At 39.9% G+C, this 144179-nt stretch overlaps 7 protein-coding genes and 1 pseudogene across 8 annotated transcripts in view; 7 read left to right on the plus strand and 1 right to left on the minus strand.

The window, feature by feature from the left end:
* Positions 1 to 27766: 27766 nt before the first annotated feature.
* On the plus strand, positions 27767 to 36829 carry LOC131256011 (probable galactinol--sucrose galactosyltransferase 1). Its single transcript, XM_058257006.1, has 13 exons — positions 27767 to 28283; positions 29358 to 29617; positions 30062 to 30152; positions 32219 to 32267; positions 32664 to 32755; positions 32842 to 32949; positions 33045 to 33179; positions 33645 to 34055; positions 34525 to 34666; positions 34770 to 34837; positions 35356 to 35490; positions 35594 to 35811; positions 36147 to 36829. The coding sequence occupies exons 1-13, from the start codon at positions 28093 to 28095 to the stop codon at positions 36521 to 36523; spliced, it is 2277 nt and encodes a 758-aa protein (XP_058112989.1). The 5' UTR covers positions 27767 to 28092; the 3' UTR covers positions 36524 to 36829.
* Positions 36830 to 51477: 14648 nt separating this feature from the next.
* On the plus strand, positions 51478 to 54645 carry LOC131256015 (pentatricopeptide repeat-containing protein At3g24000, mitochondrial-like; annotated as a pseudogene).
* A 3212-nt stretch (positions 54646 to 57857) lies between these two features.
* LOC131256013 (probable galactinol--sucrose galactosyltransferase 1) lies at positions 57858 to 66999 on the plus strand. Its single transcript, XM_058257007.1, has 14 exons — positions 57858 to 58156; positions 58195 to 58464; positions 59539 to 59798; positions 60228 to 60318; positions 62379 to 62427; positions 62828 to 62919; positions 63006 to 63113; positions 63209 to 63343; positions 63796 to 64206; positions 64663 to 64804; positions 64908 to 64975; positions 65521 to 65655; positions 65767 to 65984; positions 66317 to 66999. Exons 2-14 carry the CDS (start codon positions 58274 to 58276, stop codon positions 66691 to 66693), a joined length of 2277 nt encoding a protein of 758 aa, XP_058112990.1. The 5' UTR covers positions 57858 to 58156; positions 58195 to 58273; the 3' UTR covers positions 66694 to 66999.
* A 5347-nt stretch (positions 67000 to 72346) lies between these two features.
* Positions 72347 to 75625, plus strand: LOC131256014 (pentatricopeptide repeat-containing protein At3g24000, mitochondrial-like). The gene has a single exon (XM_058257008.1). It carries the CDS (start codon positions 72562 to 72564, stop codon positions 74557 to 74559), a length of 1998 nt encoding a protein of 665 aa, XP_058112991.1. The 5' UTR covers positions 72347 to 72561; the 3' UTR covers positions 74560 to 75625.
* Positions 75626 to 79674: 4049 nt separating this feature from the next.
* Positions 79675 to 95468, plus strand: LOC131256016 (cytochrome c oxidase assembly protein COX15). The gene is made up of 7 exons (XM_058257010.1): positions 79675 to 79927; positions 91884 to 92200; positions 92343 to 92568; positions 92665 to 92910; positions 93038 to 93148; positions 94059 to 94190; positions 95194 to 95468. Exons 1-7 carry the CDS (start codon positions 79709 to 79711, stop codon positions 95365 to 95367), a joined length of 1425 nt encoding a protein of 474 aa, XP_058112993.1. The 5' UTR covers positions 79675 to 79708; the 3' UTR covers positions 95368 to 95468.
* Positions 95469 to 97718: 2250 nt separating this feature from the next.
* Positions 97719 to 114035, minus strand: LOC131256017 (small nuclear ribonucleoprotein SmD1a). 2 transcript variants are annotated; one of them, XM_058257012.1, is made up of 4 exons: positions 113907 to 114035; positions 113679 to 113755; positions 98117 to 98308; positions 97719 to 97996 (listed from the first exon to the last, which is right to left on the minus strand). In XM_058257012.1, exons 1-4 carry the CDS (start codon positions 113918 to 113920, stop codon positions 97935 to 97937), a joined length of 345 nt encoding a protein of 114 aa, XP_058112995.1. In that variant the 5' UTR covers positions 113921 to 114035; the 3' UTR covers positions 97719 to 97934. The 2 variants fall into 2 exon arrangements, with proteins under 2 accessions (XP_058112995.1, XP_058112994.1); XM_058257011.1 differs by lacking the exon at positions 113907 to 114035 and adding an exon at positions 101221 to 101290 and having other exon boundaries at positions 113679 to 113708.
* Positions 114036 to 126240: 12205 nt separating this feature from the next.
* Positions 126241 to 126898, plus strand: LOC131256538 (oleosin S1-2). Its single transcript, XM_058257392.1, has one exon. It carries the CDS (start codon positions 126305 to 126307, stop codon positions 126734 to 126736), a length of 432 nt encoding a protein of 143 aa, XP_058113375.1. The 5' UTR covers positions 126241 to 126304; the 3' UTR covers positions 126737 to 126898.
* Positions 126899 to 136926: 10028 nt separating this feature from the next.
* The window catches only part of LOC131256018 (probable galacturonosyltransferase 4), a 10192-nt gene continuing 2939 nt past the window's right edge, over positions 136927 to 144179 (plus strand). The window contains exons 1-8 of the mRNA XM_058257013.1: positions 136927 to 137267; positions 137364 to 137398; positions 137531 to 137572; positions 137654 to 137762; positions 137865 to 138034; positions 141328 to 141599; positions 142604 to 142961; positions 143675 to 144179. The exon at positions 143675 to 144179 is cut by the window's right edge and continues 71 nt beyond it. Coding sequence (XP_058112996.1) covers positions 137165 to 137267; positions 137364 to 137398; positions 137531 to 137572; positions 137654 to 137762; positions 137865 to 138034; positions 141328 to 141599; positions 142604 to 142961; positions 143675 to 144179 — 1594 coding nt within the window. The 5' untranslated portion in view covers positions 136927 to 137164. The remainder of the gene's footprint in view (positions 137268 to 137363; positions 137399 to 137530; positions 137573 to 137653; positions 137763 to 137864; positions 138035 to 141327; positions 141600 to 142603; positions 142962 to 143674) is intronic.

A 144179-nucleotide genomic window follows, 5' to 3' on the forward strand; every position in this document is an offset into this window, starting at 1 on the left:
GGTGTGGTCCACCTGATATTTGGATTTGCTTTATTTTTGGATGCATGCCTTTAAATTATCCAGCAAAACGGGTGGACGGCATGGATATACAATACATCAAGGTGGGTTCCTCGGTCACGGACTCACCAAGGTCACTGTTTGGCCGGCCTCACGGAATTCACGTTCCTTTTTGCAGATGCCAGTCAGCAATCAAACTCAACAACTATATACACGTGTATGCACGAGGTCGGTTCCTCTATCCTCGTCCAACGACCTTATTCCACGACTCATTCACTCGGGCACTATTCACATGCTTCGGTAAAACAACAGTCAAGACCAAGGTATCCCATATCGGTATTGGTTGGTGTAACGGTGCCCTCCGAAATCGATATGGATACGAGGGTGTAACAGTCTGCAATGGCGCAATTTTTTTTTTTGTAAAAAAAATATGGATTAAATCCGGAATATTCTAAGCATTCCAAATATGTATTCATTTATAAATTGGAACATGTTTATAGTGGTGTAACGGTCCACTCTTTGGTGAGAAGTTGTATCGGACTATCTGATTAATTTTTTAACCAGGTAACTTGAATTTGACTACAAAATTTATATATTTAATTTTTTTAATATGTAATTTATATACTTAACAACTTGATATCATTTCTCCCAATAGTTATTTAAAAAAATGAAATTAAATTCAGGTAGATGGCGTTGCCAATTTGGAGCTGACTTAGAGGACCAATCTATTCTCCAAATCAGCCTCAAATTCATGTCATTTATTGTCATTATCCCACTTATAAATTGGTGGACATTTATTGGATAGTAAATCATTAAAAAATAATAATAATAAATCAAAAGGTCCTATTTTAAAAAATAAAAGTTCACAAATTAACTATTAAAACTATTCAAATAATTTAATTTTGGCATTGTGAGTTAGCAATTGCAGTCCATAATTTAATTGTCAAATTTTAAGTTAATATATGTCTCATGTACAATTTTTTAAGGCTTGAATTAGAAGGGACTCGGATGTAAAGTGCAACACACGTGTTAAAGTTTTTTGGGCCCCATTCGTGATGAATGTGTTATATCCACACCGTCCATCCATTTTGCCAAATAATTTTAGGGCATGAGCCCAAAAACAAGGCACATCCAAAGCTCAGGTGGATTGCACCATAAGAAACAACAATAATTAAACGTTCATTGTTAAAAGTTTATTGGGGGCTAGAAAAGTTTTAGATCAAGCTGACATGTGTGTTTTCCCTTCATCCACGACAATGTGACCCAATTAACAGGTTAGACTGAAAATAAACATTACAGTGGACTTTAAGAAATTTTTAATGGTGAGCATTCTATAACCACTATTTCCTATGGTGTGGTCCACCTGAGATTTGAATATTACTAATTTTTTGAATCTTGACCTAAAATGACGTGGCAAAATGGATGGACGATATAGATAAAATATATACATCATGGTGGGGCCCACTCGGATCTGATCAGATTGGATGGAAAATAAACGTTACCGTACGTGCGCCCTACGAATTATTTAACCGTGAAAATCATTATCTCTGCTGCTATTTTTGGTGTGGTCCAGATGATCTCTAGATATAATTCATTTTTTAGGTGGTGCTCTAAAATGATCTCTGAAAATAGATGAACGGTGTAGATGTAATAAATACATCACTGTGGAGCCCATATAACTTTGATCTCCTTTGAACCGTTCGTACAACTCGGAGCTCGAGGAGTGTCAGTGTTCGTCTTTGTGTGACGCGTACCTACAGCAGTCAGCAGCTAGCTGCTGCAAAATTTTTAAAAAAAAAATGGAGAGAGAGGGAAACGAAAAGAAAAAAGAGGGAAAGAAGAGAGAAAAGGAAAAAAAGAGGGAAAGGAGGAAAGAAGAGATTGAGAGAGAGTGAGAGAGATAGAGAGGAAGAAGAAGAAGAAGAACTGGAAGAAGCCGCAGCAGGGCGCAACCGCAGCTGCTCGAGAAGAAGAAGAAGAAGAAGAAGAAGAAAAGAAAGGAAAAAATTATAAGGTTTTTTTTTTTTTCCAAGGCCCGTAACAGCCGTTACGGGTCCGTAACGGCCGTTATGGCTCGTAACGACCCCGTAACAACTGTTACGGTCACAGAATTCTGTAACGGTCGTTTCGACCCCGTATCACGTAACGGGTCCCACTGTTACCGTTACGGCCGATACGTAACCGATTTGGGATACCATGGCCAAGACTCACCAAGGTCACTGTTTGGCCGGCCTCACGGAATCCACGTTCCTCTTTGCAGATGCCAGTTAGCAATCAAACTCAACAACTGTATACACGTGTATGTATGAGGTTGGTTCCTCTATCCTCGTCCAAAAACCTTATTCTACGACTTGTTCATGTGGGCTCTATTCACATGCTTGGGTAAAAGGTAGGGGAGTACATGAGTCGATCCGCGTCAATCTGGGCTCAACTCGGCCTGGCCCGTTCACAACCAAACCTAGCCTGAACCCAGGCCCAGCCCGGTCACCAGGCCAACATGTCCAGCCCGAACTCAGCCTGGTCAGCAATCGGGTGAGTTCGGGCTGAGTTTGGGCTAATTTCGGACCTTACAACAAGTTCATAGGAATTCCTGATTAATTAGTTCAATCTTTCTAAGGACAACTTTAATGGCAGTGGTTTTATACATGTAAGTGATTTTATTAATGTCATTTGGAAGAAGTGGCATGGTCATGAAGCTTCACATTTTGGGAAGATGATTTGGACACATCTAGGCTCCTTTACGTAGAGCTGTCTGTAGTTACAAATATATTCTAGCAGGTTCTGTAACTAAACCAATGCCTATCAGGCAAGCAAATGAGCGTAGTCTGTTTTCATCATAATCATGAAAATACGATGATACAAAACTATAGCCTTAAAGCCTATCAAGCACTCCAAGGTGCAGATTGTTGTTGGCCCACTTGAGTAGTGCATTTGCACCATAATCATGAAAATCTGGTAATACCCAACAATAGCCTTAGAGAATGAGAGAGTCGACATTGGAAAGGGAACGGACTAACTTGAAATTTGATCAAGAAGGATCAAAATCAATTAAGCTAAAAAATCTAAAAATAAATTCATGTTTATGAGATCCCTACCATCCAAAAAGAAAAATGAAACAGTAAATCCACATTCCACATTCCACAAATCAATACACTGAAAGAGAGAGAGAGAGAGAGAGAGAGAGAGAGAGAGAGAGAGAGATCATACTGATTGGACAGACGGACGAGCGAGTCTCTATTGGTCGAGCGGCGAGACGAGCAGAGAGGCGAAAGTCCTCTAGTGGTTGGACGGACGGACGAGCAGAGACGAGCAGAGAGGGACGAGAGAGAGAGAGAGAGAGGTTTGCTGGGTTAAGCAGGGAGAGAGGGTTTAGTGGGGTCGGGTACTGGGGTCGAGCAACTTCTGAAAAGGGGAAAGGGATTGAGGATTTAGGGTGTGTGTGTATATATATATATATATATATGGCGAAGGTCCTCTGGTGGTTGGACGGACGGACGAGCAGAGAGGGACGAGAGAGAGAGAGAGGTTTGCTGGGTTAAGCAGGGAGAGAGGGTTTAGTGGGGTCGGGTGCTGGGGTTGAGCAACTTCTGAAAAGGGGAAAGGGATTGAGGATTAAGGGTATATATATATATATATATCATAAAGGCTGAGTCGGGCCAGGTCGAGTCAGATTTCGAACCAAGTCGGGCCGAATTGGGACCTGTTTGAACTCGGCCCGAACTCAGTTTTGAGCTGAAGAAAATGGTCCGTCCCAGACCAAACTCAGTTCCGGGTCGGGCCGAGTTGAACTTTTTCGGGCCGAGTCGAGCGAGTTAACCGGGCTAGCCCGGTTCGTGTACACCCCTAGTAAAAGGACAACCAACGGCTCATATTCTCACGCGTCAAGTGAGAATCTTTAGGATGAAAAAATATCCCTAAAATCAAGGTTATCCATTCATTAGTGGCCACACCAAAGAAAACAATGGACCACAGTCCGAAAACCTCCAAACTCATACGGCAGTCCATGTGATGGTTCAATCAACCTGATTTTTAATATGTCTAATTTTTATAGTGGGATTATTGACTGCAGTGAGCCCCACCCATAACTTTTGTAGATTATGTTTGCACAATTCAATCAAATATAAGGCCACATGTGTGAGCGAGAGTCCGTATTCAATTCATGTGCATAATTAGGAAATACAGGCATGCTAGAGTCGTAATCAAGTCAATGTTTGATTGAACCAGTGCTGAGATGGACCGAATTAGGAAATCCAACCGCCCTCTCAACGATCAGTTATAACAGCAATAGGTAATTTACATAAGAGTAGGGCCAGTCCTTATGAATTCTTTTTTCTTTATGTTAGGGACTTTTTTTCACAAATAATTGTAGCCAATGTATTTCTAAATAGAATAAAGATGAACAAATAAATGAAGAATACTAAAACAATGTCATCATTACAATCAACAAAGTAAAATAAAAACAACTAAAAAGAATAAAAATAATAAAAATTACTTGATCCATCCGTATGAACAGATTATGTTTAGGGTGAGCCTCGAGCTCTTTACCACGTTTTCCTTTTATAGGCTTATGGGAGGAAGTAAAGCCCCTGCTGAGTTTCTTTAATGGTCCATGATCCTTTGCAGCTGCATCTTGCAGTCTTCCCAATAGGGTTCTTCATAAATCTAGAACTGTTGGTCAGTATCCACTTTTACGTAGATGCTCCCTGTAAATTGGATATTTTAAGACACCGTTAATCGGATCCCGATGGTTGCAATCCACTCAGATATTAATTCGTTCTTCAAATATCCATAATCGTTGCGAAAAACTCCGAAAGACTCTAAGAAGATCTTTATTTTAAAAGGATTGTGTGAGACAATCTTTTCAAGCGTATACGAATTTGTGATAAGCTCATTGGCTCCATATATCTTTTATTGATGTGTTGCGTATCTTGTCTGGGACACATGCCACGTTATTAAGACTACTTGTCAGTCCATGTTTTGTACCTCTAAAGGTGTACCTATAATACTGTGGTACTGCACTAATAATGGAAGGCATCTAGCCAAAAAAAAAAATGGTATAAGATATTTCCAGCATTGAACTCGTAGTGCTGATATATAGCAATTTCTTATTAATCTATGTCCATGCGTCAAACAGGATAAGCTTATTATGCAAGAACTTCCAGAGAAACCTGCTTCATGATCTGATCTCATGAAACATCCTGGCCCTTTGCGTGATTAGAATGCTACTTAAAAATAAAGGTCCCAAACCTAATACAAACGCCTCATGTTTGAGATCCGGCCGTTCATCAAGCGGATCCGATGGTGAATGTGCCCTTGTCCAAAAATCAGACGGGCCCCATCTCATCAGGTGTGACTCGATCATACACGAAAATAAGCACAACTAAAAGGGACAACCAACGGCTCATATTCAATGCACCCTCCTAACCCACCTGATCATAACTAGATAAGCCTCTTTTGTTTTTGGCTAGGGTACAATGACCATATGACCCATCGTTATAAACATCCAAGATCAGCACACGTGTGCCTATCCTGATATGCGTGTGTATCTGAAAGCTGCATCCGCCCTATGATAGAAGGCCCATTTGAAAATGTATGACGGACGTTGTTTTCCTGTGTGATGAAACTAGCAGCCCACACCCAGCTACTCCTTACCTTAAAAAATACAATGATTTAAGGGCAAGGAACTTTCTAGCCATACAAAACATGACACGTGGAAATCGTACTCAGCTATGATGTGGAAATCCCATCCATAAAAGGAAGGACAGCTAATTACCAAAATAATGGAGGGTGGAAATTGCGACCCGCAAATGATAGAACGTGTGCTGATGACATTACCTCATTCAATGCATTGCTTAAAAGATAAAAAATGCATTAGGCATGCCTCTTTCAGTTGACGAACATACCCTTGAATTTTCTAAAAAGACTAAATTAACCTTATCAAAAATTACCGAGTCAAAAAATAACAAAACAAAAAACAAAATGACTATAGTTTGTTAGCCATATGGGTCTTATTTTATATGGTTTTCCAGCTCATTTTGGATTATAAGCGCAAAATTGAAGCATATCAAAAGCTCAAGTAGACCACACTACAAGAAATAAGGGAATTAAGTGCCTAACTTTTGTTTATGTATGTGTGACCTTATAAACAAGTTAGATGACACTTTATTTTAGAGCTGAATGTGTACCGACTAAATTTTGTTAGCCTTATGGGTCTTATCTTACGTGGTTTTCCAGCATATTTTGGATTATAAGCCCAAAATTGAAGCATATCAAAAGCTTAAGTAGACCACACCACAAGAAATAAGGGAATTAAATGCCTACCCTTTATTCATGTATGTGTGACCTTATAAACAAGTTAGATGACCTTATGGTTTGTTACAAACGGTTCAATCAAACTAGACCACTCGTGTGCTCGAGGGTTTAGATTTTGCACACATATGGGTGAGTAGGATGTGCGGGTGTATCGGAGTCTATCTGAGTCAAGGGTTGATTGGATTGTTGATGTCCCCTTCATTGAGATGGACATATTAGAGATTGCGTTTGAAGATCCATAGTCCTCTTAACCACCAATAGTGTGCTCTGTTCAGGTGATTAATTAAAGGAAATGATGTTAATTCTTCTGACTGAGTTCTTTTTGCCTTATGACAATAGACGTGAGTCTACAGACCTAATGACCTTTTTCTTTCAACGTGATTTGCTACTATAGTTCAAAGTAAAAATAACGGAAGAAGATATAAACCAAAAGTGTTCTTCTACTAATGATGTTTATAATAATGGCAATCATGATTCGTTCATTGCCCAATCGAGACTAAGCTTAATAATAGGACTGTCATGATGTACCGGATTGATGTTTGTTCATCGCATGATTGGAACAGATGTCGTGGTGAGGCGGCTGATGGAAAGTGGATCTTTAACAATTTATCATTGCTCGATCGAGATCGAGCTTCATGGAAAGATATCCGATGAGGAGACAGCATGTTCGTGGTCTTGGTCAAAACTAAGCACGTTGTGAGATAGTTGGCAAAATCAACTAACACGTAGTAAGAAAGCTCCGCAACCTTCCATTCAAAACTAAGAAATCTTCCTTGCGATCCACCAAGATGTTGTGGATGAAGGGTGGAGAAATATTGAGAACTAGAAACTAATGGCCCCATGCTATGAGCAGCGATGGGGCCGAAACTAAACTTAAATAAAATAAAAAGATAAATATTCATGGTGAACGAGTAAAATAAGAGTTATTTTATTGTATTAGTCGAGGCTTGGAGCTCTTTGTGGATTGTTGTTTATATAGGCTTCTTGATGCGGTCTTCCTCCTCAGTTCAGAGGAGATATGGTGCAGCAGGTGTAAAATCGGAGTAATTCACCGCGCTGCATGACCAGTCATGGATGGTGCTCGACCGGTCGTGGGATCGAGCCCTGACACGACTCAAAGTCCAGCGACTTTGGGTTATTTTTCTCCGGGGTGCTCGACCAATCGTGGGTGGTGCTCGACAAGTCGTAGAGGGCGCTCGACCGGTCGTGGACTCGGCATGACCAGTCATGGTTACGCAGATTCATTCCGCGATTTTGCAGATTGCGGAAATCCGAGTCCTTTCACAACAGGGATGCGGAAAGGAGTTTCCTAAAACTATAAATAGGGGTCCCTAGAGTTTTTCTGATATATAGAAAAAATCACAAGAGGGTTTCCTAAAGGGTTTAGGGCTATCAAAGGTGTGAGAGAAAGAGAAGAAGCTTGTGAAAGGGAGGTTCTACTCGTAGAGGTGATCTACTGTGCACTTGATATCTCAGCTCTTCTACGTCCTCATAATCGGTTAGATCTCTCCATTTTTCTTTTATTCTCTTACTATTTATCCACTCCTGCATGAGTGAAGAAGGTCGTAACGTTCTACTTTATAGTGGATTGTTGATCTGGATGAGGTCTTGTGGTTTTTACATCTTTGAGGGTTTTCTATGTAAAAATCTCTTGTGTGGTATGTGGTTTATGCTTTGATTGTTTTTCATTGTCTTATTATTTCATAATTCTGGTTTGTTTCGGGAGGCTAGATCCTAAGGTTTTGTGTAAGGCCCCCAACAAAGTGGTATCAGAGTGCTAAGTTCATTAAACGGGTAGAATCGGTTTGGAATTATGAAAGGTGGCTCATCAAGAATGATCAACCTCAATGGTTCTAACTAGACCATATAGAAGGCTAAGATGGAGGACTTGTTTTATTGCAAGGACCTATATTCTCCAATTTTAGGCATATCAGCAAAATCCAAGGATATGTTTGATGATGATTGGAAGAAGTTGGACCGAAAAGCGGTGGAGTTTATTAGACAATGGTTGGATGATTATATGTTCCACCATGTGTCTACGGAAACCTCAGCTGCTAGCCTATGGCTAAAATTGGAAGGGCTGTATGAGAGGAAGATAGCCAGTAATAAGATTTTTCTGATAAGGCGACTTTTGAATCTCAAGTTCAGGGATGGTGGTTTTGTGGTCGAGCACATAAATAAGGTCAGGAATATAGTGAACCAGCTCTCCGCTATAAAGATGGTCATGGATGATAAATTGCAGGCTTTGCTATTACTTAGTTAATTGCCTAACAGTTGGGAGACATTTGTGATGTCTCTAAGAAACTCCACGCTAGATGGAAAGATATCTATGGAACAGGTAACCAGTTGTCTCTTTAATGAGGAGACAAGGAGGAAATCTCAGGGGTTTACTCAGCAAGAGGCCCTTGTGACATAGGAACAGGGGAGAGGAAAGAACAGAAAGGGTGGAAGGCCCGAGATAAATCAAGAGGCAAGTCGAGTAACAGAAAAGATGTTGAATGCTGGAATTGTAGCAAGAAGGGTCACTACAAGCATGAATGCCGTAAGAATAAGAACGACAAGAAAGGAAAAGGAAAGGAGAAGGAAGATGAATCAGATTCCACTGCGGTCGCTTCAGATGGCGACGTTGTAGTTATTCTTTCTGCAGATCACAATGTATGTCTCACGGCTACGAGTCAGGACACCAACTAAGTGATAGACTCGAGAACCTCGTTTCATACGACTCCACGCAGGGACGTTTTCACAAGCTACAAGTCAGGTGACTATACGACAGTGAGATGGGAAATTCTGGCGTATCGAAGATCGTAGGGGTCGGTGATATATGTGTGAAGACCGATGTGGGCTGCACATTGGTTCTCAGGGATGTGAGACATATCCCAGACCTTCGCCTCAACTTGATGTCGACGAGAAGGCTGGATGATGATGGTTATGAAAGTTGGTTTGCTGGTGAGCGCTGGAAGCTCATCAGGGGTTCGTTGATCGCAGCCAGAGAAAAGAAGTGTTGCACCCTTTACAAGGCAAGTGTCAGTGTATGCAAGGGTGGGTTGAACGCAGTGGAAGATTCAGCTATTAACATGTGGCACAGGCGTCTAGGCCACATGAGTGAAAAAGGGCTTCAGCTACTAGCGAGGAAGCGGCTCCTTCCAAACGTGACAAGTTCGCCTCTCAAAACCTGTCTTGATTGTTTATCAGGGAAACAACATAGAGTTTCATTTGTTAAAACTGTTTCTCATGTTAATAAAGTGCATGCATTAGATTTGGTTTATTCTGATATTTGTGATCATATAAGGACAAAAACCTTGAGTGGGGCGTTGTATTTTGTTACTTTTATAGATGATGCATCTATGAGGGTTTGGGTTTATGCCTTGAAATCCAAGGACGAGGTCTTTAGTGTGTTTAAATTGTTTCATGCTATGGTCGAGAGAGAGACAAGTAGATCATTGAAGTGCATCCGCACTGACAATGGTGGTGAATACATTAACGACTTTCATGAGTATTATAAGTCCCTGAGTATACGGCATGAATAGACGGTTCCCAAGACCCCCCAGCATAGTGGTGTAGCTGAGCGAATGAATCGCACCATTGTTGAGAGAATCAGATGTATATTATCCCATGCGAAGTTGTCCAAGATGTTATGAGAAGAAGCAATGCACACAGCAGTGTATCTGATAAATAGGTCTCCATTAGCCTCGTTAAATGGAGAAGTACCCGAGAAGGTGTGGACTGGACTGGATCCATCGTACAGTCATCTCAGGGTGTTTGGATGCAGGGCATCCGTTCACGTACTAAAGGACGAAAGGTCCAAGCTCGATATGAAGATCAGGCAGTGTGTGTTCTTGGGGTACGGTGATGAAAAGTTCGGTTACAAGTTATGGGATCCGACCGAGAAGAAACTTGTCAAGAGTAGAGATGTGGTATTCTTTGAAGATCAGTGTATAGAAGACATTGGTAAGCCAGAGAAGAACCAGCCTAGTTCAGGTGAGCTAGAGGACATGGATCCGGTTATTCCTCCCGTGATGCCTAATATTGGAGGAGTACAGCAAGGTGCAGAGGACGAGGGAGTTCCTTCAGAGGATGGACCAGGGGAGCAGCCCCCACTTGATCCACCTATTGAGCCACAGGTGAGAAGGTCATCTAAGGACAGACAGCCATCTAAGAGGTACTCACCGCATAAGTACATTATGTTGACTGATGGGGGAGAGCCAGAAGATTATTCTGAGGCCCTAACCGACAAGCATAAGGGGGAGTGATTGAAAGCTAAGCAAGAGGAGATGGAATCCTTCCATAAGAACCACACCTATAACATGGTGAAACTGCCTAAGGGCAAGAAAGCTTTGAGCAACAAGTGGATATTCAGAAAGAAGGTTGAGCAAAAGAATTAACAAACAAGGTTCAAGGCCAGACTTGTGGTGAAAGGGTTTGGTCAGAGGAAATGAATAGACTTCGAAGAGATATTCTCACTAGTGGTGAAGATGACATCCATACGGGTGTTACTTAGGTTGGCGGCTAGCATGGATCTGGAGATAGAGCAGTTAGATGTGAAAATTGTCTTCCTCTATGGTGACCTGGAAGAAGAAATATACATGCACCAACCAGAGGGTTTTGAAGTCAAGAGTAAAGAGCATATGGTGTGTAAACTGAGGAAGAGCTTGTATGGGCTGAAACAAGCTCCACAGCAATGGTATGAGAAGTTCAACTCATTCATGTTATAGCATGGGTATGACACAACGGAATCGGACCACTGTGTATTCATGCGCAAGTTCTCATATGGTGATTTCTTAGTTCTGTTGTTATATGTTGATGACATGCTCATCATGGGAAAAGACATTAAGAAGATCGACAGGCTACAACAGGAGTTGGACAAGTCGTTTGCGATGAAAAACTTGAGCCCGGCTAAACAAATCCTAGGAATGGAGATAACTCGTGACAGAAGCAGCAGAAAGCTTTGGCTGTCACAAAAGCGGTATATTAAGAAAGTCCTAAAGCGGTTCAATATGAATGCAGCGAAGCCGGTCAGTACTCCACTGGATGGTTACTTCAGATTGAGCGACGGGCAGTGTCCCAAGGCGAAGGCAGTAGCGGAAGAGATGCAGAAGATACCCTACGCGTTAGTTGTAGGAAGTTTGAAGTATGTTATGGTGTGTACACGTCCAGACATAACATATGCGATTGGTATTGTCAGCCGGTATCTTGCCAATCCTAGTAAAGAGCATTAGGCAGTGGCAAAGTGGATACTGCGGTATCTAAGAGGCTCATCCAGGTTGAGCCTATGCTATGGTGATGGTAAACCTGTGTTAGAGGGTTACACAGATGCAGATATAGCAGGAGACATAGACTCTAGGAAGTTTACATTGGGGTTCATGTTTACGTTTGCAGGGGGAGCGGTTTCTTGACAGAGTAAGCTACACAAGGTCGTAGCATTGTCAACGACAGAGGCCGAGTACATTGCAGTCACCGAAGCATGTAAAGAGATGCTTTTGATGAAGAGGTTCCTATAGGAACTTAGTCTGAAGCAAGAGCAGCACGTGGTCTATTACGATAGTCAGAGTACTATACACTTGAGCAAGAATTCAAGTCAGCATTCCAAGTCGAAGCACATATAGATTCGGTATCATTGGATCAGGGATACTTTAGAACAGAAGGTGTTACAACTTAAGAAGGTCCACACGAATGACAATGGGTCAGATATGATGACCAAGGCTTTGCTCAAGTTTAAGGTTTGTAGAAACTAAGTTAGCTTGAAGAAGGTGAATCCCTCCTGAGTCGGAAAGGGGGAGATTTGATGGGGTCTTCCTCCTCAGTTCAGAGGAGAGATGGTGCAGCAGGTGCAAAATCGGAGTAATTCACCGCGCTGCACGACTGGTCGTGGATGGTGCTCGAACGGTCGTGGGAGGCACTCGACCAGTCATAGGTTCGAGCCCTAACATGACTTAAAGTCTAGCGACTTTGGGTTATTTTTCTCCGGGGTGCTCGACCGGTCGTGGGTGATGCTCGACAGGTCGTAGGGGGCGCTCGACCGGTCGTGGACTCGGCACGACCAGTCGTGGTTACGCAGATTCGTTCCATGATTTTGCAAATTGTAGAAATTTGAGTCCTTTCGCAATAGGGATGCGGAAAGGAGTTTCTTAAAACTATAAATAGGGGTCCCTAGGGTTTTTCTAATATATAGAATAAATCACAAGAGGGTTTCCTAAAGGGTTTAAGGCTATCAAAGGTCTGAGAGAAAGAGAGAAAGAGAGAGATGAAGCTTGTGGAAGGGAGGTTCTGCTCGTAGAGGTGATCTACTGTGTACTTGATATCTCAACGCTTCTACGTCCTCATAATCGGTTAGATCTCTCCGTTTTTCTTTTATTCTCTTACTGTTTATCCACTCCTGCGTGAGTGAAGAAGGTTGTAACATTCTACTTTATAGTGGATTGTTGATCTGGACGAAGTCCCATAGTTTTTACCTCTTTGAGGATTTTCCATGTAAAAATCTCTTGTGTGGTGTGTGGTTTATGCTTTGATTGTTTTTCATTGCTTTATTATTCCATAATTTTGGTTTATTTCGGGAGGTTAGATCCTAAGGTTTTGTGCAAGGCGCCCAACACTTCTGAGAGGCGGTGGCCTGCATAGTTTTCAACATCGTGAAAGATCTGAATGTTCAACTATGCAAATCTCATTGAATCTCCTATATATGAATAGCCCATCATGTGCGGTCACATGTATAAGAGAGAGACTCTCACGTGCATCAGCTAAAATTCTTGCATTTATTTACTCTCACACTAGAAAGTTAAGTCCTTACATCACTTCGCTTTGACATCTAGAGAGTTGTTTTTGACAAGGCTCTAGCATATAATGCTAAATAGAAATCTCATTTGATGGGATTCTAGCATTTAATGTTGAGAGAGAAAAACTCACTTTAATGAGACTCTTGCTCTTGCAATAGTACTTTTTATATAATTCTGACATTTAATGTTCTCTCTCATGTACACATCTCTAACTCTTCCTCTCGAAGTTGATCTACACCATACATAGCACGGCTGCCACATGGCATCTTCTGCCCTGTTTGATTTAACTACACCAAATCACATATAAGCAATAATGGAGGGCGCGAGTAGGATTTCACTCATCATTTAGTGCATGATGCCAACACGTGGCAATATCTCATTGTCCATGTAAGTGTGCCAAAAACGAGTATAAACATTATACACTTAAGATGTTGGTATGCTTCAATTTTGGGCTCATGCCCATGGGTGAGGCACATACATCAAGGCATGTACCTTTGTTCATACACAGTATGCAATCCTCTCTCTCTCTCTCTCTCTCTCTCTCTCTCTCTCTACAAAAATGAGATGGGATTGTCCCTTCATGGAAATTCCTTCAGTGTATTCTTTCATAAGAAAATTTATTAAAACGCTCTTAGAGCATGCAAGAATAGTCACATTTGACTCCATTTTAAGTAAATGTGTCATCATTGTGATTATATAGTGATTGTTTAAACATGTAATTCAGTGTTCAAGAGTAAATGTAATAAGAGTAAAGAAACTTGTAATTACCAACTTACACTACATTGTAATAAAAATCTCATATTCAAACATAAGATTTAAGTATAGTTTTTTTGTTGATTTGATATCTTAATAATATAAAAATATTATTAATACTCTATGTTTACCATACTTATCCAAACACATAAATTTTCTATCAATTTACCTATTAACGAGGAAATGTAATTCATTACATTTAATTACAACTATCCAAATATCCAAATAGGCATTCAATTATTTTTTATTTAAAAATTGGTGAAGTCAAGAATTATGGGGCCCACGTGATCTATGGCATCCACTCTATCAACATATGAATTCCACCATGATAATTAAATGAACCAAAAAACCTAACCCATCAAATCATCAAATGGATTGCACATGAATTTGGATGTTTTTTATTAGTGTGCATTGTCTTTTATGATGCCACCCTCCCGTCGACTAGATTGCCTAGATTGCCTAGATTTTCTATTCGTCTAATCAATTTGGTAGGTCACGTTATTACTGTACTTTTACCATATTTATCCAAACACATAAATTTTACGTCAATGTACCTATTGATGAAGAAATATAATTCATTACATTTAATTACAACTATCCAAATATCCAAATAGGCATTCACTTATTTTTTATTTAAAAATTGGAGAAGTCAAGAATTATGGGGCCCACATGATCTATGGCATCCAATCTATCAACATATGAATTCCACCATGATAATTAAATGAACCAAAAAACCTAACCCATCAAATCATCAAATGGATTGCACATGAATTTGGATGTTTTTTAGCATTGCGCTTTGTCTTTTATGATGCCACCAACCTAAAGACTAGTTTGCCTAGATTTTCCATTCGTCTAATCAACATGGTAGGTCGCATTATTGAGCAGCTAGATGTCATACACATACCTATGACCAAATAATTCTCAATTTCATCACATTTCAAAGAAAAGAAAATACAGAGAGCATTTTAGTCATTTCATCCCTCAAAAACACCTCCCCAAGATAACAACTAGTCCAAGTCCAAACATTGTTTGATAATTAAAATAATTAAGAAATGTTTCTGTAAAAATTCTAGAAAGAGTGTGTTAAACAGCCAAGTCATAAAAAAATATATATATTTCCATGTGTGAGGCCCACTATCATATATACATAACATTTAATCCATCCATCAGGTGTGCCTCCTCATATTTTCCTAAATATCTAGAAATGATGGCATGTGTGCAACTCGTACGAAACTGTCAGAATAGTGGACCCCAATCTAGGTTTACAAAACAACAATTATATAGAAATGATGCACTATTCCGGTTGATATATACAAAGTTTCATAAATTAGAGATTAAAATCCTTAGGCCCGTTTAGATACTACCAAATTAGTAAATTAGTAACTTTTTTAACTTATATAAGTCAATAAATTACTTTTCTTAATTTAGTTTAGTTATTAAACTTAAATAAATAGGTTTTAATTAGAAAATTAACTTATTAATTTCAGTCTCTTTTTTTTCTTTTTTTCTTTCACTTTTCAACTTCCTAAAGTAACTTATTTCTTATATTTTTGTTAGTGATACAGCAGGTTAACCGTAACTAACAACAGCTTAATATATCACTAGTGGACCACCAATTTATGGACCCCACTGACATATGTGATGCCCACACCATCCATCCATTTTCAGGTCTAAACCGTGACAATTTTAAATCACAGATGTGGGCCTTACAATCTACAAATGGTGGTGACCAAGCACCTACCGCAGAGACCTCTCTCCCCGCCATGTGTTAGATCATCACTGTCCATCCCTTTCATCAGATCATTTTAAGTGTGGGTCCCACCATAATTTTGAAGAATCCACACCGTTCATCAAATTAACCCCACGACCAGCAGCAGGGAAGCAATGACTCTCACCGTTGCACTTGCCCCGATGGCCCACCTCTCTGTATGTGTTGTATATCCATGCCATCTATTCATTTTCCTATTTATGTGATGCCCACCACCGTAGCCTCCTTAGGTCTACTGAAATGGTGCCCACAGCTGGGACCCATCATAATGTATTTGCCATCCGAGCTAATTAAGTGGGTCCCACCAGCAGAAAATAATGAGGCCGGATAGAATCTCTACCGTTGAAATACTCCCGAGGTCCAATGAGTGGACCCCACAACAGAAAAACAGTGGGGATGTAAACCCACACTATTGAAAGCCCCCTAGGCACATGGTGTTGTATGTGTTGTGCGACCAAGCTGGCCATTCAATTTTCTTTCCAGCTCATTTTATGATACGACCCAAAATTGTAAGGACTCACTTCTCAGGTGGACCTAAACAATGAATGTTCTACATTAAAGGTTGGCCCAACATGATAGACAGTATATGTAAGGAAACCAAGCATGCTTGAGAGATAAATATTTATGATTTTGGAAACCAAACATGCATTTTTTTTCTTTTTTTGTTGATAAATACATTGTTTACCAAAAATATTTGATCTCCTTACCAAGGAGAAACCAAGATAAGCTACTTGTGGCATAAGTAGCTTATCTTAAGAGGTTGTTTGACACAGTGGATTGGGCCCCTAGTTGTTTGGCAACATAAAGTAACCGGGGGTTTCAAATCTTCTCAACTAGGGGGTTAGAAATCGACGGTGAGAGTTTGGATTACACCTAAAATCGGATTACACCTAAAATCCATTCAATAGTTGCACGTGTAATATATGTGTCACCATACTATTGTTCTACTTGGTACATGGCCCACTAATGATATCCAAAAATAATTAGATTATCAATTGCATCACTATAACTACTTTAATATGATGATCAACACCGTCTGAACATCGTCCATGTAAATCAACAGCTAAAATTTGTTGGTTAGTCACTTGGACATGATCTTGTGCTTGTGGCCCATCTGAGACTTGGAATTTCATCATTTTCAAGTAAAGCATATATTTCAGTGGCCTTATTACAACCATTGTGTTAAACATCACATGTGTCACTAATTATAGATGTTAAAGTTTATTATGGAAATAATCACTGCAAGATCACGGAAAATCAAGTGTAAATGCACCTTGATTCATGGCCACAAAATTATTTACTTTCCATGTATATCTCATTAATACATTTCCTCGTTTATAGTTTTCTGTAAATCCGATTCTATAGACATTAGACAGTTGTAAACAGATCCTCAATAATTGTACAGTTACTGATATAAATATACATCATCTCTCGTTGCATTCGACATGAGAGTTTCTAGCATTCTTGTTTATTTTTTATGGTATCAGAGCCTAACATAACCTCCGTTTCTTTCCCGCTCCACCAATATGGCCTCATCTCCTTCAAACTCGGTTACTCCCATAAACATCCATAGTCTTGTCACAGTTAAGCTCACCAAGGACAATTACCTTCTCTGGAAAACTCAGATCGTCCCCTACCTACGTGGTCAACGCCTGTTTGGATTCGTTGATGGAACCATCTCTAGTCCTAGCCCCACCATTCTCAATCCTGAAGCAACAACCTCCCAAACCGCTCCCACTGAAATACCAAATCCCAAATACAGTACCTGGTATGATCAAGATCAGGTTGTTCTAAGTGCCCTGGTTTCCTCCTTATCCGAGAATATCCTAGCACAAATGGTCGGCTTCACAACTTCAAGAGAAGTCTGGGTCGCCCTTGAGAGAATGTTCACCTCTCACTCTTCCGCTCACGCCATGCAGACTCGACAATTTTTAGCCTCCACCAAGAAAGGTAACTTGTCAATTTCCGATTACTTTCAAAAAATGAAATCATTCTCGAACAACTTGGCTGCCATCGGACAGCCCCTTCAATACCATGAATTTACAGCTTACCTTCTTGGTGGTCTCGATACTTCTTATGATGCTATTGTCACGACCATTTCTATTCAAATTGACAAAATGACTTCGGAAGATATGTTTAACCATCTTCTTGCGTTTGAGTTATGCCTCGAGCAGCAACAAACTGCCGTTGACACCTTTGTTGGCTCGGTGAACATGACCACACAGAATGACTCCAGGTCGCGCGGTGGAAAACATCCACAACATCAACGCTCTTCTCTGAACCAGTCCTACGGTTCCAACTCCATCAACAGAGGAAGGGGATGTGGAAATAGAGGAAGAGGTGGTTTACCTCAAAACTACTCCTCCAACCCGAGACCACAATGCCAAGTCTATGGAAGAAATGGCCACACAGTCATCCAATGTTATTACAGGTTCGATCATTCCTACCGAGGCACTCCTCCTAATATGGCGGCTTATGTGGCATCTTCCTCACTACAACATGCTACCAACTAGTATCTGGATACTAGCTCAACAAACCATCTCACCAACAACTTTCGCAACTTGACTATGCAATTAGAACCTTATCTTGGCAATGACCAGATTTATGTCGATGATGCGGCAGGTTTACCTATAAAAAATATTAGTTCCACTACCCTTTCAACCCCAACAAATTCCTTTATTTTAAATAAGTTGCTGCATGTACCTCAGATTAAGAAGAATTTGATTTTTGTGAGCCAGTTTATGAGTGATAATAATGTTTATCTTGAATTTCACTCTTCTTCCTTTTTGGTGAATGACAAGGCAACGGGGAGAGTTCTTCTGCGCGGCAAACCTAAAGACGGCCTCTACCTTTTTCCGACCTCCATGTCACCAACAAACCATCCTCAAACATACCTATCTCAACAAGCGCCTCTTGATGTTTGGCACTGTCGGATGGGACATCCTTCCTATTAAACTGTCCGCGATCTTGTTTCCAAGTTCTCTTTACCTACTTCATCTAATAAAATTTTGGGTGTATGTACAGCTTGTCAACAAGGAAAGAGCCATCGCTTTCCTTTTTTCTAGTTCTCAATCAATTTCTAATCATCCTCTTGAATTAATTTTCTCAGATGTTTGGGGTCCTTCTCCTATTATGTCAACCAACGGAAATAAATACTATGTTTCATTTGTTGATCATTTTAGCAAATTTACATGGTTATTTCCAATCCCAAGCAAAACTAATGTCATGTAAATTTTTTGCTCATTTCAAAAACTTGTTGAACACTAATTTAATTGTAAGATTAAATCTGTGCAAACTGATTGGGGTGAAGAGTATTGCTCTCTTCACACCTATTTTGCAAATATTGGCATTCTAAACCAAATCACATGCCCCCATACGTCCCAACAAAATGGGTTCGTTGAACGGAAACACTGTCACATCGTTGAAACGGGCCTCTCACTCTTAACCCATGGTCGTGTTCCTCACACCTATTGGGATGATGCTTTTCTCATGGCCACATATTTCATTAATCGACTTCCCTCCACCCCTCTTGGCATTTCTCCTTTTGAAAAACTTTACAAACATGCTCCAAATTTTTCATCACTAAAAATATTTGGGTGTGCTTGTTTTCCTTTTCTTCGCCCGTTCAATCACCACAAACTTGACTTTAGATCTAAACGTTGCATCTTCATTGGCTATAGAAACTGACACCGTGGGTTCAAGTGCCTTAATACTTCCACTGGCAAGGTATTTGTTTCTTAGCATGTGATCTTTGATGAAGGGTCATTCCCTTTTACAAGCCCAGACGCAAACCCAACTCGGCCTCAATCTAGCCCACATACAACTCTCCTGTTTTCTCTCTTAAGAAACGACATAACTCAAAGTCCACCACTACCGCTATCACCACAAAACGAACTGTCCCATGCCACAAACTCAATTACCCCAACGATACCGTTTCCTAATACTCACCCAGTATCTTCATCTTCCTCGTTACCTCCTTCTCCTTCTTCAAACATTTCACCACCCGAAATAAATTCATCTACTCCACCCAACACCTCTGCTCTCACCACACAACCAATCCAACCACCAACTGCCGAAGAACTCCCTGAGCACCGTCCTCATTGAATGGTAACACGCTCTTAGAACAATATCGTGAAACCAAAGAAGATCACGGATGGAACCGTTCGGTATCCACTACCACAAACATTTCCTGTTTCAGGTAAAGTTCAAGAATCGTCGACCTGTTATATAGAAGCTTCCAAGCACAGTGAATGGCATGCAACCATGGATGAAGAATTCGCTGCGCTAATGAGGAATGGAATGTGGTCCTTAGTTCCTGCCAAACCTGGTCTCAATGTCGTCGGGTTCATGTGGATTTTCAAATCCAAGCGCAAGTCCGATGGTTCTCTTGAATGGAGAAAGGCGAGATTGGTTGCCAAAGGCTATCACAACAACAAAGAATTAACTTCGATGACACGTTCAGCCCCATTGTAAAGTCCACCACCATTCGGATCATGCTAAGCTATGCTGTCTCAAACTAGTGGCCGATCCATCAAATTGATATCCAAAACCGATTCCTTCACGGCAACTTGACTGCAGAGGTTTACATGCAACAACCTCTTGGCTATGTGCATCCCAGCTTCCCAAATCATATTTGTCGTCTACACAAGGCCTTATACGGACTGAAACAGGCTCCACGAGCCTAGTACCATCGACTACAAGAGCATCAACTCTCTCTCGGCTTTATGAACTCATGCTCCGATACATCTCTTTTCATTTGTAGACAGGGGTCAACTTCATTATTTGTCCTTGTATATGTCGATGATATACTGATCACTAGGTCGAGTCCACTGGCCATCTCACAACTGATCACAAACCTAAGTAAAAAATTTGTCGTAAAAGACCTCGGGCACCTAAAATATTTTCTGGGTGTTGAAGCACATCAAATAGCCGAAGGTCTTCTCCTTTCGCAAAGCCAGTACATCTACAATCTTCTTCAACGGACAAAAATGCTGGATGCCAAACCCGTTTCTTCTCTAATGTCCTCTTCTCAGAAATTATCATTATTCTCGGGTGCCACTTATTCAGATCCTTCAAATTACCACAGTGTAGTGGGGGCGTTACAACATCTGTCACTGACTCGACCGGTTATCTCTTTTGCAGTCAATAAGGTCTGCAAATTCATGCACAAACCCACTGAAAAACACTGGACAACAGTTAAAAGGATCCTTCATTATTTAAAGTCTTCAATCAATTTTGGACTTCTTATTCGGCCAAGCACGTCCACCCAACTATCTATCTACTCCGATGCCGACGGGGCGGGTTGCCCGGATGATCGAAAGTCTACCTTGGGTTTCTGGATTTATTTTGGTGCCAACTTAGTCTCATGGAGCTCTAAGAAACAACCGTGGCACATTCAAGCACTGAAGCCGAGTACCGTGCGGTTGCTCATGCACAACCGAGTTACTTTGGATACAATCCTTGATGCGTGAAATTGGTATTGTTTTAGCCCAACGTCCAATCCTATGGTGTGCCAACATCGGCGCTACATATCTCACGGCAAATCCGGTGTTCCATGTGCGAACTAAACATGTGGAGATTGACTACCATTTTGTCCAGGAAAAAGTTCAACAAAAAACTCTGGATGTTCGCTTCATCTCCAGTAAAGACCAGCTTGCTAATGGTTTCACTAAACCAATCATGTCAGCAAGATTTGTCTTCCTACGAGACAAGCTCAATGTGAATTCATCCCCGCTGAACTTTACGAGGCATATTACGGAAATAATCACTGCAGAAGATCACGGCAAATCAAGTGTAACTGCACCTTGATTCACGGCCACAAAATTATTTACTTTTCATGTATATCTCATTAATACAATTCTTTGTTTATAGTTTCCTGTAAATCCGATTCTATAGACATTAGACTGTTGTAAATAGATTCTCAACAATTGTACAATTACTGATATAAATATACATCATCTCCCGTTGCATTCGACACGAGAGTTTCCAGCATTCTTGTTTATCTTTTAAAGTTGACTTAATAATTAAATTCAAAACCCCATAAATATATCATGCATATCTACTTTTGGATTAAAGTTGATTCCCAATACATGGTGCCAAACACAACATGAGGATTTCAAATACAAGGGTTCCAAATCCTAGTTAAACAGGCCTAAGTAACTTAAGATCCAAATGTCCCCTTAATATCATTTTTTGCTCCTAACATGTACAACGAGTTGTACCAATTGGACAATTTAATTTGAATTACGTAGTACAAGGGACATATACAATACAAATGGAATCGTTTATGGTGCAATCCCAAATTATTAAATGTCTCCTCATTTTGATGGGTTTTTGCCTGAAAATTCCTTTTTTATTCCTCAAAGCACTTGGTAAATTTAAAGGCCTAAAAGGGGTAGATAGTAAAAGAAATTGTTTTCCAAATTTCTCTTCTTTGATTTTTGGGATTTAAACTACAAAATCCCTTCATAATTCTAATTTCATAAAAATATAGTGCCTTTTGAGGGTGAAATTACAAAATTGTCATTATTTTTATTTTATTTTTTTTAAGTAATAAAGTCAAGAATTGTAGGCCCACGTACATGTATGATATCCAACCCGTCCGGTGGATGAATTCTATCACGAAGATCAAATGAATGAAATTACAACATATCCAATTAGAAGGTAAGCCACACCATATGAAATGAAGTACCTTCTCATAAAAATCCAAATTCATGTACAACTCATCGAATGATTCAACCAACCAAATTTTTATTCAAGTGATCATCATGGTGGGAAAGCATTTGTTAGATGGGTGACTGCAAGAAGACGATCCAACAATTGTGTCGTTGACGGATTCCGTGGCTAACAAACGTTGTTGCGGGTGAGAATGGTCGACCGTGGATTAGATGTTTCACAGCACAAGAAATGGAGGGATTTGGATCTAAATCTTCATATCAGAATGGTTGGAAAAAAATTAAATTAAATTAAATCAAGGACTTGGATCAGCTGGCTTTGATACCATAACAAAAACTAGAAGAAGATGAAATTTCTTGTTTTTCTTATGTATTTATAAATAGTAATACAATGAATTTACAAAGAATTAGATATAATCAAATCTCCCAATTACATCTTTGATTAGGAGTGGAAAGTCAATAATATATATATATATATATATATATATATATATATATATATATATATATATATGGGAAAAGGTACTATGCGCTCGACCTCACTATAAGCTCCCATGAGGTCAAGCTGTGTAGGCCCCACCGTGATGCGTGTCGACCATCAACACCGTGCATTTGATGGGTCCCCTTTAAATTATGGGATATCCCAAAAATCAGCTGTATACGGAACTCAGGTGGGCCATAACATCTAAAATCATGTGAAGACACCGTTAAAACATATAAAAGCACTTGGTGGGACCCACCTGAGTTTTGAATGCTGCTGAAACTTGGTCTGAACCCTCATCCAAGTGGGACACACATAATGGATGGGCTGGATTTGCAAACCACATCTCGGTGGGGCCAAAAAATGATTATGAATGTTTTAATGGTGCACGGCCCTCCCCACTTCTGTATGTGGTGTGGCCCACACAAGTCATGGATTGAGTTGATTTTTGAGACCTAGGCCCACGATGGAATGGTGCATCTGACTGATGGGGTAGATGTTCGAAACGCATCACGGTGGGGCCCACACAGCTCGACCTCATGGGACGGACTCGCGAGGTCGAGTGCATAGTACCATTTCCCTATATATATATATATATATATATATATATATATATATATATATATAGACACACACACCACATGGCCCCTACATTCTCAACTTTTCACTTTTTAACGTGAGAAAATGAGATAAATTAGTAATTTTCAGAATCATTACTTGGTAAGTTCTATTCTTGGAAGAATTATTTAGTAATTTGGAAATTTAGAGAACTTTACAATAAAATAAAAATTAAAAACCTTGACTTGTAAGAAAGTATGTGGACTTCACAAAGTCATTGTTAACCTTATTGTCATTTGTTTTTCTCTAGCTTAAGATATGGAGAATTATTGTCTCATAGATATGAGATTTCATATAATTTTTTCATGTAAATCAAACACAATTTAATTTATGAGAGCCCACTTTTTTACCATTGTGGTAGAAATTATTATTATACTTTTGTTTTCTTTCCCTCCTCACCAAGCAGGCCTTATATAGGTTTTTTCTTAAAAAAAAATAAAAATAAAAATAAAAAATAAAATAAAATAAATAAATAAATAACACTTAAATCTTATAATAGTCTAGATGCATTTTGTGGGCATTTTAGTTATTTTGTTCATCATCCTACTATTTTGGAATTTACATTTTGTCATATGCTCTTCTAGAAAAATTAGAAATTCAAAAGATTCCTTTGTCCTCTGCAATTAGCATGAGTAATGGAGAGGCCATTCGCTGTTACAATGACATGTGTCCCCTCTTACAAACAGACAACCCACCATGATGTCTACGTGATGTCTGATTCATCCATCAACTGAGCTAGACCATTTCAAACGGAAGCGGGCTACACCATAAGCAGATGTGGGATTAGAAACATCAATGGTTGAAATCTTTATGAGTACCCACCCACTTGATGTTATATGACATTCAACCCATTCATAAAGGTAGGTGGGTACAAAAAAAAAAAAGAAGAAGAAGAAGAAGAAGAAGCCAAATCTAGTTTATTTAAAACTTTAGGGACCAATAAAATTTTAATGATGTGTGTATACTATCCTACTGTCTCCTCCTATCGCGTGGCCCACTTAATTTTCATATATGGGTCTGATTTCTCGATACAAAGTCTTACAAAGAAGGTTGTAAATAGTGAACAAGTGGATTTCATAAAAATATCACAATGGGCCACAATGGTATTTATGTCACATTTATTAACTCCATGCAATTAAATGCTTGACGCGACGATTTTTTATACTAGCATTGCTCATTTACCATATTAGCATGGAAAAATATTAATTATGTAATGTTTAGTTGCACCAAACTTCATGAATTAGATTAGACTAGTTAATTATGAAATTTCATAATATTTGATACAACGATGCTATTTCCCGATAATGAAGGATTACTACAATTTCATATATGCCCAAGCTTTGTGTAGGCCTATTGTGATGATTGTGTTATAGCTAATCCCTACCCTGTCTATCATTTTTGCGGGCTTGTTTTTGAACAGGAGCCCAGACAAAAAAGAGATCCAAAACTCAAGTGGGTTACACCACAAGCACATTTTGAAAATGGAAATATTCATCATTGGAACGTTCCTAATCATAATGACCATGTGCAATCCAATGCATTCATAATTTCCACCTAGATAAAAGGAAAACACAATATCATTCTAATAAAATATTTTCAATATTTTCATGATTTAAAATGGAGAATAGCGAAAAATAATAATGAAAAAGATCACCACATTTCTCATGTAGTAAAAACCTTGAATATGCAAGTTATTTTTTCGTATGCACAATAAAAAAAATTAATATTTTATTGAATATGCCTATCTATATAATTTTTCAATTACACTATTGCTAGAGAAAAAAATAAACTCTAATTCGTAATTATCAAAATTAGCAAAAATTTAACTTAATCGAAAGCTACCTAAAATAGTAAAACTTATCCAAAGCCTAATTTTGGAAAAAAAAAAAAAAGAAGGTTTGGTTAAATCTTGTTGGAGGAGTTTTAGCATGACTACAAATAACCTTTTAAAAAGATGAATATCTAAAATTCTAAAAAATAAAAATAAAAAATTTTGTAAAAATTAAAATTACTAAAAATAATAATTTTTAAAATATATATATTTTTTAAAATTGACAGCATACATTTTTTTCACTAAACTGGTGGATGTGACTCAGTATATGTGTCAGTTGACCCCAAATGACCCACTATGTAAAGATCGATTGGTGGTGCATCCCGTCACCATACTTAGATTAAAAGTTATGATTGACTTATATTCACGCTTCAAATATCAATTTCTGCTAATCGAATTGAATTTTAAGGAACTAAATATAGGCTTGGGTCTAAGTGTGAAAAACTACTTCCAATTCCCTCTGGGCTTCTTTCATACAGCCTGCTAGTTATACATGTCATGTCATACATCAATGGCCTTTAGAAAATTTTCTTTACTAGATATTTAGTGGCGTTATTTTCATTGTGTGGTCCATTGAATTATTGATTCTCCTTGAATTTTAATCTCTCGTTCTAAAATAGGGTGATGAAATAGATAAATGGTCCTAAAATAAGCTGATGAAATGGATTAGTAAATTGGATACGACAAGAACATGGTGGGCCCCACTGAGCTTGGGTTTTACTAGGAAATATAGGCGAGTCGTGCTCGAGCAGCTGTACACATTCTTTAATGAGAACATGAAAGGGTATTAGCCATCATCAAATGTACAACCGATCAAAGTCGGTGCATTTAATATCCAACGTGGCAATCATTTTCTACACGTCATCGCGTTCCAACCTGACGACCAAGCGCGCGTGCCCCCGCCCACAAGACCGTCGTAAGCTACGTGGGGCCCACAGACATGACCATGAGAAACATTTATAACGCCGGCTATGTTGTGTATATGCCATCCAAGCCGTTCACGAGGTTACTAACGGTGGGATATATTTCAGGCACAAATATCATGCTGATCCAAAACTTCTGTAGCCCACACAAAGTTTCCAACGGTAGGTATCCAATCTCCATTGTTTCTTATATAATGGTCCGCCTGAGATTCGAATCTGGCTGATTTTTAAATTACTGTTCTATGGTGAGCTTCAGAAAATGATGAACGGACCGGATTTCTCACAGGCATCTTTGGCGGCCCCACATCACTTCCGACGGTAGGAATTTTAAGTTGGTGAGGGCGCTGGCAATCAGCGTCAGTCTCAACAGTTGTATAGCGGCAGCTCCAAATGCCACGTAGATTCCGAGTTGTATTTTGTCTCGACGTCAACCTCATCCGACGTGTACCAGTATTTTCAAATTCGGTTGCTGTTTCACACTAACCACCCGGTCCACGTCATTCCAACGTGCCGTGTCAGAATTCCACGTCAGCGTTTCGTAACGCCCGATACGCTCCCGTAAAACCTATCCGTTTTATCGGGCTCGAGTCACGAGGCGGAGATATTTTCCTGAGCAGTTTACCGCGTGCAGAGTGACCGCGTCAGCACATGTTATTTTATTGTCTTTTGGAAAAGACAAGTGACTCGCGAGAGCACCCGAAATTGTGACCTTCGCACGATTCGAGGTCAGGGGTGGCCGACCACCACAGATCCGAGCGCTAGGATTGTTTGTCCAACTGTAGGTGGGAAATGGTGAGAACATTGTACCCTTCCAGAAGATCCTGACCATCGAATCCACCGCCTAGAGCTTTGGATCAAACAGGTGGGGCCCACCTTTCACCCATCCAGATTTTTTATCTGTTTGGCCTTGCATTTTATTTCTGATGGACAAAATATCCGGCCGTCCATCACATGTATAAGCTTCTTCCTATTGTTATTGGACAAAGGGTTGTACTTTATTTACAAGATATGTTCAAGTGCAATCTGTTGGACCGTTAATTTTCATCCTAGCAGGTGTGTTCTACATCTAATCCGTCCAAAGGTTTGGCCTCGTTGAGAAGATCACCTAATTCAAATATTTTATTCTAGTTTTCTCATTAGGTGGGCCGTACTTATAGTGACTAGATCAATCAGATTTCTATACCAGGTAGTCTTCATGATGAGGCCCACCTATTGGACGGGTTGGATCTTGCATGAATTCAACAAATTAGAAGTTTCTCACTGGTTGGATATGAGCACAACTCTTTATTTGTAACCGTCTGTTTGCAGGATGCTAATTGGATGGCCTGGATTGCACAATAGTAGTGTGTTTTTCATCATCGCTTATCCACAGAAAGAAGCAACAGATGACCAGTCTGTATTCTTAAAGGCAGGTCCATCGATCAGATAGTGGAGATTTCTGAAGTGGGGCCCACATGAGAAAAGGGAAGTATCACAATTTTAGATGTACCTGCGGAACACAGAGAAAGAAAGTCGATTTTCATTGCCTGTTTTTGACACGGTCCGGTACACGGAACCGTTGGCTTCCCGCCAGATTTTCTTCATAGCGTGAGTACTCGGATTCCCCGGATCTAAGGATTCCCGAGGCTAAAAGCTCCGACCCCCCATCTATAAATACCCGCATTTTTCTCTGCTGCATGCATCGGGCTTGTTGAGTTGTGTCATTTGTACCCTTCTCTTTGCAAATTGCTGGTTTTTTTGGTCTTTTATTTGAATTTTTTGGGTTTTTTTTTTTTTTTGAAGAATTTGGGTTCCTTGAGCTGATTTTTCTGGGTTTTGGGGGTATTTTCTCTTTGAGTTTGGGAGGAGTTTTTGAGGCATTTGGGTCTGTGTTATTGGGTTTTTGAGGTTGCATTCTGTGATTTCTGAGGCTGTTTTCCGTTTTAGATTTTTTCTATCTTTGGGTCTTTAAGATCTCCTTTCAAGATGACAGTTGGAGCTGGAATTTCCATTGCTGATGGGAATTTGGTGGTTTTGGGGACTCCAATCTTGTCTGATGTCCACGACAACATTGTTTTGACCTCCGCCGGCGGGGACAGCTTGATCAACGGCGCCTTTATTGGCGTGAGATCAGACCATGGCGGAAGTCGGCGTGTCTTCCCTGTTGGGAAGCTTGAGTAAGTTCTGAATCTTTCGGTTATGAGAATGTTCTCTTCTTTTCTTGTTAATTAAACTTTCAAGTTGTGAAAATGTTTGATTTTTCGGAAGCTGATTTTTGTTATCTTGATGCTGATGGTTTGAGTATTGTGGTTGGTTTGGAGTGTGTGAGTTAAAGATTGCACTTTCTAGCATGGACGGGTGAATTTAGGCTCCTGTTTATGCGGTTTTCTTTATTTATATCATTTTTAATTGGGTTTTCAAGGTATGGAAAAATAAATATTGTGTTTTTAGCATTGAGGGGCATTTTAGGCTCCTGTTTTTGCAGTTTTCTGTTTTTTTTTTTTTTTCAAAATTTTATTTGGGTTTTCAAGATATGGAAGAAAAATATAGATTTTGATTTATTTTTTTTTTAATTTCAAGAAAATCTATCTTCTTTCACAATGCAGTTTTCCTTTTTTTTTTTTTAATCCAAAATTTTATTTGGGTTTTCAAAATATGGAAGAATAACATAGATTTTGATGTGTGTGTGTGTGTGTGTGTGTGTGTGTGTGTGTGTGTGTATAAATTTTCAAGAACATGTTTCAGTTGATAGATATATGATTTTATTTCACAATGCATTTTGAAATTTGCATCTATATTGTTTTTTGCTGCATTTGGGTTTCTTCAATAGCAGGTCAGCGGATTGATTCCTGCAAAAAAGAAAAAAGAAAACACACACACACACACAAAAAAATAGTCTGATTGTTTCAGATCCTAGGTGAAATTCGCAGAATGGCAATTTTGGGCTGGTTTGATGGGAAAGTGCGCAGTAAAGAATGCACTTTCTATATCTTTCCAAACATGGCGTCTTTCAAAACGGATTCTCCTCAAAAATGTTTCCAGTGGGAAATAAGGTTTTCATTAGCTATACTCATTTTGGAAAAGATCTTTGCAATGAAATACGTCTTGAGTGTTTGATATTCGGAATTCTACATGCATTGATTTCATTACTGATGGTGGGAAGAAAACTCTAGCTGGTCGCTTGTCTGGTTGGTTTTTCTTGCAGGTTGTGAGCAGCGCTTCTCTGTTTTGATCATGTTGTTGTATTTCAGGGGCTTGCGGTTTATGTGCTCTTTCCGCTTCAAGCTGTGGTGGATGACACAGAGGATGGGTTCTTCGGGGAAAGACATCCCCTTTGAGACTCAGTTTCTGATTGTTGAAGGGAATGACGGGTCCCAATTTGCCGAGGGAAGTGAAGATGGTGTGGGCCCATCTGCAGTTTATACTGTATTCCTGCCTATTCTCGAGGGAGCCTTCAGAGCTGTTCTCCAGGGGAATGCTGATAGTGAAATAGAGATCTGTTTGGAAAGCGGTAATGGATGAATATCCATGATCATTTGGCTATTTTCTCTTCAACATGCTATATGATGCTCAATTGTGGAAAGAACACTTGCTTCTTTGTTCGGCTTAAGCCTTTATTTTTGGACCATATATCATACGGACCATTGTTAATTATCCTACCCATCCAATGAAAATGGGCAAATGCAACTAAAGGTCGACATATAACACATGCCAAAACTGAATGTTGAGCATCATCTAATGATGGATGTCTAGCTTCTGTCATGGGACCCATCATACCAACGATTTGGATCACTGGAAGGTGGACCCAAAATGTATGGTTTGCTGGGCCGAACAAATGCTCGATTGAGCATGGTATATTTCCTTATCCTCTTTTTTTTTTTTTTTTTTTTTTTTTTAGGATTGAAAGATGATTATGGCATAGGCATTGATGATAGAGGTTTTCTCTGTGTTTCAGGAGATCCTGCCGTTGATAGATTTGAAGGGACCCATTTGGTTTTTGTTGCTGCTGGATCAGACCCATTTGATGTCATGACAAATGCAGTGAAGTAAGAAGCCTACTCTAATTATACTGACCTTTGATTTGATAGTATAGTATGTAAGGGAATTTGAGCTGCAACACTTGACTCTCATGTTGCAATGTGGTACATGTGTGCAAGATCTGAGCCACTCATCAGATAGAGCCCCTTGCTTAGATGCCTTGTCTAAAATGCTCAGCTTGTTTTGAGCACCAGATGTGCCACATGCTTTACAGTGGTAAAGAGAAATGACTGGTGGTTTGAATCTAATGTACAATTGTGATCCATCTGATGTTTTGATACAAGGCATCTATCAACTTGGACCTCTAAGATTGAGAGAGAGAGAGAGAGATATCTTCCCTATCTCTGTATCCTCACTATGCAGGACTACACAAATTGCTAGAATTCCATACACAGGAGTAACACGGTAGCTTGCCTCCCAATGGTCATTCTATGCAATCACAACTTGTGGACCCATCAGCGCATGCCCATACACCACCTATCTGACAGCCATTTGATCAAAACTATCGATCATTGATGGCCCACTTTTTGAATAACTATAACATTCTCTCACTTGGGCCACATGGATCAACATTTAGTTTCAAAAGTTGTGTTTAAAAAAAAGTTTTGAGGAAACGAGTTCTTGGATAAGAATGCATTTGAATCACCTAAGAAGGCCCATGGGATAACGTTTAGTTTCAGAAGTTCTATTTAAAATTTCAGTTTTGGGGAAACGATTTCATGGATCAGATTGCATTCAAATCCCCTAAGAGCATGTTTGGATAGAGGATAATGAAAGCACTTTTCTCATTGAGTGTTTTACTATGTTTGGATATAAAAAATAGTATGAATTCCATGTAACAATCATTCTACTCGTCCAAAGTCAAAGTTTCCTAGCATGGTATACAAGGTGCTCATTGTCTCACAAAAATGAGATTTCCACTTGATATCCGAACAAGAACCCTAAAAAATGGAATCCATGTTTGAATAGTGATCATGAAAACCATATTTGGGTAATTAATATATTTTCTTTTCTGCTCTTTTGTCTTCCTACTATCCAAATGGGTCCTAATTGTGGAAATCTCTTGAAACTTGTAGGAAACCATCCTAAGATTGTCACGTACAACCTAGTCCTAAATGTGGTTTCAATTCTCTCTTTCTACAATGTCAATTTTGATATTGGAATAAGTTTGATATCCTGGGAATCTTCTGTTTCTGCATCAATAACTGTCGATCAATTGTTTTAGTGGATTGGTTATCCTTACACCATGCTTTCTGATACCAAGTAAGATTTAGCTGGAGAAAGAGAGATTTAGTACAACATACGCTTTGATACCGAGTAAGATTTGCAGTCGAGAGATTTAGTACAGCATATGCTTTGATACCAAGTAAGATTTAGAGTATAGAGTACAACATACTCCGTGATACCAAGGTTTAGAGTGTAGAGAGATTTAGTATGCAACGTACACTCTGATACCAAGTAAGATTTGCAGTTGAGAGATTTAGTACAGCATATGCTTTGATACCAAGTAAGATATAAGAGTAAAGAGTACAACATACTCCATGATACCAAGTAAGATTTAGAGTAGAGAGAGAGAGAGAGAGAGAGAGAGAGAGAGAGAGAGAAAGAGAGAGAGAGTAACGAGTGACTAGACTAATTTGGTTAGCTAAATAGCCATGCAATAAAGGACCAAGGGATGTAGCACAATGACCAAAATTCCTTACAAGAAAAGAAGAGAAATATCCATTCCCCATGTGTAATACATCAAACACCATTGGATAAGTGGTTATAGGTCTTGGATGTGCGTGCCATGTGTAAGAGGAGAATGCCAAAAGTTGGTACCTGCTATAGTTCTCGTCTCATTCATTCTGCTTTATATTAAGTTTGATCATTGTCATTAAATAATCAACTAGGAAAAGTCCAATACAACTCATCCGAGTCGACTCAAACAACTCAAGAGCAAACGAGTCAATCCAAGTCACCAAGTCTCAAACCATGATATGATCTGCTGTTGCTCATTTGATCAGAATTTACACTTATTTTGAGTTGTGTTGACTGTAGACCTTTAACTCATACACACTTCGAATTTTTTTAGGACTGTTGAAAAGCACATGCAGACATTTTCTCATCGTGAAAAGAAGAAGGTACTTTCTTTCAACTTGCAGATCATGCAATTTCCATTTATTTAAGAGCACAACTCATGAGATCATGTACCAAATATCTCTTTCTCCCACCACCCACTGCTAACGTAGATGAGAACCTATGCACATTCAAATTTGGATTTGGCCTAACTTCTCAAAATGTAGTCAGGAAATGTACATTTGAATTTCCGTCCAAAATCAATTTACAGATGGAGATGTTTGCTACATTTTCTAGGCACAATTGGTACTTACCCTTATTCTTTTGAATTTCCGTCCAAAATCTATTTACAGATGGAGATGTTTGCTACATTTTGTAGGCTAGGCACACTTGATACTTTCCCTTATTTTAATTTAACAATCTCCTTAATGATATGGGTTTCTTCCATGCTCTCGTGACAGATGCCTGACATGCTGAACTGGTTTGGCTGGTGCACGTGGGATGCGTTTTATACGGATGTAACAGCTGATGGAGTAAGACAAGGGCTTGAAAGGTACTTTTTTCATCTTTGTATAACTAACATTTTACATGGTTTCTTCAGCATCAGAGACTTTTAGTAACACGTATTTGTTCATGCAGTCTAGAGAAAGGTGGAATTCCCCCAAAATTCGTTATAATCGATGATGGATGGCAATCTGTTGGCATGGACTCCACTGGCATTGCATCAAAACTTCAAGACGCAGCAAAGTGAGAACTTGATTAGGCTTCTTCATTTGATTTCATCTGTGCCGTTATTTTCTTCTATTCCAACTTATCAAAAGAAATATGTTCTTCTCTTTCAGCTTTGCAAACAGGCTAACCAATATTAAGGAAAACCACAAGTTTCAGAAGAATGGGAAAGAGGGTCACAGAGAAGAGGACCCGGCAATGGGACTGGCACACGTTGTTTCTGAAATCAAAGAAAAGCATGATCTGAAGTAAGATGCCATTTCCATGTTTATGTTTTCATGATTTTTTTACTAATTATAGCATTTGAAGGGAACATACAATGTTCCAGTCTTTTGTGAGCCCAATAAACGTACATGTGCCACATGTTAGGGTCTCAGCTAAACCTGGACCATCGGTTGCAATTTTCAAATTTTAATTGGGTGGTTAAGATCCTCACTGTCCGATTAGGCTTTGGTTAAACCAGCAACATTGGTTGCAATTGACCATTTTTTGTAAGATGGTTAAGGTCATCTCATTGGGTTAAATTAAGGCATGTTTCATATATGATGCGCCCACCAATCATCACTTGGGTTGCCGAAAAAACAATCAAAACAAAGTGTCTTTAGATCATGTATTCATCGTGCATTCATCCGACCTCAATTTTTTTAATGTCATACTGTCGATCATTATTTTGCTAACATTTTCTTTTTTTCTGTTGCTCATCTTAATACCAGATATGTTTATGTTTGGCATGCAATAACTGGTTACTGGGGTGGAGTTAGGCCTGGTGTTACTGGAATGGAACATTATGAATCTAAGATGGCATATCCCATTTCTTCTCCGGGAGTTCAGTCCAACGAATCCTGTGGAGCTCTGAACAGCATCGCTTCCAATGGCCTCGGCCTCGTGAACCCCGAGAAAGTCTTCAATTTCTATGATGAGCTTCACTCATATCTCTCATCTGCTGGTATTGATGGTGTCAAAGTAGATGTCCAAAACATTCTTGAGACACTAGGAGCGGGCCACGGTGGGAGAGTGAAACTTACTAGAAAGTACCATCAGGCTTTAGAGGCTTCGATCGCTAGAAACTTTCCCGACAATGGAATAATATCATGCATGAGTCACAACACAGATGGTTTATACAGGTACTGATTCATTTGATTATTTACATTTTCTTTTTAGATTTGTTTAGCATCCACCATTTATATGTAATTTCAAGATGAGAAATCATCTCCTAGGAACTGGTTCTCAAATATCTTCCATGAGAACTCATCCCATGTGATGTGTGCACAACCTCCAACCTGTGCATCATATACATCACCTCATGAAACCCTTGTGGCCCAAAAATAAACCTAATTCAAAATTCAGGTGGGCCACAACAAAGGGAACAAAGTGCAGAGGGAAACCTGCCTTTGTTTATCACCAGGGCCCACCTAAGTTGCAAAACAGCCTGATTTTTGCCTGACCCTAAATCCAAGTGAGGTGATGGATATGTATGGCCTGGATTGCATATATACAACACGGTGGAATGGTTCTTGAAAGGTTCTTATGGGATCCCATATGTTGACTTTCTTTCATGATTCTTAATTTGATGTTTCATCTCTTGGTATATAGCTCAAAGAGGACTGCTGTGATCAGAGCATCTGATGATTTTTGGCCGAGAGTCCCAGCGTCACATACAATCCATATTGCATCTGTTGCCTACAACACCTTCTTCCTTGGAGAATTCATGCAGCCCGATTGGGATATGTTTCATGTAAGCTACCAGAATCTTGTTTCCTGATAGCTTTATCTTTCAACATTTGCTGAGTTTTTGGAAAATCATGATTGGTTATTTGGTGATTGATGTCATTCCTCAGAGTGTTCACCCGATGGCTGAATACCATGGAGCAGCTCGTGCAGTCGGAGGATGTGCCATTTATGTTAGGTATTAATTTCACTGCAGTAAACAGTATAGCTTAGCTACCTCATGGCACTCGATTGAATCTAATTGCAAATTTCTACAATAATTCAATTCAATGAAGTGGAAATGTCCCAAGTGCAGCGAGCCCTGCTCTGTTAACAATATGGGTGAATGAAACCCAATCTTGGTCTCAAGACTTAGATGAGTCCTGTGTGACTCGTCTGAGTCAACTCAGACCCCATCTTAGGCGAGTCACTACTCAAACTCAAGACCAAACAAGTCGGTCTAAGTCACTGAGTCCTTTAACCATGCCCCAAAACTGAAATCATGATTGTTTAAGGTTCCACATGAAGAAACGCCTGAAATTGCATTTGTGGATTGGTCATCATCATGATTGATGGTGATCCCACATTTTTATTGGGTAACATCTGTCATATGTAATGATCAATTCAAATTTGATTGAGAATCCAAATATGCCCTTCTTGCATATGCTTTTCCAGCCACTGAAACATCCGCTCATGTTAGAAAGCCATTCCATGCAGTGACAAACCCGGAGACCATGACTTTGATTTGTTGAAGAAGCTCGTACTTCCCGATGGATCCATATTGAGAGCCAAGCTTCCAGGAAAACCCACCAAGGATTGCCTGTTTACAGATCCTGCTAGAGATGGAAAAAGGTAAAAAATAAATAAATAAATAGAGAAAGGGAGGTTTACCTAAACTGCTATGCTGTCTGTCGAGTTTCTAAATTGACTAACAAGGCTATTGTCGTTATTGCAGTCTTCTGAAGATATGGAATTTGAATGACTTCTCTGGAGTTGTTGGGGTCTTCAACTGCCAAGGAGCTGGATGGTGTAAGGTCGGAAAGGTGAATCTTATCCATGACGAACACCCTGGCACAATCACTGGAATCATCCGATCAAGGGACGTTTCTTACTTGCCCAAGATTGCTGGAGATGGCTGGAATGGAAATGCTATAGTATATTCACATTTGAGCGGTAAGACTTGATGGATTGGGTCTATGAATTTGACTTCTATCATCCTCAATTTTTCAGTTTGTATAGATGTGGGCCCCGCTGTCGGCCTGCCAATAGACTGTTAGAAAGAAATGCAGCAATGGCCCACATTTAATTGAGGAAAGAAGGTGAAGGATTATCATATATTCAACTCATATTGGGGCCCATCACATCAACTATCTGGATCACCAGTCATGGGCCCCACTTTTGCTGATTGACAACTTGGGGATCATGATATGGTTCCTTACAGAACTTTTCTATAGATCTTTGAGTTCTTGAAATGGTAAATTAAAATATTCCAATTTGTTCCATTGCAGGAGAGGTAGTTTTTCTTCCGAAGAATGCATCTTTGCCCATTACACTGAAGTCCCGCGAATACGAAGTTTTTACAGTTGTTCCAGTTAAGGAATTATTGAGCGGTGCTTCATTCGCTCCCATCGGACTTATCAAGATGTTCAACTCTGGAGGAGCCATCAAAGAGTTGAGATACGAAGCTGAGAGAAGTTCAACCGTCAACATGAAAGTGAGAGGGTGTGGTATTTTTGGGGCTTATTCATCAATTAAGCCCAAGAGAATAACCGTCGATGAAGAGGAAGTCAAGTTCACATATAATGAAGGATCCGGTTTGGTAAGCCTTGTTTTGAGAGTTCCAAAAGAGGAATTGTACTTGTGGAACATAACCGTCGAGTACTGAATGGTTGCAATTCAAGTTGGATGAAGTTAGGAGATTTGGGTTTCTTTCATTTCAGCGCAATTCTCTATGGGAAGATTCCAAAGCACTTCATGTTGGATTTCATTGGATGGAAGTAAAATACAAGCTGAAATTACTACATATTTCAGCAAAAGCTTGTGGGAGGGTGTTCTTTGCTGATATGTTGGCTTTTCTTCTACTGCTTATTGTACGCAATACGGTGATGTAGGGAACTTTTCTAGCCATTACTGCTAGAGATGGAATTGGATCTGTAATGGTTGTTATGGAATGGAAGAGGCAGTTTCACCACTGTTTGTAGTGAATTTTAATATTTTCTTCCACATCAAAAATGACCAAATTGCGATTGCCTTAGCATCGATAACGAGGGACTTGGCTCTGGAGAAAAGGAAATCAATTTTCTCAGATATGAGCAAATAAACTTCCCTTTCCTCAAATTTTCTCACTAAATGCTCATTTCCTTTCAACACAGCTAAAGAAAATGAAACATTTCTCTCTTCCACAGTTTTCTTTATTGAATCAAATATCTTCAATTTGATTTAGTTGAGCGTCCAAACACAAATGTTATAAATTAAAGACAGCCATGGTTGAATGATGATTCAAGTGTTTGCATTGCATTGGAGAATGCTTATTGCAAAACAGACAATAATTTTGGACGCGCTGCTTGCATTTCTTCCTCTCCTGTTGTTGCTAGCCCCATGTTGATGTAGAGCGGGTCGCGGACAGTTTCATGGCCAGATGGATCAGAAAAGGCCCGGTCGACGACAGAAGTGATCCGGACCGTCGGACCTTAGATCGGGCGTATCTCGTAATCCGGAATGAGTTACCTGAAATAAAATATATGATTTTAGGGTAGAACGAGCTACTTTAGCCAACCAACCCGGCTATGCCGGGTTGCACAGCCCGGGATTGCCAAAAACCCCTGGATCGACGGTCGTTTCCCTGTTTTAATTTCATTTTTACTATAAATAGTAAGTTTTAGTTTGATTACAACTCTTCATCCGTCAGGCTTTAGGAGTTGCGCCCAACGTGAAAAGAGCTTAGAATAATTAGGAGAACGGTTTGGTGAAGCCAAATAGGACACTATTTTTGGCCGAAAACCTTGCGCACTAGTAGACATCACGACCGTCTATAAATAGTAAGTTTACTATTTATAGTAAGTCGCGGATTCTAGGAGTTTGAGTTGTAGTTTGATTCTGATTTCTTTCCCATTGCTTGGTACCCCTATTTAAAGGTTTGTGAACTTGTTTTTATTCATCAATTAATCAATTTCGATTTTATTAGAATTTATTTCTATTTTCTGCTTTCTTTCCTCGTGGATTCAAGAAGTCTCTGTGAGGAGTCCAGAGAAGCTCCGTGGATTCGGAGTAGTTATCCTCATCACATTCATCCCTGCGTCACATGTGTCACCCCGCGCTGTGGTGTAGGTGTGTTTAGCAGGCAGGCAGGCATGGATAATGAAGGGTGATGAAATGCGGACCATTGTTTCTACCCATCATCTTTATGGACAATGAAGGCCTCTAATCAATGGATTGTTTGGGTGGGGTGATTTTTTTAAGTTTCTTGGATACTGTAAATCTGAATGTTTTTTAATTAAAAATCATGGTAAGGACGAGAAATGCTACATGGCCCACCCTGGTGGGACTAGATAAACAATCTAGATCACCACGAGGTGGACCACATGGAATGATAAACACTGGGAGAAACGAGGGTGATCAATGTGCTAGGAAACGTCATTAGAGAGAACAGGTAGTTTGTGATGTAGAACGGGTCGTAGACACTTTCATGGCAAAAATGGACCAGAGAAGGCCCGATCGAAGGCGGAAGTGATCAAGGCCGTCAAAACCCTAAAATAGGCATATCTTGCAAACCAGAATGAGTTATTCAACGTATAATATATGATTTTGGGGTAGGAGAAGCTTGCGATATTCCATTAGATCAAGTCCATTTTAATTTCATTTTTACTATTTATAGTAAGTTTTAGTTTGGTCATAACTTTTAATCCTTTGAGTTTTAGGAGTCGTACCCAACATGAAAAGGGATGAGAAAAATTAGGAGAATAATGTGGTTAGGCCAAATTGGACACTTATTATTTTTTGCTGAAAACTATGAAGTCTGGTGGAAAGTTTAATATTTATAGTAAGTCATGTTTTTAGGGAGTTTGAGTTGGAGTTTGATTCTGAAACTTCGTCCTATGTTTGATATCACTATTTAGAGGATTGTAAATTTGTTTTATCATCAATTAATTTATTTTCAATTTTATTAGAATTTATTTCTATTTTCTTCATGGATTTGAGGAATCTCTGTGAGTCTAGAGAAACTCTGCAATTATCCCCCAAGGAAGACGGTGATCAACCTCATCACGTCCATCCCTTATTCAATTTGGCTCCCTGGAATCTTAGAAGGCCGAAAGGAAGTGTTTCTAGGAAACAAATTCTCTGAGACAAGGATTGTGACTATTGTGTCTGGGAGAGGGAGAGAGATTCAAAATTTTGATCGTCGGTAGAGAATCTATTTTCCCGACTTTTGCGAGCAAGCCTTCATAAAGGAAACAGACAGCCTCCGTTGCTTGAAACTGTTTCCAACAGAAAACTAGTTCTTTATTTACAAAGACCCAAATGCCAAAAACACAAACTTATGGATTCCATTTCACAAGGGACTACTTTCCAGTTAGCCAAACGGCTCTTTGACTTCATCTAAGAAGCTGAGCAGAAAAGAGAGGGCATCCATGTAAGACCCAGAAGGTGAATCTCTCAATGCGGTGCATAAAAAGGCCTGTGATGATGCACCAAGATGAACCAACGTTCCGTGACCTGAAATTTTGATTAGACATGGCCCGCAATGGATGGTGGATGCCCCAAGGACCTCTTACTTAGTAAGATCATAACCATTAACTAGTGACCTCCAAATGAAGGTTAAGAAAAATAACTAAACAGTGCCTATCCAACCAAAAATAGATTTGAGTGACTTTTGGAGCATTTCTCATCCATGGTGGGGCCCGTTGATTAATGTCTTAAATCAATAAATCAATAGGTTTGTCGATGACAGGTTCGATGCCATCGAGCAAATTTTGATGCCATCGAAGTCGATTCGATGTCATCGGTAAAATCTGGAATTTATCCAATTGGTTGTTGGATACTTTAGGTGTCCTGTTCGATGTCATCGAAGGGTACTCGATGCAATCAAAGGTTGTTCGATGACATCGAAGGCCTGGTCAATGCCATCATTAAAATTTGAAAAAATCATGTTTAGTTGCTGGAACATTTTGGTCATTAGTTTGATGTCATCGAAGTGGGTTCGACGTCAATGACGGTCTGTTGATGCCATCGAAGGCGCCACTGAACGATTGCATAGAGTTACGCAGAGTTATGCAAAGTTGTGATCTACGGGATTTGTTTTCGATTTTGATTGTGATTCTCCTAGAGGCTATAAATAGGGGTGTAATTGGGATTATGGTGTATCTCAAAGCTTTCTAATTCGTTCCTAGGGTTTCAAAGGGCTTGTAAGGGGAGATTCGAGGCTTGTTCGAATCGGGTATTCTCTCTCTCTTATAACTTTCTGCTTTCGTAGTGATTATTGTCGCTTTGTGTCATGGTTTTCTCCCATAAGAGTATTTTCACGTTAAATTCGAAGTCTTTGTGATCAAACTTGATTGTTGTGATTGAAGTATTTTGCTTTATTCATCTTTGTGTGCCTCCGCAAGTCCCCAACAGGGCCCATTAGATCAACGGTATCCTAAAGCTCTAACATCTATTTGTTGATGGTATTAGCGAACTGGAGTGGAGCAACATTGACATAGCTTTGTTCTTCACTGCACCAAGCTACAATCTTAAACCACTAGGGATTTTAGCAAGCTTGTTTTGAGTCCTGACTCATGACAATCTATCATCCATAATCGACAGGGCCCCTTTTGCATGCTTTGTTTGAGTGGTCTGAATAGTCAAGATAGTGGGGAGCTAGTTCAGATGGGATATGAACCAACAGTTAGGCTGACTGATTATCCTGACCATCAGTTTAGTGGCATTTGATCGAATGGTTAAAAACAGAACCAGTCGATAATCTACATTCAATTAGAAGTTTTGTGGACTCAGGTTTCCAATCGTTGTGAGTTAAAAGAACATTCAATTCATATGAAAAATGCTGGTATGGGGGTCTAGTCTAGCAACACCATCTTCCCTTCATTGAACACTTCTGCTATTACTGATATTATCGCCAATGCAATCTTTTCTGCATGGGTATGTGGATTTGACGGTTTTCAAGATTGAAATACTTGGAAAGTGTTTCTTTGGTTTGTAATTGGATTATAACGCGGCATTTGGATGTACAAGCAAATTGAATTGTGAATTTTTGGTTTAAGAGAGGGATGATGACAAAAGCTAACTGTGCTTTGTTGATAGCGTAGTCCTCTTTTAGAGGGCATGCCAGAACCGACTTTGCGGCTCGCTTTCAACTGAACAACTTTTGACCCCGAGCACCAAGATAGGTAGATATGTGAGAGTTTCACGTATATGACCAAGATTTGAGAAGATTGATTGCCTATTCAACCACTAGTAAGATGTTGTTTAAGTTGATCAGGTGATTATTGGAGGGTAGGGTTCATCCTCTCAGAATGGGTCACACATTGCCTTCCGTACGAAAGGACTTTCAAATATTAAAGCAAACAAAAATGAAACACTTACAGTTGACAGCAGGGAGTAGCTGCAAAAGAACCTTTCCGAAATAAGAACTACTTGTATTGCTATGAGAATCATCCAGCGTATGAGCGTAGACTTGGATTACAGCTACTAAATTACTACTGCTACTAATGTAAGATTCGTCCACTGGTTACGTTAACGATTGTAAAGGACTGGTTATGCTGAGGAACATAAAGGATTGATTGAAAAATAGATATAATTTGTTTGTTTGATTTGGTTGGTATGAGACACTTTGCTCCATTGCATTCCTTTGCTATTTATTGATCTCCTTGCAATAGTCATATAGATGCTTCCTCCCCACGTTCAGTCGATAGTAATGGCTTTGGCACCACTCTGGCCTTCCAAACTTATCTTGGATACTTGTTCCGATAATCGTCTCAGCATCGCTTTTCTCTTAACCACATCCTGCATTCAAGCTTTTCGGTCACTCTCCGTCTATTGATGACGTGTAACACTCTATTCGACATCAGCTATAATTTTGTAACACATGCTCAAAATATCTTTAAAGATCTTAGACGTGCTTTATACTTCTCGTGCAATGACACGTGTCATTCCCTAATTGGTTCTTCCAGGAACGATAAAAAGTATAGTACAACAAATAAATTGTCTTTAATCTGGTGCGGTGTTATTCGGTCAACCAAGGAATTCTTGGGTCGAACGAAGTACATTGTGATGTTTTTGATCGATTGAGATCTGTTTCAGTTGACTGAGAGACTTTATTGATGTCTCGGTCAACCGAAGGTACAACCAAGCGGAATGCGTAAGTGCGCGATTTTGTTTCTAATTCTGTATGAGAGTTATATAAACCAGGTTAATATGAATTAGGGTTAATCTCTGAGAGAGAACGAGAAGAATCTTATGTTGGAAATTATACATATTTATATTATTTCTATATAATGTGGAAACCGAAAATAAAATTAGGTTGAATAAGGACAGGCTGAAGCACGTCTGGGACGCTGTCCTTAAAGCGTTATTTGCCCCTACTCAAGTGAATTGAGTATGCTGATAGGTTATAGGCAAACCACTTCTAGGATACAACAAGCCCGGTGTGGGTCTACATTCAGCAAACACGAAGGCCCACCAAATGGAACTCTATTACACTCAGTCTGGCAGAAATACAATAAAGAAAAATCCCAAAAAAAAAAGAAAAAGAGAAGAGAAGTAGTGATTTAGACCACTGCACCGGTCAGTTCTTCAGTCACTGGTTCAGTTGAACCGTTCTAAACCACACCGTTGGTCTGTTCTTCTAGCAATGGATCTAATTAACCTTGCTATACTGCTGATAATTTGGTCTGTAGGAGAGGAGATGTTTTGGTTCATATAAGACTGCTGGAGTGGGTTGAGATGGTTTGGAAACCTATCCAGGCCTTGTTTATATAGGCTGTGGTGGTTGGGGGTTATGGTCCAGGGAAATAAATTCCATGACCGTTTTATGGCTGTTAGAGAAAACTAGTCGTTTTATGGCCGTTTTCTGACTATTGTGCATGAGTCATTAAGCTCCTGCATGTTAACTGTTATGAGACAGCAGCTAGCTGTTTTCTAGCTGTTGGGCTAGTCATACAGCAGTTACTGCTAGACCCAGCACTAATGGCACAGCTGTTATAGTTTTTCCTGCAACAGCTCTTTTCAGCCTCTTTATATATACTAGAGGACCTCTCTCTCAGTCATCTAGTCTTCATTCCAACTAGCCACTCACCTTAGCCACCTAGTCGCACTGCGACTCGCACACGTTTCGCTCCAGTTCGCGAAGGGAGCAACCCTCTGCGACACGATACGCACGTGCAAAATGCGCCACTAGCGCCTCTACAGCCTCGCATGCCCACGCTCTCATACCGAGCCCATGACCGTGACCGAGCCTGAGCGCGCGCGCGGGTGTTCCAGCGCTACGCACTGGAACATGCGAGTCCCATGGTCAACGGACTAGGTAAGCAAATATTATAGTACTCCAACACTTTCATTTAAACCACTTTTTCTTCTCTTCTTTTTCCAATGTGGGACTATTCCCAAAAACCCACAAAAAGTTATTTTTCAAACACTTTTATATATTATATTATATTATATTAAAATATATTTATATAAATCAATATTTTTGCAACAATCCCCCACTTGATTTTAATAAAAATATATTTTCTCGGTAAAACATTTCTGCCAGAATAATCATCTTATATGCATAAAGAAAGATATCTTTCGATTATCATCTTCCCTTAATATAAATATCCCAAAACTCTATCGAAATAACTAGTAGCCGTAGTGTTGAACCAATTATTCCTATATAATAGAGCCAGAGAAACCACACACATATTCGCTATGTGTTTGTTAGAGTTCCCACAATTTTGCTCAGCACAATTAATGGTCATGTGCTTATCCTATTTCGTGAACGATTCCGAGAGAAACTCCTAACTCTCATGAGAGACGGCACCATCTCTACGTTCATATAAGTGAAATCCTTCTAGTGTCTCCATTACTATAAGACACTTGTCCTATAAACTGAATTTCATTAAGAGTTCTAAGACTCAACCCTCTTTTGTAACGCTCAACACTTATTTATTATGGATGAGGTTTTATAATTTAGTGCTGAAAAATTTTTCACATATTAATAACTTGTTCTTACCCATTAAACCCAAAATTAGAGATTTTCTAACTTTAGGTTGGGTTACCATCACTAGTGAAACTTTGGTTGAAGAATTTTAACCCCATCCCTCTAGATGTAACATTTACTACCTCTCTCGGTAGAGATTTAATGAATGGGTCTGCCAGGTTATTACTTCATTTCACATAGAAAATAATAATAATTCCATCTCGAATCAATTGTCTGACATAATCATGTCGAAGACTGATATGTCTAGACTTATCATTATATGTGCCGCTATAGGCTCTAGCTAATGTGACTTCACTATCACAATGTAGTAACATAATCGATATAGGCTTTACATAGAAATGAATTTCTAATAGAAGATTCCTTAGCTACTCAGCCTCTTTCCATGTTGCAATCAGGGTTATAAATTCAAACTCTATAGTCGAATGCGTTATGTAAGTCTGTTTCTTGGATCCCTAAGATACAGTTGCACCTCCTAGGGTGAATACCCATCCTGTAGTAGACTTGTTGTCCCCTACACTCGATATCCAGCTCGCATCGATATATCCTTCCAATACGGCAGAAAATTCTGAACAAAATAGTCATAAGTCTTTGGTTGCTTTTAAGTAACCAATGACTCTACTGATTGCATTCCAATGTTCAGTACTGGGATTACTAGTAAACCTACTAAGTTTACTTATAGCATATACGATATCAGGTCTAGTGCATTGCATAGCATACATAGGACTCCCCATAGCACTCGTATATTATAATTGTGCAATTGTTCTTCCAGTATTTTCTTTTGGCTTGATAATTGGATCAAATGGGGTTTTTGCTTCCTTTATATTTAGATAATTAAACTTGTTTAGTATCTTCTCAATATAATGAGATTGACACAAAGCATAACCCCCACAATATTTTTTAACTTTGATACCTAGGATGGTATCAACTTGTCTAAGATCCTTCATTTTAAATACGGAAGATAGAAACCTCTTTATTTCAGTCATACCTTCCATTTTATTACTTATTATTAACATGTCATCAACATATAGATAAATGATAACGATATAACTACAATCTACTTTAGAATATATGTATTTGTCAGCTATATTATGCATGAAACCATGAGATAGTATTTTGAAATCAAACTTTTCATGTCATTATTTTAGTGCTTGTTTTAATCCATATAAAGATTTGACTAATCTACATACTTTGTTTTCATTTTCTGGTAGAACGAAACCTTCAGGTTGTTCCATGTATACCTCCTCATAGAGGTCACCATTCAAGAATGCAGTCTTTACATCCATTTGGTGGATGTGAAGATGATATATGGAAGCTAGCACAAATAATATCCTAATGGATGTTATCCTAGCTACAGGAGAGTATGTGTCAAAGTAATCTATCCTTTCTTTTTGTCTAAAACCCTTAGCTACTAGTCGAGCTTTAAATGTTTGGATAGTCTCATCAGTGTGATATTTCTTTCTAAATACCCACTTGCAACCTATGGGTCTAGAACCTGGAGGTAAGTTAAATAGTTCTCATGTTTAATTTGACATTATGGATTCCATTTCATCGTTTATAACTTCTTTCCAGAAAGCTGAGTCTCTAGAGTATATAGCCTCTTTATATGTTTTAGGATCATCTTCTATAGTCATTACTATAGGTATTTGTCTTATAACATTTTCTCTATCTAGTTCCTTCTATAAGATTGAAAATGATGCATTATGAGTCTATGTAGTCATCTCCTAGACTCTTTTCTATTCTTGTCCTTTGACTCCTACGAGGTTCAACAGGAGCTTCCACTGTTTATGGAGCTGTGTTATCCGGTTCTCTATTAGGAGTTTGGATTTCACTATCCTTTGACTCCGGGGATAGTGAGTTCTCAAAGAATTTAACGTCTCTTAATTCTTTTATTGTATTAGACTCTATATCTAGAAGTCTATACGCATTACTATTTTGTGCATACCCTAAAAAGGCGCACTTAATAGCTCTTGGTCCTAACTTAGTTCTTTTTGGATTAGGGGTTTTACAATATGCAAGACACCCCCACACTTTTAGATATCCTAGGTTAGGTTTTCTACCTCTTCATGTTTCATATGGAGATATTTTATATTTTTTTGAAGGGGGACTTTTAGCTGGTGATTTTTATTTACATTGAATTGAATTTGATAATAGTTTGATTTCATGGAATGCTTTCAGTTTTTAATAGTTTGTTGTGACTGAAATTACAATAGATCTGTGATGGCTTTGAGTATTTCTTTCTCCTTTTTATATTTATGACGTCAGGAAGCCCTGTTGTTCGCCATCGTCTCATAGACATGGTCGGATGACGATACCCTTCCTAACCTTCATGTATTGTTGATTGGTTGGTAATTAGTTTAATTTTGTTGTTTGCTTTGTCTCCTGGGCATGGTTTGGTGATGGAATCCATTCTAATTCTTATACCTTTCATCTCGTGAAAACTAGATCAAGTAAGTTCAGCTTAATTTTCATAATGTTTGATGCAGCCATAAGATCTCCCTGATCTCTACAAGTGGATCCTCTGAATCCCTAGTTTTCCTTCCCTGATTTGTTTAAGTTTTAAATAATTATTCCATAATTATTCCTTAAATTCTATTTGATTTAGATTACATCTTAATCTAGTTCTAGTTCTACTTAGTTTCAGATAACGTACAGGTATCAGTCCCTTGGGATTCGACCTCGGTCTTACCGAGTTTATTACTACATCACAACCCTATACTTGGGGAGTGAACTGATCTGAGCGTTGGGCCACTTCTAGAGGGATCCAATGGCTGAAATTTTATTTGTACGATTAATTTGTGGGCCCTTGGCTATGTATGAAGTTTTGAGCTGAACGGATGGTGGGAACCCCGTGATCTTGCATTCTAGCTGACTTTCAGGCCGCTTGAGTTTCAGTTTCTCGATTTTCGCGGATCCCTGACGTGTAATTCCGTCGATCTTGGTCCCCTGGAGTCCATCCCTTGCCTTGGTGCATTTTGAACATTAAATCCGTGCTTTTAGCATCCCGATCCAGTCCAAGCTCGCAATTACACCTTGCAACACAAACATGATTAAAATGGGCTATTAAACGGTACCATGTTCATAAATTCAAGCAATAACTGGGTCTGATATGCAATATTTGACCCTCAACATTTGACGAAATTCTATTTACTATATGGCACGCTGCAAACAGTGCCTCACCCCATAGATTTAGTGGCAACTTTGCTCTTATCAGCATTGAGTTGACCATTTCTACTAATGTTCTATTCTTCCTTTCAGCTATTTCATTTTGTTGAGGTGTGTATGGCGTTGTATATTGATGTATCAGTCCATGTTCTTCACAGAAGTTATCGAATTCATTGAAGAAGTATTCTTCTCCTCTATCGCTACAGAGAATTTTTATCTTCTTATTTAGTTGATTACTACTTCTGCTTTATATATTTTAAACATGTTCAATGCTTTATCTTTGCTCTTTAATAAATAAGCATACTATATCTATAGTAATCATCTATAAAGGTTATGAAGTACCGTTTACCTCCACGAATAAGAATGTCGTTTAATTCACAGATATCACTGTGCACAAGATCCAATACTTAAGACGATCTTTCAACACTTGGAAAAGGTTTCTTCATCATTTTGGATCGTATGCACACTTCACATTTATTGGTTTCATTATCTATATATAAAATTAAACCATTCTTAGCCATGAACTTCAAGGTACTATACCCTATATGGGCTAGTCTATCATACCACAGTCCAACAGATTCAACCATATACGCAGAAGTGCTACTTTTATTTAGAGAAAACTTAATCATCACATTACAAGCATATCTTTTTCTAACAAAATTTTCATTTTTGGACAGAATCAGTTTTCCTGACTCATACACCACCCTTATGCCTGGTTTACCCAAAAGATCCCCAGAAACTAAGTTTCGTCTCATATTTGGGACGTGCAGTACATTAGTCAGAATCACTGTCTTCCCAGAGGTGAATATCAGTTCGACAGTTCCTTTGCCAACGACCTTTGATTAGACTTCATTACCCATTTGGACTTCTTGACCATCGGTCAATTCCTCATAGGTTTTGAAGGCTGATTTGTCATAGCACACATGTACTGTAGCGGCAATATCATACCACTAACCTGGAACTTTGCCTTGGATGGTATTCACCTCAGTAATCATGGCCACAATATCGCATTCTTCTATTACACTTGCCTCTTTTTTAGATTTGTGATATCGATATACTCGAGCATAGTACCCGGTTTTCCCACAGACATGGCATGAGCCTTTGAACTTTTCATTCTTCTTTTGGGCATTTTTCTTGAATTTTCCTTTAATGGATTTTAGGGAATCGTCCTTATCGGGATTCTTGTTACTAGTATTCTGTACTACATGTACCTTGGACGAGACATTCCCGTTGTCATTCTTTCTGTCGCAGTTACTGGATTCTTCCTTAATTCTGAGGTATTTTGGGATTTGTTCCAGTGTGTAGTCCTCAGTTTTATGCAGCAACTTCTTTCGATAGTCTTTCCACATCAGTGGCAATTTGGCGATTATAGTCCTGACTTGGAATTATTCAGGAAGATCAATTTTGATTGCTTTGATTTTGTTTACTATTAGCTGCAGTTCTTGGATTTGGGGCAGCAACTATTTGTTATCTACCATGTTGAAGTCCAAATACCTAGCGATGAGAAACTTGTTGGTGCCTTCTTCTTCAGCCTTGTATTTGAACTTCAAAGCGGCTCAGATCTCCTTTGTTGATGACGTCTGTTGGTACAGATCGTATAGGCGGTCGGAGAGCGTGTTCAGAATATGTCCTCGACACAAGAGTTCGTCTTCAGCTCGTTTGGTGCAGGCAGCTACCTGTTAAGGTGTGTCTGTGTCGGATGTTTTAGGTAGTGCTTGCAGATTTGGATCTATTATGTAGTAAATCTTCAGTGCCATCAGAAGAAATTTCAGCTTATCTTGTCATCTCGTAAAATTGGTTCCATCGAACCGATCAAGACGTATCAAGTCCTGATTCATTAACTTGATGGATGAAACACTGTCGGCTTCCATCAAAATAACGTTTTAAGATTGTTGGAAATTATACAGATTTATATTATTTCTGTATAATGTGGAAACTGAAAATAAAATTAGCTTGAATAAGGACAGGCTGAAGCACGCCTGGGACACTGTCCTTAAAGCGTTATTTGCCCCTACTCAAGTGAATTAAGTATGCTAATAGGTTACAGGCAAACCACTTCTAGGATACGACAAGCCTGGTGTGGGTCTGCGTTTAGCAAATATGAAGGCCCACCAAATGGAACTCTATTACACTCAGTCTGGCAGAAATACAATAAAGAAAATTTCCAAAAAATAAAAAGAGAAGAGAAGTAGTGATTTAGACCACCGCACCGGTCAGTTCTTCAGCTACTGGTTCAGTTGAACCGTTCTAGACCACACCATTGGTCTGTTCTTCTAGCAATGGATCTGATTAACCTTACTATACTGCTGATAATTTGGTCTGTAGGAGAGGAGATGTTTTGGTTCGTATGGGACTACTGGAGTGGGTTGAGATGGTTTGGAAACCCATCCAGGCCTTGTTTATATAGGCTGTGGTGGCTGGAAGTTATGGTCCAGGGAAATAAATTCTGTGACCGTTTTCTAGCTGTTGGAGAAAACTAGCCATTTTATGGCCGTTTTACTGACTGTTATGCATGAGCCATTAAGTTCCTGCATGCTGACTGTTGTGAGACAGCAGCTAGCCATTTTCTAGCTGTTGGGCTAGCCATGCAGCAGTTACTGCTAAACCCTGCACTAATGGCACAGCTGTTACAGTTTTTCCTGCAACAGCTCTTTTCAGCCTCTCTATATATAATGGAGGACCTCTCTCTCAGTCCTCTAGTCTCCATTCCAACCAGCCACTCACCTTAGCCACCTAGTCGCACTACGACTCACACACATCTCGCTCCGAGTCGCTCGCACGTGCGAAGTGCAAAGTGCGCCACTAGCGCCTCTACAGCCACACTGCCTCACATGCCCACGCCCTCGCACCGAGCCCGTGACCGTGCCCATGCCCGAGCGCGCGCGCATGGTCCAGTGCGTACACGCAAATCCCATGGTCAACGGACTAGGTAAGCAAATATTATAATAGTCCAACACTTTCATTTAAACCACTTTTTCTTCTCTTCTTTTTCCAATGTAGGACTACTCTCAAAAACCTACAAAAAGGTGTTTTTTAAATACTTTTATATATTATATTGTATTAAAATATATTTATATAAATCAATATTTTTGCAACATCTTAGCACGTTTTCAAGGGTTTTGAGGGAGAAGAAAGGGTTTTTCATCTGTAAGTTATTCCATCTCTTGTAACTTTCTGTTCATAGTAGATTATTTGTTGCTTGGTGTCGTAATTTCCCCCCGCAAGAGTTTTTTCATGTAAAATTCATATGTTATCTCTGGTTACTTGAATTTTTCTTTCCCTATTGCTTTGTATGATTCCGTCTGAGGTTGCTTCATTGTTGGACAAGTCGTGTTAGGGCTTGTCGCGTCCCCAACATGCTTATCCACAAGAGTTTCAACACTAGGTCATGGATTCAAGTACCCATTTGTGGTGTGTGTAGGTGTGAGGGTGTGTTAAAAAAAAAAATATATGCTTCTCCACTTCATAACATGGTTAAAAGACTAGGTTTGGTCATTAGTCGAGTCTTCTTGTTACACTTGGAATGCAATACAAGCCGAGTGATTCACTCACCCCTCTAACTTAAACAAATAAATTATTGTTTCTTACTTAATTTTATTTTCTAAATATTATCTATTGTTTTCAACGCATTGTATCCAACGATGTAATCGTACCATACTTTTCAAATGAATGGCTACAAGTAAAGAACTAAAAAGAAAAAAACAACCATACATAAGCAATGAAAAGGAAGCTTCATAGCTATTATAGTTGGGATGGGTTGATGAATGAAATTTCTGGTCCACCTCCCATCCATCATGGGGCCAACCAGATGCACGAGAGGGATTAATGAGAGATGGGTAATAAATACCTCAATAACAAGAGAAATGTTCACATGCATTTGAAAGGAAACTTTAACATACAATGCTTTCTTCATACCGACGCGCATTGTTCATAACATCTGAACCGTCCAGATGGTGGGGCACATAATAAAGATCTTGCTTGGTGGAAACCAAGATAGTCCATTGATAATGGACGCTACACGGTCAAAATCATTGCGGAGCCGACGGTTAGACTCAATGTCCACGTGTGGCTTTCTAATGAGCGGATTGCTCTAACTTCCACTCCAACTGATCTTCATGGTATGGCCTACCAATTTCACGGGTTAGATTTTCACATGATTAACACATGAGCAGAAAATAGAAATGCTGTATATTAATGTTCCCGTACAACGCGACTCAGAAGCAAGCCTCTATCACCGTCCACTTGGGCGTACTACTAAGTATTCCAACCATCTGAACCGTCCATGATTCGTAATGTCTTCCATACAGATCATCATAAGAAAATTGAGCTGAATGGATAATAATTACCATCACTATCTTTAGATGAATTTGGAACAATAGAAAGAAATTTTCAAATGCTTGATTTCAACTATAAAAATCAAAGGTTTAGATCATTCTTATAGCGTGAATATTGGGGAAAAAAAAAACTGTTCATCTATGAAAGTATTGAGAATATGGACGGTTCAAACCATCAGACCTTCTCACCATGTGGGCCCCAGAGGGTGGCGACACACCGTGAGCATCAGTTGCACGGAGGCAAACCGAACGGAAGTAAACTGAACAGCTTTAAAAAAAAAAAAAACAAAAAACGCCAACGGCTTCCCTTTCTCTCTCTCTCTCTCTCTCTCTCTCTCAAGTGAAGAAGCTTCTCTTCTCCAATCGTTTCTCCTCCATCAGACTCACCCACACTCCAAAACCCACTACTCTGTCCCTGATTCCTGTCCAATTTACCACCTCTGCCACTGAGCCGACCTTCACAGACTCGGACGTATCTGAAGAGGGCGACGATGGCGGAAACCCATGTCCGATCATCCAAGAGGACTTCTTGCGCAAAAGCAAGAGCAAAAGCTCAGAAACAGGCCTTTACATTCTCGACCTCATCGACCGTCATTCAATCGAACCGGACCAAGAAATCTACAACCGATTGCTGAAGAAGTGCACGCAGATGGGGAAATTGAAAGAGGGAAGAATCATCCACACCCACTTCCAAAAATCCAAATTCAAATATGATCTTTTCATACAGAACACCATTACCAATATGTATATGAAATGTGGCAGTTTGGCCGAAGCCCAGAAGGCGTTTGACAAAATGCCCCTGAGGGACAGGGTTACATGGACTGCCTTGATTACTGGATATGCTCAGAACGATCGAGCAGAGGAAGCGCTCGGATTGTTCCCTTGGATGCTTGAACATGGATTGAAACCTAACCAATTCACATTTGCCAGCCTTCTGAAGGCTTCTGGTGCTGCCCCAGGCGATGAGCATGGCAGACAAGTCCATGCGTTTTGCATTAAGTATGGTTGTGACTTGAATGTTTATGTGGGGAGTGCTCTTTTGGATATGTATGCTCGGTGTGGGGACATGAAGGAAGCTCATTCGGTGTTTGGCAGATTGGTATCTAAGAACGAAGTTTCTTGGAATGCTTTGATTGCGGGGTTTGCTCGGAAGGGTGAAGGAGAGAATGCGCTTAGGCAATTTTGGAAGATGCATAGGGCTGATTTCGAAGCAACCCATTTCACATATTCTAGTGTTTTCAGTGCTTGTGCGAGCATTGGAGCTTTAGAGCAAGGGAAATGAGTGCATGCCCATATGATAAAAGCAGGCAGTGAGCTTGTTGCTTTTGTTGGTATTACACTCCTTGACATGTATGCGAAATCTGGTAGTACTGATGCAAGGAAAGTCTTTGATCGGTTGGATAAAAGGGACGTCGTTTCTTGGAATTCAATGCTTACTGGTGCCCAACATGGGCTTGGGAGAGAAGCTGTCCATCAGTTCGAAGAAATGCTGAGAATTGGGATCCAACCGAATGAGATAACTTTTCTTTGTGTTCTCAATGCTTGTAGTCATGGTGGGCTACTGAATGAAGGACAGTATTATTTTGATTTAATGAAGAAGTATAAGGTGGAGCCAAAGGTCGAGCATTACGTTACAATCGTTGATCTTCTTGGTCGAGCAGGTCTCCTTGATTGAGCAGAAAGCTTCATAAAAGAAATGCCGATCGTGCCCACAGCCTCTTTTTGGGGAGCTCTTCTTGGCACTTGTAGAATGCATGGGAATATGGAGTTGGGGGTATTTGCAGCGGAACGTGTTTTCGAGCTTGATCCTTGCGCTTCCGGCCCACACGTGATACTTTCTAACATCTATGCATCAGCGGGAAGATGGGGCGATGCAGCAAGAGTGAGGAAGATGATGAAAGAAGGTGGGGTGAAGAAAGAGCCTGCTTGTAGTTGGGTGGAGATTGAGAATTCAGTACACATATTCGTTGCAAATGATGATACGCACCCACAAATCAAAGAGATACAGAGGATGTGGGAGATGATAAGTGGGAAAATCAAGGAAGTTGGGTACATCCCAGATACAAATTATGTGCTTTTGTTCGTGGATCAACAGGAGAGGGAAGCGAAGTTGGAGTACCACAGCGAGAAGCTTGCTCTTGCGTTTGCGCTTCTCAATACCCCCCCTGGAGCGACTATTCGAATCAAGAAGAATATTAGGATGTGTGGCGATTGCCATTCGGCCATCAAGCTTGTCTCAAAGGTGATGGAGAGGGAGATCGTCATGAGGGACACCAACCGGTTCCATCATTTCAGCAACGGCTCTTGTTCATGTGGGGATTATTGGTAATGCTTACGAGTGGTATCGATCAAGTGTTGTCGAGACTATCCATTTGCTGCCATTTTTTTAAATGGTGATGGTTCATCAACTGTACACATGGTATAAACAGATGTCAACCTAGAACATCCAAGTTGAGGGCCGCCCACTCTGGATAGAGCAGAGCCCAAAAATCAAACTGATCAAATGGTCAGCACAAACAAAATGATCAGCAGTCCAAAGTCATCGGGCGAAATCGGATGGTTAGCATCATCTGATCAGTGTAATTTTCAAGCGATGTTCCTTCATCCATGATGGGCCCATGATTTGTCTGGCCATATATTTATGTCACATGTACAGCATATCAATGAATCACTACCATTTAAGAAATGTAGCATGTGGACACCTTATCCAGTCAAAGATTGGATATGCATGATTCCAGAGGAGAATGAATATTCAAGAGAGGACCATCCCTGAATCAGTTGATTGCAGGCCAGGCAGCTAAATCATGTTAGATCAAAAGGAGTTTGGAGGATCATTCAAGATGCAGCCATTAGCCTGTAATATGTCAAATTCAGTTTTGAATTGCTGTTGGGGCATTCAAAATGCTATCACAGAGTCCGTCTGATGGGTAGAATCCTCTTCTTCAGACTGATAAAAGAGAAATGAGATGGATTAGAGAATTCTATGACCGTCAGATGAAACAGTCCACTCCTTTCGACTAAAATATGTACATGAGATGGCAGTGGCAGATCAGATGATTCTACAATAGTCGGGTAAAACAAATGAAAACCCTATTTAATTATAAAGAGTCCCCCTCTCTGAAGTAATGTTACGGGGAATCTCTGCTTCCCCGCTATAGTTCTGAGCGGCGAATTCTTTCATCATCATCATCATCTAAGCCTTATTTGCATTCGGATTATTTCTCTCTAAATGCCATATCGTGGAAGAACAAACTTGTAACATGTCACCTGCTTCTTGTAATCGCCTGTGGGGATTATTGGTAATGCTTACAAGTGGTATCGCTCAAGTGTTGTCCAGACTATCCATTTGCTGCCATTTTTCAAATGGTGATGGTTCATCAACTGTACACATGCTATAAACGGATGTCAACCTAGAACATCCAAGTTGAGGGCCCACTCTGGATAGAGCAGAGGCCAAAAATCAAACTGATCAAATGGTCATAACCATTCAATTAGTGGCTGTCAAATGGTCAGCAGTCCAAATTCATCGGCGAAATCGGATGGTTAGCATCATCTGATCAGTGTAATTTTCAAGCGATGTTCCTCCATCCATGATGGGCCCATGATTTGTCTGGCCATATGTTTATGTCACATGTACAGCGTATCAATGGATCATTACCATTTAAGAAATGTGGCATGTGGACACCTTATCCAGTCAAAGATTGGATGTATATACATGATTTCAGAGGAGCATGAATATTCAAGAGATAGCCATCACTGGATCAGTTGATTGCAGGCCAGGCAGCTAAATCATGTTATCAAAATTAGCAAAAATTACACTACTGCTAAAGAAAAAAAAAAAAAAAAAAACTCTAATTCAGAATTATCAAAATTAGCAAAAATTTAACTTAATTGAAAGTAACCTAAAATAATAAAACTCATCCAGAGCTTAATTTTGAAAAAAATAGAAGGTTCAGCTAAATCTTGCCGGAGGAGTTTTAGCATGACTACAAATAACTTCTAAAAAAGATGAATATTTAAAACTCTCAAAAATAAAAATAAAAATTATGACAAAAATTGAAATTACTAAAAATAGTAACTTTTTAAAAATTATATATTTTTAAAATTTTGAAGCATACATTTTTTTGCGAAACTAGTGGATGTGACTCAGTATGTGTGTCAGTTTTTTTTTTTTTTGGGGGTTAGCTTGTTAGTACACACCCATGTCAATACACACACTCCAATGTTAGCCACCCCTGCTATCTGTATGTGTCTCAGTTGACCCTGAATAACCAACTATGTAAAGATTGATTGGTTGTGCATCCGGTCACCGTACCTAGATTAAAAGTGATGGCTGACTTATATTCACACTTCAAACGTCAATTTCTCCGACTTGAATTGAATTTATAGGAACTGAATGCATTGATCGCCCAACAACTCCATGCCCTATATAGGCTTGGGTCTAAATTTGAAAAACTACTTCTACTTTGGTTTAGTCTTCTTTTCGTACAGCCATGCTAATTATACATGTCATGTCATATATCAATGGCCTTTAGAAAAAATTTCTTTACTAGATATTTAATGACATTGTTTTCATTGTGTGGTCCATTGAATTATTAGTGTCCCTTGAATTTTAAGCTCACATTCTAAAATAAGCGGATGAAATAGATAAATGGTCCTAAAATAAGCTGATGAAATTGGATTAACAAACTGGATACAACAAGAACATGGTGGGCCCCACTGAGCTTGGGTTTTATTTGAAAATATAAGCAAGTCATGCTCGAGATGCTATACACATTCTTTAATGAGAACATGAAAGGGTTTTACAGCCATCATGAAAATTACAACCGCTCAAAGCCGGTGCATTTAATATCCAACGTGGCAATCATTTTCTACACGTCATCGCGTTCCAACCTGACGACCAAACGCGCGTGCCCCCGCCCACAAGACCTTCGTAAGCTACGTGGGGCCCACAGAGATGACATTGAGAAACCTGCTCCGTCCATGAGTTTTTACCACTGTTGAAACATTTGTAACGCAGGCTATGATGCGTATATGGCATCCAAGCCGTTCGCGAGGTTACTAACGGTGGGATATGCTCTAGGCACAAATATCATGATGATCCAAAACTTCTGTGGCCTCCACAAAGTTTCCAACGGTGGGTATCCAATCCCCATTGTTTCTTATAGAATGGTCCACCTGAGATTCGAATTTGGCTGATTTTTAGATTATTGTTCTATGGTGAGCTTCAGAAAATGATGAACGGACCGGATTTCTCACAGGCATCTTTGTCGGCCCCACATTGCTTCCGACCGTAGGAATTTTAAGTTGATGAGGGCGCTGGCAATCAGCGCCAGTCTCAACCGTTGGATAGCAGCAGCTCCAAATGCCACGTAGATTCCGAGTTGTATTTTGTCGCGACGTCATCCTCATCCGACGTGTACCAGCATTTTCAAATTCGGTTGCCGCTTCACGCCAACCGCCCGGTCCACGTCATTCCAACGTGCCGTGCCGGATTCCACGTCAGCGTTTCGTAACGCACAGTACGCCCCGTGAAACCTATCCGTTTTGTCGGGCTCGAGTCACCGTGCAGAGTGTCCGCGTCAGCACATGTTATTTTACTGTTTTTTTAGAAAAGACAAGTGACTCGCGAGAGCATCCGAAACTGTGACCTTCGCACGATTCGAGATCAGGGGTGGCCCACCACCTCTGATCCGAGCGCTAGGATTGTTCGTCCAACTGTAGGTGGGAAATGGTGAGAACATTGTACCCTTCCAGAAGATCCTGACCATCGGATCCATCGCCTAGAGCTTTGGATCAAACAGGTGGGGCCCACCTTTCACCCATCAAGATTTTTTTATCTGTTGGGCCTTGCATTTTATTTCTGATGGACAAAATATCCGGCCGTCCATCACATGTATAAGCTTCTTCCTATTGTTATTGGACAAAGGGTTGTACTTTATTTACAAGATATGTTCATGTGAATCTGTTGGACCGTTAATTGTCATCCAATCGGGTGTCTTCTACATCTAATCCGTCCAAAAGGTTGGCCTCGTTGAGAAGATCACCTAATTCATATATTTTATTCCAGTTTTCTCATTAGGTGGGCCATACTTATAGTGACTAGATCAATCAGATTTCTATACCAGGTAGTCTTCATGATGAGGCCCACCTATTGGACGGGTTGGATCTTGCATGAATTCAACAAATTAGAAGTTTCTCACTGGTTGGATATGAGCACAACTCTTTATTTGTAACCGTCTGTTTGCAGGACGCTAATTGCATGGCATTGATTGCACAATAGTAGTGTGTTTTTCATCATCGCTTATCCACAGAAAGAAGCAACAGATGACCAGTCTGTATTTTCAAAGGCAGGTCCATCGATCAGATGGTGGATATTTCTGAGGTGGGGCCCACATGAGAAAAAGGAAGTATCACAATTTTAGATGTACCTGCGGAACACAGAGAAAGAAAGTCGATTTTCATTGCTTGTTTTTGACACAGTCCGGTACACGGAACCGTTGCTTCCCGCCAGATTTTCTTAATAGCGTGAGTACTCGGATTCCCGTGATCTAAGGATTCCCGAGGCTAAAAGCTCCAAACCCCACCTATAAAGACCCGCATTTTTCTCTGCTGCATGCATCGGGCTTGTTGGGTTCTGTCATTAGTACCCTTCTCTTTGCAAATTGCTGGGTTTTTTGGTCTTTTATTTGAATTTTTTGGGTTTTTTTTTTTTTTGAAGAATTTGGGTTCCTTGAGCTGATTTTTCTGGGTTTTGAAGGCATTTTCTCTTTGAGTTTGGGAGGAGTTTTTTGAGGCATTTGGGTCTGTGTTATTGGGTTTTTGAGCTTCTTCTTTTTTCTTTTCTTTTTTTTCTTTTTTTGCGCCTGCATTCTCTGATTTCTGTGGCTGTTTTCTGTTTTAGATATTTTTTCTCCTCTTTGGATCTTTAAGGTCTCCTTTCAAGATGACAGTTGGAGCTGGAATTTCCATTGCTGATGGGAACTTGGTGGTTTTGGGGACTCCAATCTTGTCTGATGTCCACGACAACATTGTTTTGACCCCCGCCGGCGGGGACAGCTTGATCAACGGCGCGTTTATTGGCGTGAGATCAGACCAGGGCGGAAGTCGGCGTGTGTTCCCTGTTGGGAAGCTCGAGTAAGTTCTGAATCTTTGGGTTATGAGACTGTTCTCCTTTTCTTGTTAATTATACTTTCAAGTTGTGAAAATATTTGATTTTTCGGAAGCTGATTTTTGTTATCTGATGATGATGCTGGTTTGAGTATTGTGGTTGTTTGCAGTGTTTGGGTTAAAGATTGCATTTTCTAGCATCGACGGGTGAATTTAGGCTCCTGTTTATGCAGTTTTCTCTATTTATTACATTTTTTATTGGGTTTTCAAGGTATGGAAAAATAAATATTGTGTTTTTAGCATTGAGGGGCAATTTAGGCTCCTGGTTTTGCGGTTTTCTGTTTTTTTTTTCCAAAATTTTATTTGGGTTTTCCAGATATGGAAGAATAACATAGATTTTGATGTTTTTTTGTTTATTTCAAGAACATGTTTCTTGTGATAGATTTATGATTTTCTTTCACAATGCAGTTTTCAGTATTTTCAAAAAAAAAAAAAAAAGGTTTTCAAGATATGGAAGAATAAGATAGATTTTGATGTTTTTAATAATTTAAATAAATAAATAAATAAAATCAAGAACATGTTTCAGGTGATAGATATATGATTTTATTTCACAATGCAGTTTGAAATTTGCATCTATATTGTTTTTTGCTGCATTTGGTTGTCTTCAATAGCAGGTCAGCGGATTGATTTCTGCAAAAAAAAAAATAATAATAAAAATAAACACACACACACACACAAAAAGATAGTCTGATTGTTTCAGATCCTAGGTGAAATTAGCAGAATGGAAATTTTGGGCTGGTTTGATGGGAAAGTGCCCAGTGAATAATGCACTTTCTTTCTCTTTCCAAACATGGCATCTTTCAAAACAGATTCACCTCAAAAATGTTTCCAGTGGGAAATATGGTTTTCATTAGCTATACGCATTTTGGAAGAGATCTTTGCAAGGAAATACATTTTGAGCATTTGATATTTGGAATTCTACATGCATTGATTTCATTACTGATGGTGGGAAGAAAGCTGTAGCTGGTCACTTGTCTGGTTGGTTTTTCTTGCGGGTTGTGACCAGCGCTTCTCTGTTTTGATCCTGTTGTTGTATTTCAGGGGCTTGCGGTTCATGGGCTCTTTCCGCTTCAAGCTGTGGTGGATGACACAGAGGATGGGTTCTTCGGGGAAAGACATCCCCTTTGAGACTCAGTTTCTGATTGTTGAAGGGAATGATGGGTCCCAATTTGCTGAGGGAAGTGAAGATGGTGTGGGCCCATCTGCAGTTTATACCGTATTCCTGCCTATTCTCGAGGGAGCCTTCAGAGCTGTTCTCCAGGGGAATGCTGATAGTGAAATAGAGATCTGTTTGGAAAGCGGTAATGGATGAATATCCATGATCATTTGGCTATTTTCTCTTCAACATGCTATATGATGCTCAATTGTGGAAAGAACACTTGCTTCTTTGTTCAGCTTAAGCCTTTATTTTTGGACCATATATCATACAGACCATTGTTAAATGATCCTACCCATCCAATGAAAATGGGCAAATGCAACTAATGGTCGACATATAATGCATGCCAAAACTGAATGTTGAGCATCATCTAATAATGGATGTCCAGCTTCTGTCATGGGACCCATCATACCAACGATTTGGATCACTGGAAGGTGGACCCAAAGTGTATGGTTTGCTGGGCCGAACAAATGCTCGATTGAGCATGGTATATTTCCTCATCCTCTTTTTTTTCTTGGATTGGAAGATGATTATGGTATAGGCATTGATGACAAATGTTTTCTGTGTGTTTCAGGAGATCCTGCCGTTGATAGATTTGAAGGGACCCATTTGATTTTTGTTGCTGCCGGATCAGACCCATTTGATGTCATCACAAATGCAGTGAAGTAAGAAGCCTACTCTAATTATACTGGCCTTTGATTTAATAGTATAGTATGTAAGGGAATTGGCGCTGGAACACTTGACTCTCATGTTGCAATTTGGTACATGCATGCAAGATCTGAGCCACTCATCAGATGGTGCCGCTTGCTTAGATGCCTTTTCTAAAATGCTCAGGTTGTTTTGAGCACCAGGTGTGCCACACGCTTTACAATGGTTAAGAGAAATGACCAGTGGTCTGAATCTAATCTACGATTGCGATCCATCTGATGTTTTGATACGAGGCATCTATCAACTTGGACCTCTAAGATTGAGAGAGAGAGAGAGAGAGAGAGAGAGAGAGAGAGATCTTCCCTATCTCTGTATCCTCACTATGCAGGACTACACAAATTGCTAGAATTTCATATATATGAGAATGCGGTAGCTTGCCTCCCAATGGTCATTCTATACAATCACAACTTGTGGACCCATCGGCATGCCCATACACCACCTATCTGACAGCCATTTGATCCGGTTTAATCGATACTATTGATCATTGATAGCCCACTTTTTGAATAACTATAACATTCTCTCACTCGGGCCACATGGATCAACATTTAGTTTCAAAAGTTGTGTTTAAAAAATAAGTTTAGAGGAAACGAGTTCTTGGATCAGAATGCATTTGAATCACCTAAGAGAGCCCATGGGATAATGTTTAGTTTCAGAAGTTCTATTTAAAAATTGAGTTTTGAGGAAACGATTTCATGGATTAGATTGCATTCAAATCCCCTAAGAGCATGTTTGGATAGAGGATAATGAAAGCACTTTTCTCATGATGAAACGTTTCACTATGTTTGGATATAAAAAAGTAGTATGAATTCCATGTAACAATCATTCTACTCATCCAAAGTCAAAGTTTCCTAGCATGAGATTACAAGGTGAGCATTGTCTCACAAAAACGAGATTTCCACTTGATATCCAAACAAGACCCCTAAAAAATGAAATCCATGTTTGAATAGTGATCATGAAAATCAATATGGGTAATTATTATATTTTCTTTTCTATTCTTTTGTCTTCCTACTATCCAAATAGGTCCTAATTGTGGAAATCTCTTGCAACTTGTAGGAAACCATCCTAAGATTGTTATGTACAACCTAGTCCTAAATGTGGTTTCAATTCTCTCTTTTTACAATGTCAATTTTGATATTAGATTAAGTTTGATATCCTGGGAATCTTCTGTTTCTGCATCAATAACTGTCGATCAATTGTTTGTGGATTGGTTATCATTACACCATGCTCTCTGATACCAAGTAAGACTTAGCAGGAGAAAGAGAGATTTAGTACAACATACGCTCTGATACCAAGTAAGATTTGCAGTCGAGAGATTTAGTACAGCATATGCTTTGATACCAAGTAAGATTTAGAGTATAGAGTACAACATACTCCCTAATACCAAGATTTAGAGTATAGAGAGATTTAGTACAACATACGCTCTGATACCAAGTAAGATTTGCAGTTGAGAGATTTAGTACAGCATATGCTTTGATACCAAGTAAGATATAAGAGTAAAGAGTACAACATACTCCATGATACCAAGTAAGATTTAGAGTAGGGAGAGAGAGAGAGAGTAACGAGTGACTAGACTAATTTGGTTAGCCAAATAGCCATACAATAAAGGAAAAAGGGATGGAACACAATGACTAAAATACCTTACAAGAAAAGAAGAGAAATATCCATTCCCCATGTGTAAAACATCAAACACCATTGGATAAGTGGCTATAGGTCTTGGATGTGCGTGCCATGTGTAAGAGGAGAATGCCAAAAGTTGGTACCTGCTATAGTTCTCGTCTCATTCGTCCTGCTTTATATTAAGTTTGATCATTGTCATTAAATAATTGACTAGGACAAGTCCGATACGACTCGTCTGAGTCTACTCAGACGACTCGAGAGCGAACGAGTCAATCCAAGTCACCGAGTCTCAAATCATGACATAATCTTCTGTTGCTCCTTTGATCAGAATTTACACTGATTTTAAGTTTTGTTGAGTGTAGACCTTTAACTCATACACACTTTGAATGAATTTTTATAGGACTGTTGAAAAGCACATGCAGACATTTTCTCATCGTGAAAAGAAGAAGGTACTTTCTTTCAACTTGCTGATCATGCAATTTCCATTTATTTAAGAGCACAACTCATGAGATCGTGTACCAAATATCTCTCTCTCCCACCACCCATTGGTTGTGTAGATGAGAATCCTATGCACATTCAAATTTGGATTTGGCCTAACTTCTCAAAATGTAGTCAGCAAATGTACAGTGTACAAATTTCCGTCCAAAATCAATTTACAGATGGAGATGTTTGCTACATTTTCTAGGCTCAATTGATACTGACCCCTATTCATCTGAATTTCAGTCCATAATCAATTTACAGATGGAGATGTTTACTACATTTTGCAAGCTAGGCACAATTGATACTTACCCTTATTTTAACTTCACAATCTCCTTAATGATATGGGTTTCTTCCATGCTCTCATGACAGATGCCTGACATGCTGAACTGGTTTGGCTGGTGCACGTGGGATGCATTTTATACGGATGTAACAGCTGACGGAGTAAGACAAGGGCTTGAAAGGTACTTTTCTCATCTTTGTATAACTAGCATTTTACATGGTTTCTTCAGCATCATAGACTTTTAGTAACACGTATTTGTTCATGCAGTCTAGAGAAAGGTGGAATTCCCCCAAAATTCGTTATAATTGATGATGGATGGCAATCGGTTGGCATGGACTCCACTGGCATTGCATCTAAACTTCAAGGCACGACAAAGTGAGAACTTGATTAGGCTTCTTCGTTTGATTTCATCTGTGCCGTTATTTTCTTCTATTCCAACTTATCGAAAGAAATATGTTCTTCTCTTTCAGCTTCACAAACAGGCTAACCAATATTAAGGAAAACCACAAGTTTCAGAAGAATGGGAAAGAGGGTCACAGAGAAGAGGACCCAGCAATGGGACTGGCGCACGTTGTTTACGAAATCAAAGAAAAGCATGATCTGAAGTAAGATGCCATTTCCATGTTTATGTTTTCAAGATTTTTTACCAATTATAGAGTTTGAAGGGAACATACAATGTTCCAGTCTTTTGTTGGCCCAATAAACGTACAAGTGCCACATGTTAGGGTCTCAGCTAAACCTGGACCATTGGTTGCAATTGTCAAATTTTAATTGGGTGGTTAAGATCCTCACTGTCTGATTAGGCTTCAGTTAAACCAGTAACATTGGTTGCAATTGACCATTTTTTGTAAGATGGTTAAGGTCATCTGATTGGGATAAATTAAGGCATGTTTCATATATGATGGGCCCACCAATCATCGCTTGGGTTGCCGAAAAAACAATCAAAACGAAGCGTCTTTAGATCATGTATTCATCTGACCTCAATTTTTTGAATGTCATACCGCTATCATTATTTTGCTAACATTTTCTTTTTTTCTGTTGCCTGTCTTAATACCAGATATGTTTATGTTTGGCATGCAATAACCGGTTACTGGGGTGGAGTTAGGCCTGGTGTTACTGGAATGGAACATTATGAATCTAAGATGGCATATCCCATTTCTTCTCCGGGAGTTCAGTCCAACGAATCCTGTGAAGCTCTGAACAGCATCGCTTCCAATGGCCTCGGCCTCGTGAACCCTGAGAAAGTCTTCAATTTCTATGATGAGCTTCACTCATATCTCTCATCTGCTGGAATTGATGGTGTCAAAGTAGATGTCCAAAACATTCTTGAGACGCTAGGAGCAGGCCACGGTGGGAGAGTGAAACTTGCTAGAAAGTACCATCAGGCTTTAGAGGCTTCGATCGCTACAAACTTCCCCGACAATGGAATAATATCGTGCATGAGTCACAACACAGATGGTTTATACAGGTACTGATTCATTTGATTATTTACATTTGTTTAGCGTCCACCATTTATATGTAATTTCAAGATGAGGAATGATCTCCTTAGGAACTGGTTCGCAAATATCTTCCATGAGAACTCATCCCATGTGATGTGTGCACAACCTCCAACCCGTGCATCAGATAATCACCTCATGAAACCCTTGTGGCCCAAAAATAAACCAAATTCAAAATTCAGGTGGGCCACAACAAAGGGAAAAAAGTGCAGAGGGAAACCTGCCTTTGTTTATCACCAGGGCCCACCTAAGTTGCAAAACAGCCTGATTTTTGCCTGACCCTAAACCCAAGTGAGGTGATGGGTATGTATGGCCTGGATTGCATGTATACAACACGGTGGAATGGTTCTCAAAAGGTTCTTATGGGATCTCATATGTTGACTTTCTTTCATGATTCTTAATTTGATGTTTCATTTCTTGGCATATAGCTCAAAGAGGACTGCTGTGATAAGAGCATCTGATGATTTTTGGCCGAGAGTCCCAGCGTCACATACAATCCATATTGCATCTGTTGCCTACAACACCTTGTTCCTTGGAGAATTCATGCAGCCTGATTGGGATATGTTTCATGTAAGCTACAATAATCCTGTTTCCTGATAGCTTTATCTTTCAAAATTTCCTGAGTTTTTGGGAAATCATGATTGGTTATTTGGTGATTGATGTCATTCCTCAGAGCGTTCACCCAATGGCTGAATACCATGGAGCAGCTCGTGCAGTCGGAGGATGTGCCATTTATATTAGGTATTAATTTCACTGCAGTAAACAGTATAGCTTAGCTACCTCAAGCAAATGGAATAGCTTAGCTACCTCATGACACTTGATTGAATCTAATTGCAAATTTCTACAATAATTCAATTTGATGAAGTGGAATTGTCCCAAATGCAGCAAGCCCTGCTCTGTTAACAATATGGGCGAACGAAACCCAGTCTTGGTCTCAAGACTCAGATGAGTCTTGTATGACTTGTCTGAGTCGACTCAAACGCCATCTCAAGCGAGTCACTACTCAAACTCAAGACCAAACAAGTCAGTCTAAGTCGCTGAGTCCTTTAACCATGCCCCAAAACTGAAATCATGACCGTTTAAGGTTCCACATGAAGAAACACGTGAAATTGCATTTGCGGTTTGATCATCATCATGATTGATGGTGATCCCACATTTTTATTGGGTAACATCTGTCATATGTACTGATCAATTCAAATTTGATTGAGAATCCAAATACACCCTTCTTGCATATGCTTTTCCAGCCACTGAAACATTCGCTCATGTTAGAAAGCCATTCCATGCAGTGACAAACCCGGAGACCATGACTTTGATTTGTTGAAGAAGCTCGTACTTCCCGATGGATCAATATTGAGAGCCAAGCTTCCAGGAAAACCCACCAAGGATTGCCTGTTTACAGATCCTGCTAGAGATGGAAAAAGGTATAAATAAATAAATAAATAGAGAGAGAGAGGGAGGAAGGTTTACTTAAACTGATATGCTGTCTATTGAGTTTCTAAATCGACTAACAAGTCTATTGTCCTTTATTGCAGTCTTCTGAAGATATGGAATTTGAATGACTTCTCTGGAGTTGTTGGGGTCTTCAACTGCCAAGGAGCTGGGTGGTGTAAAGTCGGAAAGGTGAATCTTATCCATGACGAACACCCTGGCACAATCACTGGAATCATCCGATCAAGGGACGTTGCTTACTTGCCCAAGATTGCTGGAGATGGCTGGAATGGAAATGCCATTGTATATTCACATTTGAGCGGTAAGACATGGTGGATTTGGTCTATGAATTTGACGTCTATCATCCTCAAGTTTTCAGTTTTAGATGTGGGCCCCACTGTCGGCATGCAAATAGACTGTTAGAAAGAAATGCAGCAATGGCCCACATTTAATTGAGGAAAGAAGGTGAAGGATTATCCTATATTCAACTCATATTTGGGCCCATTACATCAACTATCTGGATCACTAGTCATGGGCCCCACTTTTGCTAATTGACAACTTGAGGATCATGATATGGGTCCTCATAGAACTTTTCTATAGATCTTTGAGTTCTTGAAATGGTAAATTAAAATATTCCAATTCGTTCCATTGCAGGAGAGGTGGTTTTTCTTCCGAAGAATGCATCTTTGCCCATTACAATGAAGTCCCACGAATACGAAGTTTTTACAGTTGTTCCAGTTAAGGAATTATCGAGCGGTGCTTCATTCGCTCCCATCGGACTTGTCAAGATGTTCAACTCTGGAGGAGCCATCAAAGAGTTGAGATACGAAGCTGAGAGAAGTTCGACCATTGACATGAAAGTCAGAGGGTGTGGTGTTTTCGGGGCCTATTCATCTATTAAGCCCAAGAGAATAACCGTCGATGAAGAGGAAGTTGAGTTCACATACAATGAAGGATCTGGTTTGGTAAGCCTTGTTTTGAGAGTTCCAAAAGAAGAATTGTACTTGTGGAGCATTACCGTCGAGTACTGAATGGTTTCAATTCAAGTTGGATGAAGTTAGGAGATTTGGGTTTCTTTCATTTCAGCGCAATTCTCGATGGGAAGATTCAAAAGCACTTCACGTTAGATTTCATTGGATGGAAGTAAAATACAAGCCGAAATTACTACATATTTCAGAAAAAGCTTGTGGGAGGGTGTTCTTTGCTGATATGTTGGCTTTTCTTCTACTGCTTATTGTACGCAATAGGGTGATGTAGGGAACTTTTCTAGCCATTACTGCTAGAGATGGAATTGGATCTGTAATGGTTGTTATGGAATGGAAGAGGCAGTTCCACCACTGTTTGTAGTGAATTTTAATAATTTCTTCCACATTAAAAATGACCAAATTAAAAAACTTGGGACTTGGCTCTGGAGAAAGGGAAATCAATTTTCTCGGATATGAGGAAATCAATTTCCTTTTCCTCAGATTTTCTCACTAAATGCTCATTTCCTTTCTAACACAGAGCTAAAGAAAAGGAAACATTTCTCTTTTCCAGCTTTCTTTATTGAATCGAATATCTTCAATTTGATATAGTTGAGCGTCCGAACAAATAAATGTTATAAATTAAAAACAGTCATGGTTGAATGATGATTCAAGTGTTTGCATTGCGTTGGAGAATGCTCATTGCAAAACAGATACAGAAGAATTTTGGACGTGCTGCTTACATTTCTTCCTCTTCTATTGTTGCTAGCCCCTTGTGCCACCCCGCTCTGTGGTGAAGGCGTGTTTAGCAGGCAGGCAGGCATGGATGATGAAGGGTGATGAAATGTGGACCATTGTTTCTACCCATCATCTTTCTGGACAATGAAGGCCTCTAATCAATGGATTGTTTGGGTGGGGTGATCTTTTCAAGTATCTTGGATACTGTAAATCTGAATGTTTTTTAATTAAAAATCATGGTAAGGACAAGAAATGCTACATGGCCCACCCTGGTGGGACTAGATAAACAATCTAGATCACCACGAGGTGGACCACATGGTATGATAAACACCAGGAAAAATGAGGGTGACCAATGTGATAGGAAACCTCATTAGAGAGAACAGGTCGTTTGTGATGTAGAACAGGTCATAGACACTTTCATGGCAAAAATGGACCAGAGAAGGCCCGATCGAAGGCGGAAGTAATCAGGGCCGTCAAAACCCTAAAATAGGCATATCTCGCAAACCAGAATGAGTTATTCGACGTATAATATATGATTTTGGGGTAGGAGAAGCTTGCAAGATTCCATTAGATCAAGTCCATTTTAATTGCATTTTTACTATTTATAGTAAGTTTTAGTTTGGTCATAACTTTTAATTCTTTGAGTTTTAGGAGTCGTACCCAATATGAAAAGGGCTTAGAAAAGTTAGGAGAATAGCGTGGTTAGGCCAAGTTTACTACTCATAGTAAGTCATGTTTTTAGGGAGTTTGAGTTGGAGTTTGATTCTGAAACTTCGTCCTATGTCTGATATCACTATTTAAAGGATTGTAAATTTGTTGTTACCATCAATTAATTTATTTTCAAATTTATTAGAATTTATTTCTATTTTTATGGATTTGAGGAATCTCTATGAGGAGTCTGGAGAAGCTCTGCGATTATCCCCTGAGGAAGACGGTGATCGACCTCATCACGTCCATCCCTGATTTAGTTTGGCTCCCTAAAATCTTAGAAGGCCAAAAGGAAGTGTTTCTAGGAAATAAATTCTCTGAGACAAGGATTGTGACTATTGTGTCTGGGAGAGGGAGAGAAATTCAAAATTTTGATCGTCGCTGGAGAATCTATTTTCCCGAATTTTGCAAGCAAGCCTACATAAAGGAAACAGACAGCTTCCATTGCTTGAAACCATTTCCAACAGAAAACTATTTCTTTATTTACAAAGACCCAAATGCCAAAAACACAAACTTATGGATTCCATTTCACATAGGGACTACTTTCCAGTTAGCCAAACGGCGCTTCGACTTCATCTGAGAAGCTGAGCAGAAAAGAGAGGGCATCCATGTAAGACCCAGAAGGTGAATCTCTCAATGTGGTGCATAAAAAGGCTTGTGTTGATGCACCAAGATGGACGAACGTTCGGCAACCTAAAATTTTGATTAGACATGGCCCGCGATGGATGGTGGATGCCCCAAGGACCTCTTACATAGGAAGATCATAACCATCAACTAGTAACCTCCAAATCAAGGTTAAGAAAAATAACTAAAGAATGCCTATCAACCAAAATAGATTTGCTTGACTTTTGGAGCATTTCTCATCCATGGTGGGCCCTATTGATTAATGTCTTAAATATGTAAATCAACAGGTCTGTCAATGACAGGTTCGATGCCATCGAGCAGATTTTGATGCCATCAAAGTCGGCTTAATGTCATTGGTAAAATTCAGAATTTATCGAATTGGTTGTTGGACACTTTACGTGCCCTGTTCGATGTCATTGAGAGTTGCTCAATGCCATCAAAAGTTGTTCGATGACATCAAAGACTTAGTCATTGCCATCGGTAAAATTCAGGAAAATCATGTTTAGTTGTTGAAATGTTTTGGTCATTAATTTGATATCATTGAAGTGGGTTCGATGTCATCGAAAGTCTGTTAACGCCATCGAAGTCCCATCGAAGGTGTCATCGAACGAATATGTAGAGTTATGTAGAGTTGCGTATCTGCAGGCTTTGTTTCCAATTTTGATTGTGATTTTCCAAAAGGCTATAAATATGGGTGTAATTGGGATTAGAGTGTATCTCAAGGCTTTCTAATTCGTTCCTAGGGTTTCAAATGGCTTGTAAGGGGAGATTCAAGGCTTGTTCAAATCGAGTATTCTCTTTTATCTCTTGTAATTTTCTACTTTCATAGTGATTATTGTCGCTTTGTGTTGTAGTTTTGTCCGTAAGAATTTTTCCATGTTAAATTCGGATTCTTTGTGATTGAACTTGATTGTTGCGATTTGAGATTTTGCTTGATTCATTTATGTGTTCTTCCGCAAGTCCCCAACAGAGCCCATTAGATCAACGGTATCCTAAAACACTAACATCTATTTGTTGATGGTATGAGCGAACTGGAGTAGAGCAACATTGACATCTCTTTGTTCTTCACTGCACCAGGCTACAATCTTAAACCACTAGGGATTTTAGCAAGCTTGTTTTAAGTCCTGACTCATGTCAATCTATCATCATTAATTGACAGGGGCCTGTATGCATGCTTCGTTTGAGTGGTCTGGATCGTCAAGATAGCGGGGAGCTAGTTTAGATGGGATATGAACCAACAGTTAGGCTGCCTGATAATCCTGACCATCAGTTTGGCGGCATTTGATTGAATGGTCAAAAACAGAAAAGTCCATAATCTACATTCAACTGGAAGATCCGCGAACTCGGGTTCAATTGTTGTGAGTTAAAGAACATTCATTACAAATGAAAAATGCTGCTAGCAAAACCATCTTCCCTTCACCGAACACTTCTGCTAGTACTGCTATTATAGCCAATGCAATCTTTTCTACGTGGGTATGTGGATTTGATGGTTTTCAAGATCATAATACTTGGAAAGTATTTCTTTGGTTTGTAATTGGATTATAACGCTATGTTTGGATGTACAAGTGAATTGAATTGTGAATTTTCAGTTTAAGAGAGGGATGATGACAAAAGCTAAGTATGCTTTTGTTGATATAGTGCCTTTAATCTGGTGCAGTGTTATTCGGTCAACCAATACATTCTTGAGTTGACCTAAGCACGCTGTGATGTTCCTAGTCGACCGAGATATGTTTCAATTGACCAAGAAACTCTAATAATATCTTAGTCAACTGAAGGTGCAACTGAGCAAAATGCACAAGTGCCCGGATTTGTTTCTAATTCTGCACAGGGGTTATATAAACCATTTTGATAAGGGATTAGGGTTAATATTAGAGGGAGAGAGAACAAAAAGCACATTTTTAAAGGTTTTGAGGGAGAAAATAAGGTTTCTCATATACAAGTTCTTCCATCTCTTATAACTTTCAATTCATATTGGATTGTTTGTTTCATAGTATCGTAGTTCATTTTTTCATAGGAATTTTTTCACATAAAATTCATGTGTTATCTGTGGTTGCTTAAATTTTTCTTTCCCTGTTGCATTATGTGATTTTGTTTGAAGTTGCTTGCATGCCGGATAAGTTGTATCGCGCCCAAAACATGCTTCTCCACGAGAGTTTCAACACTAGGTCATAGGTCTGAGTACCCATTATGGTATGTGTAAGTGTGAGGATGTGTGTTAAAAACTTTTTTTAAAAAGTACAATTCTCCACTTCATAAAATGGTCAGAAGACTTGGTTTGGTCATTACCTGGATGAGTCACTGAATTGCCTCTATTAACTATATAGGCCCACCAGTTCTGTTGGGGGCGTGAACTGAAAAATCAGGTAGATTCAAAACGCAACTTGGCTACACCACAAGAAATAATGGAATTGAACGCCTACCATTGAGACATTGGGGCTCATAACAATTTTGGGTCGGATTTGATATTTATGCTGTCCTTTCATCCTGTTGAGAATGGCCTTATGGCCCTTATCAACAGATGGGCCCTTGGAAGGTTTCAATTGTCGATGTTTTCATTTCAATTGTTTTCTGTAGTGTGTTCCACTTGAGTTTTGGATCTACCTTATCTTTGGAAGCATGTCCTAACATGAGCTTGCAAAACTGATTAACAGGGTGGATCTCACATGGATATCACGGTGGGCCTGACTTTCCGACTCGTGGTCTGGAACCAGATCAAGCGCCTCTGAGTCTGAGTCAACTCAGACCAGTCCTTGGACGAGTTTTAAAAGGTAGCCCTCAAGTTGCAGTTTCATGGTGAGTTGAGACTAGCAACTATAGCAATCCAAACCCTTCAACAGTCGATCACACATCAGATAATCCTAACCGTCCTCTTTCAAACGAATTGCTACAAGTGAATAACAAAAAATAGAAAGAACAACCATCCATGTGCAATGGAAAAAAAAGCTCCATAGCTATTATAGTTGGGATGGCTTGATGAATGAGATTTTAGGTCCACCTCTCATCCATCGTGGGGTCCACCAGATGTACGAGAGGGATCAATGAGAGATGGACAATAAATACCTCAATAACATGAGAAATATTCACAAGCATTTGTATGGAAACTTTAACATACGACACTTTCTTCATACCGACGCGCATTATTCATAACATCTGAGCCGTCCAAATGGTGGGGCGCATAATACAGATCTTTTTCAAGGAAACCAAGATCGTCCATTGATAATGGACGCTACACAGTCAAAATAATTGGGAAGCCGATGTTTAGACTAAATTTCCATGTGTGGCTTCGTAATGAGTGGATTGCTCTAACTTCCACTCCAACTGATCTTCATGGTATGGCCTACCAATTTCACGGGTTAGATTTTTTACATGATTAATGCATGAGCAGAAAATAGAAATGCTGTATATTAATGTTCCCGTGCAACGCGACTCAGAAGCAAGCCTCTGTCACCGTCCACTTGGGCACACTACTAACTATTCCAACCATCTGAACCGTCCATGTTTCGTAATGTATTTCATACAGCTCATCATAAGAAAATTGAGCTGAAAGGATGATAATTACCTTCACTATCTTTAGATGAATTTGGAACAATAGAACGAAATTTTCAAAGGCTTGATTTCAACTATAAAAATCAAAGGTTCAGATCATTATTATAGCCTGAATATTGGAAAAAAGTTCATCTATTAAAGTATTGAGAATATGGACGGTTCAAACCATCAGACCTTCTCACCATGTGGGCCCCAGCGGCTGGCGACATACCGTGGACATCAGTTGCATGGAGGCAAACCGAACGGATGTAAACTGAACAGCTTTAAAAAAAAAACCGCCAACGGCTTCCTTCTCTCTCTCTCTCTCTCTCTCTCTCTCAAATGAAGAAGCTTCTCTTCTCCAATCGTTTCTCCTCCATCAGACTCACCCACACTCCAAAACCCACTACTCTGTTCCTGATTCCTGTCCAATTTACCACCTCTGCCACTGAGCCGACCTTCACAGACTCGGACGTATCTGAAGAGCACGACGATGGCGGAAACCCATGTCCGATCATCCAAGAGAAGGACTTCTTGCGCAAAAGCAAAAGTAAAAACTCAGAAACAGGCCTTTACATTCTCGACCTCATCGACCGTCATTCAATCGAACCGGACCAAGAAATCTACAACCGATTGCTGAAGAAGTGCACGCAGATGGGGAAATTGAAAGAGGGAAGAATCATCCACACCCACTTCCAAAAATCCAAATTCAAATCTGATCTGTTCATACAGAACACCATTATCAACATGTATACGAAATGTGGCAGTTTGGCCGAAGCCCAGAAGGCGTTTGATGAAATGCCCCTGAAGGACATGGTTACATGGACTGCCTTGATTACTGGATATGCTCAGAACGATCGAGCAGAGGAAGCGCTCGGATTGTTCCCTCGGATGCTTGAACATGGATTGAAACCTAACCAATTCACATTTGCCAGCCTTCTGAAGGCTTCTGGTGCTGCCCCAGGCGATGAGCATGGCAGACAAGTCCATGTGTTTTGCATTAAGTATGGTTGTGACTTGAATGTTTATGTGGGGAGTGCTCTTTTGGATATGTATGCTCGGTATGGGGACATGAAGGAAGCTCATTCGGTGTTTGGCAGATTGGTATCTAAGAACGAAGTTTCTTGGAATGCTTTGATTGCAGGGTATGCTCGGAAGGGTGAAGGAGAGAATGCGCTTAGGCAATTTTGGAAGATGCAAAGGGCTGATTTCGAAGCAACCCATTTCACATATTCTAGTGTTTTCAGTGCTTGTGCGAGCATTGGAGCTTTAGAGCAAGGGAAATGGGTGCATGCCCATATGATAAAAGCAGGCAGTAAGCTTGTTGCTTTTGTTGGTAATACACTCCTCGACATGTATGCGAAATCTGGTAGTATTGAGGATGCAAGGAAAGTCTTTGATCGGTTGGATAAAAGGGACGTCGTTTCTTGGAATTCAATGCTTACTGGTTGTGCCCAACATGGGCTTGGGAGAGAAACTGTCCATCGGTTCAAAGAAATGCTGAGAATTGGGATCCAACCGAATGAGATAACTTTTCTCTGTGTTCTCAATGCTTGTAGTCATGGTGGGCTACTGAATGAAGGACAATATTATTTTGATTTAATGAAGAAGTATAAGGTGGAGCCAAAGGTCGAGCATTACGTTACAATTGTTGATCTTCTTGGTCGAGCAGGCCTCCTTGATCGAGCAGAAAGCTTCATAAAAGAAATGCCGATCGTGCCCACAGCTGCTGTTTGGGGAGCTCTTCTTGGCGCTTGTAGAATGCATGGGAATATGGAGTTGGGGGTATTTGCAGCGGAACGTGTTTTCGAGCTTGATCCTTACGATTCCGGCCCACACGTGATACTCTCTAACATCTATGCATCAGCGGGAAGATGGGGCGATGCAGCGAGAGTGAGGAAGATGATGAAAGAAGGTGGGGTGAAGAAAGAGCCTGCTTGTAGTTGGGTGGAGATTGAGAATTCAGTACACATGTTCGTTGCAAATGATGATACGCACCCTCAAATCGAAGAGATATGGAGGATGTGGGAGATGATAAGTGGGAAAATCAAGGAAGTTGGGTACGTCCCAGATACAAATTATGTGCTTTTGTTCGTGGATCAACAGGAGAGGGAAGCGAAGTTGCAGTACCACAGCGAGAAGCTTGCTCTTGCGTTTGCCCTTCTCAATACTCCCCCTGGAGCGACTATTCGAATCAAGAAGAATATTAGGATGTGTGGTGATTGCCATTCGGCGATCAAGCTTGTCTCAAAGGTGATGGAGAGGGAGATCGTCGTGAGGGACACCAACCGGTTCCATCATTTCAGCAACGGCTCTTGTTCATGTGGGGATTATTGGTAATGCTTACGAGTGGTATCGGTCAAGTGCTGTCGAGACTATCCATTTGCTGCCATTTTTCAAATGGTGATGGTTCATCAACTGTACACATGGTATAAACGGATGTCAACCTAGAACATCCAAGTTGAGGGCCCATTGTGGATAGAGCAGAACCCAAAAATCAAACTGATCAAATGGTCATAACCATCCAATTAGAGGCTGTTAAATGGTCAGCACAAACAAAATGATCAGCAGTCCAAATTCCTCGGGCGAAATCGGATGGTTAGCATCATCTGATCAGTGTAATTTTCAAGCGATGTTCCTTCATCCATGATGGGCCCATAATTTGTCTGGCCATATATTTATGTCACATGTACAGTGTATCAATGAATCACTACCATTTAAGAAATGTGGCATGTGGACACCTTATCCAGTCAAAGATTGGATATGCATGATTCCAGAGGGGAATGAATATTCAAGAGATGGCCATCACTGGATCAGTTGATTGCAGGCCAGGCAGCTAAATCATGTTAGATCAAAAGGAGTTTGGAGGATCATTCAAGATGCAGCCATTAGCCTGTAATATGTCAAATTCAGTTTTGAATTGCAGTTGGGGCATTCAAAATGCTATCACAGAGTCCGTTTGATGGGTAGAATCCTCTTCTTCAGACTGATAAAAGAGAAATGAGATGGATTAGAGAATTCTATGACCATCAGATGAAACAATCTACTCATTTCGACTAAAATATGTAAATGAGATGGCAGCAGCAGATCAGATGATTCTACAATAGTCGGGTAAAACAAATGAAAACCCTATTTAATTATAAAGAGTCCCCCTCTCTGAAGTAATGTTACGGGGAATCTCTGATATAGTTCTGAGCAGCGAATTCTTTCATCATCATCATCTAAGCCTTATTTCCATTCGGATTATCTCTCTCTAAATGCTATATCGTGGAAGAACAAACTTGTAACATATCACCTGCTTCTTGTAATCGCATTAGCTAGAAGTTGTGTTTGGGATTTGTTGCTTAAAATTGTAGTTTGAATTCAACACTGATTAACAATGTTGGAGCAGCAATTTACTATTGAACTCATTGTAACTTTACAATGAATGCATTTTCTCTACTTTCTCGTGTTATTAGACATGTTGGAGCAAACTGGCTCTATATCATACCACGATGATGTAAACCCAAGTCACAACAAGCCCGGATCAAACACTAGATGTTAGAAATTCGGATCTAACACTACTGTGAATCCATGCGCTTTGCGGAAGCACGATAAACGAAGATAAAACAGTATAATAAGTTAGATAATCAAACCAAAAGTAAACAATCACGAACATAATGATATTTTACGTGGAAAACCCTTGTAGGGAAAAAAAAACCATGGCACAAAGCAATAGAGATCTCAACTATAATCAAAGATTTAGAGTACACTATTCACCTTCTTCGATTGCTGGATCGTCTGATCTCTCCCTGCAACATGCACCTTTAGGAAACCCTAAATCTCTTGAAAAAAAAATTTCTCAAGCCCTTACAAGTGTAGAAATCCTCTCCCCTAACTAAACCCCCACCCTTTAAGAGAAAACACTCATATTAAAAAAGCCCTAATCGAAACTGGACTTAAATACTCTTATTTATGCAAATCCACACAAAACCGACGGTCGACCGTGAATCATCATAGTGAGTCATAGTCAACCTTGGAATTCCATGGTCAACCATAAACTACACAACCAGTTACGGTCAACCCATAAATTCCACGGTCAACCGCACTTCTGCAGAATGCAAGACATCCTGCACAACAAAAACATATCTTTGCACAACAAAAACATATCTTGCACCTGAGATTACTAACTGAAAATCAAGTGGCAGGTCTCTTCATTCAAGGCTTAGTTATTCTAATTCCAGTTCTGTGCTGCTCATAAGTGTGGGAAAGCATTGAAATTTTTGGGTGAGTTATTGGCAATGTGTGGTTGTGTTTAATCTGTTTCGGTAGGCTTCATAGTTTCTGTGGGCCCCAGATTGTGGAAGGTATTCTGCTTGTTTGAGCAAAGGTGGCCAGAATGGCTATGTGAGATGTGGGTTTCAGTCTCGAGTTGTGACTCACCTGAGTCAGGGTGACTCAGCTCAACTCGCTTGAATTAGTGGCAACTCGGTGTCAAACAGCATCGGGTCTGACCGAGTCCATGTTGACTCACACGAATGGCACAGGACTTATCTGAGTCTTAAAACCATCTTTTCGGGGGGCTTTACATCGGGCGGATGGAGCAATCATCCTGACCATCCAAATCATGGGTCACATTGTGGATAGAGCACGTTTATAAAATGGGATTGATCAAGTAATCCTAACCATCCAATTGATGATGATTAAATGGACAGTTACGATTAAATACTTTCAAAGGAAAAACCAGACGGTTTATGTTATTTTCAATGGGCTTCAACCACAGGTAGCTCAGCAATTTGGACCACACCACAGCTGATAATGACATCCACCCTTTGAAACCTTTCTAGAGCCCACCTTGATGTTTATTTTCCATCCAACCTCTTCATAAGGTCACATAGATCTGGATGAAGGCAACACATAAATATCAGCTTGATCCAAAACTTCTGCAGCTTCCGATAAGTTTTCAATGGTGGAAGTTTAATCCCCACTATGTGGTCCAATTGAGCTTTAGATCTGACTCAACTTTGGGTTTAACGCCTAAAATGATATGGAAAAATGGATGGACGGTGTGGATAAACCCATACATCACAGTGGGTCCCTCGGAGCCCCATCCTGCCCAACCCGCGTCCCGATTTGTGTGTGCGAACCAGCCGGGGCTAGGCTTCCAAAGGGCCGGGTTTGGGCCGGGCCAAGGTCAGTCCACTGCCAACCCACAAAGTAAAGCTTTGGCCTGATGGGCCAAAACAAGCGGACCCATGCTCGGGCCATGATGATATGCTTGTCTGAACCCTAGCTCTCCCACACTATTTCGTCCAAGATCTAAGCCGTTCGTTTTGCTTGTCCAATCATAGAAAGATAAAAGATGCCCGTAAAACCTTTTAAGGAACCTTGCTAGGCTGATGGGCTTTTAGTTGCAGCCTGATTAATAAATGGGCTTAAATTTAGGCCCGGATCAGGCCCTTCGGACCTACCGGTTCAGCCCTAGGCCGACCTGAAGTGGGCCAAGCTCAAAAGTTTGATGTGCCAGCCTGGCGCATTGACAACCCTATATCGGGTACCACCACATCCGAGTCGACCGGGATACGTCCAATTCTTAAAACCATGAAACGAACTCTATTAGAGCTAACGCTTTCCATTTGCCGCGCTATATCTTACTTTCCCTGCTTACCATACGGCCACAGCAATTGTCTAAGGGCCTGTTTGGATGCCTGTAGGTTCTTTTAAGTTGTAAGTTACAAGTGAAAGTTACTTATGGGTAACCTATTTGGATGTAAGTTGTAAGTCACTTACAGTTAAGTTAGTTTTTTTATTTAGATAATCTGTAAGTTACTTACAGATAGAAAGTTGTATATTCACGTCAAGTAGAGCTTTGATTAGAAAATTGTTTTAAAATATTATAATCATATAAAAAAAACATGGGATCAAATATATTATTTTGTTAAGTCCATCAAGATGAATATTTGAGATAATTATTAAGCTAAACTAATTATAAGTAGACTATAAAAGTAGGCCCACGAATTCAAAATATCTATAATATGGAGTAACAATATAATTTAAACATTGAAAATAAACTTCCTCAATGAAAAACTCGGCAACACAAACAAGGTGGGCCTAAAATCCCTGGTGAAGAAATGGTTAGGCGGAATGGATATATAACACATCATCAAGGTGGGCCCATAGCAGGGGTAACACCCACTACTTTGTTACCAGTAATGCAATTGGACTGCGTACTGAGTTGCTGCTTTACTTTTATTACACAAAGTAAACTCAGTTGGGCCCACTGTAAATGCATACGGTTTATCCAATCGGTCCATCCATTTTTTTCATCTACATGCAGAGGTCGAAGAATAAAATTAAGCGTATCTAAAGCTTAGGTGGACCTTACCATAGAAAACAGTGAAAATAATTATCTAGGCTGTTGAAACCTTTCTAGCGCACATAGTGATCTTTATTTGTCATCCAATATATTCATGAGATCAAACACCTAGATGAGGGGAAAAAAGTCAGCTTGATCCATAGCTTCCGTGGCTCCCCCAGAAATTTTCAACGGTATATACTCAATTCACACTATTTCCTGTGGTGTGGTCCACTTGACCTTTGGATATAGTTAATTTTTAAGACCAGGACTTAAAATTAAGTATTAAAATGGATGGACAGTGTGGATCAAATACATATATGATGGTGGATCTCACATAGTTTATGCATTACTCAGCACTCAATCCCTTCCCGCAGAATACTCAGCAGCGGCAAGAGTTGTCTTGAGAATTTATTGAGAACTCATCGTACGTGACTTGAGCCTAAAATCTGAACGGTCCACGTGATGCAGAACCCTATGAAACCTCTGTGACCCAACTTTTACATTGATCTAAGACATTAGTGGGCCATGAAAAAAGAAAATATTTTTCTACCTTGATTTGCATCTCTCTTTTATATGGCCTACCAGAGTTTTAAATCAGGGTAAAAATTGGTCACTGATGGTTTCATGGGATGCTGCATCACATGGACCGTTCGGATTAGAGGTGCATGACACGTGTGAAAAAATGCGCACATGCGCAGGTGCGTATAAGTGAGCGTGCCTTATTGAGTGACGTCAAGCCAATACCGTTTTCAAAGAGGAAAAAAAGGGTTGATGAAACCTACCGTTCTAGGAGGAGAAGAGACGGAAGGCGGTAATTGCAGAGAGAGATTGCAGAGAGGGAGGGAGAGGGAGGAGGAGAGAGGTTGGGATGGAGAGGCGAAACCTTCAATCCCCATTGGTGCGTTTCTCCCTCTTCCACTCATTTTAAAAATCCGACCGTTGAGCCTGTAAGTGACCGACAGGAAAGTGACTTCTCACCCCACCTCCTTGCAGTTTTTTGATAGATTTGCCTGTAAGTGACTTAAAGGTGATTTTTCTCCCCCAAACACCACCTGTGAGTTACTTCCCACTTACCCAACTTACAGGCATCCAAACAGGCCCTAAAACCTTCTATAACCCCTCATTTTTTCAGAGAGAGAGAGAGTGAGAGAGATGTTTCGGAGCGGTAGATTGATTTCCCATCTTCGAAAGAATAAAACCCTAACTGAGTCCTTCTTCTCTCATCTCAATCGATCCTCCTCCCCCTCCTCGTCTTCTTCTTCAATTTCTAGGGCTTCAAATGAATCTCTCTCCAGATTCTTCGCTTCGAAATCCTCCACCAATTCCTTTGCCGGATGGAACGCTTTCCGCACCTTCAGATCCGTACAAAAGGTACAAAATCCATCTCCGAAGAAATCGTTCAATTTCCTCTCTTTCTCTCTATTTTTGGTATGAAGATGATATTTACGTTTATTTTGAAGATAGGATTTTTCTTGAGTTACGGCGACTTGGGCAATCCATCTCACCATCTCTACCGTACACACAACCACAATTATGGCGATTATGGTGACTTGGGCCATCCATTTACTTGGCCCCACCACAGATGGCCACAGCTCAACTGTAATCTTATGATCAGTGGAAAGTTGCTAGCGTGCATTGTTGCTTATTTCCTTTATAGATGTCCTGGTTTGGTAGTGACTCACGCACAATGGAACCTTCTGGATAGCAGTCCAGATCAGAATGCGGGTATGGAGGGGATGAACATGATAAATAAAATTATGTATGTCCTGAAATCATATTCATGGAAGACATGATCAAGGGTTTAAAACAGGTCTTGGTCGGGTTAGGCTCTGATGCCTTAGGCCCATTTAAAAGTTGCATTGGGAGAAGTAAATCCAGTACCCATTGGGTGCACGATTAATATTATATACCTGTATTATAAATGTTAAATTATAAGAATGTAATGGTAGGGTGTTAGCTGTAGGATCAAATCCAAAGGCCTTAATTAAAATCACCTAACCTGAAATTTTGGATGAAGAGAGGGTACTGGGAATATTTTAAAATTTCAAATCATTAAATGCCATAACATCTTTTTATTATGAGAGAATCGGAGAGATGCCATGATTGATTAAGGGGAAATGATACGGTAGAGCAGGAAAACTGGAATATTGTAGAGCCATCTCAAAGTAGCATGGAGACCAAAAATTGCGTTGGTTTGACAGAGTGAGTTGGTCCAAGTTGAAAGCTCTAAAAGGGCTAGGGGAAGGTCTAAAAGGACTTGAGTGGAGGTAGTAAGAAAAGACTTGATAGTCTAATTGAAGTTATGGCCATTGATAGAGAGGAATGGCATAACAGGATTCATGTAGCCAACCCCAATTAGTTGGGATACGGCTAAGATGAGGATGATGATCCTGCAGTAAAATACTCGGTAGGTTGGCGCATCAATTGAGACTGTACTAGCTTCATGTCTTGTGAACACAGGAATCAAGTGTGCATACAGGAATCACGTGAGTCTAGGAATCCAATCCACGACAATGGTAAACACCAGTGGTTACAGGTAATATTCATTGGAAGTGAACTAAAGTAATGGATATGATTGTTTAATATGTGTGATTTTTTACACTTAGGTCAGCCATGATAGGTATCATTAGACTGATGGATCCAATTGATATGGCACTACGGACACCTCGTCCGGACAAACAATGCACTCGATATTGAATCAGAACCAATGGCTAACCCAAACCCGCAACCTGAAAACCCTGATTAGGAAACTGCTTGCAGCAAACCCATTAAACCACCCCATAATCCAACCTAAAGGGGCATAGGGACCCTACAGGACCACCTGAACCCAACAAATGAAGACAAGATGCAAAAATCCATACCAACAGCAATTTGATTGCCGCTGGCACCTTTTGGCAAATCAGGGTTCCCTGATGGACACTAGGGATCACCACAAGCAGCACGTGTATGGAAAATGAAAAAAATAAAATAAAAATGATAGGTAGCAGCAATCGGATTGTTGTTGCTTGCAAAAAGTCAACTGTAATCTCCAGAGGGCTGCGCACAGATCTCTAGGATCTCTAGGTTGGCTATATTGAGATTCACACAACCAACAGTAATCAGATTGTCATTGGGTGACCAAATTGCAATTTACCCTTGAATTTCAATGAAATTACAAGTTTTACCACATATTCAGCCAACCAGGAGAAGCCACATGTCCAACAGCCAATTTGAACACGCCGTGTGGCACTTTCACCCTTAAACTTTCCACTTTTTACCAAAGTGTCATCATCCTATCTATAAATACCCCTCACCCCCTCTCACTACACATCATACTCCACAAGAGAGAACCATTCTGTTCCAAAGAGTGAGAGTAAGTGTGAGAGTAAGAGAGAGTGGAAGAGAGAGAAAGAGTGAGTGAGCATACCCCATCCACCTCATCCATTTCATCTCGACCACCAAACATTGCCGTCCATCCAAACCATCATAACAGTTCAAGTCAATCAAAGTAGGGTCGAGATTTGAGATCCATTATCTTCTTCTCTTATGAGGGGTGATGTAGCTCTTACTTCTCCTCTCAAATCTCCATGTACACAGGCGGCAATCTGACTATCCATTTACCCGGCTTTTTATTATGCATTTCTCTTCTCATGACCCACTACTCATCTTTAAGTGATTCTGGGGTGGATGTTATGTGCCTTACAAAGTCTTCGGATCCTGGCACATTAGAAACTCAAGATCATCTAGTCTTTCCTTTTTTATTTCGTTTTAATAATCGCTTCAATTGTGGTTAATGCGAGTAGTTGTCTCCACAGTCATAGCCGTGGTGGAATTGCATTAGTTCTTTACTTTGCTTTCCTTTTCCTTTTTGTAACTTTTGTCTCTTCAAGTCACAATTGAGGTTGAGACATTGCAATCTCCTAGGTAGTGTCTTGAGTCAAGTAATAGTTCTTTAATCGGCTTCGGAACTTATTCGTAATTGATTAGCTAATAAGATTATCCAGAACCCTGAGTATGTCCAAAAAAATTTAAATCACATAAAGTAGAGACCGCACGTGCGTGCAAGCGGAGGATGGTCCCTAACGCTTTCCTTCTCCGCCTCCAAGGTCCTTACTCATAATCCCTGGCCATAGACCATCCACTAGAATCGTTCTAGAAGGTAATTCTACAATGTCCAACCAATCATAGATTCTAAGCTTCATTGGAGTCAATTCTACTCCCACGTGAAGTCTACGCATGAACCAAACAGAGAGGTGGGGGGCAATCCCGCTGGTAGAAGAGCATCCACTAGCACCCCGCCACATTTACTTGGGAGATGCATTTGCCATATTCAGGTTCCCTTGTTATCTCCCTTAAGATTACAAGAGAATTGGGAGGGATTTTCCTAACTTCACATGCATTTGTCACATGCCCATCTACATGTACAGATGTGGCAGACGTGATTGAGATCGGACACTTCAATCATGTGGACCATGTTGTTAGATTTTGTGGGCTAAAGTTCAGACTACTTCGCTTCCCAAATGGACCACATTATACAAAACAAACAAAATGCCAAAACATATATTTCATAGTGATCCATTTGTTTTGTATATTGTAGTCCAACTGGTGAGTAATATGGCCTGATTTTTAGGCCAAAATATCAAGGAATTGTGGCCCACCTGATGCAATGCGTAGCTATATGGGTCATAGATGTGTGGGCTCTACCCTTGTGTACGCGTAGAAAACTTTCTTGAGATGTTGGGCGCTCTACCATTTGCCAGTTATATTATGAGAAGCAAGAGGAATGCTAAGGGCCCGTTTGGCCGGCTGGATTACACGGGCTTAGGTGGGATGGAATTGCATCTGGTCCTGTGCCAATTCCACTCCATGTTTGGGAAGAGTGGAACAGCTTGGAAGTAGGTTAGATGGAATCGTATTGGGTCCCGTGCCAATTTCACTCAATGTTAGCAAGTTGTGTAGGTCCCACCATGATGTGTGGGCTATATCCACACCATCCACCCATTTTTCGAGATCATTTTAGAGCATGGGCCAAAAAATAGGTAGATCTAAAGCTCAAGTGGACCCCACCATAGAAAGCAACGGGGATTGAAAGCTTACCATTGAAAACTTCTTTGGGGCCACATAAGTTTTGGATCTGCCTCATTTTTAAGCCTATGCCATAAAATGAGGTTACAAAATAAATGAACAGTTTACATATAACGCATGTGTGTTATTCTCAATAGTTTCAAATGATGGTGGGTATGTCCTTTCAATGTACCACCCTATTACAAACAAAGCAGGCAATTAAGCTTATCCCATGGTAAGAGGGAACAACCCCTGCCATGGGTAATAATTATGTTTTTGGAATCCCATCCCACCTAATCCTTTCCAATGCAACTGGCCAAACAGGCCCTAAGTGCATTTGAGTGGGTGCACATTTTCTACATTGCACGACATTAGAGATCCAAGATGCTCATTAAGTGGCCCCCACCTTTAGATGCTTTTATAGAATGTTAAGCTCATATGATCATTAGTAGGTGTCGCATGCTATGTGTGGGTTGGATCTTGCATAAGTTTGCCACATTGCAACTTCTAAGATACAAGTGATAAAGGAATGCTAAGACCCAAAGGGTGGTTGATGGGTACCCAATGTTTTAAATAGCGGTAGCGTGTTGCGTAGCGTTCAACCCCCCGTAGCATGTAGCGAAATAGCGTAGCGTGTAGCGTAAGCTACACAATACTTATATTTTTTTAATTTATATATATATATATATATATATATATATATATATATATATATATATATATATATTAAATAGTAAGAAAAAAAAGCAAAATATATAAATGTCACATTTTTCAAAATAAAAATCCCAAAGTTAAGAGCATTAAGTACAATACAAGTATAAAGAACATAAAACCGACAGTAACCGCCATTTGAAAAGGGAAAAAATCAGGAAAAAACTGAAAAGACCAAGTTATTTTGTATGCTATCCAAACAGTTCATAAGGTCTTTACCATTTATATGCTATCCAAACCCTTCATAAGGTCTTTACAAATGTGATAAAGTGAAAACACCCAAAAGATAGCCTGATACAAAACTTTTTTGGCCATAAGAATGCTTCAACGATGCTCACTAAATGCCCACTTTTTCCTCTCGTGTGGCCCACTTGAATGTTGGATACGCCTCATTTTTTGTCACATGTCCTAAAATGAGCTAGCAAAACTTATGAATGGGGTGGATTTCTCATAAACATCTCATTGGGCCCCACCCAGCATCCTTGCGCAGGAAGTGCTTGCAAAACGCTTTCGCAGGAAATTCACGTCCGAAGGCGAGCGTTGTCACTCCCGAGCTCAAGTTGCATTGACGGTTCAAAGTTATATAGGCCCCACAATAATGTATTTATTATATCCACACCGTTCAACCATTTGGAGAGATCATTTTAGTTGATGATCCCAAAAATGAGTCATGTCCAAAGCTCAAGTGGACCACATCACAGATAACAGTGGGATAGTGATTCTCACCATTAAAACATTCGTAGGGCCCACCATAACTTTTATTTTCCATCCAATCTGTTCATTAGGTCACACAGACTTGGATGAAGAGGAAAAACAAATATCATATTGATCCAAAACTTCTGTGACCTCAAAATGGTTTCAATGGTAGACGTTCAATCTCTAACTACTGTTTGCAGTGTGGTCCACTTGATCTTTGTATCTGTCGTATTTTTCGGGTCAAGCCTTACGACGAGCCCGACAAATGGATGAACGGTTTGGATATAAAGCATACCTTATGATGGGACCCACAAAACTTGGTGACGTCAACCCGCCAGTAAGCTCGTGGTGTGCGGTACACTAGCCAACGCAAATACCTTTAAAAAATGCTCGCACGCCCTTTTTTTTCGACGCAGATAGGGTTCCGGCATTCCGGAACCCTAAAATCTCTTCCAAATTGATGATTTCTCGGATATCGGCGATGATTTCTCCGGATTTCAGAGAGGATTTCTGTGGATTTCGCCCAAATCCAGTCGAAAGCTACTCTCTTAGGCGGATTGAACAAGTAAGTGATTTTTAATTTTTTTTTTCGGAATTTCTGGATGGGATGTCGCCGTTTTCTAGATGGGATGTGGATGAGATGTTGCCGGATGTTGCACGGCTACAGTCCTACGCAAAAATCTGCAATATCAGACCTTATCGTGCAATATATCGGCGATATCTCACGATGTTTTATGATATATCGCACGATAAATGGAAGTTTGGCATTTTTTCAATGTTTTCTGGGGGTTTCATGTCGCTGACTGCCGATACCGATATTATCGGCCGATAATATCGATATTACGAACACTGATTACAAGTAGCGCACGCTACTTGCGCTACACGCTACGAAGGCGTAGCGTACGCTACGACCCCTGTAGCACACGCTACAGGGGATATACGCTACCTGTTACACTACGTAGCGTAGTGCTACAGGGGATATACGCTACCTGTTACACTACGTAGCGATTTTGCTACGCTACGCTACATATCGTACGCTACGCACGCTACTGAAAACACTGTGGGTACCCTATTGATGCAGGACGCATGATCTAGGCTACATATGATGCGAGGAAATTATAAATGGATTGAAAAGCAATCAAAGTATAAGATATACTAACCTACCACAAATCTAAGAAATCAAATAAATAATAAAATTCATATTTCAATCGAAATTACAACCCCACAATAAATTAAGTCATATAAAACATGAAATTTCAAAGGATCAATGGAAGATAGAACTTCCCCCTTTAGCATAGGCTTAGGTCTAATTCAAAGGGGCTGATTTAGTTTTTCTAGGGTTAGGGATATGGGAATCTAGGGTTTTATATGGAATTGAGGATTAGGGTTTCATAGGGAATTGGGGATTGGGGTTTTAGTTTAGGATTTATGGGATAGGAAAATGGATTGAAGAAAGGGAAGAAAACAAAGAGATTGGGTTGACTGTACGGCTGTACAGCCCTGTCCATCTGTCTGTATGTGTGGGGGCTGATGGTGATACGTTGGGTTTGGTGGAGTGAGGAATAAGAAAGGATGGGTTTGAGATAGTGGGTTTAGGTTGAGAAGGAAAGAGTAAAGAGATTTAGGGTTTGGAGAAGAAGAGTGGAAGAAAAGAAGGATTTGAGAAGAAGATGAGAAAGACAAAAGAAAATACATTTTCAAAGAGTAAAAAAGAGGATAGATCAGGCTTCACACCATCAACCTCCATTCACAAGAGATTTTCTATCACAAAACAAGATAGCTTTTCGTTCCCTTCAAAACACTCAATAATGGGCTAGGGTTGGACGTCCTTTCTATAGTCTCAAAAGGGACTTTTTACAAAAAGTCCCTCTCAGATGAAAATCCTCACATTAAGGCACTTAATGACTTTTTACAAAAAGCGCTCTCAAATGAAAATCCTCACATTAAGATGCTCAATGAAAGAAAATTTGTTCCTAACTCTCTAATCTCAACTAAATATCAAAATAAATCCAACTTGAATAATCAACTAAATAAAATAAATAAAGCTAAACATCCTAAAGTCTACAATCAATGTGAGGATCACAATAATCCAACCGTTCGATCAAAGCATCCTCAAGATCCAGCCGTCCAATCGACGTGTCCTCGTAATCCAACGGTCCAAACTCAATAACTAACTCATGTGTCTTCCTAGTATAGAGTCTTCGAAGATGCACGATCATGCATGTGGGGTCTTCAATGTGGCCCACCTAGGCCCATGTAGTGGTCACCAAGCTAAAGTGAAATTGGAGCTGATCTCCTCCTCTGGTATACCCTGTAAGTTGCTCAGATGTCCTCATCACCTATTCAGAGTGGATGGGGTCTGATACCTTGAATGTGGTACCTAGTTCCGAACCAACATGACCCAAGCACAAACCTCTTATGCGGGTGCAGTTGTGGTTAGTACAATGGGAGCTGACCTGTTGACAGCCCTACATGCAGCAGCATACAGTCATTTAATCAATAGATACATATACTCCACTCAAAATAGAAGACGAGTAGGATCTTATTGAAGTCATCAACTTATGATGAATGGACAAATCACAGTCAGCTCAAATGGGGTATCTTTTACGTTATCATCAGTGACATGCAACGTGCATGTGTGGCCCACCTGTTGAGTGGACCTTCTTGATTTTTTTGCCAGCACTGGTCCCTGTCTGAGGACGGGTTTGGATCCCACACGTGTGCCATGTTGTCACTCATGCAACAAATGACATCCTCACCCTAGCACCGGGTATTTCTCCTTTTGGGTACGTTGTGATGATTTGGATAAAGAAGCCAAAAATTTTGTTAAAGAGAAACAATAAAAAAGAACTGGGTGCCCAAAAAGAGAGACAATAAAAAGGAACTGAGTTGCCAAACAAAATTATGTATCATCATCATCATAGCATTGCCCCAGCTACTTGGCGTTGGCTGAAATTTGGGAGGTTTATTTGCAGAAAATGTTACTGTCTTTTTCAGCAGCTTGTACCTCGTTCCATGAAGATCAAATATGTATCTGTATAGTAATGTTTATATGTGATGAACAACTGTGTTATGTATTCTATGGCAGAATAAATCCCGAGATCTATGTGCTTGTGCTAGACTGTGGTTTTATGTTTGCTTTGACATTTGAGGTGACTCATTTCAATAGTCTGACTGAGTAGAGTTATGTGGGTGAGTTAGTGTTGATTGCCATGCAGTGTAAAAAATGTGGGAATGATTAAGTACATTATTATATCCCTCTTTGGGGGGAAAAAAAGAGAGTAGGTGAATATGCTATTGTCAAGTATTGACTTAGAAGGTAATGGTGGTATCTTCTGTTTGAGCCAAATCTCCTGGTTCAAAACTGTATACAGTCTCATTAAGCAATCATCCATGACAACAGAGATATTTCTTCTTTGACTCAGAAAAACACGACCATAAGAATTGTTGCTCTGTTTCAGATTATGAGAGATGTATTTTGCCTATTGATGGCCTTCTCTTGGTTAAACAGAGTAAAACTACAGGTCGATTTGTCATCTCTGTACATGCAGCAACATCATTGTTGCATGGGGTTTTCGACAACGTAATCCCAGCCTTTTTGCCTTCTCCTTTTTCGTGGAACAGAACATCTCTTAGAATTCCAACAGACTGGTGTTGGATGTGATTCATGATCGGGTGGCAGGAAATTTGTCATCTCTCGATGTCGGTGATGAACTGATGATCCAGAAATAATCATGTAAATATGAGAAGCTAACATCAGTTTGGTTCATCATGCATTTAACTCGTCCTTTTGATGTTACACGCTCATCTTCTTCTTTTTTCTTTCTTTCTTTTGGGTAAGCTGGGCTTGAACCCGAGATCTCAATGTTGAAACATGCCATCTACCATTGAGCTATGGGCTCGAACCCTTATAGGTAAGCTGGGCTTGGACCCGAGACTGCAATGTTTGAACACACCCATCTACCATTGAGCTATGGGCTCGAACCCAAATTTCTTCAATTATAAACTCACTATCATCATGAAAAATCCAAAGGGAAACTTATTAATTGTTACTGATTCTAGTAATTTTCAATTTAGTCCAAAAAATTCTTTGCAAGCTATCAATAACAGTAATGGTTGCCGTAAAATGACCAGCCTTGTGGCTGTTATGATATGGGATGTAACAGTCCTGTAATGGCCCTGAAACAGTCAATTTTTTTTAAAGGAAGAAAATGTATCGGCCCCAATAGGACCTTTACGGGTCGTAACAGCCGTTACAAACTATGTGCATTTTTGGAACAAGTGTTATAGCCCTGTATCATGTAACCGATCCCACCATTACCATTATGGCCATTACATAACCATTTTTTAATACCACGGATCTTTGTTAATTTCTTGATCATTGGGCATGAAATTTTGACATACTGGTCCATGACTAGGATGTGCCTGTGGAATCGGGAAGTTACTCAGATGATTTAGTAGTGGTAAAAAGCTTTTCCTGGGTAGTATTTTAACTCATGTTATCAGCTGCATTTGACTAATTTATAAATGACAATTCATCCTACTCCATAGGTTATAATGAGACCAAATTTCCCATTCGTTTCCCACAGGGAAGTTCCCTGGGCGACACTCGTTGAATTTGGGCACCATGATTGGTCTGTCTAAGCCATTGATATGATGGCCCCCATCATGGATGGACAGTTCCCGAAAAATCCCCTCAATCGGTCAACTCTAACCTTCCCATTAATAGCATGCATTTACATGATTAAAAAGAAATGCATGAAGAAGCCATGTTCAACAGAGGAAAGACCGAAGATTCGATAGCTAGGATCTTCCGATTTTTTTTTTTTTTTTTTGGAAACGGTCCATCCATGATGGGTGGCCATCGATCAATGGCTTGGATAGACCAACCCTGGCCCTTCATATTTACAAAATGAGTTTCACACAAGCAACTTCCCTGTGCAAAATGACTAGGAAACTCGGACTTAGGTTGTGATTAGTGTTTCAAATAGCGGTAGCGTGATGCGTAGCACTCAGCCTTCTATTACTATAGCGTGTAGTGTAAATATGTAGCGTGTATCGTCAGCTATACGATACTTATACTTTTTAATTTAAAAATTGGACATATAATACAATGGAAAAGGGAAAAAATTATATATATAAATGCCTAAAAGATTATTCATTTTATCAATTATAAGCATGTTCAAACAAATTATTAGTTATCATTTATCAAAAGTCAATCCAAATATATAAACCAAATCAAATAATTATCACATCAACAACTTTCTAAGCAAACCACTTTAATTAATAATGTCTAATTGAAACCACTAGTCACAATTATGAAAAGAAATAAAAATCCCATAGGTTAAAAGTATCAAGTACAATACAAGTGTCACATTCCTCAACATTAGATACAAAGAAAACAAGAAAGAAAATAGTAAAAAAATACATTGGAGTGTATGCTACGCGCTACGTAGTTGTAGCATACGCTACGACCCTTGTAACGTGCGCTACAGTGGATTTTCGCTATTTAGGATGCTACGTAGCACTACAGCCACGCTACACTACGTAGCATATGCTACGGGCGCTATTTGAAACACTAGTTGTGATATATGTTGATGTTTTCTTTGGCCAAATGATGAATGTTAATACATGCTCTTGGCAGTCTGTTGTCCTGTATACTAATTCGTTCATCTTCTTCAAAACTTTTAACTATTTTAAATTTGTACAAAAGTATGTATGATTTTACCTGGGGGTGTACACGAACCGAGCTAGCTCGGTTAGCTCGCTCGACTCGACTCGAAGAAGCTCGATTGGACTTGGTTCGAAGCTGAGTTTGAGCCGAGTCGAGCTGATTTTTTTAGCTCAAAAATGAGTTCGAGCCAAGTTCGAGCTGGCTCCAGCTCAACTCGACTCGGATCGAACCCAGCTCGAATCGAACCAGTTCGGTGACTCGGTTACTTTGATATTGATGTTGCTCACCAAGCGTTTGATGAAATGACTCAAAGAAGTGTGGCTGGTGGCAAGGAAGATATGTATATGAAACCAACACCCTTATTTTTTTTATTTTTATGTTGCTTAGAAGGTGTTTGATAAAATACCTGTAAAACCATTGCTGCTATCTCAAATACAGTGATATTTTGAAGGTGCAGTCCAGGTGTTTGTGAAAATGCCTCAATGGCGAACTCGGCCCGAGCTAGCCTGAGCTGCTGACCAAACCGAGCCGAGCTGGCCAGTCAAGCTCGAGGACTGAGCTGAGCAGCTCGACTCGGTTCGACTCGAGCTAAGGCCAGCTCGACTCGGTTCGACTCGATGCACACCCCTAATTTTACCCCCATTCAAGCCTCCTCCATGCTCTTTTCTCCTGGCAACATTGCTGCTAACCCAACTGGTTGTAGTTGATGCATCCCAATAAATATTCTTTGCCTTCTTCTCTGTCCAAAATCATGCTGCTTTGGATCTCTTCTATAAAATATTGGTGTTGATGCACGAACACAGCATTTAATATGTCAAGATAACATCTCAAAACAAAACCAAGCCAATAATAGAATAAAATTAGTGTAGCTCTTGTTCCAATGCTTTTTTGTTACCCTATGCCATCGTTGTTCTTGCCATATGGTGTTCGTGGATCAGATCATAAATAAGTGTTCGTTCTACCATGTTCTTTATCTGTGTTGCTTATCATTCATCACAGTATGATGCATGTAATGGAACCCAGAAAGCATGGAGTGGAATTGTACTTTTTATGTTTTAACTGGTTTTTTTTTACCCAATCCTAATGTTTATATATTTATACCAGGTTTCCAAATGAATAATGCACTCTTTGGGTGCTGTGTTAATCTGAGATTCTAGTAACATTGTTATGGAAAGAATCCTGAAATGTCACTTTCCTTTTCAGGGTTTATCTGGTCCATCTTCAAGGAATATGTCCACAACCACTGCATCCCTCTTGGCATCCAAAAAGGCAGATGCTACAAATGCAGGATTGAAATTGCTGGTTACAGAAGGACCTTATGCTCAGAAAGTGGTTGGAATATGGCTGTTTGGTTGCGCTGCCTGGGTATTTAGTATGGTAGTTCTTGGTGGTGTTACACGTCTAACCCGGTCTGGTCTGTCTATGACCGATTGGAAATTTACAGGTAGTCTCCCCCCTCTATCAGAGGAACAGTGGCATCTTGAATTTGAGAAATATCAGCAGTCCCCAGAGTACAAGCGGTTAGTGCATGATTCGTTATGGCACTCTACATTTTTTAACTTCATATAATATCTGACACAAACACATATTCTGCCTGCTTGTATTTGGTCATTTTGTGAGGTCTGAGAGCTCATTTCCTGAATGATGTTTTGACCCTTACAGAGTAAACAAAGGAATGAGTATTGAAGATTTTAAATTTATCTATTGGATGGAATATGCACATCGAATGTGGGGAAGGGGACTGGGTCTCGTGTTTGCACTGCCGTATTCATATTTTCTTTGGAAAGGTTATATTACCCGCCAACTTGGGCTGAGACTATCTGCTCTTTTTGCACTTGGTGCTGGGCAGGGACTAATTGGCTGGTGGATGGTAAAAAGTGGCCTAGAGGTATTAAGCTCTTAATGTTTCCCTGTGCATGTTTCCATGTCTTAATGATTGTTAAATTCACTAACATTCTTCTGTTTTTTTTTCTTGGGCTTGTAGGAGCCAGAATCCGAATATGTTCAACCAAGGGTTAGCCCCTACCGCCTAGCCACTCATCTTACATCTGCATTTGTTATATACGGTGGCCTGCTTTGGACTGGGTTGTCAGTTGTCATGCCAGAACCACCGACTGGCTCCATGGATTGGGTTCGTGGAGCTGCAAAGGTTCGGAATCTAGCCCTTCCTGTAAGCATTCTTGTTGGCTTGACTGCGGTTTCTGGAGCCTTCGTTGCCGGGAATGATGCGGTATGAATATCTCCTGGAAATTGTAACTCTCCTTATCTTTCACTAATGTCTGCATTCAAACTGTCCTGATTATTATGTTGAAAGTGAATTCTGTTGCAAGGTTAAACTTGTTTGTTTTATTCTATAGGGCCATGCTTATAATACATTTCCGAAGATGGGTGATACATGGATCCCTGATGATGTTTTCAGCATGGAGCCACTAATTCGCAACTTCTTCGAGAATACATCAACCGTGCAGGTAAATTTCTGTGTTTCTATGGCTGCATCCAGACGTGCAAGTGAATTGAATGCAAGCATTTAGTATAATCAAGAGTAAGTGAAACAAATGACCAAAAAAAAAAAGCAGTTTCCTTGACCAAAGAAGCATCCTCAAATTGCAGTTAGTTTCTTTCCAGTCCAGTTTAAAAGTAACCCAAGTTCAATTCGGAGTGCAGACCTCAAATGCATATGCTAAGGAATGACAATTAAGTTATTCCACTTTTTTTTAAAAGGATTACATTATTCCACTTTATCAGACTTAGTAATATCAATCCACTATGACAGTAATCCAGACTACCCTAGCTTACTAAATTTGAAGACTTTCCAGCCTACATCAATTCACAAATGACAATGATGAGGCATGTCATAAGGACCTGTTTGGTTGTTGGGAAATTCATTCCCTTTGTTTTTCCCTGAGGAATGTTAGAATTGGGCTAAAATTTCCTGAGGAATGATTAAATTTTGATTGGTTGGTACACCAGGTTTTCTGGGAAAACATGGGAAAAGTCTAAAATTCTATTTTATTTTTTTAAAAGAAAAGCTAGGCAATGTGAAAACCAACCAAAAATTTGCAAATGAAACTCGCTTTTTCTTTATAAAAACCAGGGAATTTCCATGCAAAGAAAGAAAGAAAGAAAACAGCAACAAGCATTCCCAAAAAGAGAGAGGAGAGACATTGCAGTGACAATTATTAGCTATATTTTGAACTTGTACTGATATACTATGGGAAGGTTGGCTAACTTGGCAAGTTGACTTATGAATCACCTGAGTCGACTCGGTTTTTATTACACCCCCCCAAGAGTCAAAAGTGGTGCTGAGTTGATGGAGGTTAAAATATGGCATGAAACTGGCATGTCAATGATAACTATTCCTATTTTATCATTTTGCAGCTTGATCACCGTATTCTTGCAACAGCAACGTTGCTTTCAATCAGCGGTATGTGGTTGGCTACAAGAAAGTTCGATATTCATCCTGCAGTAAAATCTATAATCGGAAGTACCATGGGCATGGCAGCACTTCAGGTAATTTTGTGCTCAAGGAATTTTCATCATTTTGCATTAGAATCTTCTTTCCACTAGGCAGTTTTTTTTCGCTTAAATATATTACAGTGCACTCAGGCATCCTCAACTGGTCATGTGGAACCATTCTTCATGACCTTTTTGTTTTTAGCTTTTGACCAAGAGGAAATACAAGATACGTGCCTGGAGGCTTTGCACAGTATACACGGGTTTTCTATTCTGACAAATGGACTCATGCTTTGGTGATTCAGACCTGCATCCCACCATGGTTGGACCACGCCAAGAAAATTTCTTTGATGGGTTAGTTTGTGGCCTACAAATAGACAGCTAAAAACAGAAGTACAGTAATTGTCTGCATTCAACTGAAGACAGTCCAGAGGATTGGTGGCTAGGATCTTCCCATCTAGGGGATTTTGGGTCATGGTTCATCCCTGGTGGGACAATATCAGAAGCTATGTATCGAGAGTTTTGCTAAGCCTACATGTGTGCAATAAAACTCGTGTACACACCATGCATCTTGCCAGATTGGCACAATAAATCCAAGATCCAATCCATCCATCTGAACCACACCACTATGTTGATTCCCTAACCCAAGAATCAGATTGGGCAGTGGGCCACAGTTTGCAAAACAACTGTACAGCTCTGCAAAAACTTGGCTGAGGTTTTCTAGCCCATCCACCTGTTCCCAATACTGGGACTGACATGCTGAATGGACCAGATTTTATTTTTGGGAAACACATACAAGGTTGGATCAACCTGATGGATGTATTAGATCTCGCACATATTTACCATGCTGGTACGTGTGGCATGTATGCTAGCTATATTACATGTGTGCTTTGCAAAGCTCATCTCAAATCAGGAGTCATACTAAAATACACTGCAAAATGATGTGTTGAAACTAGAAACTTGCTTATTATCAGATATTGCATATAAATAGGAAACTGTGAAAGAAATGCACTTCCCTCATTGTATTAATATCTCCCTGGCTTGATTCTAACCGTTGCAGGTTACGTTGGGAATATCAACACTTCTGTCATATGTTCCAGTTTCTCTTGCCTCAGCCCACCAAGCTGGGGCGCTGACTCTTATGACGCTCACGATCCTTCTCACCCATTCAGTGAGGAAGCCATCTCCAACACTTCTCAGATCTTTGTCATTGCTGCCAAAGTCCACCTCCTAACCTTTGTATGCAAGGGATGGTCTGCAAATATTATATAATATGGTTTATCAGTGGCCGGTAAATCCAATGGTTGGATCATGGTGGCCTTGCAGAGGGGAGCTTCAATTCAAATTTACATCGGCAGCTAGCCCATGTGGATCCATTTTGGTTCTTCCCATCTGGGTTCTTGCTTTTAAGCTCATAAAACCCAAAAGGGTGACTTGAAAGGCTATAGGAATTTTAGAGATGGAAAGGAAACTTGTGCTCTATACCAAGCAGCTTTTGTTGAATGTTGCTCTGCAGCCATTTTTGCTTAGATTTGGAAATTGTTTGTGTAGTAGTTTAAGAACTCGACTCAACAGCAATGCCTAGCCGGGTTGGGACAACTTGACAACTCAACGAAGTCTTTTCACTTCACCTGACTCGATATTTTAATAATTTCTTTTTTCTTTTTGAGGTGAATTTTTTTTTAAATAGTTGAAAATTGAAGCATAAAAAGAAAAAAAAAATCCAAAATAAGACAACTGTAATATCAGGTGTGCTGGGAATGCACCTCGCATTTTGGCAGTGAGTTTATGAGTTCAGAACTTGCTGTTTGTTTGTTTGTTTTTTTATTTTTTTAAATAGCAAGAACCAGTTGACTTTTTGGCCATCTCAGTTGAGTCGAGCCTCGACTGATTCACCAAGTCATGCTCGCATGTTTCTCATCATAGTTGAATGAAGCCACTGACTTTCAAAACTATGTAGGCATTTTAATGGTGATTTCCTAGTTTTTGTCTGTTTAAAACATAGAACTCAGTACCATCCGAGTTGCGTCGATTTCAATCCGCTACAAGATGAGTCACCACATCGATAAGGGCAGCTGAAACTGAGTCAAGAATGAGATGTGTGTGGCGAGTCATACCATTTTGTTCCAGAGCCAGCTGCCCCGAATCCGCTAAAGCTGAGTCGTGATGAGTAGTGGCTGCTCATCCAAACATGATGCAAGGGCTGTTTAAAAATGAGACTTCCAACACGGAGAGATTGGGTTAGAATACGGTGATAGTTTTTCACCATTTTAAAATGGTGGCAACTCTTCAACCTTGCACGCATATAGCTAGCTGTAAGGCAAGCCAGACCGTTCAAATGTTTCTCTCAATTATGGGCGGAGGATAACAAAAAAATAATACTTCATAGAGAAAAAATAACCATCTATATTCCACTTGGATTTGGACAACTCACTATTTAACCTTTAACCATCCATTCAATAGCAGTCATTGGGTGATTGCTTCACCCACTCTTCCCCACAATTTGGATGTTCAGGACAGCCAAACATGAGTGCGTGCCACACGTCCGAGGATAACTTGCTGCCATTTCCAAAGTGGTGGTGAACTATCACGGTTAGGGTTGATTCCAACGTGCAGCAAACACGTCCCTCAAACACACTGCCAATTCCACGATATTAAGTAGGAGCCACTTTCATCTCAACCATGAGTTGGGGCAGAAGAACGTAAGAGAAATAAATAAGGTGGACCATACGACCCCATTTGACCAAGGTGTGTCCTGAACCGTCACAATTTATGGATGCCCGCATTTGACTAAGGGCCTGTTTGGCATGTATTTTCATTTAATTTCTCTCAAATCAGCATTAAATGCATACATCAAACAACACCACAACCACGGGCATTTGAAAGTGCATTTAGAGTTGCCCCATATCAGATTTCATGATGTGTTATATCCACTCCATCCATTCATTAGTACAGATCATTTTAGAGCATGGGCCCAAAAATGAGGCAGATTCAAAGATCGAGTGGACCACACTACATAAAATACTGGAGATTGAACGCTAAACATTTAAATGTTCTTCCGATATTGTGGTCCACTTGAGCCTTGGATCTGTCTCATTTTTGGAGGCATGTCCTAGAATGATCTAGCCAAACGAATAGACTGTGTGGATAAAACATATACTTGTTTTATATGTCATGGTAAGTTGCTACTGTCAATGTCATAAAGCATCCCTTCCATCACAAATATTTTCACAGCATCCCATCCATCACAAATACTTATAGCATGTAACTAATGCTTAAAAGTGTAAAATACACTGCAATTCTTCTGAAATACATCCCAAACAAACAGGCCCTAACATCCCAAAATGGTGTCCCAAGTGGACCACACATTTGGACCAAATAAAATGTGCACGGTTCTGATCTTCATTAGCTCTCTTTATCCTGACGGTAGGACTAAAATACCAGGAGGAAGGGAGGGATGGAGGGAGGGTCCCTAAAAGACGATTACTCAATGACCAACCACCATCAAAATCAATCAAGGGCTTCAATGTTCTTAAGATAAATCATGATATCACTCCCATCATCAAATGGTCTCCATGCCAATGGTGGATCCGAATCAAGCATAAGCGCTTCTTCATTCAAGACATAAAACGAAACAAAGCTAAGCCATATCCATAAATCTTTCAGGCTATATTAAGACAAACAGTAATCCCGCTTTTCTATCCTCAAAACAGTAATCCCACTAAACTGTCTCCTTGGATGCAAGCTATTTGTACACAAACAGATGCTGCAAAAATTAGAAGAGGGAAGAAAGCAACAGATCTAGCGCCCTCGGCCACGGCCACGCCCGCGCCCACGGCCCCGACCACGTCCCAAAGGCCTCCCTGATTCAAGAACACCAACATTAGGGTGATTAACAAACACATCCCCACAGAATGATGAGGCAAAAAAAAAAAAACACCAGAGGAATGATGGTTACAAATCAGGAGAATGTCCTATAATACCTGCAGTTGGCTTCTTAGGCTTGACCCTAGGTGTCTCCTCAACCAGCAAAGTCTCGAGGTTCAAACTGTCAGGAAGGATGTAGTATCGGATGTTGTTGCCCCTCACGCTCAGGTGATCAAGGGTCACAGGATTTTTACCTTTCAGGGTCAGCTTCACCGTCTTAAGATGCGTGTTCATGCTGATATCTACTCCTGTAACAATCCAAAGAGCCATCAAATCACAAATGAGCAATTAATATTCAATAAACATGATTACTTATTCACCCATGTGAATTGCAAATTTATCCTATTTATTCATGATCACTGATAAGTTCATCCAAAAAGAACTTTCTGCTGGTTCTTGTTCAGACTAAAGCCAAAGAAGTATAAAAGACAGAAGGTAATCTTCATTCTAGCTGGGGATGATGTGGGTTGTGGCACCTTATCAGATGATTGCCCATGGCTTCAGATAATGCTATTTATATTCAATTCATCATGAGTACAAATGCTATTTGACACAATTTTATTTGTTTTAAGTTTTATTAACAAGGCCACTGTTTTTCAATCTTTTTGAAATGCGAAATCTAATGCAACTATTACGGCCCATTTGGATCCTTGTATTGGTCAATCCATGATTGGCAAATGAATGCTATCTAAACTCTTTTTTTTCTTTTTTCCTTTTTTTCTTTCTTTCTTTCTTTCTTTTTTGCGTGAGTATAGTTTTAAAATGCATTTATTAGCCAATCCCAGACTGAATGATACAAATATTCAAATGGGCCCTCAATGTTTGCAGAGTTCGTCGCTTTTGGTCGCTTTTGATATGAATGCACGTCTGTAGAATATAAGAAAATTTGTTAGGAAGATAAGCCACCCAAGCAAAGTCATCCATGCCATCAAAGGGCTACACAATGTTGTCAAATTGCATATGCGATCGCATAATCACATATGCCATCACATGTTCTTTCTTTTTTAAAATTAAAAAGGAAAAAGAAAAAAAAAGGAAAGTTATGAGAAAAAAATCCATTTTTTTGGGGAAAACTTGCTTAATTAGTACACATGATTAGATTGGGTTATTTTACTTATTTCATTGGAGTTTGAGTGTTTCATTAAGTTATATATTTAATTACTCGTATTATATTTACATAAATTTTAACAAAACAATCAACAAGCTACATTAAGAGAATTAATTATTAAAAATTTCGAACATGGAAATTTTATTGATAAACAGATAACTTGAAACAACTTATACGTTACAACTTAATTTACAAATACAATTTACAAAAAAAAAAAAAAAAACATACTTGAAATAGTCGTAGAGAGATTAGAGTAAGAGAGAATGAGAGGTTTGGAGTAAAGAACAGTGAAAATGGAGGGGATATGAGTGCCAATTTAAAGGTAAAAGTGTCCCAATTTGAAAAAAAGAAAAATGTTCCCACTGGTAATATTTCTGACCACTGGGAAATATGCGATCGCATATTCACAAATTGGTCGCTTATCAAAGTATGCCATGTCATACTTGCAAGGATCACATATGCCATGATGCCATATGCAATCTGATCCACAGTATGTGCATATGCACCAATGCGATCGCATCCTCGCTTCACATACTTGTCAGGATCGCATATGCCAATGCGATCTGATCCACAATATGCGCATATGTGCCAAATCGACCGCATTTGACAACAAGGCTACATTTGATGAAGGAGATTGCATGGTAATGTGGTTAACGCCAGATGGGCAAAGGAATCCAACATCTTATGCCATGTGAAGGGGATTCATTGTGATGAAACCCAAGGAAAGTCATTGTCGAGTCTTTTACAACCGGGGGATAATGGTGCAGCCCACTTTTTGGACCAATCGACATCTAAACCATCCAGCTGCATCAGCTTATTATGCAGTGTAGACCGTGACCACCACATATTTTATCAGATCAGGGCGTGATTGGATGGACCAGTGCCCAAGGTACTACCACTTGGTTGAATATCACACTGATATCATGGCTTCAGGCAAGGTGAGGAGTAATAGTTGAAGTGAACAGATGTGCTGCTGACATATAATCACACAACGCATGTTCACATGATGAAGAGGCTGACATATAATAACACAGTGCACATAGATGAAGAGGCTGCAATGTTCACATGAACTGTAACTCCTCCATCAAAGAGGAGTAATCAGCTTATGTTTCTAAAGTTCATTGCATTTGGTTTTTAGATTAGGATTGAAAATTCTTATTTTCATTTATCTAGAATTACCAACAGATTTCTATTGGTTTACCTTGTGTGGCAGCTAATATTAGAGTGTATTTAGGTTTTCTTAAGGGGCCAATAAAACCCTTCTACGTGTTCAGTAAAGGGGATTTCAAAAATAATAATAATAATAATAATCTCTACAAACTTGAATATTACTCGTCATTCAACAGCATGCACAGCAGACAGAATTCAATCCATTGCTAATTAAATTCACAGAATTGCTCCTAACAGAAGTTGTCGATCTAGTCCAACATTTTCACAGCCTTTTCTGTTGACAAACTTCTCATCAATTCACTACTGACATTTTCTCCGAATCAAACGCATATATCCGGCGACAATTCCTATTGTTGCTAATATCTTTCAGCCACAACCCAAAGCATCGTTGCCATGATACACGATGGGCTGCATCAATTAGCAAGACTCTTTAAGTGCAAGCCAGGAATAGTTGCTTAGGGCACAAAAAGACTCTCTATTGGCAGAGCAAGACCAAGAAGCTGGCGTCATACATGTACGATCTGCAACACATGCGAAATTGATGGGATTTAATTATAGATGGAGGCAATGGTGAAAACTTGGTATCTCCAGCCATCAATATTGAGTTTCCAGAAACCGCAAGATAAGTGCAGTAAATAGTGTGGGGTCACAAACCCAATCCCCCGCAAGATCCAGCATTGACATGCCAACAAAATGACTTGGAAAAGGGAAAAACAGTTCACTTCAAAGAGCTTTAAGAAATGGCTCCAAATCTTTATAAACCCCACACTAGAAGCAAGGAATAAGCAGCCCACCTTTTCCCCATGACTTGCACATGGAAAAAAAAAAAAAAAAAAGACAGAAGATTACACCAAGGGCAAGGATATTGTTGATCATAGTTACCAGAAAAATTTCCCAACCCTTGATGGCGCCAAGTTGCCCCACCCCAATGCGCAAGCAAAAGCCTCATCACCTCAAGACAATAAGATATGAAAGGACTAAGCCACAAAGCTACCTCCTGAAGGAGAGAGGAATTCGACTCTTTTAAGTGGTGGTGGCAATTTGGGGTGTCTCCAGACATGTTTCGTAAAAAATCATCGAAAGAAACATGGCAATGTGAAAGGGGGGCTAATTAAGGACTTCTACAAGTTCTGTTGAAGAAATGTGGATTAATTTTCAGTCATAAATCTAAAAGATGGTGAAATTACTAGTTGCAAAGAGCATTGTTGAGCACACACATTAAGGCAAAAGTAGTTATTAAAAAGCAAGACCGAAGTTAATGGAGGTAGAACTATTGCTTCTCAATGAAATCTTTCCTTTGCCATTACCAGCCCTGTGAAGGAGCAAGCTTGTCGTGGTTTAAAGTGTGGGGTCACAACATTAAGCCTAGAGTGAAAGCTTTCGCTTGGATGGCTATAGCTAACAAAATCCTGACAATGTACACCCTGAACAAGATGGGTTTTTCTCTCTCAGGTGGTATTTTTTTGTTGGGAAAATAAGGAATCTGTTTATCACTTTTTTTCCTCCATGCCTAGCAGTCTAGAGGATTTGGTAACTTCATTCTGAATCTGTTCACCATTGGATGGGTCCAAAATAGTTCTTCAATGGATCTTATGTCAATATGGCCTTTTTATAGTTAAAGGAAGAATCTCGTGGAGGTCCTAGCAGATGGTGCTTTTTTTTCTATTTTATGGGGTTTGTGGAAAGAGAGAAGCGAGATAACTTCCAATAACAAAATAAATTCAGCATAGGCAATAAATAGGAAAATTTTTATAATGTTTATAGATTGGGTGATTCTTCTAGAATTTTGGGATATTTCTAGTGAGGATTTTTTTTTTCCTTGTTATTTTACTTCTTTTTTTTTTCTTGGGGTGTTGGGATCGGGGAACGGTAATGGAGATTGATATTGGACAATGATCAGGGTAGCACTAGCGGGCGCTAGCTCTTTGATCATGCATTTCTGTTTTCCCTAATCAAATAGCAATTGATAGTCTCACAGTATCCTAGGGAGCCTTGAGGAGCATTTTTGGACTGAAAAGAGGGCCACTCGGGGATGCTTTTATAGCATTCCCCCTTTTTGCTTTTCCCAGTGTATTCATTTTTCTATGAGCATTAATGTACATTTGTTTGTAATCCTTCCAAACAAATAAATGAATAGAGAAAATTACACATCTTGGGAAAAAAAATTAAAAAGAGGCATCCATATCCAAATCTCCCCACTTCTTAGAGTGATAACCTCTATTTAACACTACTAATATCTACTTTCCACTACTTTCAAGGTATGCCTAGAGATGATATTTCACACCAATCTCTATCCTAGAAACTCGTAATAGTATTGTAATTACCTTACCCTTCCGCACGGAGATACCTAAAGGCCTAAGAGATCAGTTCGTAAGACTTTCCTCACCAACAAAAACCCTTTTTCCCTGTTATGAGCCTTTCCAACAGGACAATTTTGATAGCAGACAACCAACCAATGCACCAACAACTCCAGAGATGTTTGGGAATGACTAGTTTCTCCCTATATTCAGGCCCTCCCAAGCAAGACCTCGTGGGCAACTCCCACATCACAAGATCCCCAAATCATACAGTCCCGCAATGGGGCCCCACCCCGTAGCCATTATGCATCTCGCATACCCCACCTCGTGGGCAACCCCACCCCAACGTGGAGATACAGTGCATCCTTGGAGTCACACCAAGATGTCATCACATCAACCACCCATGCTGGTGAGGAGACTTGATCCCTAGGCTCCCGCTCTAATATCATTCTGATATCAGATGCACTAAAAGCTCCAGAGCTGATGGGAAAGGACCGATTTATCCCTATATGCAGGCTCTCCCAAGCAAACCCAGGTGAGACCTCCCCATGGGCAACCCTGCGTTGCACAGGCCCCCAAATCGTGCAGTTCCACAATGGGCCCCGCCACATGACCATTCTGCTTCTCACAAACCCCATCTCGTGGGCCACCACACCCCAGTGTGGACATGCAATGCATCCTTGGAGTCGCACCAAGATGCCCCCACATCATCCACCCACACGGTGAAGAGACTCGAACACTGGGCTCTCGCTCTGATAGCAGAGAACCGATCAACACACCAAAAGCTCCAGAGTTGTTGGGGAAGGACGAGTTAATCCTCCCAAGCAAGACCTCCCCGTGGGCAACCCTCGTATCGCGCAGGTCCCCGAATCACACAATGGGCCCCACCCTGTGGCCATTATGCATCTCACAGACCCCACCTCATGGGTCACCACACCCCAACATAGAGATATAGTGCATCCATGGAGTCGCATCAAGATGCCCCGCATCAAATTTGAATGTAATACGCACAATAGGTAAAAGAAGACAAAAATTAGTGAGGAACAATAGATAGATGAAATTCCAACGATAAAAGCAATAGTGATTTTTTATGGACAGACCCCTCAATCATTATTTTTTAAATTATTAAAAAGAACCCTATGTTTCTCTAGCTAAACAACTCTAAACCACAATTTCCTAATCTTAAAACACTCCTAACTCAACTAACCACCAAACAAGAGCCTTTTATGACCTAATAGCACTCATAATAGGCTTCAAACTCATGTTAAACTTCAACTACAAAAAACAAAAAAAAAAAAAAAAAAAAAAAAAAAAAAAACCTTCTAGATTTTTCCTGAAGTGATGCGGTATAGCCACAAGATGTCTGATAACCCACATCAAATGTAAGAAACCAGTGACACAGTTGTGTAATTCTAAGGACGTATGCCTTAGATTTCCACTGTGTCACATGCTCTTTCTATTGCAGTACAAATCATCCTTCCTTGATGTTGTGGCTCTTTAGGGTGGGCTTCGTCTCTAACTTATTCCCATTTTCATTTCAATAAAATTATTGAAAAGTTACTCATCGGAAAAAAGATATTGTGTCACGGCTGTCAAATGTGGAAGGCAAGACATTGGTGACATGTTTGTCTGATTCTAGGGCGTACGCCTTAGATTTCCACTGTGCAACCAGCTATTTCTATTGCAGTACAAATTGTCCTTCCTAAATGTTGTAGCTATTTAGGGTGTGCTTCTTCTCTTATTTCCTTCTTCTTGTCAATAAAATTATTGAAAAGTTATTTACTGAAAAACAAAAAATAGTATTATGTTTGTATATTGTTTCAGCAGATACATCCAAAGATATTTTCAGACATTCACAATATTTAATCAAGCATATTACCGAGGACTTTCAATTCAGTAAGATGAGGAAACATTCCCACCTCGAGAACTCTAGTCAACTCTTGGTTCTTACAAAAACAAAGGAGACGAATGTGATGCTCCAAAATGGAAATGGCATGATATTGTCAAATGCCACATGACGTTGGGGTCGTTTGGCACCATGGAAACGGTGGTAAAGGGTGGGAATTGGTGGCAAAGGCATAAAGTATGTGCATTTGGAGAGTAGTATGGTAGTTGTAAATGGATTCCATTTACCACCCTTTCAGCTCTTTCGGATTCCTTGTCAAGAGCTATATGTTTTCGAATACAATTATCACCATTTACCATAGATGACGTCAACACCAAAATCAATAATATGCTTGCTTCAAGAATTGGTGGGCCCCACTATCATGTTTACGTGAAATTCACCCCTTAATTTAACTGTAGAGCCCAAAAATCAGCTCAGTGTGTGATTCAGGTAGACCATACCAAGGAAAAAACTGGGAGAGAGACACCCACCCTTGATTTTTTCAGGGCCCGCCGTGATGATTATAAGAAATCTATTTCAACTGTTAGATACAAAGCTAAAATGTAAGCATAGGGACAAAAATCAGGCACATCCTCAATTCATATTGAGTCATACGAAAAGAAACTGTTTGGAGGAAAAGGGTTATTGTTTCCCTTCGTATAGCCCACTTGAATCACGGAGCAATCTAATATTTGGGCCATAAGGCCCAAATTAAGCGACGTACTTGGTGATCGGGGTGGATTTTACATAAACATCATGGTGGCCATATCCCACAATATTTTTAAGGCCTAGATGGGTTAAAGACAAAACGTCTCTACATACAAATAACTTAGATGACTTCAAGAATTGGTATGCCCCACCATAATGTTTACATGAAATCCACCCTAATCACCAGGCATGCCACTCCATATTTTAGCCGTAGGGCCCGAAACTTAGCTCGGTCCGTGATTCAGGTGGACCATACAATTGGAAACAATATTAAGAATTTAATGAAAAGCATGTCATGCATGGATAAAGGTGCCAAACACAAATTTTGGATTCACATGGAATCCATAAGGATAGTGCCAAACACTACCTACGATTCTGATTCACATGGATTCCATAGTAACAGTGATTTGGATTCCAATTCACATGGAATCCATGCTGCTAAACCGGAATCCAAATCATAGTTACCATAGAATCCATGTGAATTAGAATCATAGGTGGTGTTTGGCACTATGTATGTGGATTCCATGTGAATCCAAAAATTGTGTTTGGCACCTTTCTCCATGCATGACATATATTTCACTAAATTCTTAATAGTCGCCTACAATAAGGTTTATGTGAAAACCACCCCGATCACCAAGTTTATCACTCCATATTAGTCATAGGGTCCAAAACTCAGCTTGGCCTGTGATTTAGGTGGACTATACAATTGAAAACAATAAACAAGGGAAGGGATACCTCTCCCAACTGTTTTCCTTCGTATGGCCCACCTAAATCACGAACCGGGCTAATTTTTGGGCCATGCGGCTAAAATGGAGTGGCACATCTAATAATTGGGGTGGATTTCATGTAAACATTAAGGTGGGGCATACCAATTCTTGAGGCCAACTATGTCATTTTCATGTAGAGACGTCTTCACATCAACCCATATAGGCCTTAAAAATGTTGTTGGATGTGGCCACCATGATGTTTATGTAAAATCCACCCCGATCACCAAGTGTGTCACTTAACTTGAGTCATAGTGCCCAAATATCAGATTGCTTTATGATTCAAGTGGGTCATACGAAATAAAACAATAACCATTTCCCTCCAAACTGTTTCCATTCATATGGCTCATATGAATCGAGGATGAGCCTGATTTTGTCCCTATGCCTACATTTTAGCTTCGTATTTAATGGTTGGAGTGGATTTCTTATAATCATCACGGTGAGCCCTGAAAAAATCAAGGGTGGGTGTCTCTCCCGACTTTTTCTTTGGTATGGCCCACCTGAATCATACACCGAGCTTATTTTTGGGCTTTATGGTTAAATTAAGGGAACGCACATTGATCGTGGTGGATTTCACATACACATGATAATGGGGCCCACCAATTCTTGGAGCAAGCATGGTGTTGATTTTAGTGTTGACATCATTCATGGTAAACTGTGGTAATGGGATTTGAAAACATAACTCTTGTCAAGGAATCTGAAACGGCTGAAAGGATGGTAAATGAAATCCATTTAGCACCTCCGTACTCTCTTCAAACGCACCTAGTTTATGCCTATACCATTGATTCCCACCATTTAGCATCGTTTCCATGGTTCCAAACAACCCCTAAGTGGTCTCTGAATTAACATTAAAGCAATAATTTTCCCATGGCCAATGCCACCTGTCAATATATGGTTCACTTCGTCCTATTAAAAAGAGGATCATAAACTATCATATGGGGAAATGGTCATTATTCCATTATCACAATTGAATGTCCATATCTCAAAAGGAACACACAAGGCTTCTCTATGTTCATCTCAGTTCTTTCCTTCTCTTCCATCACTTCACCTAGGGCTTCGATAGTCTAATTGTAAACATAAACCGCATCTTAATCTCAATGTCTAACAAATTGTTGCAAAATAAAAGAAAGAAAAAAAGAGAACTAATGTAGTTGGAGGGAGTGGATAATAACTGTCCACCATCATCACTATTTTGTCCCGGCTACTAGGTGTTGGGTTTATGAACCCCATTTCACCAAGCATCGAAATAGGAATTCTAATGATTTCATGGTAAAAATTACTGAGTAGCTGCCCACTTGACATCAACCGTCCTCATTTAACAAGATTGGGGAACAAGTTGGCAGCTGGTATGTTGCTACAACACAGTTTGAGGAATAGTAATTATCTAGAAAAACATATTATGAAAGGTATCCATTGTTACCTGCAAACTTCTACACTTGGGGTTTTTTGCCATGTTGACACTTGGGGATACAAGAGACGAGGTGGCACTTCAAATCCATACGGACAAAGTGGTCTAGTGATGTCATTGGAAAGTATCATGCTGGGCACTTCAAGTTAAGTGTCCAAGCATGTTCTACACAAAACTTTCCTTTCATCTGTCCATTCTATCTTCGATGTTAATTTCTTTTGTCAAGCTAAGTTTCTCTCATTACTAACCCTCAAGTTTGCATCCCTTCTCTTCTTGTTGAAGAAGCCATTAGTAAGGACTTCCTCCCACTTGCTAGATTTTAATTCATTTTTCGTCATATGTACCATCACCAATATAACAAGAAAGAATAAGTGATATTCATACAAACTATATTTCTTTAGATGATCATGTGAAATTAGAAAATGAGATTGCGCAAAGGCTAAGGCACAAGATGAATATGTTAAAAAATCAATTTGGCTTCATGCCAAGGTGATGCAGGCCAATTAAACACTTGCTCTAAAAGCTCGAACTGATAGAGCATGGTGAATTAATTCCTTTATCTCATAGCCCAAGCCCCAAATCCATGGGTTAGGTCCTCAGACAAACCCTTCTCGTGGGCCCCAAATCCATGGGTTCCGCCCCCTAGTGGGACCCATTTCCATGGGTTCCGCCTCACACCGTCACACGGGTCCCAAATCCATGGGTTCCGCTGGTCACCCACCCCGAGTGTGCCCCTGCATCCCACAAGCCACCCCACTCGAGCCCGGTGTGAAAATGCTCCCGCATTAATCACCCCCAGTGAGGAGTCTCGAACACGAGACCTCCCACTCTGATACCAATTTCATGCATGACAATTAACCACTTGCTCTAAATGCTCGAACTGATAAAGCATAGCGAATTAATCCCTTTATCTCATAGCCTAAGCCTCAAATTCATAGGTTAGGTCATCGGCCAAACCCTCCCTAAATCCATGGGTTCCGCCTCACATGAGCCACCCACCTCACACGGGTCCCAAATCCATGGATTCCACAGGCCGCCCACCCCACTTGAACCCGATGTGAAAATGCCCCAGCATTACAAGGACTAAAGGTCTACCACTAAATTTATTTTCCTATTCTGACAATTGATAGAGAAATATAGGAAGAGGAGGATCCACATGTCTTTATTGACTTGGAGAAAGTATATGATAGGGATCCTTGCGAGTTAATATGGTATATCATAGGGATCCTTGAGGGTTAATATGGTAAATGATAGGGATCCTTGAGAGTTAATATGGTGGGTGTTGTGAAAGAAGTTTCAAGAAGACATTGACATGAGTAAAGATATGCATGAGGGAGCAATACAAACGTAAGGACCACTGGTGGAGAGACAGGTGAGTTCCCAGTTACTATAGGATTACACCAGAGGTCTGCATTGAGCCTGTACCCTTTCGATTTAGTTAACGACAAATTAAAGAGGCATTTGCGGGAAGATTAGATTTATGAAGCGGTGTTTAAAGAATTTAAATTAGTCGGACTAAAACAAAAATATATGTGGAGTATAGTTTTAGTAATAATAAAACTAGAAACAAGGATTTAGTTAAGATTGTTGACCATGAAGTTTCCCAAAATGGCCACTATTGATATCTTGGGTCGATATTTCATAAATGGAGAAATTGAGAAGGATGTTGCCCATAAAGGCCTGTTTGGATTGATGGTAAACTAGGGTGAAGCATTCAATTTACATCACAAGACGTTTGCAGCTGCTTGGGAAGCAGAGGATGCCACAAGAAATTATTTGTCTTTGCCTTTCCCACCTCAAAAAGGGTGTAAAACCTTTTCTTCAAAAAGTCAAACGATGGAACAAATGCTTGCCTCTAACGTGGCTTTTTTTTTGGAAGGATAACGAGTCTCTTTTATTAAAAAGCTACTTGACAAAAATCAGAGCAAAAAACAAAACAAAAATAAGCGACGTTTGCCTCTAATGTGATGTTTTAAGTAGTAATATTGATGGAAAAAAAAAAGTTTCCCTTTTTCAAATTGCTTCCCAAACACTTTCAAATGTAAAAGCAAAGCATTTTCCAGTACTTTCTTTTAACAAAATAAACAAGTGCAAGCGGTTTGCTTTTCCTGGCGTTGATGTTAGTTTATCATCCACTTACATCACAATTTTGCTTTCCATCGCATTCCCCTAGTTTACCTCCAATCCAAACAAGCCCTATAATTCAAGCTGGGTAAAAGAAGTGAAGATGTGGTTCTCGGGTTTTATGTAATCCTCGTGTGCCATTCAAACTGAAAGGGAAATTTTATACGATAGCTATAAGACCTGTCATGCTTTATGGGATGGAATGTTTGCAAGTTAAGGAAAAACATGTTCATCGGATGTGTGTAGCTGAAATGAGGATGTTGGCATGGATGAGTACCAAGACAAGGAAGGGTAGAATTAGAAATGAATGCATTCCAAGTAACTTGGGAGTATCACAAACGGGTAATAAGATGAGGGAAAGTAGACTTAGATGGTTTAATCATGTGTAACGAAGAACAACGACTGTGTCGGTTAGGAGTCAGTTGGCACAAGTTGAAGGCTCTAAAAGGGCAAGGAGAATGACCAAAAGGAAATGGATGGAGGTAGTATGAAAAGACCTGATGGCCCATCTCCCTGAAGGTATGGCCCATGATAGAGTGGAATGGCGGAAAAGAATTTACGTAGCCAACCCTAATTAATTGGGATAAGGCTTGGATCATGATGATGATGATATTGATCATGTGCAATTACAAATGTTAACCTAATCAATCGTTTGCTTGTTTAGATTACTAGTAATTGGATTTCATTGGAAGTGTGTATTATTCTTTTCTATCTCTCAAAACAAAAAAGTTGTATTATTCTTTTCTAATTTCCTTTGTTGAAATGCTACCATCATTTTATTTTATTTTTTATTAATTTCATTAATTTAATAAGACATTTATTTGTGTATGGGAGTACGCCTCCATGCCTTAGATATTTTTGTTGTACTTTACCTGACTTTAAGACGTTCTAACACTCAGCACCCATGCCATATGTCAAGGTACTAAGATATCAACTATATATTACCAAGGAATAACAGATTTCCATCGAAAAAACATGAAGTAGAAAAGCAAATTAGGATACAAAGAAGCAAAAAAACCAAAGTGAAGAAGTTATCTATCCTATGCACTGTGCACTGTACCACTTATCATGTACATAACTAAAAAGGACACCTGACAATACATGGTCATCGTCTGGACCTTTTATCCAGCGGGGCCCAAGTGTGAAAAGCTAAAGGTCAAAACTCCCATTCAACTGTCGGAACATTTTCCCATCGAATGTGAACCGCTGATTATATCTAATCCATCATCCATTTGCAGATCAAAATAAAAAATAAAGTTAAGATCACCGTCCATTTTCAGGTCAATATGGGTCTACGGTTAAGATCGAACTGATTGGTGAGGTCTCAAGGCTGTACGCCTGCACCCTACCCATCGTAGGGCAAATCAGATGAATGGTCCAGAATCCAGATTGCAGTCGATGTAACACATGTCAGATTTTTAGATGAGCACATGATAAGTAGAATATTGTCCATAGCACAGCGGTTACATTTCCCATCTCCACAGAACAAAACAAAAAGAAAAGGAAAAGAAATTAAAACATGTATGGTCAGAGAGAGAGGTTAATTTTTGCTCTTTTCATGACCAGTGTTCGAAATATCGGTATCGCACAATGTATCGCACCCTTGGGATACAGATACGTATCGGTTATCGCATGGGATATATCGTTTGTATCGCATAATTTATCGCACTTTTGGGAAACATGGGGAAACATTAAGATAATTGTTGATTTTTTCAATGAAACTTCAGGGATTATTTTAAAAGACCCTAATACACACTTTTAAATCATAAAATCTGAAAAAAGAAATGGTCATAATAGGTTTCCTTTGTATATTGTACTAAGATATGCGCTATGCGATTGAACTATGACAACTATATTCAGTATCCACCCCATCCATCCATTTTTTCATATCATTTTAGGACATTATTCAAAAAAAAAAAATGAAGCAGATCCAATAATCAAGTGGACCGTACCATAGGAAACAATGATGATTGACCATTAGTGGGCCACAAAAGGTTAGATCAAGCTGATAATTGTTTTTTATCTTCATTCAAACTTACGTGAAGTTATAAATAAATTAAGTGCCTAATAAAATATAGGGAAAATCAAGGTGCACCCTAAAAAGTTTTTAATGGTACTGTGTTCAACCACCATTGTTTCCTTGAGTATAGTCCACTTGAGACGAAAAATAAGATAGATCTAACGATCAAGTGGAGCACACTGAAAAAAGTAATGGGGGGATTAAACGTCTGCCATTGAAACCCTTTAGGGGTTCACGGAATTTTTGGATCAATATAAAATTTGTTTTTCCTCTTAATTCATGTCTTTGTGACTTCATGAACAGATTGGATGGAAAATAAACGTTATGGTGGGCCCTACAAAATGACTCTTGCATTTAATCCCACTGACATTTAATGCTTAGTGCATTTTAATGCAACCAAGCTTATTATTTGGTGTGGTCCACTTGAGCGCTGGATATGCCTCATTTTCGTACTCATACCTTAAAATAATATGAGAAAAGGGATTAACGGTTTGGATGTACAGATACATCACGGTGGGCCCGACCACAGACCTGCCCGTTCGGAGCTAGGGACGGGCGGGGGTAGTACACAATCCGCGTCCTCGTGTGGTACACCAGCCAATCCGCTTCCTTTTGAATTAGATTTAATATTATATGGCCCCACAATAATATATTTATTATATCCACACCGTTCAACCATTTGGAGAGATTATTTTAGATCATGAGCCAAAAAATAATTAATATCCAAAGCTCAAGTGGACCACACCACAAATAGCAGTGGGACAGTGATTCTCACTGTTTAAACATTCATACGGCCCACCGTGACTTTTATTTTCCATCCAATCTGTTCACGAGGTCACACAGAGCTGGATGAAGAGGAAAAATAAATATCATATTTATCCAAAACTTCTCTGACCTCAAAAGGGTTTCAATGGTAGACGTTCAATATCCCACTACTGTCTATTTTTTGGGGTGTGGTCCACTTGTTCTCTGGATCTGTCTTATTTTTCGGCTCAAGCCTTATAACGAGCTCGCCAAATGGAAGAACGGTTTGGATATAACGCATGCCTTATGATGGGACCCACAGCACTTGATGACGTCAACACTCGGTGGTGTACGGTACACCACCCGACCCAAATACACTAAAAGAGGGCTCGGATGCCCTTGTTTTTCGACGCAGCGAGGGTTCCGGCCTTCCGGAACCCTAAAATCTCGCCCAAATCCAGGAATTTTCATATCTCACGATGATTTCTCGACATTTCGCTTGGATTTCTCCGGACGTCGATAGATTTCTCTCCTGTGACCCGGAAATGTCGACCACGGCCTGATTCCTCGCCGGAATCTCCAAGAAAGGGGGAAGTTGAAGAAAATTTGCAGAAAATCCTACTTACCTGTCGAGTGGCCCACCTCCAGCCAGGTACGCTCCGATTTCTTTTTCTTTTTTTTCTAATTCAATTTTTTTTTTATTCTCCACAAGCCGGATCCGATTTTCTGTCCGTGCATTTGTCTCCGACGATAATGGAGAGGAAATCTCGCCATATTGTCGATATATCGTGCGATATCAACGATATATCGGCCGATATTGGGATTTTGAATTTTTTGGTATCTTCCGGTGGTTATCGGGGGTGTATCGTCTCGCAGTGGTGCGATACCGATAACATCGGCCGATAGTATTGATATTTCGAACACTGTTCATGACTAGGTTTCCTTTTTCTCGGATGAGTGATTCCTACAATGCACATGGTGCATAGTATACACATGGAGGGAGAGAGAGAGAGATTGATTTTTTTACTCCTATATGATCAGATGTTTTCTTTTTTGGGTGTGTTAAAATGCACATGTTGGGTACCATTGACATGGAGAGAGAGAGAGAGAGGGATATTGATTTTTGCCTCCTTTATGGGATTCTTTCTTTTTGGTATGAGTGACTGTTAAAACGCGCATGGTGCGTTGTATGCACATTGAGAGAGAGAGAGAGAGAGAGAGGAGGGGTTTTTTTTTTTTTTTTTTTGAGTGTTAAAATGCACAGGGGGAGTAACATGACATGTAGATGCAGAGAAAGCTCGATCTTTCTTTCTTGGACGAGTGACTGTTAAAATGCGGATGGTGCGTGGTGTCCACAAGAAGAGGGAGAAAGAGAGAGAGAGAGAGGTACCAGTGATGGTGCCATGAACAACGGTGCCGTTCTTGAGCTCAATCGATACCGTCTCATTATTCAATTTCATCAAAAACCTAATCGGCATCACCACCACATACCAAAAAGAAAATCAGAAGAACTTTCAAAAATCATCAAACCCAAAAAACAAAAGTAGAAGAAAATGAAAATCGAGAAAGAGGAAATGAAGAAATGAAGAAATGGAAGAAGGAAATTTTCATTTCTCACCTGACGAGCTTCATCTTGGCGAGAGAGAGAGAGAGGTAGAGAAGACACTGAAACTAGGGCTTGCCAACCAGAGCCACTCTATAAAGCGGGAGCCCCAACCCCTCTTTAAACCCTTTTATACAATGCTCGGCCCAGCTATCATATACGGTCCTTTTAGTTTCTACAAGTGGGGCCCAAGGTTCCGTCGGATTGGGTACTTCCATGATGTATAAGTTTTATCCACACCGTCCATATATTTTTCCATATCATTTTAGGCTAGAATCCAAAAAATGAGGCAGTTACAAGGCTCACGTGGACCACACAGTATATATTAAACATTTACCGTTGAAAACTTTCCAGGGCCACAGACATTTTGGATCAAGCTGATATTTGTGTTTTTCCTTCATCCATGTCAATGTGATATTATGAACAGATTGGATGGCAATTAACCATCACGGTGGGCCCTAGGAAGGTTTCAACGGTAGGTGTCACTATCACCGCTGCTTCCTGTGGTGTGGTACACTTAAGCCTAGATATGCCTCATTTTTTTCTTTTATACACTAAAATGATATGGAAAAATGGATGGACGGTGTGGATAAAAATCATACATCACGATGGCCCCTCAGAGACCCCATCAATTCCTAGGCTGGGCCCGGTACCCAACCGCGTCCCCGCCGTCCACACCGATGGGATGGCCCCAGCTATATCGACGGGAACCGTTTCTTCATCTCCTTTCTACGTTGGCCACCCACTCTAGATGGGTCTGGTTGATGCGTGCTAATATTTTTGTTATTACATTAGTTTATTATATTTAAAATGCAGATCTTATTTTTTGTACTTATGATTTTATTAATTATATATATAATTATTTAGGGCTCATTTGGGAGCATGGATTTGGAACCTCCTTGGATTCGAAACCCTGGGGATTGGAAACCCCCTGAATTTGCAATCCTTCCGGCATGTTTGGCACCCTGGAGTGTGAATCAACTTTAATCCAAAAATACCCATGAATAGTATATTTACAGGGGTTTGAATTTAATTACTAAATCAACTTTATTATCTCTAATTAGTGAGATATATCATTTTTGACACTATAGTTATGATAAGCCCGCTGAAATACATGTTTTGCCTAAAAATGATGAAATTCCAAGTCTCAGGTGGACTGCAAGCACAAGATCATGTCTAAGTGACTAACCAACGATTTTTAATCGCTGATTAATATGGACGATGTTTGGACGGTGCTAAACAATGTTTGGACGGTGCTGATCATCATTAGTGGGGCATGTGCCCAATAGAATAATAGTGTACAGTGACACACATGTTACACATGTAACTATTGAAATGATTTTAGGTGTAATCTAAGCTTTCACTGTGGATTACAAACCCCCTAAAAGAGGGGATTAGAAACCCCCAGGATTTGAAACCCCATTATTTTATGCTCCTAAACAACCTAGGGGATTTGAAACCCCCTCCAATCCCCTCTAATCCACGGTGCCAAATGACCCCTTATTGTAAAGACCTGCATTTTTTTTTTCTAAACAAACAAGCTAAAATACAGGACAATTACTTTTTTAAAAGTCGCAATTTATTTGAGAGAGAAAAATATGGCGTATCTTGTTAGCTTGAGTCATCTGAAATAGGTGAACCGATGAAACCCAATTGCACTAGAATTTTTTGTGCCTTCGATGCAAACTATCCACACTCAATTATAATTTATAAATAACTTATTTATCGATTCGGTTTGGGTTGAGTCGGACAACTTGAAACCTCAACCCGAGCCCAACCCAAGTTTTATTAGGTTGGTGTTTGTATAGCCCAAGCTTAAGAGCGAACCTGGTACATCTTGCCCAAGCCCAACCCAAATGTCAGGTCGGTCGGTTTGAACCCGCCCAACTTTTAGCCCTTGTCCTACCCATGCTCCTGTGAGGCCCCCCGCGATGTATCTGTTTATCTACATTGTCCATTCATTTTCTCATATCAGTTAAAGGCATGAGCCCAAAAATGAGGCAAGTTCAAAACTCGAGTAGATCACACCGAATATAACTCTTGTATTTAATACTTTGTGCATTTAATGCAACCCAAAATTACTATTTAGTGTGGTCCACTTGCACATTGGATCTACTTCATTTTTGGGCTCATATCTTAAAATGATATAAGAAAATGAATAGACCGCATGGATAAATAGATACGTTACGATGGGCCCCACAGGAGCATTGGTCAAAAGGTCCACTTCCACACAATTATTACACAATACAGGACAATTTCATTTGCCAACACCATCGAAAACAATTTTGAATGTGGATACAACTCATTTTCTTTGTAATTTTTCTTTTTTGTTAAAATTGATTAAGGCTAGATTAACTAGTATTTAATTGCAATTTATACTTTATAGAGATAACTTCCTTCTAAAAGTATAGGGTGAATTGGGTACCTAAGATTTTTATTTTTTTTTTTAAGGAAAAACTTTTATTAATTTATACATTAAACAAGTCAGGCCAAGGGGTATGCTTTGCTCCGATCCGAAAGCATCTGCACGAAGAAAATTGTAGGATGAAGAAAAAAATGACTCATGATTTTTTTTTTTAAATGGCTAACTAAAATTAAACCATGTGAACGGTGGGCCCCACTTGAATGTGGTCAATTTTTATTTTTTTAAAAGGGAAAAATCATACTCATCCAAAGTCGGATTGTTGAATATCTACTAGATTCTTAAAATAAACAATTATCCAAGTTCGATAAAGATATGTCAATTGATGGACGTTTGATATTATTGAATCAATTTCGATTCTCTATTTTTCTCATATCTGCAGTATCCCACAGTTTGTTCAATTGATTTTGTAGTCGTGGTATCATTGATGAACTTCTTAAGTGCAATATTCTAAACCATAGGATTGTTCTATTTCAATTAGGGCCGCACACGAACTGAGTTAGCTCAATTAGCTCACTCGACTCAACTTGAAAAAACTTGATTCGACTCAGTTTGAAACTGAGTTCGAGCCTAGTCGAGTTGATTTTTTGAGCTTGGAAATTTTTCTTGACTCGACTCAGATTGAACCCCAACTCAAATCGAACTCGGATTGAACCAGTTCGATGACTTAATTACTTTGGTATTGATGTTGCTCACCAAGTGTTTGATGAAATGACTCAACGAAGTGTCGGCTGGTGACAAGCAATGTTGATTCATGCTATTAATCATGTATATACAAGCTACAAAGCATCTTCGAGGAATTGAAACATTCAAATTCACAAACCCTTCTCCCATTAGTCTATCTACTACTCCTACACAACTTGAATTGCTAAGAATTAAAAATTACTTAAAAAACTTAAAACCCACATAACCAGCCAAACAATTCCTAAGTTGCAAGCTCTTTCCTATGTGGAGATTTTATTCTAAACGCATGCTCTTCACCTGTGCATTGATCTACCCTCACCACGCCTCTGCTCCTCCTTCCACCAACACCTTCCATACCACTTGCCGACACCCTTCTGATTTGCAATCCGTCTCCGATCGACAATAGTTCAGTTCTCATTACACTACACAATAACCTATTGCGAAATGCATTGTAGCCCACGATGATAGCCCTGCGGGGCTTCGGGCCCACTTGGGCTGCTCTCAAGATCTAATCATGTTCCTCTAAATTATAGTCTATAAGTACAAAATCCGCTCACCGAGCATCACCTATAACGAACTCAACGCAATTAGATTGTGCCCCAAGAACATCTTCCGACAAACGTAGCTCTTCGGGCCTACTAAGGATACACATGACTCGGCCACCCGTCTGGTGGGCTACTGTGACTAATGCTAGTGTGGTGGTACCTGTTGTGCTGTTACACACTTCCACCATGAGCTACGCATTGTCGATGGCTGTCAATGCCGATATGAATTCCGACATGTCAGGTTCTTTTGCCTTCTTCCCCTACACAGAGAAAAGAAACCATGTTTATAAATATGAAGGAACATACATGGAAGAGATTTGTATGTGCTGCTATTTTACATACAATGAGAATTTGAAGGTGCAATTCATGTGTTTGTGAAAACACTACACGGGCGAACTCGACTCGATCTTGGCTCGAACTGGCTTGAGCTACTGATCGAATCGAGCCGAGTTGGCCAATCAGGCTCGAGGACTGAGCCGAGCCGAGTTCAGGTTGGGATCAGCTAGTGGGCGAGTCGAGTCGAGTTGTGCCAAGCTCGACTCAGTTCGAGTCGTGTACACTCTGATTTCACACAATAAATATATAGATAAGGAGTCTGGTAGAATATAGTGTCATATATCATATTGTTGTAGAGGTAAGTTTTCACCACATATTGACGTAAACCATTCATGTCCTTATTACTACGGCATAAAAACTACAATATTATAGTTTGGATTGAATGAATGACCAAATGAATTAAAATAATTGACTGAATTGAGTTAATGATTATACAAGTTAAATAGGTGAAACATATATAGGTCTATTCAAACAAATTACCTATAAAAATTAAACACTTTTAGCCATGGTTTGCAATTGATGCTAAAATATATTTTTTACATTGGTAGGCAGATCAAGGTTAAAGATAAATTTGGCCTCTGTTGACAACAACCAAGCCTTAAAAACTAGATTTGGCCTTGGTTATTGATAGCTAAGGTTAAAAACTGTTGTAAAACAGATGTCTTAAATCTTGTTCACCGAGATGCTCGATCAGTCGAGGGACTGGCTCAACTAGTTGAAGGTCTCTTTGATTGGTCGAAGCCTGTTCGACTTGAAGTCTAGCAGCGATGTATTTGGAATTTTTGAGATGTTCGACCAGTCGAGGGGTAGGCTCGACCAGTCGAAGCCCAGGCTTGACTAGTCGAGGGTTACGCAAACGGTGCGCGGTTTATGCGTGGATTGCGTAAATTTGAGGCGGTTTCTAGGAAAGTACGTAAGTGGGGTTTCCCCATCTATAAATAAAAGTTCGTAGAGCCATTCTCAGGCATGCTAAGGGTTTCTAAAATGGTTCTAAGGTTATCAAAGGGTATAGCAAGGGTGAGATTCAAGGTTGTTCGAATTGGGTAAGTCTTCTCTCTTTGTAATTTCTATTTTCATAGTGGATTTCTGTCGCTTTGTGCCTTGATTTTTTTCGAAAGGGTTTTCCACGTTAAATCTTTGTGTTCTCTTGCAATTACTTGGTGCTCTTGGATTGCTATCTTAGATCTAGATCTATGTGATTTTGCAGCACAAATCCCCAACAAGTGGTATCAAAGCAATTGTTGGGGCATAGATCTAAATCTAAGGGATAAGCATCAATGAGAAGCGCTAGGTATAAGATTGAAAAGTATTCAAGGAAAAATAACTTTGAGTTATGAAAGATCAAGATGATCAATTCCTTAATCAAGTAAGGCGAAGATGGTGCTCTTGAGGAGCGAAAGTCTACTATGACTGATGATGATTGGAATACTCTTGATAAGAAGGCCTTATCACCGATCCGTTTATGTCTCACAGATGAGGTTCTCTATAATGCCATGAGAGAGAAAACTGCGGCTAAGTTGTGGGCGAAGTTAGAGAATTTATATGCGAAAAAATCCTCTGAAAATCGTCTGCACTTGAAGCGGCAGTGGTATAACTTCAAGATGTCAGATGATGGAGATCTGGAGGCTGACATCAGCAACTTTAATAAATTGGTTTGTAAATTACTAGATATGGAAGAAGTGATGAAAGATGAAGAACAAACATGTATGTTGTTAAATTCTCTTTCGGCGTCGTATGAGTCATTCAAGGACACAATATGCACTACGAATAAAACCATGAGTGTCGACACCGTTATCTCAACCCTTTAAGGGAAGGCCATGAGAAAGCTTAACGGCGACATGGGGACATTTTCTAATGCACTGTTTACGAGGGGCAAGAATTTCAAGGGTAATAGCAAAGGAAAGTTAAAGTGCTGAAATTGTGGAATGGAAGGACATATGAAGAAAGATTGTACAAATCCTAAATCTAAGAGAGAAGAATCTGAGACTTCATACAGGGAGGCCAATGCTGTCATTTCAGATGGATCGAGTGGATGTGATGGTGATGTTTTGTCTGTGTTTACGATCAGACACTTTTATGATGATTATAAGGACCAGTGGATTTTAGACACATGGGTATCTTTTCACTGGACTCCTCATCAGAGTTGGTTCGCCAGCTATAGGGAGTATGATGGTGGACAGGTGTTTATGGGCAATAACATTGCCTGTAATGTTGTAGCTGTTAGTACAATGCGGATCAAGATGTTTAATAAGACAAAGAGTACCCTGACTGATGTGAGATACGTTCCTGACATGAAAAAGAATCTGATTTCTCTTGGTGTACTTGAGGCAATGGGGGTCAAATTCACAAGTATTGATGATGCTCTTAAAGTATCTAAGGGGGCACGGGTAATCATGAAAGCGCAACAACTTGGTAACATGTACAGGTTAATCGGAAGCACTTCAACAGGTGGAGTTGCAGTGGCTGTAGCGGATTCCACCTCTGCACGTGTGTGGCATGCTGGGCATGACCACATGAGTGGGCAGGGCATGAAGACTGAGACGCGCGGACAGGGATACAGAACTGGTGGAGCAGCCACCTGTGAGAAGAATCACACAACATAATCGCAGGATATCGCCGAGGTATATAGATGACTCTAATATCGTAGGGGATCCGTCTTCTATTCAGATGGCTCTGGGTGGGCTTGGTACTGAGAAGTGAAAGGTGACTATGGGTGATGTGATGGACTTGTTGTACCAGATCGACACATGAGAGCTGGTGGAGCATCCAGTAGGCTAGGAAGCGGTTGGATGCAGGTGGATCTTTAGGAGGATACATCATAGATACAGAGCGAGGTTGGTAGCGAAGGGGTTTTGCTCAGAGAGAATGGATCGACTTCCCAGAGATATTCACGCCGACGGTATAGTAGGTGTCTATTAGATACGTGATTGGCGCTGGTTGGCCAATGTGATATAGAGCTGGAATAATAGATGTGGAGTCTACACTTCTACAAGAAAAATTGAAAGAACAGATTTACATGAAGCAACTAAAGCGGTTCGAAGTTAAAGGGGCTGAGAAAAAGAGTTTGTAGGAGGTCGTGGTACGACCTGTCGCCTAGGTAGTGGTTTGATTCCTTCATGGTGAGTCAGGAATTGTATGCTGATGACATGTAGATTGCCAATTATGACATGTCTAAAATCAATGTATTGAAGACTTGGTTAAGTAAGATATTCATGATGAAGGATCTGGGGGCTGCAATGATGGTTCTCGGCATTGAGATTGGAAGATGAGCAGATTTTGGTAATCACAGGTAGAATATGTGTAGGCATTGATCAAGTATGTGATGGACCAGGAAAAGTCGGTGAGCATTCCCTACGCATCTCTTCTTAAGTTTTCCTCAGGACATGTCCCAAAACAAATGAGGAAAAGTAGGATATGTCTCATGAGCCTTATTCGAATGGGGTCGGCAGTACATGCCATGGTCTGTATTAGACTGGTTATTTCACAGGCTATTAGTGTTGTGAGCAAATACCCCGACAAGCAATATTAGGTAGCCATGAGATGGTAAGAAGACTACGTCTTTACTTTTGGGAAGACAGGGACAAAGTTGGTTGGGTATGTGGATTTAGATTACACAGGCCGCGTGGATTCCAGAAAGTCAACTTCAGGTTACTCGTTTGTACTAACAGGTGGAGCAATTAGTTGGATGTCCATGTTATCCGACAAGTGCTTGAGGAAGAAGGCGTAACACTGGAGAAAATTCACACCAGCGTGAATCCGGAAGACATGATCACAAAGGTCGTTCCTGAAGAGAAATTTAAGTTTTGTACTTCTCTGGGCTTGGCGATAGCGTAAAAGAAGGACAGAATGTGCACGAGAAGCATTGATTGAAGCTATGATGTGATGCAAAAATAAGAGAAGAGGCCAAGAAGCTACACGATTAAAGATTGAAGATATGATGGATATTGGTGTAAAACAAATGTCTTAAATCTTGTTCACTGAGATGTTCGACCTGTTGAGGGACTGGCTCGACTAGTCGAAGATCCCTTCAACTGGTCGAAGCTTGTTCGACTAGAAGTCCAGCAACGATGTATTTGAGATTTTCAGGATGTTCAACCAATCGAGGGATAGGCTCGACTAGTCGAGGGTTACGCAGATGATGTACGGTTTATGCGCGGACTATGTAAATTTGAGGCGGTTTCTAAGGAGGTGCGTAGGTGGGGTTTCCCCATCTATAAATAGAAGTCCATAGGGTCATTCTTAGGCATGTTAAGGCTTCCTAAAGGTATTCCAAAGGTTTCTAAAAGGGTTCTTGGGTTATCAAAGGGTGTAGCAAGGGTGAGATTCGAGGTTGTTCAAATCAGGTAAGTCCTCTCTCTTTGTAATTTTTATTTTCATAGTGAATTTCTGTCACTTTGTGCCATGATTTTTTTCCGAAATGATTTTCTACATTAAATCTTTGTGTTCTCTTATGATTGCTTGGTGCTTTTGGATTGCTATCCTAAATCTAGATTTGTGTGATTCCGCAGCACAAATCCCCAACAAAAACTAGATTTAGTCATAATTATTGAAAACCCAAGTTAAACATGGGATATAGCCTTAGTTGATGCCAATGGTAGCTAAGTCCATATCTAACCTTGGTTTTGCTTCAACTACTTAAACTAGGGTTATAATCTTTTTGGTTAAAAGCTTCAGCCTCGATTGTTGAGAACTGAGGTTAAAAATTGAATTTAGCCTTGGTTGGAGATAACCAATGTTAAAATTTCAGTTTAATATTGATCGGAGGCTAAAAACTTAATTTAGCATTAGTTCAAAACAATTGAAAGTAAAGATGTTTTTTAAGCCTCCGTTGAAAAATTGAAACTATTTTTAGCCTCAGTTGTCAAAATCGAAGCCAAAACCTTTAATCACGGAGGTTGCAGCACCGGTTTGAATACTCGAGACAAAACCAAGGCTAAATTCTCTAGCTACGGTTTCTAACTTTTTAACCACAATTTAAAACAAAAGCTAAATGCATATTTTCTTGTAAGGCCTCTTAGTTTCTCTCTCTTAAAATTTTTTGAACTACCTTCAACAAAGTCCACAACATGGATGGCTTCAACAGGCACCACTCTACATGTGGGCCCAATTGGCAGCAACATACCTTTTTTTGGATTCATGACATAAGTAAAACAAACTCTTCTAATGCATTCGTAACTTGCGATTAATTAATACTAAATGAAGAGCCCCTCATGTGAGGGGGTAGGATATAGGTGAGAGACCTCAACGGACTGCAAATGCGTCAGAGTTCTATTCCACCCATCCAGCAGCGTCCAATATGAACAATGCTAGGACCCAAAAATAATGGTGGTCCACTAATCATACAAGTAAAACTTATATAAACATATTTTCTATCTAAGTCATTGATTTTATTTTTATACCATGTATATATTAATCATAACTCACGTCTACATTTGAGGTTGGGTTAAAGTTGGGCCAGGTTGCCCAACACCTTAATTAAAACTCATTTCACCTTAGGTCAGGTAGAAATTTCTCAACCCAACAGGACCCAAAGTTCTGCTTCATCAACAGCTCACTTGGCATGATGACCTTGAGCACCGAGGGACCTCTTTCCTAGGAAAGAGGTTCACCTACAATGCTCTTCTTTTTCTTGACCAAGGCTGCTAATTTTGTGGGGGTTGGGCCTATTGAATTATTGACCCAAACCCAAGTTACAACCTTGGCCATAAACCAGTTAAAGTTACGTGGAGAGGAGGGCTTGCATCATGCATGAAGATTGAAGATAAGATTATTTTAGTGTCCCCATAGCTTACTGATCCAAGCCGTTGGTATAACAGCCCCCACACAGTGAATGGTCCATGCACCAAAAATATTTTAGATGAGAAAAATATTAAATCTTTTAATGGCCATCCGATGCATAAGGTTAGGAAGAAAACCAATGGTTACACTCATGAAAATAAAAAAGGTCATTACTCTATGGCCAGAGGAAACGGATTGGTTACTCCCCCCTTACCACCAAGCTGGTGGTCGGTGCTCTGTGGGCCCCACCATGATGTATGTGTTTCATCCATTCTGTTCATCCATTTTTACGTATCATTTTAGGGATTGATTTAAAAATGAGAGGGATATAAATCTCAGCTTGACCACACCACAGGAAAACAATAGTAATTGGATATCCACAATTAAAAACCTTCTAACGCCCACTGTACTGTTTATTTGACATCCAATTTGTTGATTAGGTTATAAAGACTCAGATGAAAGTAAAAAAAAAAAAAAAAAAAAACACGATCAGCTTGATCCAAAACTTTTATGACCCACAAAATGTTTTTAATGGTCAGTATTCATTCAACATTGTTATACCATATAATAAAATGATCTAGGAAAATATATATACGGCATGAATGAAACACATACATCATGGCCGGGCCCACAGAACACCGGCCACTAGCCATTGGCAGGTGGTGGTAGGGGAGTAACCAATCCGTTTCCTATGGCCAGTACCTCCCATCGTGGGGAGCAAATTAGGTGTTGCACCGCAGTGGGCGTTACCCTGACCGTGGGGTCCACTCACCTTATGATACGTTGTATATCGTCCGTCCATTTCTCTATATTATTTTAAAAAGGGGTTCCAAAAATTAAGTAAATCCAAATCTTCGGTGGACCATACTACAGTATAAAATAGTGTTTGGGTGCCTCATCATTAAAAATTCCAAGGGGCTCATCTTAATGTTTTTTTAATGTTTATTTTTCATTCAAACTGTTGATAGTGTTAATGAGATCTGCAAGTAGGGAAAATATAAATATCAGCTTGACCCAAAACCTATGTGGCCCACAAAAAGTTTTCAATGGTAATTCATCACCGTTTACAATTATTTGGTTTGAGATTTGAGTCTTCTTAATGTTTGGGACCACGTTCTAAAATGAGATGAAAAACGAATGGACGAAATGGATATATAAAAAATACCTCCAGGTAGGCTCCACACGGATAAGGTAACAGTCACTAAGGTGTTTCCCGGGTAACAGTTAATCCGCTACCCCATCTTGGCGGTTTTTCGTACATGGCCACCAAAAATCCCATCATATCCATCAAATCACCGCTGTGGAACCATGGCCCCCACCTGTACAACCTGAAAGCCGTTGGATGGCTACACAAGGCGGGGCTACCGACCTGGACGGCTAGTTTACATCGACAATGCAGCGATGCAGCGATTAGCTAGGATCCAAAATCGGATCTTGGGGTCGAACCCGACTTCTCCTCGCCGTTGAAAATGTCAGAAATTTGACCTCGCGATCCCCACATTGCTACTCGCGCGTGTATGATTGACCTTGAATCCAATTCTCATAATTACTAGCTAATGTAGCACGTATCTGCGAGATCCAGACAGTTCATCAGGTGGGTCCCACCGTATCTTAGAGAAGACTAGCTCGTCCATTGATTTTGTGTTTAAAAACCTAACATCGAAAAAGAACGGTTCATGCTTCACGACCATCCATTTTTACCCACAGATTTCCGGCTGATAATCGGAACGGCCTCATCTTTTGGACCATGAAAGATACCCACGGTGGCACATATGATCAACGATCAGGATCTCTCTCACATATGTAGATCGCAACGTGTAAGAACAGCGCCTGGAACATTTTTCCTCCCTTCCATCTTTTTACATGCAAGATGTCCTAAAAAGACTTTCCCTTCAGACCGAGAACACTTCGGAAACTGCCACGTGTCCCCATATCATGGGACGCGGATTGCGTCCTACCCCCGCCCGTCTCCAGCTGGGAACGGGCAGGAGCTTTGAGTGGCCACCGTGATGTGTGGATCTTATCCACACCGTCCATCTATTTTCTCGTATTATTTTATGGTATACGCCACAAAATAAGGAAGATCAAAAATCTCATGTTGACTACACGATGGGGATTAAACTCTTACTGTTGAAAACGTCTTGAGTGCCACAGAAGTTTTGGACGGAGCTGATATTTGTTTTTTTCTCTTCATCCAGGTCTATGTAACTTTATGAATAGGTTGGATGGAAAATAAACATCACGATGGGCCCTATAAAACTTTCAACGGTAAGAATCATTATAACTGCTGTTTCCTGTGGTGTGGTCCATTTGAGGACTGGATCTTCCTCATTGTTCTCATTATACAATAAAATGATACGAAAAAATCGATGGACGGTGTGGATAAGACATAAATCATGGCGGACACTCAAAACTCCTGCCCATTCACAGCGGGCGAGGGTAGGACGCAATCCGCTCTCCATATTATGCCACGTTGCATGAAGAACGCCACGTAGACGAGGACCGGATAAAACGGTAAAAAGTCCTTCATCCGCTCCTTATAAAATCCTCCCTCCATCACAAAACAGAGAGAGAGAGAGAGAGAGAGAGAGAGAGAGAGACGAGCTCTTCCCAAAGAACCTCTTGTTCTTCCCACCAAGACCAGGAAAATGGCCGAGCTACAGAAAGAGCGTGTGGCCCACCAACCCCACCTGACCGGCCCCACCATTCTCTACGCCTCGCTTGCAGGCATTGCGATCGGCGGTCCGCTTCTTGGCATGATGTTCTTCACCTTTCTGGCAACCATCACAACCCTTCTCATAAGCTTTCCTCTACTAGTCATTTTCAGCCCACTCATACTCTCCGCCATCTTCATCATCTTCGTCGCCATCGCAGGCTTCGCCGCAGCTGGTGCAATGGCCCTCATGGGCATATATGCTTTTGCACAGATTACCCGTCGTGTCCGTGAGAGAAGATCGGCTGGGGCGACCGACGGTCCGATCGTCGAGAAGCTGAACGAATCAGACCAGAAGGTGAAAGAGCAGGCTAATGACTGGGCCGGGTACTTTCAGCATAAGGTTCGTGTACAGCTCTACCAATGACTGGGCTGGGTACTTGCAGCATCAGGTGCAGGTGAATCCACAGAGAACACCACTAATTGTGGTTGAGTAGATTTCAAGTGTGCGCACGTGTCATCATAGCATGCTTTGTTAGATCTGGACCATTTACTGGGTAGGCCACATTTTTACTATGGACGTGGACCATTACTCCTCCGCTGTCCACTTCTAGTGAAAATATGTACTTAATTTGTGTTATATTATATCTCTACCGCGGAATTTATGGATGATTTATACATCAATAATGGAAATTCAACGTGGTACGGATTATTTATACATCAATAATGGAAATTCAACGTGGTGATCTTAAAGTGTACCTCATTAGAAAAACATTCCCGATGCTTTGATATTACTGATGGAATTCTAATCTTCCGGACTTCACACTTTTAGAAGAACCTTTTAATAAGAATAGAATTTTCTATCTTATATTGATAAGGGCACCAAGACATGTATTTATAGGAAAGAGTCCAAAAAAACTTAAATTTCATATGAGACTTAATAAATGTGAACAAGGATCGCAATTCAAGCGTTCCACCACAAACATATTTGTAATAATCACATCTGCAGCAGGGCCTACTGAATTGCTCAATTTAAATAACTCAATGAATAATTTAATGATTAGATCTAAAACGATGATCATGTGTGGCTCGCCTGATAAGAGCTTTAAACACTGGTCTTGTTCTAAATATTTACTCTCTAATAATAATGTGGACCACCTGACGGGTAGATTACGTGTGCTATTTTGGACACGTGAGTGCACTTGGGTCTGCTTGGAGGAGATGTTTGGATGGAGTGTTGGGGTTTTCCTTTGTGTATCTGTTTGGCTTTGGCTGTAGCGTAAGAATGGTGTTTCCTGACGTTGATTTTCGATGTACATGTAAGGTGGTGATGTAGTAATGGTTTATTATGTAAGAGCTAGTAGTGTAGCTTTGGTTACTTGCTGTATGGCCATGGAGTCTATAGGTGGGGCCCACGTGTGGGATTCGTCCCTCCAACCATCTCATGAGCAGTACAGCGGATGGGCCCTGGTCCAAAATTCACTAACAATGAATTTCTCCACTTGGATGTGAAAAGGTGGATGGTTGTTTTTAGCCGTTGGTCCTTCATGGGGTTGACCGGTTAACGTGGCCAATCCAGTGATCAGGATCATTTTTTGAGTTTTTGATCTGTGAAATGGAAACGCTACTGCCCACCTGATGGACGGTTTGGATTGTACCACTATGAGGGCAATGGGTCTCACCAGCAGCACCTGATAGGATAGCAAACGAGCATCCGCAGAGGCGAGGCCAGGCAAGGCAAGATGAGGTGGGTTGGGACCCCCCACTGTGGGGCTCACAGAGATTTATGTGCCTGAAATCCACGCCGTCCAACTGATTTGAAATCTCATTTTAGGGCATGAGCCCAAAAATTAAGCAGATTTAAATCTTATGTAAACCATACCACATGGAAACAGTAGTGATTGAATCCCCATCATTAAATACTTCGCGGAGGAACCTGAATGTTTATTTGCCATCCAACTTGTTGATAAGGTCACAAAGATATAAATGGGAAGTCCGTACAAATATCAGCTTGGTCCAAAACTTTGGTGGCCCACAAAGTTTTTAATGGTCGGTTACCAATGTTTCCTGGATGATGGTTCACTTGAGATTTGGATTTGCTTCATTTGTTTACAAAGCCCTAAAATGAGTGGCATGGATGTAGTCACATACATCATAGCAGCCCCACATTCAGGGGTCCCACCCACCTAGGTGGATCCAGGGTCTCACTGAATCCACTGCCAAGACATACATGAAACGGATGGCTAGGGGTCGGTGCTTTGTGGGACCTGCTATGATGTATTTATTTCATCCATGCTATTCATCTATTTTTCTAGATCATTTTATGGAATGAACTCAGAAATGAGATATATCCCAATCTCAAGTTTATCACATCATGAGAAACAATGTTGATTGAATGTCGACAATTAAAAACTTTTCGAAAGCCATAAAAGTTTTGGATCAAGCTTCCCTACGTCTAGGTCTGTACGACCTAATCAACAGATTGGATGTTAAATAAACAGTACATTAGGCTTTAGGAGGATTTTAATGGTGGATATCCAATTACTATTGTTTTCCTATGGTGTGCTCCACTTGATAGTTATATCCATCTCATTTTTGGGATTAAGCGCTTAAATGATTGATAAAAATGGATGAACAGCATGGATAAAAAAAACATACTTCATAGTGGGGCCGCAAGCACCAACCGCAAGCCACCGGGCTATGGCAGCGAAACTAGCCAAACCGCCTCCACACGTACAACATGGTGGGCCTACATACCACTTAGGTCGTTGGTGGCAGATCAGGCAATCCGCTTCCCTTCGTATTGTGTACTTAAATGGCATCGACACTGATGTAGAGGTCCGATGTGATGGTTTGGGCACTGATGTAGAGCCTAGAGGTACTTTAAAGAAAATCATGATGATCTTGATCATGAAAAATCACAACGTCAGATGCTTCAATCCAGTCTCAAGTTTTCTATTAAGCCAAAAATCACAATCGTCACATGAGCCACAAAAGTTTTGGATTAAGTCAATATTTGTTTTTTTTTTTTTTTTCCCTTCATCTTAGGCTTATGTGACCTTATCAGTATATTGGATGATAAATAAACACTAGGAAAATATTATGGCGCGCCCTTAGAAGTTTTTAATGCTAGGATGATCAATTACCACTGTTTCTTATGGTATGGTCCACTTGATAATTGAATCTGTTTCATTTTTTTGGATAAGAGCATAAAATTATTTAGAAAAATGAATAGACAACATGGATATAAAATACATACAACAAGATGGGCCCCATGATAACCTCACATTAATGGTCACACTGTCTTGGGTGAGATTGGGGTCTCACCAAATCCACTGTCCTTGGAAGCACCCGAGGTCCAATACATGATGAGTTACCCACGTCGAGCTGATTCAGCCCTGACTTGGGTGAATCTGATTCAATTTAGGACCGAACATGGCAGTCAAATTTCTGAGTCTTTTAACCATAGTCATGAGATAAGTAGCTAGGAAATCTGGCTTTGGGGTCATTCACTCGGAAGCGGATTCCCTAGGGACATCTCGCTGGTGGTAGGGCTATGGGGACCGTAGCGACATCAGTTTGGCCAACTCATCTTAAGGTATGAGCCCAAAAATGAAGCAAATCCAAAAACTGGGGTGAACTATAAAATAGGAAAAATTAGGCGCTTGAGGTTGAAACCTTTCTAGGGCCCCCCCGTAATGTTTATTTATCATCCAACCTCTTCATAAAATCACGCAGACATGGTTGAAGATCAGGCAGACCTGGTTGAAGGGAAACCACAAATATTGACTTGATCCAAAAGTGTGCCCCTAGGAAGTTTTCAATGGCAGGTGTTCAATCACCCTTTTTCCTGTAGTGTGGTCCACTTGAGCTTTGGATACGCTTGATTTTGGGGCTCACCCGGTTTCCTGTAGTGTGGCCTGCTTGATCTTTGGATCTGCTTTATGTTGGGGCTCATGCTTGAAATAAGATGGAAAAAAGGATGGACGGCGTGGATAAAACATGCATCACATTGGGCCTCACAATGCCTGCCACCAGGGATCACCAGGTGGCTTCCCATTCATTTTGGGATTGTTGAGTAGTGGCTGGTAGCTGCATTCCTTGTCAGAAGCATCCTTGACTGAATGAACCCATAGTAATTTTGAGCATTTACAAATGTACCTCATGTACACAAACAATGAAAAAAAAATGTCTATACGAATGCCTGTAGACTTTAAAAACTGAGCGGAAAAATGATCATTTGCACAGTTTTTAGATGTTTTAGGCATGATTTCATACCGTTTGGGATGGTGTGGCTCATTTGTGTTCTCCACATAGTTGTGGTTTGAAGTATTCCATAACCTAGATGGGACCCACCAAATTCATGTTGTGATGCCCATACACATCACAGTGGGTCCACACCGCTTGACCTCATGGAGCTTCCCATGAGGTCGACCTCATAGTACAATTTTTTTCATATATAAAATAAGGTTAAAATAATAGTTAAATCAAAATAATTGATGTTTCTTTATACATGATGATGTTCTTTTCTGTCTCTCACATCCTTACCGTTTAAGCAACCTGCATCTGATGTAGACTTTTGTCCCCTAAAAGCTGTAACCTTTTACTCACTATTGTTTTTTATCAGCCAGTGAATAAGCTGTAACCTTACCCTTTTTATCAGCCAGTTAAAAAACTGTAACCTTTTAATCAGTGGATGGTGGAAACCACTAGCATTGACAAAAACATATTAAATTCAGTTTTTTTTTAAAAAAAAAAAAAAAAAAAAACTAATCAACTACAGAGTTCAAAATTGATGAAGTTTTGGTAACTAGGCTCTTAAAGCAGTAAATTACAATGATGGCTTTTTTTGCATTATTCTAATATCAAATAATCACTAAAATACATTAATGTCGTAATTGGAGATTTGCATGATAACGACTTTAAAAGTATAATGATTATAGATTTATTTACTTATATTATGAATACATGCGGTATTTAACCAAACATTTTCACATTTAACTTGGCATTAGTAAAATCATAATAATAACACTTTCTCTTTATATTATTGAGATATTAACAAATTTAATAGGCCCTAATAAAACAGAAGAAACACAGAAGTTTCCTGCCAATAGGTGTATAACCCTTCACCTATTTTCACAAGCCTCTCCTCAAATCATTCAAAGTTATATATATATATATATGAACATATAGTATATATATATATATATATATATATATATATATATATATATATATATATATATATATATATATATGAACACATTTTTATAATGAATACCAATTATTTTATCTCTTTAATCTTCTGCAAAATCATGTAGGGGTTATTTGTTTTCTAATTTTTAATGTAAATGGTGGTAAATGAGCAATAATTATTTTTTACCTAGGTTTTAAGAATAGAAAAATTAACTTTTTATTTACGCCTTGATACTCCCGGTGCATGCACACAATAAAAAAAAGGATTATATCTGATAAATTTTGTGAGGCACACTATGACGTGTTTGATCCATGCCATCCATCCATTTTACTAGCTCATTTTAGGGCATGACCTAAAAAATGAAGTAGATTGTAAGCTCAAGTGGACCACACCGAATGAAAGAGGAGAGATAATGACATTCATTGTTGAAAGTTAAAATGTGGCTCACAGCCCACATGGATGTGTATTTGTTATTGAACCTATTAATAAGGTCTTGCAAATATAAATAAAGGGAAAACACAAATATCAGCTTGATCCAAAACTCCATGACCGCCGAGAAGTTTTCAACTGTAAAGATTCAAATCCCACTATTTCGTATAGTGTGGTCCACTTGTGCACTGGATTTGAGTGTCTCATATCCTAAAAGGAGTAGTTGAAATGGATGGAAGGTGTGGATCAAACACATACATAAAGGTGGGCCCCACAATTTTTTTGAGTATTTTATTATTATTATTAATATTTTTAAAATTTTTTTTTGGGTTAGCTTGTTAGTACACACAGTACACACACTCCATGTTAGCCACCCCCACTAGGAAATTTTATGAGTATGGTTTCCTTTTCTTAATTTTAATGTCAAAGCCGTCCAAACACTTCCTAACGAACGTCATATGGATGTGATTGACATGGAGTACCAATGTATTTAATGATTATTCATTTACCAATATTTACAAAGGTAAACAAAATATCAATTACCCCTGAAAGTATCTTCTTTCTTGCCTTCATTAATGTTGTGATTATTATATATCTTAGTTGCTGAGACAGCTAGAATCCCCTTCAATGTTGCTTTACTAATGTGGGAGCATCTTCTAGTTTGATGACAACACAATCTCTAATTAAGGCCAAGCAATATAAACCATGTATTTGGGGGCCCCATCATGAATGGACGAGCATCTCCCACTCGAGCAATCTCAATTTTATGGTATAAGCCTAAAATTGAGCCACTTCCAAGGTTGGATGTCAAGTTATCTTCACTTGATATATCGTATGGTGCCAATTAAACATATATACTTGGAAAACTTTTTAGAGGCCATTGAGTTTCATATCAAGATGGTAATTTTATTTTATTTTATTTTATGCATGCATACACACACCCCACACACTCACATCTAGTGGAATTTCACCACCTATGGGTACTCGAACCCTTGACCCGATGTTGAAACTCTTGAGAGTCTACCACCGGAGCAAGAGTAAGGACCTTATCAAGGTGATAATTGTATTTTCCTTTCATCCATGACCTTATGAACTTATAAATAGGCTGGATGACAACTATCAAGGTGGGCCTTAAGAGGGTTTTAACCATGAGTGTCATCATCAATTTGGGTTCCTATGATGTAGTACACTTGGGCCTTTGATATGCTTCGTTTTTAGGCTTGTACTCTAAAATGATATGAAAAATATACATGAATAATGGTATAAAACCCATACATTACAGTAGCCCCTCGGAGGCCCTCTCCGTTTCTAGCCCGGGATCTACGAGGTAGAACCTAATCAGCATCACTGATTCTTAGCATCTAAGGTGTGCACAGGTGTGAGATCTGAAAATGTCATGTGTTGGGTTCTACGGTGGATCTTATACAGTAAACATCACAGCTCACCACTGATTGGAAGATTTTCACCCTTTGAAATGAGCGCGACTTGGTTGGGACTCGAAACCAACGATGTAGGTGCAACCTGAATCATAGGGTCCGCCTCGATGCATGATTTGTGTATCTATGCCATCCATTTTTTGTTTTTATTTTCATTTTCAGATTTTTCTAAAATATCTTCTCAAAATGAACCAGATACAAATTTCAGATGGACCACCCCACGGGAAACAGTGGTTATGGACCATTAAAAACATTTTATGGGCCATGCAAGTTTTGGATCAACCTGAAATTTGTTTTGGCCTTTTATCCAGGTTTGTTTTTATCTTATCAACATGTTGGATGGTCAACAAACATTATGGTGGACCCTAGTAAGTTTTTAATGGCAGTCATTCAATGACCACTCTCTTTTGTGGTGTGGCCCACCTGAAATTTTTATCTATTTCATTTGTAGGTCCACGCCCTAAAACAAGCTGTTAAAACGTATAGACAACATGGATATACAATGCATGCGTCAAGATGGGCCCTGTGGTTATGGTCCCACCCACATCATTGGTCCTGGGTCTAAATGTGTTTGGGTGTGATCGACCAGGTTGAAACTTGTGTTTTCACCCTATGACCGAGTTGGATGGATGGCACAGCTACAAGAAGATTTCAACCGTAGGTTTTCCCATTCCAGCTGCTTCCTGTGGTGTGGCCTCTTTGGATCTTGGCTCTGCCTCATTTTTAATTTTCATCCTTAACATGAGTTAGCCAAATTAATGGATGGAGTGGATTTTATAATGGCATTATGGTGGGCCGCACAAAACTAAGTGTTGCAATAAATCTTTTGCAATCGGGTTTAAAAAACCAGGGTGACGTACGTTGCAATTTGAACACGCGGTGGATCAAACGCATTACTGGCCCCTTTCCGGCTCGTTGGATGAGCTGGCACAGACCGTGTAGCGTGTGGGAGTGATTCTTGGTTGTCGTATCTTATAACAGCATACTAGATTTGGAAAAATAAAAAAGAACAAACAAAAAAAATAATAAAAAATCCGTGGTCATAAAATGAGCCTAATAGTCGAAATTCAACATTTAAGTGCGGCCACGTGCTGAATGGTTCAGATCTCTGACACGTGTGCTATTCATGTGGGAGCCGGTTCTGCACGGGGGTTATCATAAATGCTGCCTTTGGCGCATGGGTTTAAATGGGATTAGATGAGAGTGGGTTTTAAGATCCCGTGAATGATTGAACTTACATAAGGTATGACTTGTGAAGTCAGGAATTGAGAGTGGATTTTAAGACACCATGGATGATTAAACTTACATAAGGTATGAGTTGTGGATGATTAAACTTACTAAAGGTATGAGTTGTGAAGCCTGGAATGGGCAAAGGACTATGCAATCATACTTTGGATTCAGTGTGATTAGTGGTTGATGTTATGTGGACCCCATCATGATGTACATGTTTTATCCAAGCTGTCCATCCATTGTGAAATATAATTTTAGGGCTTGGTCTCAAAAATGAGATAAATATAAATCTCAGGTGGACCACACCATGATAAACGATAGTGATTGAATTATACCATTAAAAACCTCTTAGGACCATCTGTGCAGTCCTCTTGAGATTTGGATCAAACTCATTTTTGAGCTCATATCATAAAATGATCCAAAAGAACAGATGAATGACATGAATGAAATATATACATAATAGTAGAGCCCATGGAACATTGGCCGGTAGTGGCAAGTAGCCAATCTGCTTCCTAAACATGAAGTTGAGTAGCTTTTAAACTGTAGGATTAGACGACAATCCCAATGTAATCATTACATTCTGGTAATTTCATCTCACTTAAACCCATCTAATCCAATGCTCCAAACACTCCCTAATACAGGATGAACGAAGGGTCTGGATCTCGTACGTTATACCAAGTGTAGGCAGCTTAGGTGGATCCGAGGTGGGTGGACCATGAATGTGGGGCCACTGTGACGTATATTCCTTACATCCACGCTGTCCAACCATACTTAAAACTCATTTTAGTTGATGACCCAAAAAATGAAGCAGATTCAAATATTAAGTGGACCACACTACAGGAAACAGTTGTAATTGAGTCCCCACCATAAAAAAATCATGAGGGTCCACCGGAATGTTTATTTGCCATCCAACCTATTGATAAGCTCACAAAGACCTGGATGAAGAGACTACACAAATATCATCTTGATTCAAAGGGTATGTGGCCCACAAAAAGCATTTAACGGTCAATTACTCAACTGTTTCCCGTACCTTGGTCCATCTACGATTGCCATTTGCTTATTATTAATTTTTTTTAATCATCATGCCCTGAAATGAGTTTTTAATAGGGATGGATGGACGGCAGATGTAAGAAACGTACTTCACTGTGGGCCCCACAATAAAGGTCCTGGATCCACCGAAGCCGTGCCCGTAGAGATTTTGGTATATGATCATCTCCGATGGAGACTCTCGACCAGAGCTTGATAGTTTCTGCACATGTGCTCTTTTGCACACGTGTGTGGCGTGTAAGGTGGGGGTCAAAGACTGACTGTTCGGTGTTCACGAGTTCGGTTGCTGTTTTCCACAGAAAAAGCAAACGCATTTGCAGCCGCGCATGCAATTGCACAAAAAACAAGCGCGATACACTTACGCAATGAAAACACGTGTTAGATCTTGTCCGTTCATCAGGTGGATTTAATGGCCAATATTCGTTATATGTAAAATTTTCATAGATAACTCGAACTTTCTCTTTTACGATGGTATCACCAAATGCATGCCTCCTACACGTGTGGCCGTCCTGATAAGAACATCCTCCTAAATCTCCGTATAAAGAACATATGTCATTGGTTTCATATGATGAACGGTCAGGATCTCGGAAGTAAATACAAACGTACCGTGTGTACAGCATCGAAGCTGTACATTTGCACGTGCGCGGCTGCAAGAAGCAATTCTTGTGAGAATCTCTCCTCCGCAAACAGATGCCTTGGAGCCGGACCAGTTTGCCATTCTCCAACGGTAAGTGACGTGGCAAACGATCCGTCAATATCTCCGTCAATCCAGCCGATGTGGTAGTGCCACGTCATTCAGGTATTTTGAGGACGGATGAGTTTACGATACTCAGGCAGTGTATGGCGCTTGGTAAGCAGGCGCGGCCCAGTAAGTCTCCACGTGGCATGTATGAACTCAAATAAAAACGGCTAGACTGCGAAGACAACTGTATCCGAAGTCACAAGCCCAAGATCAGATGCATTCAACAATCTTACCCTCTGATTGGTGGACCCTTGTTCGTGAAAATAGAACCGTTGGAATACTTTTCATATTAGCCGTCCAATAAATATCCAGATAACAGATAGTCGGATGATCAAATAAGCTTTTTTTATTTTTTTGGGGGGTTCATGATACTAGTGTTATAGTTTGGACGGTTTATTGTGACTAATTGAATAAACATATGCAATTCCTGTTGGTGCCCGAGTATCATCCATCACACACGCTGGAGTACCAATGTTTTCCTGTAAAAAGCAGCTGGCTAGCATGGATGCTAGATGCTAGCTATTACCCTCTCTCTCTCTCTCTCTCTCTCTCTCTCTGCCAAAATAAAAAACAAAACAGCTGGTTTCTGCAGGCGGTTTTGCAGGCCGGAAAAGCGGTTTTGACAGCACCTCAAAGGGGGCTTGTCTTCTTCCTTGGAAGATTAGCGGTATTTCTTCCGAGAACAAGCGGTTTCGATTCGCATTTCGGGAAATGAGCGGTTTTGCGTGAGCGGTTTCCGGTTCCGGGTAGAAAAGCGGTTTTTGGTGGGGAAAGATGATGTTGAGAAGAAAGCCGGTCTTGATTTTGCTCGTTTTTACAGTTCTTGCTCCCATCGTTCTTTACAAGGACAGGATCGGAAGATTCACGAATCCCAGCAGTACGTTGGAGGATCCGATGAAAATAACGTATTTTCTGAGAATTTTTACTGATTTTTCTCTAATTTTTTAATCTTTTTTTTTTTCCCATTTTTCAGGTAAAGATGTATTCTATGATGATGCGTCGAATCTGGTACGTTGATTTTGGTTCCTCTATCAGCATTTCGGTACCTTTTCGCCGCATTTTTCTGAAATCAGGTAGTTCTTATATCATCTGGTTTAATGGAAATTCATGTTTTTTTTTTTTTTTTTGTAAAAATTGCAGAATTTCAGGGGCAAGATCGGAAAATTAAAGGCACTTTCGCAGGTGAATTTTTTGATTTTTTATGAATATCCGTGTATGATTTTCCATATTTGATTTTTTAAAAGATTTACTTTTTAATTGTAGGAATCATCCAATGCTGTGGAAGAACCTATCAGAATCTTACATTTGGAGAATTCGAGCCATTCGGCTTCAAATTTCGATGAATATAGAAGAATCAGATCATCTACGGGAGGTTGATTTTTTTCCATAATTTCTCCTCTCATCAAGACAGTTCTTCGATTCACCACTGGCTGAGATCCTAATGGAAACTGTTTCATTGGTTTTTTATTTACAGGATTGCCATTGAGGAAATCTACACAACATAGAGCCCGAGTGTTGTCGGCAACTGAGGAGGGAATTCAGTCCGAAAAGGAAAATCCCATTGAGCAAGTAACAGAGAACGCTGGATTTCAGAAACCTGAATTGGGCTCGGAAAATGGAGCTGAAGGACACGAAAATGCGGAGGTAGAAATTTGAAAAACCCTCTGAGATTTTTTTTTTTTCTTCTTCAGTGAATTGCTGTTGTTGTCTGTTTTTCATTGCTTTTGCTGTAGTGCTGGTTAGTTTAGTGGTCCCCTTTTGTTCTTGCGGACAAATTTTCATTAATTGAGCACTCACACCATCTGTTCACTTCTTCTGCTCCACTGCTTGATGGTCCATATTCCAGACTCTTCATCTAGAAAGTCCCACTGAATGGCCCACACAGCAAAAATGTCACCGATCATGGATCTGCACCATATGTAGGCGGGTGACTTAGAAACTGCTTTTGAGACAATTCTTTCTGAGTTACTTAGACTGTACGTAGGACTGGTCTAAGATCGTTGTGTGGTGGGGAGAAGGGGTGAAGTAGTGGGTGAACCTTGCTAGTATTTCTCTCCCCAAATATTGGTGGAGGTTGGCTCCCTTTTTCCTTTTCAGAGTAAAGGGAGTAAAGGGCCATCTTGGTGTGATTTTTGATATATTCTATCGTAATCAATATGGATATGGTGGAGTTCATGGGTTTGAGGTTTGATAAATGTGAAAACAATTTGTTTGAGGAGATTGAAGTAGGGGGTGGACTTGTACCTTAAGCTCAGTGAGGGTGGGAGGGAGGATGCGGCTCTTGTGTGAGATTCATGGGTGGGGCCATAACCAACTTAACCTGGTCAAAAGCATGGGCTAGTCCGCTCATTAGATAGGCTAGGGAGGGAGGGAAGGAGAAGTGGGAATTTGCAGCACCGTGGATCCCATGGCGAGGCCCACGATAAGATGAATCATAGTCAACATAGATGTATCACCCATTTGATGAGTCATAGTCAACATAGATGTATCACCCATCTTAATCGTACATGTATGAGATACGTTGGGATTCATTCACCTATTCGTGGTAAGGTTGAATCCATTGAATAGTCGAACGCTTCAGAGTTAATGCTCCGAAGTCCTATCAATATCATTCACATACTCCAATTTCAAGTAGATTGTTGTTAAGTGGGGCCCACCTTGGATGAACCCAGGATGGCCCACCTTTAATCCTTTTGGTCTTAATGATTAACTAATCTAGTTTATAAATCAAAATAGGGTACTGTCGATTGATGTAGTCGATCGATCAACCATTGATCGATGATATTTTGATTTAATTTCTAAAGTCTCTGGACACTTTTGGCCATCCTCGATTGATTGAAGAACCCTGCTCGTCAATCGATCGAACATGGTTTAATTAACTCGGTCTGTTTGCTGGACAAAAATGGTCGACTTCGGTCGATATGTTTGATCGATTGATTGAGACCGCTCAAGGTTTTCCTCGACTGATCGACCCTCGATGTCGATTAATCGAAATGGATGCCAAATTATGGTTTTTGGTCTCCTGACAAAAATTGACCTCATCGATCGATCGATCAATCGAAGTCGGACAGGTTTTGTCTGTTACACGATCTGATTTTTTTTTTTTTAAAACTTTAGGGTTTTCTCCACTTTTTCTTAGTTTTCTGGTTATAATTGCTTCTAGGGTTTGGGTTCAACCCGTCCAATTGCTTTTCGCAACATTAAATTCGGATTAACCAAAAGGTTGCTTGGATTCCAAAATCTAAGATTGTCTAGAAAAACTGTTTTTCTACATGATCTTACTTCATGATCTATCATTACCTAGTCATTACATAGATTGTTGTGGAAAATCTCCTGGTCGAATCACTCTAGGGTTTGTGATCTAGATACGTTTAATCCTTAAGATCTATTCATTCAAAACCCCCTAGATTGATACGGCTGGGTTCCCCAAAGACGATCTCTCCAATTACAGAATTTAGTGTAGAACCGTTTTCTTTCTTCAAAACTTCTCAATGGATCAAAACGATGGAAGTAGGGTAAATCCACCACGTCCATTGATTAGATCCAGGATTTTAGGATGGAAAACAACAACTTAAAGAGGAAAAATTGTAGAAACATTCCGGTGGAGGCTCCTCTTTCGCAGGCTGCTCTCTCTCTCTCTCTCTCTCTCTCACGACCGGCAGCTGCTAGGCTTTAGGGTTTCACTGCAGAATTTCCTATGGTTCCATCCCTTTAAATAGAGAAGAGCCCTGGATCTAGAAGGTTCCGCCAGGATTTTTTTGTAGGTTTTGGCAAAAAGTATAATTTCTGCAGTGTTGGGAGTCGATCCCTTGACCTATGCAGTGTTTGGAGTCGATCCCCTGACCTATCCCTCTACTGAGAGTGCTCTCTTTGTTATAGTCCAAAAATTAATTTAGCAATTTAGTTGGGTTTTTAGATGGTTTGGAAAAAATCAGGGTCGGCTTAACTTTAGGGGCCTAAAATTTCAGGGAGGTCCTTTCTTGTGATGGTGAGTCTGGTGAGTTTGGATCTCTAACATGTGGCACATCTTTGCACAAGTGTGAGAAGTGGTCAGTCACATCCTCTTCATAATCTCTCTCTCTCTGTTTTTTTTTTTTTGGAGAAGGGCGTGGGCAGTCTTCCAGAGTGCTGCAGATTTGAAATTGAATGAGAAATAGTTGGCACTGATGTATTTTGTCCCTAGAAGATTATCATTTTGTCTACAAGAAAGGGCCTTTGTGGACGGTGGTTGGAGAAATGGAGACAAATGTGCTTTATTGAAAAAGGAAAAATTTGATATTATATGATTCTAAGCATTCTTACTTTTCTTGTTGAAAGATGATGACTTCACTACGAACCAAAAAAAGAGAAAGATGGTGAATTTTTTTTTCTTAATGTTTACCATTTCGGAGTTTTGTTCATTTGTTTAATGCATTTTATTGCCATAGTGGTGATAACCCAGAGCATATAGCACTGAAACCATCATGTGTTCAATCATCATTGACTAGTAAAAGACAGAATCATGACTTCCATCACAACTGCATCATTAATTAGGACTAGTGTTTGGATGAGTTGAACCAATTGTCATCCAAATGATTTCACCACTTCCCAGCAAACTTCAGTTGAAGTTCTTATTCTGTTTGATTTGGTTGGCTACGTGATCCAGATTAGCCGTAACAAATCAGGCATGACAATTACTTCAAAAAGAAGAAAACAAAGTTCGGCCAGTCCTTCCACAGGTTAAAACAGTAATGAATTTTTTGGTTGATCAATGATCAAGTGACAAGAAAAATCAGGCTTATGATACCTGGTCAGAAGTATAAACCAGCTAAAATGGAAATATGCTTGTATTGATTATACAATATTGTAGTCTCTCTAGCTTGCATCAACTATCTCGAAAATGTGTTTTTCCTTCTACCATCATGAGTTTAGTTTCTTTTTCTTCATTTTATTTTCAGGAGAATAAATCTGAGCAACAATCTTCCCAAGTATCGGGCGAAGCTGATTTAGAAAAACCTCTTGAGGCCTACCCAGAGAGGCAGAATCATACGACAGCAGCACCAGATGCCCGTGTTCGGCAACTTAAAGATCAGTTGATCAGAGGAAAGGTTTTCCTTGGCCTAGGGCCTATTCGAAACAACCCTCAATTCGTAAAGGAACTCAGGTTGCGAATGAAGGAAGTTACTAAAGCACTTGGCGGTGCATCCAAGGATTCTGAACTGCAAAAGAAGTAATGTTCTCTTGGAATTTTTTGGTGTAAAATAGTTTTCTTCTAGATCATATAGTGGGAGTCTTGTGGTGAACTTAGGTTGCATTTTATGTACCCCCAACTTATTGATTGTTTGACTATGTCAGTGGGGTGACTTCATTTTGTAGTAACTGCACTGTTTGGGTGGCGTGAAAAATGACGACGCATGTGGGTTATTGCTTTCCACATTTCTGCCCCCCAAATAATATTTTGTTCATTGAAGGATCTAAAGGGCAAGGGGAAGGCCCTAAAGGATGTGGGTGGACGCAGGTTGAAAAGATTTTATGACCTGATGTTTAACTGAAGATATGGCCCTCGATAGAGTGACATGGCAGAATGGGATTTGTGTAGCCAACCCCAATTGCTTGGGATAAGGCATAGACGACGACGACGACAATAGTTTTTTTTTTTTTGGTTCCAGGCGCTACCTGAAATGAGATTATTTCAGTAGAAAAGCATTCTGACCACCCCACTTCCTTACCTTCCCCCCAAATGGACCCTATATAGTGCATGCAAGGTATTCCGTAATGGTGACGGTGGCCATTATGGCCACCACCGTTACCTTTATGATATAGGTCATAATGGCTGTTACGAATCCCGTAACGGCCTTTACAGTCTCTCTCTATTTTATTTTTTTCGAAATCCCTCCTCCCGAAAAACCTTTATCTGCCCTGTAACGTTGGAAAAAAATCCGAAAAACCTATCTCTGCCACGTAAGAGACCATTATGGAGCTGTTACGGCCTTTACAGTGGCTATAACAGGCCATTAATGGCGGTTACAGTTCATTTTTTCCATAATGGCTGTTATGGCCATTACGACCCTGTAACGTGTAATGGTTGCCACCGTAACATTTACGCAATGGCCTTTATGGGCCATGTAACAGCGTTTATGGCACACCATGAGTGCATGATGTTGCTATTGCTTCTTTAGATTGACTTTGGATCAGTTTAGTTGAAGTTCTTGACCTTTTCTTTTCTGAATTCAGTGCCTTGGAAAAACTGACGGCAATGGAGCAAACCTTGGCCAAGGGTAAGCAGATTCAAGATGACTGCTCTGCAGTTGTAAAGAAGCTTCGTGCCACACTCAACAAAGCGGAAGAACAGCTCCGGTTACAGAAGAAGCAGACCTTGTTTTTGACACAACTCACGGCGAAGACTATCCCCAAAGGTCTTCACTGTCTTCCTTTGCGTCTTTCCACCGAGTACTATTTTCTAAACCCCAGCCAACGTCAGTTCCCGAATCAGGAGAAACTGGAAGATCCCGAACTGTATCATTACGCTCTGTTCTCAGATAACATATTGGCAGCGGCGGTGGTCGTGAACTCTACTGTCTTTCATGCCAAGGTAAATTGGTCAAATTACAAATAAAACGAGTCGTTAATTGTGCCAGACATGCAAGTAGAACAGGGATCCTGCTCATGCCAGACATGCTAATATGGCACACCTTTGCAATATATGGCCTTTCATCAGGTGGGTCACCATGGCCCAAAAATAGACCAGTCCGCTCATCAGGAGGGCCACACATGTATGTTGAACCAGGGGAAGTGGCACGTGCAACGCATGTAGAGAGAGGAAGGGAGAGATTTTCAGAGGGGAGAGAAAAATGGAGGGAAAGGAGTCATGCTACTTGTGCAAAGGAGCGGGGGAGAAGTGGGTAAAATTGAAGCTGTTTGCTTAGATGGATAAATCCAAATCGTTGGTTTATAAGCATGCGGGGATTTTCAAAATTTTACAAATACTCTTATCTATCTTGAAAATCTCATTTAATGTCCTATAAAATCTCAGAACTCTCCTATAACTAATTGGACGGGCAAAAATGTATGTTCGCCCTTCGCGTTATCTATAGTAATGATGAGGACCAATGACCAATATTTGGTAACTGCTTTTATTATCAAGCCTGACTTTTTGGCATGGCCATGTAAATGGTGGGGCCCACTTGATCGTCAGCCTGGATCCTTCTGACTGTGCCATGCTTGCATAGTAGTGTTCCCTATCCCCACTTGCACAAGTTAGCCTTTGCTTTTCTCTTTTTGATTTTAAGACGGTTCTTTTGGCAGGACCCAGAAAAGCATGTCATCCACATTGTCACTGATAGGCTTAACTATGCACCAATGAGGATGTGGTTTCTGGCCAATCCACCTGGAAAAGCCACTATACAAGTTCAGAACATTGAAGAGTTTACATGGCTGAATTCAAGTTACAGTCCAGTTCTCAAGCAGCTCAGTACTGCTTCCATGATAGATTATTACTTTAAGGCCCGCCAAGCAAACTCGGATTCAAACTTGAAGTTCCGCAACCCCAAGTACCTCTCTATCCTAAATCATCTCCGATTTTACCTACCGGAGATCTTCCCAAAGCTCAACAAAGTGCTCTTCTTAGATGATGATATAGTTGTGCAGAAGGATCTGACTGGCCTTTGGAGGCTTGATCTGAAAGGAAATGTCAATGGTGCAGTTGAAACATGTGGCGAAAACTTCCACCGTTTTGATAGGTATCTCAACTTCTCACATCCCCTTATTTCCAAGAACTTTGACCCTCGTGCTTGCGGATGGGCGTACGGAA

This window comes from Magnolia sinica, chromosome 9, assembly GCF_029962835.1.
Source record: "Magnolia sinica isolate HGM2019 chromosome 9, MsV1, whole genome shotgun sequence".
Classification (NCBI taxonomy): Eukaryota; Viridiplantae; Streptophyta; class Magnoliopsida; order Magnoliales; family Magnoliaceae; genus Magnolia; species Magnolia sinica.

Bases quoted from the DNA above. Each gene is read 5' to 3' on its own strand.
- LOC131256011 (XM_058257006.1), top strand. From the start codon at position 28,093: ATGACAGTTGGAGCTGGAATTTCCATTGCTGATGGGAATTTGGTGGTT. The intron at 33,180-33,644 runs GTAAGATGCCAT...TCTTAATACCAG, and splicing joins AAAGAAAAGCATGATCTGAA to ATATGTTTATGTTTGGCATG. The intron at 34,838-35,355 runs GTATTAATTTCA...CATTCCATGCAG, and splicing joins GGATGTGCCATTTATGTTAG to TGACAAACCCGGAGACCATG.
- LOC131256013 (XM_058257007.1), top strand. From the start codon at position 58,274: ATGACAGTTGGAGCTGGAATTTCCATTGCTGATGGGAACTTGGTGGTT. The intron at 64,976-65,520 runs GTATTAATTTCA...CATTCCATGCAG, and splicing joins GGATGTGCCATTTATATTAG to TGACAAACCCGGAGACCATG. The intron at 65,656-65,766 runs GTATAAATAAAT...CCTTTATTGCAG, and splicing joins CCTGCTAGAGATGGAAAAAG to TCTTCTGAAGATATGGAATT.
- LOC131256014 (XM_058257008.1), top strand. From the start codon at position 72,562: ATGAAGAAGCTTCTCTTCTCCAATCGTTTCTCCTCCATCAGACTCACC.
- LOC131256016 (XM_058257010.1), top strand. From the start codon at position 79,709: ATGTTTCGGAGCGGTAGATTGATTTCCCATCTTCGAAAGAATAAAACC. The intron at 92,201-92,342 runs GTTAGTGCATGA...TGACCCTTACAG, and splicing joins CAGTCCCCAGAGTACAAGCG to AGTAAACAAAGGAATGAGTA. The intron at 93,149-94,058 runs GTAAATTTCTGT...ATCATTTTGCAG, and splicing joins AGAATACATCAACCGTGCAG to CTTGATCACCGTATTCTTGC.
- LOC131256017 (XM_058257012.1), bottom strand. The intron at 98,309-113,678 runs GTACCTCTCTCT...GGATTGTTACAG, and splicing joins TGTTCATGGCACCATCACTG to GAGTAGATATCAGCATGAAC. The intron at 97,997-98,116 runs GTATTATAGGAC...TTCTTGAATCAG, and splicing joins GCCTAAGAAGCCAACTGCAG to GGAGGCCTTTGGGACGTGGT.
- LOC131256538 (XM_058257392.1), top strand. From the start codon at position 126,305: ATGGCCGAGCTACAGAAAGAGCGTGTGGCCCACCAACCCCACCTGACC.